We start from the raw sequence: 144,179 nt of genomic DNA, 5'->3' as shown, positions 1-144,179 counted from the left end.
ATTTATTTGAAAGGTAAAGTTACAGAGAGGCAGAGAGAGAGAGAGAGTGAGGTCTTCCATCTGCTGGTTCACTCCCCAGATGGCCGCAGTGGCCGGGGCTGTGCCAGTCCAAAGCCAGGAGCCAGGAGCTTCTTCAGGGTCTCCCAAGTGGGTGCAGAGGTCCAAGAACTTGAACCATCTTCTACTGCTTTTCCAGGCCATAGCAGAGAGCTGGATGGGAAGTGGAGCTGCCAGGACTCAAACCAGTGCCCATACGGAATGCAAGCAATGCAGGTGGCAGCTTTACCTGCTATGCCACAGCGCCAGCCCACAGTTTGTGTCTTCTAACTGGCCATTGACATTCAGGGTGACTATTGATAAGTAACAACTTGGCCATACTATTTTCCCATAAATATTCCTATTGTTTACTTTGCATTTCCTTTGTAATTTTACTGAGAGATTTTTTTGCCTTCACTTTCTTTCATAGTGATGACCATGTTTTTGTGTTTCTGCATGTAGCACATCCTTATGCATCTTTTGTAAGGCTGGATGTGTGGAGATGAATTCTTTAAATTTCTCTATGTTGCAGAAGATCTTTATTTCGCCTTCATTTATAAATGAGAGTTTTGCAGAGCACAGTATTTTGGATTGACATTTTTTTTTTCTCTTAAGACTTAGAATATATTCTCACCATTCTCTCCTAGCCTGTAGGGTTTCTCATGAGAAGTAAGCTGTGAGTCTAATTGGAGGTCCTCTGAAAGAAATCTGGCATTTCTTTTGTGCACATTTTAGAATCTTTTCGTTATGTTTTACTGTGGATAGTTTGACTAAAATGTGTCATGGTGAAGATATTTTCCAGTCACATCTATTAGGAGTTCTATGTGTTTCCTGTACTTGGATGTCCATTTGTTTCTCCAAATTGGAGGAGTATTCTGTAATTATTTCAGTAAAAAGGCTTTTTTTTTTTTTTGACAGGCAGAGTGGACAGTGAGAGAGAGAGAGAGACAGAGAGAAAGGTCTTCTTTTGCCGTTGGTTCACCCTCCAATGGCCGCCGCGGCCGGCGCGCTGCGGCCGGCGCACCGCGCTGATCCGATGGCAGGAGCCAGGAGCCAGGTGCTTTTCCTGGTCTCCCATGGGGTGCAGGGCCCAAGCACCTGGGACATCCTCCACTGCACTCCCTGGCCACAGCAGAGAGCTGGCCTGGAAGAGGGGCAACTGGGACAGAATCCGGCGCCTCAACCGGGACTAAAACCCGGTGTGCTGGCGCCGCTAGGCGGAGGATTAGCCTACTGAGCCGCGGCGCCGGCCAGTAAAAAGGCTTTCTAATCTATTCTCTTTCCAAGCCTTTGGGAACTCAGACCTGTATTTTGGGTCATTTGATAGTACAGCATAAATCTCCAATACTGTTTTTCAGTTTTCTAATTTCTTCCTCTTTTATTTTCATTGATCTGACTCTAAAATTTCCAGATATTTGTCTTCTTCTTCTTTTTTTTTTTTTTTTTTTTTGGACAGGCAGAGTGGACAGTGAGAGAGACAGGTAGAAAGGTCTTCCTTTACCGTTGGTTCACTCTCCAATGGCCGCTGTGGCCAGTGCACCGCACTGATCCGAAGCCAGGAGCCAGGTGCTTCTCCTGGTCTCCCATGCAGGTGCAGGGCCCAAGCACTTGGGCCATCCTCCACTGCACTCCTGGGCCACAGCAGTGAGCTGGACAGGAAGAGGGGCAACCGGGACAGAATCTGGCGCCCTGACCGGGACTAGAACCTGGTGTGCTGGCGCCGCAGGTGGAGGATTAGCCTATTGAGCCGTGGCGGCAGCCCAGATATTTGTCTTCTAACGTGGATATTCTTTCAACTGCCTCACCGAGTCTGTTGTTAAGGCTTTCCACTGCATTTTTATATGATTGTTGAATTTTTTATTTCCTATATTTTATTTTGATTTCTCTTTAAAATCTGTATTTCATGAGAGAAATTTTCATTCATGTCATGTATGGATTTTTTTAAACTGTGGATTTGCTTCTGATTACTTCTAAGTAATCCTCTGATCAATTTTCTGAGTTCCATTTCCAGCATTTCTTCAATCTCTTCATCTTTACATCCTAGTATTGAAGTGTTGTGTTCCTTTAGAGGCATCGTGTTGTCTTCCTTATTCTTGGTTCTTGAATTGCTGTTTATTTTTAGGCATTTGTTGGAGATACTTGTTGATGTTTTTCCCCTGTGATGGCTTTTATATTTGGACTGTGCCTCCATGGCTCTGTGGAGTGTCTGCTCTTTCAGCGTATACTCAGAGACATGCGCTGAGTATGGACATGGAGCTCTGTTCAGTGTTCCAGGGTGAGGAGGGTGTCCAAGATGACACCAAATTGGGTGTGGTAAATCTCATCTTTTTTTTATCAGAGGGGAGGTTTCATGAGTTCTGTTGGCATAGTCTCACATTCACCTCTTCTCCTGAAAGGAGACCAATGCCTTGGTGCTAGCACTAGTGGGTACAAGAATCACACAAAGGATCCATGAATTCCTTGGTGTGAATATGGATCCTGCAGCAGTGATCCTCACCAGAGAATCAGGGAGCCCTGTGCATGTGGAGCCTTCCACAGTGACTGCCCAAGGTCCCAGCCACACCCTGCACCCTCACGTGCAGCCACAGTGTTTTCAAAGTCCCAGCACCCAAGGCTCCTGAAGTCACAAGCACCCAGCCCCTTGTCAATTTTCCCAGCCAGACTCAGGCATCTCCTCTCAGCTGATTGATAGGTGTACCCATAAGCTAGCGCAGCTCTTTCATATGTCCAAAATGGTGTCCTGTCTCAGCTAGTTACAGAACGCAAGTGACAGGTGGTTGGGGAGAGAGAATTACACCCCATTTTTGTTCTCTATGTTGGCAGGTACACTGTCCTCCACAGTGCTCTGAGCCAGACTAAAGCCAGGCTCTTCGTGCCACTTTATCACTAGTGGCTTGGGCTCTTGCATTCTGGTCTTACTTCATTCTCCAAAGCTGGTGCTGAGGCTCTTAGCTGCTGGGGTCCTGAGTTATGCACAACCACACCCTCCATGTACGTCCACAGTGTCCTACTAATTTGGAGTTTCCTCTGAAATTTTCTACCTAATTCTTCCCTGAGATTTCACGTGCTTTATTTTTTTAAATCTTCTCCTAGACTAGAACAGTAAGCTCACTCCCTATTCCACCATCTTGGAAGCCTGTTGCACGATTTTTTTCTTACGTGACTCATTGTGCATTATAGTTTGTTCAAAGCCATGTGATTATCTGGCTGGCCTGTGATTTCATAAGAATAAAATCAAGCTAAACTTTTACTGAACTTCTTTTGTATCTTTTGAAAAGTCAAAGTCTTATGACACATTAGTTCTCTGTCGAGTTAAAAGTAATGGTATGGCAAGAACACAGTAAGTTAATTCACTTGGACAACTGTCTTCCTCTATGAATTAGTCTCTGATGGGACATTCTTTTAGAATCAGAACTGTCATATTCAAGATGCTACTTTATGAATCAAAGTGTTAAATCTGTAGATACTATAAGCCAAACATTCCTTATCAAATGTTGTAGTGTTGACACCACTACTACAACAGCTTTCCATTGCCTGTATTTATTCATGCATTTGAGTATCCTTTTTCAGCTGGCTTGGAAGTCCTAGGATGAGACAAGTCTCAACCAGTGTTTTAATAGCCTGTCATCTCTTCCAGGAATATACTCAGGTACTGCAGGAATCAGAATTCAGGGGCTTATTTTGAGTACTTCTATCAGAGACAAGACAATACCCGTTAGAAACACTTCCATAGCATTGAATGCCTTGAAACATTTTTTTTTTTCATTTTCATTTGTTCAGAATCAAGTAGACTGATAGCAATGAAAAATAGTGCACAAAATTTCAGAATAACACACAGGCAAGATTCAGTCATATGAAGTTATTAACTAAGCAGTTTGCCTTTTTTATATTTTTGGATGGTTCTTATTAACTAGAGAACTTGAAATTAATCTGGTCTATTACAAGCTTGATTGCATACACATCCCTTAATTATAATATCACGTAGATGACACCTTAACTTAATGAGAAAAGCCATTTATTTAACTGCTGGTTATTTCTGAGAAATCCATTAACCCAATTCTCTAATAAAATGAAAAGAGGGGAAACAGCTTTTGATAAATCTTCAAAGGAATGGATTCCTGATTTTTATACCAGGAAAGTTGGGATGAATGTGGCCCATTCTTCCTCCCATGTATCCTCCATATTAATTCTAGAAAGTGAGATACATAGATACTCATAATTAACCATTTCCTATGGAAATAAATACTGCTCAGAAACTATACAGAAGGCAATGGATAGTGGTGACCAGACACATGTAGCCAGTCAGCCTCAGTCCCTGTACTGATTTCTCTTGAGTGCTGACTTTCATAAGAATGTTCTATTTTGGCTTTCAGAGAGGAGATCCACAAGTAGTTCTACAGGAAATGGAGCATGTTTTAAATATGACTTAGATAAGGATAATATTGATAACCTTTCCATTGGGCCAGTGCCGCGGCTCAATAGGCTAATCCTCTGCCTGCGGCGCCAGCACCCTGGGTTCTAGTCCTAGTCAGGGCGCTGGATTCTGTCCTGGTTGCCCCTCTTCCAAGCCAGCTCTCTGCTATGGCCCAGGAGTGCAGTGGAGGATGGCCCAAGTGCTTGGGCGCTGCACCCTTATGGGAGACCAGGAGAAGCACCTGGCTCCTGGCTTCGGATCAGCACAATGAGCCGGCTGCAGCACGCCAGCCGTGGCGGCCATTGGAGGGTGAACCAAAGGCAAAAGGAAGACCTTTCTCTCTGTCTCTCTCTCTCTCACTGTCCACTCTGCCTGTCAAAATAAATAAATAAATAAATAAATAAATAAATAAATAAGATAACCTTTCCATTGACAATATTTCGCTCTCACTTTATTAGAATGACATTGACATGAAAATCTAAGAATATCATTGACTCAGGCAAATCACGTAAGTTCAATGTTCTCCTTCATATTTTCGAAAGAAATGAGCAACTGTTTCCTCTATTAGGAATGCATAGTCAATATAAAAAATTTAGGGTAATGGCCTGCCATTCTCAGGAAGCAAGTCTTCTTTAAAAATGAAAATTATGTTTTAATTCTCTGAGAGAGAGAGAGAGAGAATTTCCCACACTGGTTCACTCACCAAATAGCCAAGCATGCACAATAGTTAGGACTGGGGCAGGCCAAAGCCAAGGGCTAGGAACTCAACATAGATCTCCCAATTGGGTGGCAGGTACCCAAGTATGTGAGCCATCACCTGCTGCTTCCCAGGGTGCACATTAGCAGGAAGTGGGAATTTGGAGCAGAGCAAGGACTTGAACTCAGGTACTCTGATAAGGGATATCAGTGCCTCAAGCTGCATCTTAGTGACTGAGCCAAATGTCTAGCCCTGAGGAAAGTCTTGACAGAAGTGATTATTGGTTAGATTTCCTCCTCAGAACCCATGGTTCTTTAATCCCCATTAAAGCAGGATGAGCAAGGGCAATTTCATATACCAGCAGATTGAGGTTGATCCAATGCGCAAGACAAGACAGCAGCTCCATGGTGTGATTCAGCGGTCTCTAAAAAGTCCTGTCTGGTTGCTAAGAAGCTCTCTCAGTTTTTTGGAACAGTCCTTGACATTAACCGCATTGACATTCTCTTCATGTCCAGACTTTACTGACAGGGCAAACACAGCCAACTGAGCGATATTCAGTGCAGTCCACACGCTGCAGCATGGAGAACAAGGAGGAGGAAATGCTAGTGAGCCTTTTGTAGATGCTGCTGTCAATGACAGTGACAGATAAGGACCGTGGGAAAGCATTGCTGACCTGGAAGAAGCATGGGGATACACAGGGAATACCCCTAAAAAGAGAGAAAGGATGAGAGGATGGAAGGAAGGAAGGATGGAAGGAAGGAGCAAATGAGAAAGAGAGGAAGGGAGAGGGAAAGGAAGGGGAGGGAGGGCAGAAGGAAGAAGGAAAAGATGCATTCAAGAAAGGAAGTACAGGATAGCACTGTTGTGAATTTTTGTCTTGTGTTTCGTTTTTCTGATTTATCTGAAATTGGAGATGCTTTGAAAATATTTAGCTTATAAGTAGTTAAGCTAGACTTTGATATTCCTTAAAGAGAACTTACAAAGAATTGAATAAGGTAATTTTTACATAAAATAGAAAAAGTGAAATGATTAAGTTAACATTAATGCAGCATTATTTTGCTAATAAATTAGGTAAATTGCTGAATAGAAAATTGACATTTCTTCATTCTGGAACTTTCAAAGAAGATGTTCTGTGATTTTCTTTATACTCTTTTTTAAGGAGAGACTGAATGTCCACTTTTGGGAACATTAGAGAATCTTTTCGAAGTATAACATTATAATAAAATTTGGTTTAATGTAAGAAACACATAGAAACAGAGACTGTGCCTCCATCCACTTGTCACTACCACATGCATAAAATGCAGGGCCAGGCTGAGGCTGGGAACCAGTATCACGTCCAGGTCTCCCACGTGGGTGGCAGGGACCCAAGTTCTTGAGCCATCGCTACTCCCTATGAGGTTCTGCATTAGCAGAAAGCTGCAGTCAGGATCAGCTGCAGAGAATCAAGCCCAGGTTCTGTGATGTGGAGTGTGGGTATCTTAACCAGCATCTTAAAGCCTAAGCTAGCTGCCCACACCAAGGCATAATTTTTTTTTTTTTTTGACAGGCAGAGTGGACAGTGAGAGAGACAGGTAGAAAGGTCTTCCTTTACCATTGGTTCACCCCTCAGTGGCTGCTGCGGCCGGCGCACCGCACTGATCCGAAGCCAGGAGCCAGGTGCCTCTCCTGGTCTCCCATGTGGGTGCAGGGCCCAAGCACTTGGGCCATCCTCCACTGTACTCCCAGCTACAGCAGAGAACTGGACTGGAAGAGGAGCAACTGGGACAGAATCCGGTGCCCCAACCAGGACTAGAACCCGGGGTGCTGGCACTGCTGGCGGAGGATTAGCCTATTGAGCTGCAGCGCCGGCCTAATTTATTTATTTTTAAGAAATGTATTAATACACTAGATTCTCAGGGTTACAACATGTGTATGATAGTTAACAACAGGATTCTCATCAATTCTCATGTTAATGGATACTAATACAAACAGAACAGAGTCCATGTAGTTCATAGATACAATTTTAAGACTATAAGACAGGGACTAGCACTGTGACATAGGCAGTTAGGCCTCCACCTGCAGTGCCAGCACCCCATATGGGCACCAGATCGACTCCCAGCTGCTCGACTTCTAATCCAACTCCCTGGGAATGTGCCTGGGAAAGCATAGGAGGATGGCCCTAGTCCTAGGGCCCATGCACCCATGTGGGAGACTTGAAAGAAGCTCCTGGCTGCTGGCTTCTGCCTGACCTAGCCCTAGTCACTGCATCCATTTGAGGAGTGACCAATGGATGGAAGATCTCTCTATTTCTCTTTTTTCTGTCTCCCTCTCTCATTCTGATTTATAAATAAATAAGTACATCATGGAAAAAAAGGAATATTAGACTTACAGAGAGAGGGACACAAACACACACAGAGAGACAGAGAGTGAGAAAGAGAGGTCTTCCATCTGCTGGGTCACTCCCCAAATGACTGCAGCAGCAAAGGCTGGGCCAGGCCAAAGCCAGGAGCCTGGACCTCCATCTGGGTCTACCATGTGGGTAACAGGAGCCCAAGCATTTGGACCGTATTCTTCTGCTTTCCCAGCACAGTACTGTAGAGCTGGATCAGAAGTGGACCAGCCAGAACTCCAACCTGCACTCAACTGGGGTTGCCAGCATCGCAGACAGTGGCTTAACTTCCAGCACCACAACACTGGCTTCTTTTCACTTCATTTTCCAGGAACTTTTAAATGTATTCTCATACCTAACAATATACATGTTTTTTTTAAGATTTATTTATTTATTTGAAAGAGTTACACAGAGAAAGAAGGAGAGGCTGAGAGAAAGAGGTCGTCTATCTGCTGGTTTACTCCCGAGATGGCTGCAATGGCTGGAGCTGCGCCAATCGAAACCCAGGAGCCAGGAGCTTCTTCCGGGTCTCCCAAGTGAGTACGGGGGCCCAAGGACTTGGGCCATCTTCAGCTGCTTTCCCAGGCCATAGCAGAGAGCTGGATTGGAAGTGGAGCAGCCAGGTCTTGAACTGGCGCCCATATGAGATACCGGCACTGCAGTCAGCGGCTTTACTGGCTACACCACAGCATCAGCCCCATGAGTATGTCTTTGAAATGTTTTCTTGTTTTAGTCTAATTTTCTCTTCTAGAATATAGATTTTGGGGCCAGTGCTGTGGCTCACTTGGTTAATCCTCTGCCTACAGTGCCGGCATCCCATATGGGCGCCGGGTTCTAGTCCTGGTTGCTCCTCTTGCAGTCCAGCTCTCTGCTGTGGCCCGGGAGGGCAGTGGAGGATGGCCCAAGTGCTTGGGCCCCTGAACCCACATGGGAGACCAGGAAGAAGCACCTGGCTCCTGGCTTCAGATTGGCTCAGTGCCGGCTTTAACGGCCATTTGTGGAGTGAACCAACGGAAGGAAGACCTTTCTCTCTGTGTCTTTCTCTCACTGTCTAACTCTATCTGTCAAATAAATAAATAAATAAAAAGATAAATTCTGTGGGATTTCATGCAAGTATTGTTCAATGCCATATTGGAGAAAAGGGTCAACACCACTCAATTCCTGGGTTAAACTTGGCAAGTAACAAACCGGAAGCGAAGTGTACTACCTCAGTGTAATCAGCATATAGAATGTCTACTATCACCTCCCATAAACCACAGCACGGTCTTAAACAAGTTTGCATATTTTAATATTTTGTCTCTTTAAAATCCCATCATTTATCTCCTTCTCTTGATGCCCTTGTCTTTCTGAAAGATATTTTATTACTTTTGAAAATTCTCCATGAACAAGAATAAATGAGATAGAATACATTAATACCTAATTCCTGCCATTCCTACATGTATTTGCAATCTTTTCTCTCTAGAATCATATGGACAGAAGTCTTTCATGTAACAACCCAAGTGATATTTTACTTTCATGGAAAAAATAAAACTATAAAATTTGCCACAACTCTGAGAATGCAAATGTTTTATTTAATGATTTTCTGTAACAGTGAAGGAGGTTGAATAGAAATAAGGAAGCATTGTTGTTCAGAGCTGGGATCCTTGCTGACCATTCTTCCTTGTAGTGTATGTTGCCTTGATCACCTGGATGATGAAGACACACCATCCCTCTGGACTTCTGAGAGCATTCGTTAGGGAGGTTGGAATAGACAGTAGGGAAATGAGGAGGGAAAAGTGTAAAACTGATGAGGAAAATGAGATGCTTTGACATTTACTTTGTATTTTCAACCTTAGTTACCACTTTAAAGGATCATTTTTTCTCTTCTTTCCCTACACCCAAATTTTATTACCAAGAAATATCTTCATGGAAATAGGAGTATGTGGTAGTATTCAACAACATTGAGAATTAAAAAATAAAACTAAATAACAAATGTTGTGATGTTTCTATGAAGCTATATGGATAGCAAGGACATACATCCACACCAGCGGTAGGTGGTCAGTGTCAGTTCTCCTTGTTCAGGGCCCGTGTCATGGCAGCTGGTGATTATTTTGAATATCATGTGTGTGTATCTCAGTGACTCAGGCCACAGGCAAGCAGAAGCTAATATTCCTCCTTTTATTTTTATTTATTTGACAGAGTTAGTGAGAGAGGGAGACAGAGAAAGGTCTTCCTTTCGTTGGTTCACCCCCCAAATGGCCGCTACAGCGATCTGAAGCCAGGAGCTGGGTATTTCCTCTGGTTCTCCCATGCGGGTGCAGGGCCCAAGCACTTGAACCATCCTCCTCTGTCTTCTCAGGCCACAGCAGAGAGCTGGACTGGAAGAAGAGCAACTGGGACTAGAACCCCGGGTGCCGGCGCCGCAGGCGGAGGATTAACCAAGTGAGCCACGGTGCCGGCCCCACTACTGTTCTTCCACTACTACAGCTTAGCCCAGGAAAGGGATGTTTCTACAATATCTATGAACATTTTTGAAGATAACACATCCTTTGACCAAATAATCTCACATATAATAAGCCACCTCACAGAAATAACCGTTTAGATTTGTTTTCAAGGAATTGTTTTTGTTTTTATTTATTTATTTGAAAGCCTAAGAGAGAAAGAGAATTTCCTGTTACCTGGTTGACTCCCTCAATGGCCACAAACACTGGGCTAGAATGGAGAGAGTCAGGAGATTGGAACTCAGTGAGTCTCCCACATGGTGTGAATCCTGAAGGCCTCACTTGCTGCTTCCCAGGGAGCACATTCAATTGATACTTAACACTAGAAACAGAAGTTTGCAAACTCATGGCCAGCGCCGCGGCTCAATAGGCTAATCCTCCACCTTGCGGCACCGGCACACCGGGTTCTAATCCTGGGCGGGGTGCCAGATTCTGTCCTGGTTGCCCCTCTTCCAGGCCAGCTCTCTGCTGCGGCCCGGGAGTGCAGTGGAGGATGGCCCAAGTGCTTGAGCCCTGCACCCCATGGGAGACCAGGAGAAGCACCTGGCTCCTGGCTTCGGCTCGGCTCGGCTCGGCGCGCCAGCTGTAGTGGCCATTTGGGGGGTGAGCCAACAGAAGGACGTCCTTTCTCTATCTTTCTCTCTCACTGTCTTGTTAGACCCTCTGAGTGAGGATGCTAACACGTTAAGAGGCACACCCCAAAGACTCAGAGTCCAGACCAGCTGATGCAAAAGCAAGAGGATTTATTTGGCGTCTGCACAGACGGGCCTCCTGAACTCGGGAGTCCAGAGAGCGCCCCCAGCACAGAGCCACATGGTTTATATACCTGCAGCGACCAATCAAAAGCACTATAGTGTCCATGCACACAGCAGTCCAATCCATGAGCTGATCATGTGAAAGGCATGCGTCCTCTATCCAGTCAGCTATGGGATCACCTGGGAGGCATGCACACAGCAGTCCAATCCGTGAGCTGATCATGTGAAAGGCATGCGTCTTCTATCCAATCAGCTACGAGATCACATGGGAGGCATGCACCTCGTCGCCATTTTGTTGTTTACTTTAGCAGTTCCTTTCCCTGTCATTGTCATCTAGTTCATCCTGAGGGGGACGATGTCTCGCTCCCTTCGTTCCCCTGGAGGGAGAGCAGCGTCCCGCTTCCCACACCATTATTTGAGTATTAGGAGGCATACAAACTGGGTTAGGTCTTAGCACAGCCAGGCACAAGTGTCGCAGCTAGCTAAGCATAGGTCCCTTATTTTTATAGCTGCGCCTAATTTTAGCTTTGGGGGAAAAAGTTTAGGCCTATAATTTTTAAACTTTAATTTTATTTGGGGCAAAGGTGACTTCTTGTTTTTAATAATGTTAGCTTAAGTCACTCCCTCTTGGTTTGATTTTTAAGGTTCTTCAGTCTAACTCTGCCTGTCATAAAAAAAAAAATAAGTTTGCAAACTCAGTTATTTACCTTAAGTAGTTTCATCATTATGATATCTTAAACTAGTTAAAGTAATTTTTATATAAATGAAAAGATTCTTACAAATAAATTTTAAATAAGTGATTATATATGTATTCGTACCAAATCTGCAACTCTCTAATAAAGCAAAATGTTTTTATTTTCTCCTTTATATTTCTTGATATTTTCTACCACAGTTATTTCAACAAAATATACATCTTTATGATTCAATTAGGCTTAATGAAAATATTCCAGATTAAAATTGCTTTTAAATTGGAAATTATTAACATCTCTATGATTTATAAAACAAAGAAATGCTGAAAATAAAAGCAGATTATGTTCACTAAACATCCAGCAAATTGCCTGCTTTGAACCGAAGGCCATGATCACCATGTTCACATATTTTCTTTCTTTTCTTTTAAAGGTCTATTTTATTTATTTGAAAGGCAGAGTTACAGAAGGAGAGAGAGAAAGAGAGAGAGCGATCTTCCATCCATTGGTTCACTCCCTAAATGGCCACAATGGCTATGACTGGGCTAAGACAAGGCCAGGACCTGGAGCTTCATCCAGGTCTTCCACATGGGTGTAGGGGCCCAAGCTTGGGCCATCTTCTACTGCTTTCCCAGGCACATTAGCAGGGAGCTGGCTCAGAAGTGGAGCACCCCATATGGAATGCCAGCACTGCAGGCTGCGGCCTAACCTGTAACACCATAACATCAGTCCCAGTCTTCACGTATTTTCTGTTTCTAAGTTGAGCATTCATATTATTCATATCCTTTTTTAAAATTGTTTATTTGAAGTGAAGAATTACAGGGCAAGAGAAAAGGAGGCTGTGCAACTTTACATGAAGGAGGATTTTACATAAAATCCTAGTGCAGAGAAAGTCAAGGTGCTATTCACCATCACCAAGTGTTAGCAGAAACTCTTCTCTGCTGCTCTGAGAACTTATATTAAGGTTTTCAAGATAATGAGTAATGCTGTTATTTAATGGAGTCATGAGAAGAGGCAATAATATTTCAACATATTCAAACAGAAAGGTTTGCCTGAGCAATTAGATAATCATGAAAGAAGGTAAAATGGAACACTGTATCCAAAATTAACTGCTGGTGATAGAAATTACCCAAGAATTTCCAACCTCGTGATTGTTAGTGCATATGTAAGGATTTTATGTATCTTGGACCTGTGACTTCCCCTCAGCTCTTTGATCTGTTGACTTCTGGTGAGACCACCTATTCTTAGGCATCATTCTGCAGACATTAAAGATTCCCAGTATATTTTGAAGGAAAAATCATGGAGAATCTCTTATAGGGAGGGTAATTTGGTAGTCTCTGTTAAACATAAAAATCCACCTGCACTTTGACACAGCAATCCTAGGAGTTTTTTTTTTTTTATTTTATGTACATCCAGCACAAACAAGAAATGAAATCTCTAACATTATTATTGTAACCCAACAGTGGAAATAACCAAGTGTCCTCAGTGTAATAATCACTCCCTAGAATACCCTGCATCTCTGAAAAGAAATAGACTCCCTCTATGTGGTGACTTGGGAAAGTCTCCAGGATATATTTTGCTGTGAAAGGGGATATTGTAAATTACATCCTGTGTTAGGAGGAGACAGAAGTTACTTGTATCAAACTGTTTCCTTGTATTTGCAGAATGAAGAACTAAGAAGATGCATAAACCAATGATTACCCCTGGGAACCAAGTTAGGAACACAATTATAAATGCATGCCTTTTTAAATCTCATTTCTGCATTTTAACCACATCAATTATTGCTAGTCAGATAATAAAATAAAATAATTTATGAATAACTGTTGGATTTTCTTCTCCTTTGCCTTTTGCACTGTTGACCCAGGAAAGATGACAATCCGCGCAATCAATTGATGTTTAGAATTCCCTAAAGCACAGGTACATTATCAGGCCTGTGAATCCTCTTTCGGTTTTGTGATCATCTGCAGCTCCATGTTGATTCAGGAGCTGGTCATGCTAACATTCAGACAGATTCCAATTCTCCTTCCACTTTTGTGACATTTAGCTGCCCTTGGTGAAATTAGTTGAGATGATGTGCCTTTATCTGACTAATGAAATTTAAGTGGAAATGACGTGTCATTGCTGAGCAAAGACATCTAACTACCAGGGTAGTAGTCTATTATCCTTGCTCCAGTTACTTTGGAAGTCCATATTGAAAAGAATCTTGCTTCAACATGGTCTCTAAGTGTCTTAAAAAGCAAAGTTCTGAGCCTGGCGCTGTGGCATAGTAGGTTAAGCCTCTGCCTGTGACACTAGCATCCCATATGGGTACTGGTTCCAGTCCTGGCTTTTCCTCTTCCAATCCAGCTCTCTGCTCAGAGCCTTATAAGGCAGTGGTAGATTTCCCAAGTGCTTGGACCCCTACACACACATGGGAGACCCAGAAGAAGCTCTTGGCTTCAGATCAGCCCAGCTCTGAGCTTTGTGGCCAATTGGGGAGTGAACCAGAGGATGGAAGAACTTTCTCTTCCTGTAACTACCTCTCAAATAAATAAAATCTTAAAAAAGAGGCAAAGTTCCCTGCTGAGCCATGTCGCATGTGCAACATGAGATACAACAGACAATGTTGAAAGAGCATGTGTTTGGAATAGGTCTCTAGATGCAACCAGAAGAGAAAATTCTCACATCCTTAGTGAGTGTCTGCAAATCTTTCACATTTCAATGGCACTAGCCACTTTTAATGTTTAGAAAGATATTCACACTGGGAGAATGGAGTGATAAGCTTGTCTATCAGTTGTCTTTCCTAAAAGTTAGCAATCAGTCCTTATGTTGCACGAGTTTGGAGTCTGTTCTTTGCCTCATGGCAGTGAAGAATTGCAAAGTAGACAATCAAGGGAAGTGAGCAAAGCAAGTGGAAGTAGATTTTATTGAGAAACAGAGACTCCTGCTTGTCAGGAAGGAGTGGTCAACAAGGGAGGGGTCCAGCAAGGTGTGGGTATGGGAAGCTTATTTAGGGAGAGCAGACCAATTGATCGGTTCTTCTACATAGTTTCAATGGAGCAGGGGTCTGCCTTGTTTTTCTATGCCTCTTGCATAGCACTCACAGATCCTGATCAGTTAACAAATGTTACCATGTCTACCACTTGGGAGATGGACAACTGAGAAATATTGTTGACCTGGCCAGTTAAGCACTTGAGACCTGTTGCTCTGTGGTGAATTCTGATATGATGCTAGAGTCGAGTTTCTTATATGGCTACCTATGGGTAAGGGACCCCTTGTGTTCCCCCACAATGTCTTCAGATGTGTTTTTTGTCCGATCAGCAGATGACAGGTTTTATACAAACACCTGCTTCTTCCTTATTCCCTTAGGGCCCCTTCCTAACTGCCTGTTGTTAACCCATCTAACTTCTCACACTTGGAGACCAGGAACCTTCTGAGTGCACGGAAAACATCAAGATTCTGGGTCCACAGAAGACCTTTAGCCTAGTAATAATGTGCCAGTTAGGATATCTGTGTCCCATGTTGGAGTACCTGGGTTCTATACCTGGCTCTGAATCCTGAATCCAACTGCCTTCTCATGCTGATCCAGAGAGACAGCAACAGTGGTGTTCCAACTGATTGCTACCCATTTGAGAAACTTGGGCTGAGTTCTGGGTTGCTATCTTGAGTCTGGCTCAGGCTTGGCTGTTTTGGGCATCTGGGGAATGAATCAGCTGATGGCAATTTTCTCTCTACCTCTGTCTGTCTCTGCCTCTCTCCGTGTGTGTGTGTGTGTGTGTGTGTGTGTGTGTGTGTGAAATAAAAAAGAAGCCATGGCTACAGCTCTAAATCACTGGATCCTGTCTGAGAGAAGTGAATCTTACAGCTCAGCACCCTCAGACCACCTACGACACCACCCACAATGCAATGTTTGCATGAAGCTTCCATATTCAATGAAAATTCAACTAAGTCCTATCACACATAGCTAAGTTTATATAGTACTGTCTTGCAGTATTTTATAACAGTTAAAATAGGAAACAGAGTGATATTTGATCAATAAGGGTGTCAGAACTAAGAATTAAAACCACTTAGTTCTATACCAGCAGAGAAGCAGTTAAATCTTAATATCAGAATTCACTGACCAACCTGGTCTCTGAAGGTTTACAGGTGACAAAAAGTTCAGATGTTCAAAGGTTTGTAAGTGAAAAGAGTTCCATAAAAGCTCTGGTCTAATAAAAGCACTACTCATTTTGTTCTCATTTTCATATATTCAATTAGGTTGTCAAAATGAAAATAAGGTTTCACACAAGCCACATTTCCTCTTTCAAAGCAGTGCTTAAGATTTTTCTTTGAATTGTGGAAGCTGTTGCTGAGGAAGACTGCAGAGAGAGGGCTGAATTGAACATTCCAGGAATCAGAGACCCAGGGTTCAAGCGTGTGCCTGGGTGATCATATGCACGGATGTTGGAGACATGACTTTCATGTCCACCTGCACACACAGAATCAAAAATCAGGGCAACCAAAAAGAAAGTTACATTATCAGATTGACTAGGACTTGTTTGTTCTGTGTTTTCCATATGTTATCAAAAGCTTTCCCTAAAATTTAAAAATATATTGTGTAAGAGAACTTCACTCAATACATGCTGGAGTTTACTTTTCAGGCTGATTTTGCTAAATCACAATTACTGAAACAGAATATATATCTCCAGTCTATGACTGTGGATATATTACTCAATCTTTTTCTCTGGTTTGTCATTTTTGTGTTTAGAAATATTCCCATTAGAAGCTAAAAGCCGCATCACTCCTTGGACAAAGCCACTCCTGTGAGTGAGACAGGTGCACAAGTCAGCTTCCCATTGAAGGCACTGACTGACTTATTCCTCAGAGCATTGTGGATAGCTTATTTGTTTAGCTGCTTTATAAATTTGATCTGAGTTTGGCTTCACTTAGCATTTTTCCATGTTGAATTTCAGTCTCATCTGCTGTTTTCCAAGAGGAATTTTTTTTTCTGTATTGTACCTCGTCTGTTGTGTTTAAGAATGTGGAGAAACACTTAGGTGATATTATTGCCTTTCTTGCCTTCCTCCTCCTACACTCATCTACCTCCCCACTTCCTGGTCACTCCTTGCTCCCCACCCCCTCCTCCCAGAACTCCTCCTGCTCCACCTCCACCCCTTTCTCCTTGTTATTCCTCCCCCTCCCTTTCTCCCCATTGTGCCAGCTGTGCAATTCCTACTTCAGGGACAGGATCAATCAAGAAGGAAACAGAACAAGAAAACAGCTGATTTGAATGCTGATAAGTCTGTGGAGGTAGCTGCCTGGCTTGTTTATAATCTCATTTACAACGTGTAGTAGCCAATATCAAGGAACCAATGCAGCAAAGAGGCTTTCTTCACCAGTGTGTGAGGAGCGTATTTATATGCACATACCACATTCTGATAGCCTGAAACCCCACAGGGAAACATGCGCGGTTTCACATTTCATGTCTTGCAGATGAGTGGAATAGAAGGGAATTTTCACATGCAATCCATAGTTCAAGAAAGGGAACCCTCAGCCTCAGCTATGGTCACCACCTAACTGTGCTGTAAGGGAAGTCTCTCCTGCCTGCCTTTTGTCTCTTCATTCCCAGAGCAGGGAGTTGCTAGCACTCAGCAGCTGCGCAAACACATTTCTGGTTTCACTTCAGGACGGTCCCACATCAAAAGCTGCTGTCCAACCACCCTGTGGTCTCATAAGAATGAAAAATGTGCATCACTGACTGCAAGATGTTGGGTACTAAGTCCAAAGATACAGAATCATGTCCAACTTATTTGCATGCATTCTGGAAGAAACTTTGTTCTGACAATATGCCAAAAGCATCACATATGAAAACAAACCAAACACGGCTGTCATCCTGCATCTGAGTTACAGCTAACAGATGTGATTTCCTCTGTGGAGTTTGGATGCATGACCTTCTACCCTAGTGCATTCATGCAAGTTCTGCAATACCAGTGACTGTTGACCCCCTGCAGAGCTCACACCTTGGTGGGGTGGGAACATAAGGGAACAGGAAGCCTGTCCCTGTTGAGTGCAGTTTATAGTAAAACCCAATTCTTTTCTCAGCTTTGAAATTTTGCAAAGTGAGACTTTAACACAGGCTCTAAGATACCAAAACTTCCCGCTATTCACATAATTTGTAAATGATATAAACAAGCCACCTCAGAATTTTTTTTTTTAATTGCAGGAGTCACTCACTGATTTCGGCCTTGCACCTTACATATAGGGAAGGGCACTGTGATATGTGCTGAGAAGACACGAGGAAGCCAGAGAAAGCAGCAGTCCTCTGTTAAGTCACCATACAGAAGAGAAAGAAGATCAATACAAAGTTACTATTTATTAAAATCATTGGATGAAGTAACAGTTGGTCTGATACCTGTCAGGGTACTGTGACTCATAGATGGACCTGGATTAGGCAGATTTGGTTTTAAATATCTCTTCCACTATTGGTGTGGTCACAAAAATATTATTATTATTATAATTAGCTTTATTTGAGAGGCAGAGACATGGAGAAAGTTCCCATCCTCTAGTTCACTTCCCACAAGCTACAACCACCAGGGATGAACCAAGCTAAAGACAGGAGCCAGGAACTCAATCCAGGCCACCGAAGAGGATGACTGGAACCCAGTCACCTAAACCATCACTGATGCCTCCCAGCATCTGCCTTAGCTAAGTTTTGCTAATTTTGGAGCCGGGAATCAAACCAAGGCACTCCAGTGTGGGACAAGAGCATCTTAAACACTAGGCTAAATGTCCAGAGAAAGGTTGTTGAAGCTCATCTACAAATTGGGATAACACTTAGCTTACACAGTTTCAAAGAGGATCAGTATCACACTAAACATATGTTGTCTTAGAAACACACACAGACTTCTATATTGTCTGGCCTATGATAGACATTCAACACATGATAGTTATCGTTTGTGATCAAAGTGATGAAGTAGTAGAGAATTTTTTACTTTAATTCTTCAAAATTAAAAACTTCTGTGCTTCCAAGGACTAACTCCAGTTAAAGAGACAAACCAGAGACTATGAGCAGATATTTATAGTTCACGTGTCAGGAAAAAAAAAAAGACAGCAAATAATCACATTAAAAGATGCTGAAAATCAGTCACTAGAATGGAAATTATGAAAACAGTATTAGCAAGAGTTTATCAGCAGAACTCATATTAAAAAGGCACAAGTGGTGGCAAGGATGTGGAAGAACTTGAACTTTTATGTGGTCATTATAGAATGGAAAATTACCCATTCAGTTTGGAAAATGGTCTAGTAGTTTGTTATTTGCACACATATACAATGGAAACAAGCTGTATATCCATATGAAATTGCTCATGAATTCTAATAGCAACTTTATCCATAATATCCAAAATTAGAAACAACCCCAAATGTAATAAAGGATGAATCAATAAATCAGCATATTCACACAATAACTCATTTAAAATGAACGAATTTTGTTACATGTTACAATGCAAGTTGAAAGATATTGAGGAAAAAGCTAAATTTAAAAAAATGAATATTATATGACTGCCTATGTAAAATATTTGAAAATGCAAAACCACCTACAATGATAGAATGAAGATCAACATTGTCTGGAGTCAGGGTTTGCGGTGGGGGGAGAGAAAGTTACACCATCAGGCAGTGTCTTCACTGTGTTCATGGTTTCACAGGTGTATTCACACATTAAAGGCTATCAAGTTATATAATTGTGACAATTGTCATTTATTTTTGTTAATTATACCTTAATATACTGTTAAAGATAACCCAGAAAAGCACATGAAGGAAATGTTCAGATTTCTTGATTCTTTTGCACTAATTGAATGATTTTTAAGAATGTTGAATTAATTGTAGTAGTCCTCATCTTGGGCCAACACAACCCCAAAAACATGCATATTAGTGAATTACATGAGTTTGTCCAGAATGTATTGTACTATCAAAGTTATATAGAACTGGAGCAGAGCAGGTTAAGCCACCCCCTATGAAGCACCGGGTCAAGTCACAGCTGCTCAGCTTCTTATCCAGCTCCCTGCTAATGTGTCTGGGAACCACAGCAGAAGATGGCTCAAGTTCTTGGGTTCTCGCCACCCACATGGGAGACCTGGATGGAGTTTTAGCCTCCTGGCTTTAGCATGAGCCAGTCCTGGCCATTGTGGCTATTTTGGGAGTGAGTCAGCAGATGAAAGATCTTTCTTGCTCGCTTTCTTGCTTCCTCCTCTTTCTCTCTGTCACTCTGCCTTTCAAATAAATCAATCTTTTATTAGAAAGGCATGTATGAGTATATCTGAAGAAGTATTATAACCTATACTGAGCATAATGGAAGGCATGTCCTAATTCTTCAAGGAAAGTATCTAATTCATCACGACAGTTTCTAAAAGATGTATTAAGAGAATTGAGATATTAAGACCCCAGTTCCTGGACTTTCTTTTAAATTTATACTTAGTATTAAATAAAGGGGTAAAACTGAAAAAGAAGATATCAGAATTTTAATTAATAATCAAAGGGAACTTCCCCAGATATGTTACACTCTTAAATGTTGAATTCTGTGATAATTTACAAATATCATGAATTTTGAGAATGATGAAAAGGAGAATGATGTAATGGAAATTCCAGAATTAGGGACCTGTCAGCATAAAGTATGACACAGTGGAGCAGTTAATGCTTCATAATTTCATTTTCTCATCTGTAAAAGAAATGTGTGTAGAAAGACTATGCGGTTTCAAGTACAAATATCCAAATTATAAATTGTTGTATTTTTTAAAGATTTATTTATTTATTTGAATGGCAAAGTTAGAAGGTGAGAGAAGAGATAGAGGGAGATCTCTTCCATCTGCTGTTTCATTCCCCAAATGGCTGCAACAGCCAAGGCTGGACCAGGCCGAAGCCAAGAGCCTAGAACTCCAACCAGGTCTCACACATGGGTGGCAGAGATCTAAACGCTTGAGTCATCTGCTGCTGCTTTCCCGGGTGCATTAGCAGGGAGCTGAGTTGGAGGTGGAGCAGCGGGCTTTTGAACTGGCACCCATATGGTGCCAGTGGCTTAACCCTCTGTGTCACATGCCAGACATGTTGTATTTTTAATTCATCAAGGTCTTATGATGACCCTAGGTTAAGTGTGTATGTGTAAGTGCATGTGTGTGCATGTTTATGTATGTGCCTGTATGTGTGTACATTACTGTATATGTGCTTGTATATGTTATATATGTGTGAATGTGTGTGCATTTATACATGTATGTATATGTGCATTTAAGTGTATACATTATTGTGCATGTGCTTGTAAATTATATATGTGTGTGAATGTGTTTATGTTTATATACATGTATATATATATGTGTTTAAGTGTGTCTATAGTACTAGGTATATTCATGTTGCAAACATGTTTAAGTGTGTGCATGTGTGTTTGAATGCATGTGTGACTACATATGTGCCATGAAAATTTAGACTAAAGCCAATGCCATGGCCCAAACATCACTAAGCTTAGATCTAAAACGAGTTAAATATCGTAAGAAACACTCTCTGCCTTTAATTAGGGCTAACAATTCATATTTTGCCGAGTCCGTCCTGTGTGGAAATTAAGTGTTTTACATTGTTTTGTATTCAATATCAAAGCTGAATAAACTTAAGTGGAAATAACAGTATCCCTGCATCTTTAAAAATAATGTCAGGGCATATTGCTTTCATTTTTAAAATATTTTCTATAGGCCGGCGCCGCGGCTCACTGGGCTAATCCTCTGCCTGCGGCGCTGGCACACCGGGTTCTAGTCCCGGTCCGGGCGCTGGATTCTGTCCCGGTTGCTCCTCTTCCAGGCCAGCTCTCTGCTGTGGCCCGGGAGTGCAGTGGAGGATGGCCCAAGTGCTTGGGCCCTGCACCCACATGGGAGACCAGGAGAAGCACCTGGCTCCTGGCTTCGGATCAGCGCGGTGTGCCGGCTGCAGTGGCCACTGGAGGGTGAACCAACGGCAAAGGAAAACCTTTCTCTCTGTCTTTCTCTCTCACTGTCCACTCTGCCTGTCAAAAAAAATTTTTTAATTTTCTATATATTATCTGTTCTGAAAATTTTCTATATATTATCTGTTTGTTTTTTTTTTAAAGTAATCTCCTTTCCTGTGCTTGGAGGGTGGTGTGTAGGCAGACTTGTGCTTCTGAGAGCTTTGTCCATCAGTGACTCTCAGCACGAGACAGCACCCACGGGCTGTGACCTGAATCGAGAATAATGGTGTTTAAGTAACTCCCTTGCATTTGTTCAGAATGATTTCTCAAACAACAGGAACTCAGAAATGACATGAAGCAGTTTTCTTTGTGTTGAGCTTTATCTGAGGAGCACTGGCTCTCAGACCGAGGATGGAGTTAATGGGCTTTCATCTCTACCTTGAATTTCCATTTTGGGGCTTGACAAATTGATGTGCTTCCCTTCAGAAAATGATCTTTGATTAATATACACTTATTTTATTTTCGACACTCACACCACCACACAGGGCTTTGTGCTGTGGGAGACGTCCGTATTTGGGGACAGTGACTGGAATTGCATCCAGAGGCACTTAGGCAGACAAGTGGCATTTAAGCCTCTTTTAAAATTTTGTTTATACATTTTTATTTATTAATAATAAGAGGCACTGTGGCACAGTAGGTTAAGCCTCCACCTGCAGAGTTGGCATCCCATATGGGCACGGGTTCAAGTCCCTGGTGCTCCACTTTGGATCCAGCTCCCTGCTGATGGCCTGGGAAATCAGTGGAGGATGGCCCAAGTGTGTGGAACCAAGTACACAAGTGGGAGACCCCAAGAGTCTCCTGGCTCCTGGTTTTGGATTGGTCCAGCTCCAGCTGTTGCAGCCACTGGGGGAGTAAATCAGCAGATGGAAGATTTCTTTCTCTCTGTAACTTCCTCTCAAATAAATAAATAAATCTTTAACATATAGTAAGAGAACAAATTTCATGTATTACATAGACAATAATTCTTTTTTTTAACTTTTATTTAATGAATATAAATTTCCAAAGTACAGAATATGGATTACAATGGCTTCCCCCCCATAACGTCCCTCCCACTCGCAACCCTCCCCTTATCCACTCCCTCTCCCCTTCCATTCACATCAAGCTTCATTTTCGATTCTCTTTATATACAGAAGATCAGTTTAGCATACATTAAGTAAAGATTTCAACAGTTTGCTCCCACACAGAAACATAAAGTGAAAAATACTATTTGAGTACTAGTTATAGCATTAAATCTCAATGTACAGCACACTAAGGACAAAGATCCTACATGAGGAGTAAGTGCACAGTGACTCCTGTTGTTGGCTTAACAAATTGACACTCTTGTTTATGGCATCGGTAATCACCCTAGGCTCTTGTCATGAGCTGCCAAGGCTATGGAAGCCCCCTGAGTTCACTGACTCTGATCATATTTAGACAAGGCCATGGTCAAAGTGGAAGTTCTTTCCTCCCTTCGGAGAAAGGTACCTCCTTCTTTGATGACCCATTCTTTCCACTGGGATCTCACTCGTGGAGATCTTTCATTTAGGTTTTTTTTTCCCCCAGAGTGTACATAGACAATAATTCTAAGAATATAACATTTTTCTCCCTCCATCCTCCATCCAGTCTAATTTTTTTCCTTTTAATTTTTTGCAATAACAGACTTTTTTTTTTTTTTGACAGGCAGAGTGGACAGTCAGAGAGAGAGAGACAGAGAGAAAGGTCTTCCTTTTGCCATTGGTTCACCCTCCAATGGCCGCCGCAGCCGGTGCACTGCGGCCAGCGCACCGCGCTGATCCGATGGCAGGAGCCAGGTACTTATCCTGGTCTCCCATGCGGGTGCAGGGCCCAAGTACTCGGGCCATCCTCCACTGCACTCCCTGGCCACAGCAGAGAGCTGGCCTGGAAGAGGGGCAACTGGGACAGAATCCAGCGCCCCGATCGGAATAGAACCCGGTGTGCCGGCGCTGCTAGGCGGAGGATTAGCCTAGTGAGCCGCGGCACCGGCGCAATAACAGACTTTCAATTTATTTTATAATCACAGGTTTAACACTCTTCTAAATAAAGAGCTCTACAAGTGAAAAAATAGAAAAGCACTGTTCACAGGAATATAAACAAAAGCTATAAATAGTAATCAAATAATGAAGGTATTCCTTGCACTATCAATCAGGTCCTCCCTGGTTGCCACCCCTACTGTATGTTAGCAGCAAATATCCATCTTCAACACACACACACACACACACACACACACACACTCAGTGGAGACTCAGGGAGACTATGAAGGACACTGGTAAATCTGACTCAGTAACTGTCTGTTCTTTCCTCCAGTGATGAGTTAAAGGACAGCTGAGTTCTCCAGCCAGACTCACTGGGCCTCTTTATCTTAGGGAAATGCAGTGCCTATGAAAACCAAATTGTAAATGTGATGCAGTGGCCCAGAAGAAAGCAGTGTTATGCTACTAAAGCATAAATCAGACAAGCAGCATGCAAACACTTTAATTTTTTTTTCTTTTTTTATTTTCTGTGTGTTCCTTTCTCCATTTTCAGGGTTTCTCAGTGGGGTGATGGTGAGGATTGGAGCGCTGTATTGTCATGAACTACTGAGATGAAAACACTGCGGAGTGGGAGAGGTAACTCCCACTCCTTGCAAAAAAAATTCAGGCGTCTTTTTTAAAGATTTATTTTATTTATTTGAAATGCAGAGTTAGAGAGAGAGAGAGAGAGAGAGAGAGAGATATTGATTTTTTTTATCCACAGGTTCACTCCCCAGAGGGCTACAAGGGCCAGGGCTGGGTCAGGCCAAAGCCAGGAGCCAGGAACTCATCCAGATCTCCCACATGGGTGCAGGGGCACAGGGACTCAGATTATTTTCCATTGCTTCCCCAGGTGTATTAGCAGGGAGCTGGATTGGAAGCAGAGCAGCTGGGACTTGAACAGGTGCCCATGTAGGATGCTGGCATTGCAGGCTGCGGCTTAATCCCCTGCACCAGCCCCTTTTCAGGTGTGATTTTATAACTGAAAGAATTTCACACATATATAACCAGTAACCAGCAACTAGAATAAGAAAAGTACTCTTACCTGCAGCTAGAATGACCTCAGGTTTTCCTTCCCACCAGTTGGCTTCATGTGCATTTTGTCTCCTGATGGTTACATCAACTTTGCCTGCTCTTGTGTTTCACATGAGTAGATTCCAGTCATGGTGGGGGTGCCCTGAAGCACTTTCCCACTTTGAAGATCTAGGAGGCCTCAGGGGATCTGGATGCTGCTTATAGTCACAGCCATAATTTGCTTCAGCAAATTAAATGCATTGATTGCATTAATCCTTTCCTACACATGTAGAAGGGAGCTTCAAAAGTTTGCAGAAAAAGGAGACCAAATGTTGAAATCCATGCATATTCTGCTATGCATTTCCCATGGACTTTATGAAGACCCTACTTGTAGTGCATATTTTATCACGTGTCTGATTTCTCTCATCCAACATTATTTTTATAAAATTCACCTATATTGTTGGATAAATCTTTTATTCTGTATGCTATGACATGATTATCCTAATTTATTGATCCATTCCCTTGCTCGGATTTGTTTAGTTCTAGTTTTTTTTTTTTGTGAAGAATTACGCAGATATGAACTTTTTAATACATATTTTGTTTTGGTGAGAATGCAAATGTATTTCACCTTGAATGTATGCCCAGGAGTAGAATTGCTGGATCACAAGGCATGTGTATATTGTGTGTATAAATATTTTTAAAACATTTTCCAATGGTTATATTATTTTCTGTTTGCACAAGTAGCCAACAAGTCTTGGTTATACCAGATCTTTGCCAATGTTGGTTCTATCATTCTTTCATTCCAGCCACTGTGGTGTGATCACACCTTATTGAGTTTTTAATTTGCATTTTCTAATGATGCTAAGGATTGTTTCATAGCTTATTGGCCTTTTGAGCATCATTTGTTGTGAAATATCCTCTCAAGTCTTTTGCCAAATTTTATTTTTTAAGTTGTTTTTCTCTTTCTTATGGCCCATGAGAATTTTTTATGTTTTATGGACTTTTTCTTGGAAGTCATTTATAGTGAAAATACCTTTTCAAGCTGTGAATTTTCTCTGATTCTCTGACTGTATTGCTAATAAAAATAAGTTTTTAATATATTCTGTTACTATATTTTGAATTTTATATCTAGTTTATTTTATATATATAGAATTTTTATATCTACTTTAAGAACTTTTTTGCATTTCTAAGCCAGAAATACATTCTGTGTTGTCAGTCTACACGTTTCATTATTTTACCTTTCTTGTTAAAGTCCGCCATCCGTTTAGATTTAATTTTTTTATATGGTGGAAGATAGCAATCCAGAGTCATTTTTTTCTCTTGAATCAGCATAATTCATTGATAAGATTATCCTCTCTCTAATGTAGTGTGACAGTTACTCTAAGTCAGGAGACTGAATATGCGGGGTCTGATTTTGGACAGTCTGTGTGCTTCACTGGTGAATTTGCCTGTTCTTGTGCTGATACCATACTGTGCTGTTTACTATGGGTTTATAATTTGTCCTGGGGCAGGCACTTTTCAAAGCGGTTAAGACACTGCTTAGGATGTATGTTTTTTGCTTGGAGTGCCTGAGCTTGAGTACCGGCTCCACGTCCAGTTCCAGCTTCCTACTGTACCTTGGGAGGTTTGAGCCACAATTGCTCCAAGTACTTTGCTCCCTGCCATGCACGTTTGCAACCCAATTGAGCACCATGCTCACAGCCTGAGAATAAAATGCAAATAAATAACATAAAAAATATGACAATTTAAAAAGAATATTCTTGATCAGATTTTTTTTTTGAGAGAGAGAGACACAGAGACAGAAAAAAGAGAAGCAATGAAAGCGAGAGACAAAGACAGAGAAAGACAAAGAGCTCTTCCATTTTCCCCTGAAGCAATCAAGGGAGGAAAGGGGAGCCAGGAGCTGGGAACTCAGTTCAGGTTTCCACATGGGTGGCCAGAAGCTGGACTTGGAAAAGGAACCAGAATTCAGTCCCCAGGTCTCCTAGTCTCCTACTCTGATATTGGATCCTGGACTCTAAACCTGCTTTTAGCTGCTAGGCCAAATGCCTGTCCCTGGTCTTAACATTTTTTTTTTTTAATGATTTATTTATTTATTTATTTGAAGGCGGAGTTGGGAAGAGAGAGAGAGAGAGAGAGTGAGTCGTGAGTCTTCCATCCGCTGGTTCACTCCCCAGATGGCTGCATTGGCCAGAGCTGTGCTGATCCGAAGCCAGGAGCCAGGAGCTTCTTCCGGGTCTCCCATGCAGGTACAGGGGCCCAAGCACTTAGGCCACCCTCTCCTGCTTTCCCCGGCCATCGCAGAGAGCTGGATAGGAAGAGGAGCAGCCAGGATCGAACCAGTGCCCTTATGGGCTGCTGGCACTGCAGGCAACGGCTTTACCCGCTTTGCCACTGCGCCAGTCCCAGGTCTTAACATCTCTTGTGCAGGTGCTCCAGTTTCATCCTGTGGTTTAATTATATGGTAGCTCATTGATTTGTAGAGCACTGGCAGTTTACAATACTGAATTTTCTTTTTCTATACCAATGTTGTATAGTTCTCTCTTTACTGAAATCCATTTCTTCTCAGAAAATGTCTCTTTATATAATTTTAGATTTATTCTTTGCTTTCTAAATTGTTTTTTGGTTCTGTAAACAGTTCTCATAAATTCCCTTTTCTATTTATTGTTGCAGGTGTATAAGAGAGTCAATGACTTTGCTGAACCAACATGTCAGTCCCGGGGTTTTTATGCAGGTTCTACAGGATGTCTGTAAGTGTAACTATGTTGTGTGCAGTAGTGACAGGTTTGTTTTTCCTGCTTCTTCTTCTTCCTTTCTTTCTTTGCTGTGTGCTGGTTAGGATCTTCAAAGTATTATGAGATGGAAGTGGTGTTGGCAGGCATCCTTGCTTTTTCTTAATCTCAGAGAAATTTGTTCAAGATTCAATCATTATTTATAAAAGGGTACTTCAGAAAGTTTGTGAAGAAATGGAATTCAAAGATGTTTATATTAGCACAAAATACTTTGAAATTCATGAATAGTCTTTTCATAATAGATATTTTCCATGAATTCAAAAATCTTCCACATTTACTGTAGAGGTTTTGTTGATCTTTTAAAGTGAGATTAAGAAAATTCCTTTCTATTTCTAGTTTACTGTAAGTTTACTTTTACTTGCACATCTAAAATTTTGTCAATAATTGAAGAAACACATATATATTCTGCTTATCTTTTTTGTAGTAGATTACACTGATTCATTGCCAAATACTAAACTACTTCCACACATAGGTAAAACCCGCCTAATTTTGATGGATTGTTCTTTTATATATTACTTAATTTGCTAAGTATTTTAGCAAATGTCTTAGAGATACTTGGCTGGAATTTTTCTTTCTTTTGGGGTCCATGTAAGTGTTATAATCAAGATGATACTGACCTATAAAAATCAGAAAGAGTATTTATTTATTACTCCTTTTTGGATGACTTTGTGTAATATCCCTGAAATAACTGAAGAAATTCACCTGTGAAGACAGTGGGCCTGACATTTTTTTTTCTATAATGTATTAAATTTACCTTATAGAAATACAATATTCACATTTTATTTTTTTTAAATTTTATGAATATGAAAACATATTTCATGTGTTTCACAGCTACAGATCTAAGACAGCCATACTTTCCTCCCTCCCCTTCTCCCTTCCTCAATCCTGCTTCTTTCCCTTCCTCCTTTTCTTTAATTTTTACCAAGACATACTTTCCTTTTTTAAAGATTTATTTATTTATTTGAGAGTCAGAGTTACACAGAGAGAGAAGGAAAGGCAGAGAGAGAGAGGTCTTCCATCTGTTGGTTCTCTCCCCAATTCGCCACAGTGGCTGGAGGTGAGTTGATCCCAAGGGAGGAGCCAGGAGCTTCTTCTGGGTCTCCCATGTGGGTACAGGGGCCCAAGGACTTGAGCCATCTTCTACTACTGCTTTCTAGGCCACAGCAGAGAGCTGGATTGGAAGTGGAGCAGCTGGGACTAGAACTGGTGCCCATTTGGCACCCACTGCAGGCAGTGAATTTATCTGCTATGCCACAGTGCCAGTCCCAAAGACATACTTTCAAACCACTCTATAATCCCAGGCTTAATTCACCACTAACTGTAATATTCAATAAGTACAAAGCAAAAAGATGGCAGTTCCACAAGAACTGTGTTAAGCTAAAAGCTGTGTTAAGTGTTAAAACCATAATCATATCACAAGATGTCCATTTCATTTCTATACAGCTTTTTGTATTTTACTTCAACTATCATGTATCAGAGGAAACATGGTTATTTGTCTTTTAGGGACTGGCTTATTTCACTAAGCATATGGTTTATAGTTATATCCATGTTTTCAAAAGACAGGATTTCTTCTTTTTTTGGCTGAGTGGTATTCTATAATGTCTACTCCTTCTTCAGTCATCTTTGGTAAATTTCATTCTTTGAGGAATCTATCTACTTCATGCAACCAGTTTATGCTTTTTTCCATGAAAGGGAAACTGATTAATGATAAAAAAATTAAGTTGTGAAAATATGGGTCAAAATGGAGAAATTATGCCTTTTTACTCTTAGGTCACAGGTCAAAGTTAAAGTATTTTTAACTTCCAGGATCATTAACTTATGGGTGGACTATTTGTCCAAATTGAACATCAGCAGACATCATAATGTGATTCTGAGGATGCCTCTGTTCTGAAATCAGTGTATTCCATCACTTTCATATGCTTTTACTGCTCATCCACTGGGAAGTTGCTTTTTCCACCTTAGGTGGAAGAAATTATTTACCTCTTGATCTTTGGCAGCCCAACACTAGACCCAGATAAATCCAAATAATCAGATTTCACTGGAATTTTGCACAATATCAGAGCAATAAATTAGAAAGATATTTTAAATAAAAACATACATCAAATAATGCTAAGATGATGAAAAACTCATCTGGAATACATTATATTCACATCAGGAATTTTCAGAAATTAAAGACCTCTCACCAAGATCTTTCTACCTTTAATTATTTCAATATCATCTTGCCAAGTAGTGATAATTACAGCTTTTGCATGTTCTAATAAAAACCTGAAGATTTATAATATTCTCTAGGTTATGTGAATTCAACAAAGTCAATACATTATATTACACCAAAAGCAAGCTGTTACTATACAAATTAACTAATTGTGTTTCGGTAGTTTTGGGTTAAGAAAGACTGGAAGTAACCTTTTATACTTAGATTTTTCAGACTCTGTTTCTCAAAATTCATATTTTGAGATCTAAATCCCATTGTGATGATGTTTGGTAATAGGGTCTTTGTGGGGCTGGCTCTATGGCATAGTGGGTAAAGCCACCACCTACAGCACTGGCATCCCATATGTGGGTGGGTTCGAGTCCTGGCTGCTCCACTGCTGTGGCCTGGGAAAGCAGCAGAAGATGATCCAAGTTCTTGGGCCCCTGCACTAATGTGGGAGACCCAGAGGCAGCTCCTGGCTCCTGGCTTTGGATTGGCCCAGCCCCGGCTGTTGCAGCCATTTGGGGAGTGAACCAGCAAATGGAAGATCTTTCTCTCTCTCTGCCTCTCTGTAACTCTGCCTTTCAAATAAATAAATAATTCTTTAAAAAAAAAAGTAAAATAGGGCCTTTGTGTGTGATTTGGTCATGAGGGTGTGGCCTCACCACAGGAGACCCTTTGCATTGTGGGAGCACCCAGTGAAAAGACAGCCATCTGGGACACAGGAACCAGCTCTCAACCTGACACCGCATCTGCTGACACCTTCAGGTTGGACCTCCCAGCTTCCAGAACTACAGAAATAAGTTTTGCTGTTATTCATAAGACACTCATCTATGTTATTCTGTTACAGGAGACTGAATGGACTAAAACATTAGTGCTCCTATTTCTATCATCTTTAATGACTTTTGAGTAATGTTCATCCAACTGAAGCCTGTTGGCTGTGCATGATATGGATAGATAAAATATAAGTAAAATGAGAAAACAATGAAGCCAGGCAAGGCAGCCCTATTAAAGCAGATTTTTACAATTAAAAATACTTATCCAAAGAAATAAATAATTATTCATTATACAGACCAAGTTAATGGGAAATGCTTTGAATACTGAAATGTCAACTCCCTGGAATGTGACCTCAGTGACTGTACTCTGCCAACAGCATCTGTGTGTGAAAACCAAAACCACAAAGTGTCAAACTGCTAAAAACGTCACACAGAGTTCAAGTAATTAATGCACAATAAATTTTCATGCATCTGAAGAAGGAACACATTAGCAGTCTGGCCACAGGAAATAAATGGCAACGTATTAAGGATGACAAAGAAAGGGAAACAAGCGATTAACAAATGTGAGAAGGACTGAAGTCCAACTTTGATGCTGTTAAAGAAATAGATATTTAATCAGTGTGACATCATATCTCCTTCACTTTAGTATACTTTGTAAGGTTACTTTTTTTCTGATATTTTTCAGAGTGTGAATTAAAGTAACATTCTTGGCCGGCGCCGTGGCTCACTAGGCTAATCCTCTGCCTTGCTGCGCCAGCACACCGGGTTCTAGTCCCGGTCGGGGCGCCGGATTCTATCCCGGTTGCCCCTCTTCCAGGCCAGCTCTCTGCTGTGGCTAGGGAGTGCAGTGGAGGATGGCCCAAGTGCTTGGGCCCTGCACCCCATGGGAGACCAGGAGAAGCACCTGGCTCCTGCCATCGGATCAGCGCGGTGCGCTGGCTGCAGTGCGCCGGCTGCGGTGGCCATTGGAGGGTGAGCCAACGGCTCAAGGAAGACCTTTCTCTCTGTCTCTCTCTCTCACTGTCCACTCTGCCTGTCAAAAAAATTTAAAAAAAAAGTAACATTCTTTTCTACTTATACCAGAATATGCGTTCATCAACAGATCTTCAAATTGTGTGTAGCACACAATTTCTTGTATAACATTCAGCCCAAGTCAATAAAAGACTCAAATGGACATGTAGGCACAAGAAAAACATTTTATGTTATTTATGAAGAAAAGAAACAATGTAATGTCCAAGGGGGGAAGACTAGTAAGTTACATAACTTATGACACATCTACATAATTAAATGTTAAATGCTCATTTAAATGACGTAGAATTATAAGTAAAAGTTTAGCTAAAGGCTCTATGATATTTGAAGTGAAAATAATTATATACACACACAAATGTGTACATATTGTCACATCATCTGTTGCTTCTGAAGCACCTGGTTGGCTGAACGGAGGGGAAGCAGTGTGGAACATGAAGGCAGTGCCAGCAATTCTGGAGCTCAGGTGCACACGGAATCTTGAGAAACAGAGATGAAAACATAAGTTAGCTATTTGTGCATGTCCATACTATTGAACAGTTGACTTCTTGTGATATGGTCAGGAACATTGAAAAACTTTTTTTAAAAAATATTTATTCATTTATTTGAAAGGCAGATACACAGAGAGAGAACAGGGGAGGGAGGGAAGGAAGGAGAGATAGAGAGAAAGAGAGAGAGAGAGAGAATCTTCCATCCACTGGCTCACTCCCCAAATGGCCACAATGGCCAGAACCAGGCCGATCCGAAGCCAGGAACCAGGAGTTTCCTCTGGGTCTTCCATGTGAGTACAGGGGCCCAAGCACTTGGGCCATTCTCTGCTGTCTCTCCAGGCATACTACTGGGGAGCTGAATGGGAAGTGGAACAGCCGAGATTTGAACCAGCACCCACATGGGATGCTAGTGCTTGCAGGTGGAGGCGTAACCTTCTGCTCCACAGACCTGACCCCTGAATTACTTATTTAATTGCTGAATTATAGACTTCAATAGTGAAAATGTGTTTCTACCTGCTTTGACTGGGTGTTTGTGAAGAGGCTGAATATTTAGTTGTGATGAGTCACTAAATTAGGAGGTGTGAAAGCTATAGTTTAGGTCACTTGAAGGAATTTTACAATGCCAAAGGGCTGGGAAGCCATGATTAATAAGTGACATAGTTCAAAATTTGTTTTTGCTGAGTGAGATTAGAATAAAACTCATCTGTTACAGTACACTAGAGGGTTGAAAGCAGGGAGACAAGAGAAGGGCGTGAGCCTTTACAGTGGGTGGTAGGCGGCTGTCAGGAGGGAGGAAGGCTACAGGAAATGCTGTTAGACTTTAACCTCAGAATCTGTTTGCTTTTCAGGGTGTTACAGAAGAACAGAGGTCGAGAGATCCCAATAGAGATTGCATCCATGGAACTTGCAGGAGGGCAGGACAGTGAGACCCACTTGAAACCCTGTGTATCCAGGGAGTGAGAGCTCAGAGAGAGTGGAGCAGGCACCCGGCAGACGGATAAACATTTGTGATTGACTTTTCCTCTGAATGACATCGCCAAGGTCAGAAAAGGAGCTCCTGGCTCTGAGAGGCAGCAGCTGCACTCTTTGTGTCCAGAATTCAATTGCACAGCCAAATCAAAGCAAGAGTCGAAGAAGAGTGATAAAATGCAGGCATCTGGTTGTTGTCATCTAAGGAAGAAGTACGTGCATTGGAGGAACACAGAGACCAAAATGGGTCAGGAGGGTGAGTGTTACCACAAATCCCATTGTCTTGGGAAAACTATTACCCTGTCTGGAACTCCGTTTCTCATTTCTTTTGGTGTATCTCAGGCAGCTTTTGGGAGCAGGGATGAGATAATTCTTAGAATGCTTTTCCGAAGATGATGAAAGATTGCACAGTGCCCAGAGGCATTTTGACACAACGTCTATTTGACACTCACAGGAGTTCAAAGCTCAGCCTTGTCACCTCCTAGCTGTGGGACATGTGTCTTCCCTTCTCTGGGTGACAGCTCCTATGTGAATGTGTCCTGTCTTTTTCAGGCTCCTATAGTGACTCAGTGAAAAAGCGTATTTAGTTCACCTCCTAGTGCAGAGTAAGGACTGGAAAAGAGTGCTAGCTACTGTTGTAAAAATGTGTTTTTCTTAGTTGGTCAGTAGCATGTTCAGAAGATCCAGTCATTGCAATAACACATTTATCAGAATTACAATAATGATCCTAGACATTCAATAAATTTACATTATTTCCTAGAAATGCCTTTGATTTTTACCCAATTGATTTTATTCTTGTATAAATTATCAAGGCAAAGGGGACCCATAGTTAATTATGTGCACAAATATTCTAAAAACATAAAAAGCGAAAGTCCCTTGTTAACTAATGTCATACTCTCAGTTCTATGTTGCTGCCATCACAAAAGCTTTTGCACTACTTGGGGCTTAGTGTGTCCAAGACAAGGAAAACATAGCCTCATCCGTATCTGTAGTTAACCATTCAAAGGAACAGATTAAAGGAAGCTCAAGGTAATTTCTCCTTTTGATATGGGTAAGGCATATAGCTAGAGCAGGGCCACTAGCTGGAAGCCACACTGCATCCACCACATGTAATCCTATACACCTAGCTGTCAGTCAAATAACCACTTCCCAAGGATGCATCCCCCTCCTCCTGGGACCTGGGGGAGGCACCACATAACCACTCCCCTTCCAGCCTCCTAATAGAAGACAACAACTGGGAAGGGCTCTGTCTCTCCCTCTCCACAAACAAGCATGAGGCAAGTGCTGAGACTCTGTGTACTTCTCTGCTCCATCTTCCTCCCTTCCTGGACCTCTGTATTTCAGAACTGTGCCCACGTGGTGAGAGAGAGAGAAAGTTTAGAGTGCTTCTCCAGATAAAAAGCATAGGATAGGCCTGGAGTATGAATTTAGACCCCACCTCTCCCACAACCCTTTCAGATAACCAGAGAGCTCCCTGCCCTATGTGGTGCTCACAGCTGGAGTTCTGGGGTCAGGTTGCCTGGCACTATGGGTGAATAGCTGCATCATTTTGGGCAAGTTGCTAAATCTCCCTGGGCTTCCATTACCTTGGGCACTGAGTGGCTGGACCAGAGAATATAGTATCTACCTCAGCATATTTAAAAATAACAGGAAGTAAAAGCCATTAATCATTAGTACTTATCCTCAGAAATACTCTGTTGGGGTGTACAAAACTGACCATTAGAGGGAATCAGAGCACATGCCATCCACAAAGATGGCCCATCTGCAACTTTACTTTTAAAAATTCACTCACATTTGAATCTCCACATGAAATCCTTGTGAGAAGTTGTGGCAATTCTAAATGAATTTGACACCAGATTCTTTCAATGGGACTTGGTTATTTGTATACAATAATCAGTTCAGAAGTACCCCGCCTTGCCTTGGAAAAAATTCCATCAGTGAAAAAACTCTCATGCATATTTATAAACACCCAACATTTTTCTGCCGATTTATCAATTTCTATATACATAGGAAGTAGTTTTCTTGACACCTAGGAAGAAAAAATGAGTAGGCGCAATCAGGCTACTGACAATTGCGCACTCCCTTCCTTATTCCTGTTTTCCTTCTGTTTCAAATAATGCCAGAATGTTATTGCTTTTCCAATCACTTAGATCTGAACAATAAAATTAGTGTGTACTGTGTTAAGGAACAGTCTGTTGATCAAAGTGGGGGTACTTTTCTTGCTTTCTGGAGCCACGAAGCAAAGACATTCTGGCACCATAGTGTGAACCCTGCAGATAGGCACAGCTGTGGCATAATGTCTTCCCAGCAAAATATAGTATGACGTGACTGGCACTCGATGGTCTGAGTGTCATCACAGATGCACAGGTGATGATAACCAGCTGACATGAATGGAACGCTAAGAACACCAAGCACCAGTTAAAGACTTTCCTAATGCACAGAACTATCCTATGATGTGCATATTATTGTTTGCATTTTTATTCTCAAGTTGAACAAACTGAAGTTCAGAAGGATTAAGTAATTCCACTTACTTAGTAAGTGGTGGCCGAGGAAAGCGCACCCTGCAGTGTGGCTCCAGAGTGGACCTGGTCCTCTCCCAGTCTCCCAACATAGACACAGTGAACAGGTTCTTAACAAAGCTATTGTTAAGGATAAACCCCACATTCCTGCTGAGATCAACAAAAGCGGTATACCAACCACTTTGTATTAATACTGCCCACTCCTCACTAAAGAAATGTTTTTTCTCATGTAATTCTCATTCGGACCTCAGCAATTTCCAATTATTATAGTCAAGAACTAGCCAACCCTTGCAAAATGCAACTGTGAGCACCGTATCTCTGAATTTCAAGTTGACCACATAAACACAGTGAGTAGAGTTAGAATAGCTGCACTTGATGAAACCAGGCTGTTTTTAAAGAAAAAAAAATCATATCCCTAATCTCCCTACTCCATTTCTTACTGGATTATTTGTCTTGTGGTTGTTGAGTTTCTTGAGATCCTTATATATTCTGGACATTACTCCTTTATCACATGTATAGTCTGCAAACATTTTCGTCCATTCTGTCAGTTGACTCTTCATTTTGTTGAGCATTTCCATTGCTATACAGATGCTTCTTAGCTTGATGTAGTCCCCTGTCTATTTTTCTCTTATTCCCTGTACATCTGGGATCTTCTCCAAGAAATCTTTGCCTATATCAGTTTCTTGCAATGCTTCATCTATATTTTCCTCTAGTTTTGTGTCTTCTTATATTTCTTTTCCATGAACTTGTTGAACACCCCTTTTTTTGTACCAAAATGAATCATTTTTAAATTTCATTTTCCCTGAGCATTTAAGGTACCCTTTCTATGTGGAGAAGCATCACGGTGAGGCTCACAGGAAACAGAGGAGAAGAGTGGACAGTTTAGGCCTTTCTCCTCTTAGATAGTGGGGAACAGTGATAAGGAAAGCATCTAAGGCTCCTGTAAACTGCAACCTAGCATACCTGGGAAGGTGAGTGCACAGGGATTTGAGGTCAAGGAAAAATTCAGTTAAGCTGGAATCTCCTGTGTCTTATTTTGCTAACTTCGTTTCACTTTCAGCATAATAAACATTTATTGAGTTCTGGCTATTTGTTAGTGCAGTGAAAAAGAAATTCTGTTTTTTCATACCAGGAAGATTTTGCTTTGGTTGAGGGTGGATAATTTTGAAATTTAGTTTTCAAACCAAACTGTAAGGTAAGGAAAACTCTTGTGGAAAAGGTCGTCAGTGGCCTCTCTGCATTTTCTTGGGTGCTTGCCCATCCCCTGTTTAGTTAGCACTGTCCCCTCATCTCCTTCCTTCTGTGAAAATGTGTGTCCTAATATAATGATCTTTTCCTTCTTCCTCAAGGTTTAAAAAGATGTGCTGAAGTTTAAAATGTGCAGTAACCACCAGAGTTGCTCTTTAGTTGTTTAGAAGACATGTTTTGAAATGTGCCTGGGGAGTTGGCATTGCGGCATAAAGTGTTAAGCTGCTGCCCACAGTGCCTACATCCTATTTAAATGCCAGTTCAAGTCTCAGTGGTTCAACTTCTGATCCAGCACCATGCTATTGTGCCTTGGGAAGGCAGAGAGCACCCATTTTGGAGACCAGGATGGAGTTCCTGTCTCCTGGCTTTGTATGGCCCTTTGTAGAGTGAGACAGTGGATGGAAGATCTCTCTCCCTTTCTCTTTAACTCTGTCTTTCAAATACATAAATAGATAAAAATAAATTTTGGGGCCAGCACCATGGCACAGTGGGTTAATCCTTCACCTGCAGTGCTGGCATCCCATATGGGCACCAATTCATGTCCCAGCTGCTCCACTTCCTATCCAGCTCTCTGCTTTGGCCTGGGAAAGCAGTAGAAGATGGCCTAAGTGCTTGGACCCCTGCACCTGCATGGGAGACCAGGAAGCAGCTCCCAGCTCCTGGCTTCAAATCAGCATACTTCTGGCTGCTTCAGCCATTTGGGGAGTGAACCAACAGAACAAAAACCTTTCTTTCTGTCTCTCCCTCTCCCTGTCTGTAACTATACTTCTCAAATAAATAAATAAATAAATCTTTAAAAAATAAATGTAAATCTTGGGTTGCAGGACAAGAGTGAAAAGCCATGGTTAGGAGAGAAAATGAACTGTAAAATGCTCTGTGACTGGGGCCAGCGCAGTGGCATAGTAGGTTAATCCTATGGAGCCGGCATCCCATATGGGTGCCAGTTCTAGTCCCAGCTGCTCCACTTCTGACCCAGCTCTCTGCTATGGCCTGGGAAAGCAGTAGAAGATGGCCCAAGTCCTCAGGCCCCTGCATCCGTGTGGGAGACCTGGAAAAAGCTCCTGGCTCCTGGCTTCCGATCAGCTTAGCTCTGGCCAATGCAGTCATTTAGGGGGTGAACCAGCAGATGGAAGACCTTTTCTCTCTGTGTCTCCCTCTCACTGTCTGTAACTTTAGCTCTCAAATAGACAAATAAATAATAAAATCTTTAAAAAATGCTCTGTGATTTCTGGCAGTGGGATTTGTCCTAACAGGATTAATTAGGAAGAAAGAGGGAGGTAGAAGGGGCATGGAGAGAGGAGGCTTGTCAGAAACACGCACAAATAGGCATAGGTGGGATGGCTCCCCACTAAATGCTTCCTAAATGAGTGGACCTGTGGTCACAGACCATCAAAGCTGTCAAATTTGAATAAGGTCCTTCAATGCTTATTATATGCACGAGAATTCGTGTGTGAGAGTATCAAACAATGAAGGAACTGGGTTTCATATTAAAGTTGACAGTGGAGGATTCAGAGAAAACATTTGTGAGTTTAAGAGTTCTAGGTATTGTAAGAGTATATGTGTTTTTTTTTTTTATTTTCTCTTGCAGGCCAGTTCCGAGATATAGAAGGAAAGAAATTAGTTGTAATCACACATAAGTGCATGGTTTTATATAAAGCTCACCAGGAAGGTGAGGTTATGCAAATATAAAGAGGAACGTTTGGAGATAAAGAGTTGGGTGTACTTGTTGTATGTCACTAAGAGATCCTTAAAATTTTCACTGTTCAGGTCATTATGATGTTATTGAGCAACAGCATTTTCAGAAGTGAGTTTGTAGGAGAAGCAGCGAGCTGAAGAGTGGCAGGAGCTAAGAAAACAATTGGCACTGTTGAGTACCCCTGAAAAGCAGCCACCTGAATGGGGAATATACAGTTAGGACATTAGCAGGGGTTATTGTTGAAGATAAAGGATACCAGAGGAGCTGCTACTGCCAGGACGGGGAGATGCAGAGGGCACTGGGGGTGCAGGGGAAAGAGCACTGTTCTGGGATGTCAGGGCATACTCAGGGTTAAGTGGGATGTGCTGTCCTGGTTTGAAGTGCTGTGGGGGCCAGGACTGTTCCTTGGAGCTAGGGAGCAGAGGTGGTATTTACTGGGTGGACTTGCAAGAGAAGTTGCATGCTCCAGGGCTGGCGCCACGGCTCAATAGGCTAATCCTCCGCCTGCGGTTCCAGCACCCCAGGTTCTAGTCCCAGTAGGGGTGCCAGATTCTGTCCCGGTTTCCCCTCTTCCAGTCCAGCACTCTGTTGTGGCCCGGGAGTGCAGTGGAGGATGGCCCAAGTGCTTGGGCCCTGCACCCACATGGGAGCTGCAGCGGCCATTGGAGGGCGAACCAACGGTAATGGAAGACCTTTCTCTCTCTCTCTCTCACTGTCCACTCTGCCTGTCAAAAAAAAAAAAAAAAAAAAAAAAAAAAAAAAAGAAGAAGAAGAAGAAGAAGTTGCATGCTCCTTTGGAAGGAGACCATATAATTGGCATTGTGACAGCTAAAGCCAGAGATATGTTTGAAGTTGATGTTGGAAGGTGTGTGCCAGCTTCTCTTCTTTGGCATTTTAAATTACAACTTAAAAAAAAAAAAAAAACAGGCCACATGTGTAGATTGGAGATCTTACCTATGGTCAATTTATTTAGTAATGGGATTTGAAAAAAGAGTTCCAGACAGAATAGATTAAAGGTAGGTGAGAACTTGGCCGGCGCCGCGGCTCACTAGGCTAATCCTCTGCCTAGCGGCGCCGGCACACCAGGTTCTAGTCCCAGTCGGGGCGCCGGATTCTGTCCCGGTTGCCCCTCTTCCAGGCCAGCCCTCTGCTGTGGCCAGGGAGTGCAGTGGAGGATGGCCCAGGTGCTTGGGCCCTGCACCCCATGGGAGACCAGGAAAAGCACCTGGCTCCTGGCTCCTGCCATCGGATCAGCGCGGTGCGCTGGCCGCAGCGCGCCGGCCGCGGCGGCCATTGGAGGGTGAACCAACGGCAAAAAGGAAGACCTTTCTCTCTGTCTCTCTCTCTCTCACTGTCCACTCTGCCTGTCAAAAAAAAAAAAAAAAAAAAGGTAGGTGAGAACTTTAATACTTCAGTCTTTCATGGGATGTAGAATTGAAGTCGGAAAGAAAAATCAGACCATTTGTACCTCATTTCTAAGGCCCCAACCATACCTCGGCTACAGTTAAAACCTCATTAATGTCTGCCTTGTCTGCGTCATCATGGGCCTCAGCAGAATAGTTAAATGTTTTTCACATTTATTTTAGACTAGATTTAAATTACAGAACAGACAATGTGAATTTGTAATAGAAATAGTTCTCAAATACTCCTTACTCCATTTTCCCTGTTGTTGACATTTCATATTAATACACTTGACACATTAACGAACCAGACTCAGCTTCCCCTATGTTTTTTTTTTTTTTAATTCAAACTCTTTCTATCCCTCCCAGGACTTCTCAATACCACCGTTGTCCTTTCGACAGCCTGTCTGTTTTTCCAAGTTAATGTTTTTCAGGAAGTTGGAATGGGATGATATTTTCCCTGAAGAAGCCTTTGGCCTCATGCCAAACATCTTGGGATGTGTGCAACACAATGATTGAGACAGTCATGTTACTCCATCATAAGTGTTATCTGAGGAACATCTGCCACAGGCCAGGCAGTGAGGTGTGTGGCTGCTGGTAGGGGCCAAGCGTAGACCCAGCCCTTTAAACACAGCGAATGAAGGCAGAGCTGAGCTTCAAGTGGAGCTCTGGAAACCCACCTTCGTGACTTTGCCATGGTCCCTTTCCTATCACACTGCCCAGCATTTTCACACATCCTTCCCCTTTCCGTCTGCCCTGGGCACGTCCAGCAACCACAGATTACTTTTTAATGACTTCTAAGCTCTGGTTCCTAAAAAACATTAGTGTGATAGGCAAATCTTTCACGTAAGTGTCACAAAGTTCTCATTCTTGGCCTGCACGTATTATTCCCAATTGTCACGGAGAGAAAAGAGAAAGTTCCTGAGAGTGCTGATTATTGGAGAGTGACATATAGAGAAACAGAAATCACATTCCAGCTTATTAGGAAATTCGCTTCCAAAGTCAAGTCGTACTGAATGTGGTTACTGGCTGGACACAGAATGGAATGCATTTCGACAACACCTATTTGGCAGGCTTCAACAAAAGCAGTGCCAAAGAGCCTAACTCTGTAAACATCTTTGATTTCAGAGACATTTTGTACTTTTGCACAATATAATCACTCAAAAAAAATCAGTCAATAAAAGCTTTCATTTTAGACAATGCTGCATTTTTTTTGTACAAAGAAAAGAGTATTATGCCAATTTTTATTTGGAAATATACTTTTTTCAAGTTTATTATTAAAGCAAATTGAAAATAACATTTTATGTTTTTTAAGGAGATTTAAAAAATTATTTATTTGAAATGCAGAGTGACACAGAGATATGGAGGGAGGGAAAGAGAGAGAAAGAGAGAGAGAGAGAGAGAGAGAGAGGTGGGGGAAGGAGAGATCTCTCATTTGCTAATTCGTTCACAAATGACTACAACTGCCAAGTCTAGGCCAGGCCAAAGCCAGGAACTAGAAACCCCATCCTGGTCTCACACATGGTTACAGGGACCCAAGTACTTGGGCCACCTACTGCTGTCTTCCCAGGTGTGTTAGGAGGAAGCTGGTTCAGAAATGGAATAGACAGGACTAGAACTGGTACTCTGATAATGGATGTTGGGGTCACAAGTTGAAGCTTAGCCCCTATGCCACAATACCAGCCCCAAGAACATTTTAGTTTTCACATTTTCCTTACAATCAGGGGCTTTGTTGTTTGATCAAAGAGCTTCTCTCCTTGGAATGTCTTTGATAAACACTATTTTGAGTATTACCAATGGTTCTTCTCAAAGTCACAACGGTTTACAGATTCCTTTTTGTTCTTCTGTACTCATTTGCTAAAAAAATTATATTCTTTGACAAATAGCTCTTAAAAGTAATAAAGTAAAAGTATGAGCAATGTGTATTCCCTAAACAAGCAGGATTGCATGATTTCATCAACTGGACTATAAATATTGGAATGCAATGTCTATAAATACACTTGCAGTGAGGTATAGCATCTTGTACTATTACTCTTTGGTATAATCCAGGTATTTAGTTCCAGAGGAGTGGATGGGACCATCAGTAGAAGCCTAAGCACCTTCTTTGGAGTCATCCACTGTATTTGTATCTTCAGCACCTTATGCAATGACTGATGTGCTGTGACTGCCAGTAAATGTTGCTGGAATAGCCAAAGGGATGGTCTCACAGCCATGAGCTTTTGTGCCATCACTGCCCCATGCAGACCTCATTGGGAATGCATAGAGTTCTGAAAGATGGCGTTATGCTATGACTCTAGTCACCTGGGAAATTTGCAATACTAAATTAGCTAAGGAAGTGTTTAAAAGGCATCCATATCCTTGCTAATATGTCATTCTGATTATGATCAAGAATAATAATAGTAGTAAGTATAACTAAATGAGCACCTTTCACATGCTAAGTATTTTACCATGCATTCACACAAACTGTCTCATTGCATCTCTATGATTATTATATTCTAAATCTTATAAATTCAGAATCCCAGAAAGATTAAATCAATAAGTTGGCCAATGGTGACAGTCAACTAGGCTCTGAATCAGAATCTGAATCCATTTTTATTCAATTTCAAAGCCTCTAGGGCCTCTTTTGGGAAGATACATAGACTATCACGTCCCACTTCAAGTGCCACATCCAATGCTAGTAGCCAGTTTTAAGCCTGGCCATGTGTCAATGCACAGTCAGGAATCATGACATAGAGGTAATCAATTAAATCCCCATACAGAGCTAAAACTTCCTGTAGATGCATAAACTTGGGTAATGTATTATCCCTAATCACAACAGTAGATAATAATACAAGAACGTGTGTTCTTAGAGAAGATAACTGGAATTTGGCAATGATTTAGCATCAAATCCTAGAGGAGTCAAAACTGAAAAAGACATATTTAGAAAAGTGATATTTCTATAAGATTCTCAATTCCTGTGAAAATTGGCCCTAGTGTTGAGGTAGTTATGGCAGGAATAGCTATGCGTCATCGCATGCCGTGGGCACTGATTCTCCTCTCTTACCTCCTGCTCAGAATCCACAGGGGTTGCCACTGGACAATTTAAATGGCACAGATCAGATAGGCAGGGGAGCACTTCCTGTAACAAGAAAACTGACTGGGGAAATGACTACTTTTGAGTACTTTTGCCCTATTCAAAAATATTATATCATTATTTTAGAAAAATTATTTGAAAATGCATAAAAAGAAGGTACATACAGCCTTGCCACCCACTGACAGCCAATTATGGAATATATAATTTGATTTTATAAAACTCGGTTATTCAGCAGTACTCTGAAAAGAAGAAAAAATTATGAGTGTTGATCCTTGAAACAGAACATCCTGTATGAAATTCAAATTGAAAACAGATCTTCATCGTGCAGTTATCAGAGTCAGGACAGAGCCTAGATACACGAATTGAGGAAACACAGGCAGGGCGAGTTGCTAAAGATGACATTTGGTATCCTTCATTTGTGAGAACAATCACATCATTTGCAATTGTTTGACTTCATTATTAGTGAGTTTATATCAGCAAAGCACTTTTGCTGTAATGCACTGTAACAGCAGTAAATATTTCACTTAAAAATTACAGCCAAGCTTTATAAGTATTTCATGTTAAGTTAATTGTATAGATATTATAAATTACTTTAATAGCATAGCCTGGGGATCAATAAAAGTAAAACATTTATTACTTGATTTTATTCTGAAGTTTTGTTTTTTCTAGAAATCTAGTGCTTTCTCTGTTGTCTTGATGATTGACATTGAAACCACTTCAAAGATCAGCCTTAAGGCATAATGCACATTAAATCATCTAATTTAGTTTTCTGAATTCAATTAGATGCCGGAATAATCAAATACGAATTAGTTTGTTTATTTTGGATCACAATGTCACCAATGTAAAAGATTCGCATACTTCCTGGAGCACATGAAATGTGGCTCTGTCGGATCTTTAAAAATTGATGTTGCTTTTAAAGTTTATACGCAAACTATTGTCTCCATGGAAGCATTTTAAAAAGTCCAAGATCTGGTTTACTTGGATGGGGAGGACGCAGACACATCCAAGAGTACCTGAGATTAATTGCTTATCGCCCTTGCGGGTCAGATGAAGTGTATTTCTCTCCATCTAGGGAACTTCCCTAGTGTTTTTTTTTTTTTTAAAGAATTATTTTATTTATATGAAAGTGTTAGAGAGGTAGAGCCACAGAGAGAGAAGTCTTCCATTCCACTGGTTCACTCCGCAAATGACCCAAAAAGGTCAGAGCTGGAGCTGATCCGAGGCCAGGAGTCAGGAGCTTCTTCCCAGGACTCCCACATGGGTGCAGGGGCCCAAGCACTTGGCCCATCTTCCACTGCTTTCCAGGCCATAGCAGATAGCTAAATCAGAAGAGGAGCAATCGAGATTCGAACTGGTGCCCATATGGGATGCTGGTGCTGTAGGCTGGAGCTTTAAACCGCTGCTCCACAGCACCAGACCTACCCCCCTACCTAGTGTTTTTCTATATGCTTCTCAGCTAATGTAAACCATGTGCCCACTCACTGCCTACTTTGAAAATTTTATGGATTTTTGCCACAGGACAGGAGTGACAAAATTTACCAGATAATATTTTAGTGGGTATCTTTCACTTTCGTGGACTTGATTTGAATACTGAGAAGTGCCTGGGAAAATGCAGCAACTTGTAGATCAGGGCATCTCACAATAGAGGGGCTTCAGAGTCATCTGCACAGCTCGCTGAAGCTCTCATTGCTGGGCCTCCCCCCGACTTTCTGATTCCCTAAGACCTGGGTAAGCCCAGATGTTAAAGATTTTCAGTAAGAGAACAGAAGCCTTTACATATACTTACAGCAATGTGTATTATCCCATATTCTCTTCTCAGTATCAACGATGCCAAGTCGAGAAATCCTTCCACTCCATTCAACAAACAGAAAATTAAAGTCCATTTTCATATGTGAGGCAAAAGCAATCTGTATGTTTTCATGGTAAAGCTTTCTTTACAATAATAACTAAATTCCATTCAAACAATAGCAAATATTCCATAGAAAATGGAGATTGTTGGTGTTAATCCTTTCACATTTTAAAAAATTATTTTTCACAATAGCCAACACTTTGGGCACAGATACAATCTCTGCAATATACCTTAAAATATCTTAGCTCGGGCACTGTGAACTGAAAGTAAAAATTAGTTCAAACTTCTCTTTTTAGGCTGTTCAAGCAGCAGATGTTTACATTGTTATCCATATTTCACAATGGCTACCTTCTGAAGTGTTTAGCAGAAACCCTCAGGTATCTGTCAATATTTGCAACTGTGCTAGCACTTGAATTAGCACATTGACTATTGGTTTGCTTATGAGCACAATAGCTCTCTCACAAAATTAAAGGCATTCAGGGTGTGTGGACTGATGAAAACATAAAAATCTAGCTAGGTTGGTAAGTGGCAGTTTTAATGTTTATTTATTAATTGTTTATTTGAAAGGCAGAGTGAGAGAGAGAGAGAGAAATTTTCCATCCAGTGGGCTCACTCCAAAATGCCCACCAACTACAGCAGCCAGCACTAAGCCAGGCTTAAGCCAAGAGCCACGAACTCCACTCAGATCTTCAGCATGAATGGCAGAGACCCAACTACGTGGGCCACCTTCTGCCGCCTCCTAGGTGCATTGGCAGGAAGACAGATTGGAAGATTGCAGATGGGTTGGGGTGGGGATAGGGGGTCTCGATCCCAAGCACTGTGATTTGAGGTCTGGGCATCTGTGCGTCAGTGTCCACTGCAGAAGCTGGTATTTTTAGGATGACATTCTTTAAAATCTTACTACAAGAGTTTGGTTGCTGGAGGGTTTTGTGAAGCCCAGTTCTGACACCAAATCCTGCTGTAGGAAGATCATTAATTGGTCTATCTCAAGACAGCAGGATTCAGGGAGTCCAATGATGAGCTTGTTTTCTAAGTACATGTTGCGAGCCTTTCTATCAAGGTAGTCAAATTGTAAGGGACTATTTAATTCTCTGCACAACAGTGTTTTCTGGCAGCTATTGTCATAAATGAAAAGAAGGTAAGGTTGTCTGTGACTGGAATCGTTCAGGCTAACTTGCAGTATTTAATAGTTGATGAGAGTGGAACTGGTGGGAGTCTCCACGGGGGTCATCCCACTCTCCAGCTGCCTTCTTAGTACAGATATAGGCAATCTTCTCCTGTTTCTCAAGAATTCATCTAATCAAATGTAGCTGAGCAAATACACTGAACATTTTTGTATGAGAAATAGGCATGAGAAGCTAATTTTGTAAGCCTGTGCTGTTTTAAAAAATTTACAACTATGGAAAGTGATAGAACTTCACAATTTCATGATTCATGAATGTCTTAACAGAGTGATTGGGTAAAAATAACTTCTGCCAGTCCAGGGATACAATATGAAATGGTTTGCTAAAATAAAATAAGTAAACATAAAAATGCAAGCAAAATGCAATGTGATCACTATTCTTCATGAAAACATTAGGAGAAGTGTGTGTTCATTTTAACTCTCATTTTAATATATGAATGTTTTAAATCACTTGCCAATTTAAACACATGGCTTTATCTCCTGCAACACTTTCTCAGTAAGTGGTGCAGCAAACATGTGTCCATCCACAGTCCTTAAAGGAACAGCGGTTCTCACTGCGACTCCGAGGAAGCCTGTTGAGAAGTGATCGGGAGCAAGCCTTGTTCTTGCTCTTCTGGGAGTTCTTTCACCCTGGATATCTTTGGGCTTAGAGAAGGGAGACCAAGATAGCACATTCTGGGAAACATGTAAGATAACCTCATGAATAGAGCAAGTTTTAATCAAACTCAGGAGGGAGAGATAGGTTTGAACACTTGCAGGTTATGGATCTGCCTAGAGTTGTTTCAGCAGTGAGAGACTGTCTTCTGTTCCACAGGGGTGACATCTGTGACACTCCAGTGTGGTCCACAGGGTGTCATCTGTGGACACATAGAGTGTTAAACCAAGGAGCAGTTACTTGAGTAATCTACATCAAGTCTGAGTTTTGTGGAAGAAGGAATGTGGGGAGGGTTTAAAACTTTGAAGGGCTGCATTAACAAAGTCATTATTACAATCAGGGTGAACTGAACTCAGTTGTTAGGGCTACCTAGCAACTATGGCTTCCTTGAAGTAGGGGCACCCATCCCAAGGTCCTTCACAGAGATGTTATTTTTGGTTGTCCTTACTAACAGGGCTCACTTTCTGATACACTTACACCTTCTAGCCCTTAGGAGTACCATTAAACCATTACTACTATGCCTGGGTTCCAGTTCCAGCTCCACTTTTCATTCCTGCTTCTGCTAATGGGTGTCATGGGAGACAGTGGTGATAACTCAGTCGTTGGGTCCCTGTCACCCACATAGGAGACTCGAGGCTCCTGGCTTTGGCCTGACCCAGCTTTTGCTGTAGCAGGCATTTAGAAGTGAACAAGCAGACAAAATATTTCCCTATATCTGTCTCTGTTTCTCTTTCAAAGCCACACAAGAAAAAAAATTAAGTTTATTTTAGTCCCTAAAATTGAAATCCATGCACAGCTTTTTTTCATAATGCACATTTTCTGTGAACTTTGTGAGGACAATTTTGGTAGTTCCAGCTAAGGAATTGGGTCCTGGTCAGAAAATGAACCCAAAACTGGAAAAATTTTCAATTTTGAGAGCAAACTCTCAGGAGCTAATTTGTCCAAAGCAATTTATTTGAACTTAAGCTTGCTAAAAATACATACTACAAAACAGGCATTTGGCCTAGTGGCTAAAATACCCATGTTCCTTTTCAGATACCTGGGTTTGTTTCTTAGCCTCAGCTCCTGACTCCAACTTCCTGCCAAAGCAGACCCTGGGAGTCAGTGGTAATGGCTCAAGTAATTGGGTGCCTGCAACCACTCTGGGAGACAAGGATTATGTTGCCAGTTCCTGGCTCCAGCTGGCTACAGCTCTGTGGATTTTCATAGGCATTTGGGGAGTGAATCAGTGGATAAAACTCTGTCTCTCCAGTTTGGAGAGTCCTCAGAAACCTGAATGTAGCACTACCACAGGACCCAGCCATCCCACTCCTTGGAATTTACCCAAATGGAATTAAAGAGGAGAAAAAAAGAGCCATTTGCACCTCAATATTTGTTGCAGCTCAATTCACAGTAGCTAAGACATGGAAGCAACCTAAATGTCCACCAACGGATGACTGGATAAAGAAACTATGGGATATGTACTGTATGGAACACTATACAGCAGTAAAAAGCAATGAAATCCAGGCATTTACAACAAAATGGAGGAAGCTGGAAAATATCATGCTGAGTGAAATAAGCCAGTCCAAAAGGGACAAATGTCATATATTCTCCCTGATGGATGGCAACTAAACGAGCATCTAAAATGATACCCATTGAAAGTGAAATGGACACTATCAGTGACAATGACATGATCAGCCCTTGTCTAGACTGTTGAGGAACAACTTACAATTTTATTCCTTTTAGTATTTTGTTGTTGTTGTTGCTTGGTTTGTTCTACTTAATACCACTGGTTGAACTCTTTAATCAATACACAATCATTCTTAGGCGTTTAAAAAGTAACAGAAAAGTGATCTCTGTTAAACATAGGAGTGGGAATAAGAGAGGGAGGAGATATATAGCTCGGCACAGGCTCACTAGGACTTACCTCCAATGGTGGAACTAGAAATGTGCCAGGGGATTTCAACTCAATCTTATCAAGGAGACATGTACCAATGTCAGCGCACTTGGTAAAGTGATAAGTATATGTACACAACTGATCAAAAAAGATAGGGTAAGTGTCGAAGAGATTTTACAAACAAGACCAGTGTAAGCAAATAATGAAGAATAGAATTAAAAGGGAGAGAATGATCCTGCCGGGGAAGCAGGACATACAGCAGACTCATAGAATGGCAAACACCCAAAACAGCACTGCGGCCTCAGAATCAACCCTTGGGACATTCGGATCTGGCTAAAAGGTCCATGAGAGTCTCACAGGCATGGGAAGCCATGACACGGTGGCAAAAAACAATCTAAATGAAAGATCCTGGTGAACAAGACCCCAGCAGAAGGAACAGGCCATCAAGGAGAGAGGCGCCTTTCTCTGAAGGGAGGACGGAACCTCCACTGTGATATGGCCTTGACTAAACAAGTTCAGAGTTGGTGAACTCCAGGGGCTTCCATAGCCTAGACAGCTCATGGCAAGAGCCTCGGGTGATTGCTGACGCCATAAATAAGAGTGCCAATTGTTAAATCAACAACGGGAGTCACTGGGTACATGCTCCCCATGTAGGATCTCTGTCCTTAATGTGTTTTACTATGAAACTTAAAAACAACACTACTAGTTGAACAATACCCTATACCTTGTGCGGTTGTGTGAATGCAGCCTGTTGAAATCCTTGCTTAGTATATACTAAGTTGATCTTCTGTATACAAAGGTAATTGAAAATGAAACTCAATGAGGGGCGGGATGGGAGAGGGAGTGGGAGGGGGGGGGCCACAGGAGGGAGGGAGGTTGTGGGGGGAGCCACAACAATACAAACGTTGCACTTTGTAAACTCACATTTATTAAATAATAAAAAAAAACTCTGTCTCTCTTCTACTAAAAGAATATTTTTTTAAAAAATTAAAAATAATAAATATCACTAAAATGTTATATCAAAGCAATGTTGGCTTGTAAATAGACTACTTATATTGACTTTTGTTATTGACTTAAATGTTTATTATTCAATTGGCTAACAGAGTCATTCTAAACATTTTCTAAGACAAAGATCATGAAAGGTCACCTTGTATATGGTCTTTTATTTTAAAGATTTTATATTTATTTATTGAGAGGTAGAGTTGGAGAGAGAGAGGAAGAGACACAGAGGTCTTCTATCCACTGGTTCACTCCTCAAATGCCCACAGTGGGCAGGGCTTAGCCAGACTGAAGCCAGGAGCCAGCAACTCAGTGTGGGTCCCCAACATGGGTGGCAGCAACCTAAGTACTTGAGTAATCCTCTTGATGCTTCCCAATGTGCATGTTAGCAGGAAGCTGGACCAGAAATAGCAGAACTAGGACTCAATCTAGGCACTTCCAGTATAGTATGTAGGCATCCCAAGCAGCACCTTAATGATGGACATCTCCAAATGCCTGCTTCTTGATGCTATTTTAAATGTTTTGTTATATTTCCAATTCCAGGGGTGGGCATCAAGATGCCAGTTAAGACCCCTATCAGAGTACCAGGGTTCAATGTCATCTTCTGTTTATGACTCCAGCTTCCTGGTAATGCAGATCCTGAGGGCTGCAGTGATAGTTCAAGTAATTGGATTCCTTCCTCCCACATAAAAGACCTGGATTGAATTCCTAGTAGTTGGGGAGTAAGCTCCCTCTTTTTCTCAAATAAATAAATAAAATTACAATTAGTTGCTGAAATTCAATTGATTTTCATACCTTGATTGTGTGGTTTCCAACCTTTGCTACACTTCTGTATTTATTCTGATACCTTTTTATTGACTTTACCGGGCTTTCTACACTTTGCCTATAAGTAAATATTTAAATATTTAAAGACTTTGAAATATTTATTTATATATTTATTTTTACTTGAGGAAGAGTGAGAGAGAAAGAGTGAGAGAGAAAGAGAGTTCTCATCCACTGGTTTTCATCCACTGGCCCACAACAGCCACAACTGGGCCAGACTGAAGCCAGGAGCTAGGAGCTTAATCCAAATATTCCATGTGGGTGGCAGGGATACAACTACTGGAACCATCCCCATATGAGTTCCAGGGTCTCATCATTAGGAAGCTGGATTCGAGAGCCAGAACTCTCGGGTGCTCCAGTGTGGGATGTGCGTATGGTAACTGGAGTCCTAACAACTAGACTCTATCTGCCCCACAATAAATTTAAACTAAATATATTTAGTGTTTATGTGGATTATTACGCCAATTATTAACTACCTGATTATAGTATGAATTTCTTGACCATCCCTATATATTATTTAAAGATAAATTATTTATATTTTCAAATTTCTTTTATTTATCTATTTATTTGACAGGTAGAGTTATAGACAGTGAGAAAGAGAGACAGAGAGAAAGGTCTTCCTTCCGTTGGTTCACTCCCCAAACGGCTGCTATGGCAACCGCTGCACCGATCCAAAGCCAGGAGCCAGGAGCCAAGTGCTTCCTCCTGGTCTCCTTTTCGGGAGCAGGGGCCCAAGCACTTGGGCCATCCTCCACTGCCTTCCCGGGCCACAGCAAGGGAGCTGGAAGGGAAGAGAAGCAACCAGGACTAGAACTTGCGCCCATATGGGATGCCGGCACCACATGCGGAGGATTAACCAAGTGAGCCACAGTGCCAGCCCCACAAGTTTCAAATATACAGCAGATAGATCAAAACCTGATAAGTGTTCAACCTAAGTCCACTCACACCCTAATCTTATTTTTTAGTCATGTTTCCTAAAACCCTTTCCTACAGGTATTTAAGGTGTTACTGAAGTTTAGAGTTGTGTCTCGAAGCACTGCAGTGTTCTCATGTCAAAATAGGACAGTTTGGGAGCAGACATAAGTATAGCAATGAAGACACTGATGTGGATGCCCACATCCATGTTGGCGTGTCTACATTCAAGTCCCAGCTCCACTCCTGATTCCAGCTTCGAACTAGTGTGCACGGTTGGAGGCAGTCAGTGATGGCTTCAGTAGTTGGGTCCTTGTCGCTCATGTGTAGCCTACTTCAGTTCTTTTATTTGGGGGCATTTGAGGAAAGAACCAGCATGCCCCCCCCCCACACCACTAATTCAATACACATTTTAAAGCTAAAAATAATTACAGTCTTCAGTTGGGTATGCAATGATAAATTTTTTTATATGATATACTATGACCTGAAGACGGATACACAGAACCTTTAAATTAACCAAATATTCTGATGTTTAAAATGATTTTTACTAAATACTTCTTAGATTATCAAGTTGAATATAATCAGAATCCAACAAAGACACCTAAGATTAAAGCTGCATTAAAGATGTCCTAATGGCAAGAATTCTGAAAATAATCATGTAACATTTAACTTATTTTGGGCAATGACTAATTTTCCAGAATGCCCCAAAGTTTACTGTTTTCAATTATTTTAGTCTTATCCACATCTTGCTTCCTGCTTTGCTGTCTAAATTTTCAAACAAGAAAACAAGGTTGGAGTACTTGACTGTCTGACTCAAAATTATAGGAAAATAATAATGCCATAATTGAAATACCGGCAATCAAACCCAGAGAGCCAAGTGTTGTGTGTTTGTGTTGGGGCCACGGAGCACATTGCTATGAGCATGCATGTGTGAACTTTATTGCAGATGTATCATAGGTAAATCCTATCAGGAGGAGTTTGTGACATGCAAATGTATCATAGATACATTCTACCAGGTGGAGTTCAGGTGATTCAGGTACTTTATTTTACTGTTTTGTAAATAGCATGTTAGAAAGGGTCGATAATAATTCAGAGAATATTTTTAATATTTCATAATAAAAAGATTGAGAAAGAACATTATAAAGGTGATTGTTTTTTCTTACAAGTCTCCAAAACTTGTGATTATACTTTATACTGATTTTATAGCAAATAAATTAAACAGTACAAAAATGACAAAAAATTAAAAACATTATAAAATTAAAGTTAGAAAATGAGACAAGGAAATCTATTGTACTGCTTACTCCACAATTCATGGAAAAATGGCTCAACTTCCATTTTCTGTTAGGCAAGAAAAGGTATAATTATAAATAAGCCTAATTTTTCTTAGTTCATCAAAATATTTATATCCCTAACACAAAATCCAAACTATATATGACAAATAAAAAAATCCCTTAAATAGCAATGTCTAGGAAGTAGAAGAAAATTACCATAGGCAAATTAAAATATATTATTCATAGTTATAAATTATAAATGATGTCTTATTTTTCAGGAAATGTTAACTTCATTTGACAAATCCTCCAAAATCCCCTAAACATTAAAATTGACTCCAGTTGCAATGAAATAAAAATTAGAGGCTTTCAAAGATATAATGTGATATTCTAATGTTTATAATTTCTGGTTTTTTTTTTTTTTTTTTTTTTTGACAGGCAGAGTGGACAGTGAGAGAGAGAGAGACAGAGAAAGGTCTTCCTTTGCTGTGGGTTCACCCTCCAATGGCCGCCGCGGCTGGCGTACCACGCTGATCCGAAGCCAGGAGCCAGGTGCTTCCTCCTGGTCTCCCATGCAGGTACAGGGCCCAAGTACTTGGGTCATCCTCCACTGCACTCCTGGGCCACAGCAGAGAGCTGGCCCGGAAGAGGGGCAACCGGGACAGAATCCGAAGCCCCAACTGGGACTAGAACCCAGTGTGCCGGCGCAGCAAGGCAGAGGATTAGCCTAGTGAGCCGCAGCGCTGGCCTTAATGTTTATAATTTAAAAATTCGTATTAAGCAAAAATGGTTCAAGGAATTATTTTGTAATGAAAATTTTGTGTATCATTGCTATCGTAGTGGTTATTTGTATACTTGATGAAATTCATTAAAGACTACACCTAAAATTAGTGTATTCTAATGTCTAGAAATTGTATCACAGTAAAGTTAATCTTCAAACACATATAGAATACAGAAATAAAGGCGTTCCAAGGCTCATCTTCTCAATGGAACAAAAAAGAATTATGAGAGGTATTCAAAATATCACTGAAAATACATATTGTGAAATAATTATGCATGGATTTCCCGCCAAAATTAACTCGTGTTAACATGGTATAGCAGGCAGGGACAGAACACAGTTTGAGGCATTAAGAAGGATCAGCTTAAAAAGAGCTCCTTTAGAATAACATGAATTCTGCTAAAATGGAAGCAAGAACAAACATCTACCCTATCCCTAATTCAAGGAGGAGAGAAGAGCATTGAAATTATTGATGCTTTATGAAAACTCTAGGGGGACAATGTCACAAAGAAATTATTGTAACTCCTTTTCAGAAGGGATGAGATGATGCTGAAGACAAAGCCTGTGGCAGCAGACCATCCACATCAAAGTGTGAAGAAAAGTTCAAGTTCCATGCCCTAGCTGAAGACAACCAGTGATCAACCACAGAACCCATGGCCAACACCACAGACATGTCAACAGTTTCAGTTTACAGAATCCTGACTGAAAAATTAAGACAGAATGAACTTTCCATTCTATGGGTGCCAAACCTGTTGTGCCCAGATCAGCTGCGGAAGAGAGCATCTTCAATGGAAATTTTAAACAAATGATTTCAAGATCCTGAAATATTCTTTTTTTTTTTTTTTTTTTGAGGAATGGAACCAAGAGATGGAAGCGGCCCAGTCAGCAGAAAAGCAGACCGGTCACAAGCAAAGGTCACCACAACAGCTTCTGAGGGCAACATGTGTGTATTGTGAGAGTATTTGGAGAAAGCGAGCCAAACGTCAGCAGGAAAATGAGCAAAAATGGTTCACCAGAGAGCCCCCACCACCACCACCACCATGGCAATGCTCCTGCTCTTTCCCTTCATCAAAGGACGATTTTGTGACAAGTTCTATGGGGCTTCACCAGGCAGCCACCTTCCGATCCTAATCGGGCTCCTTGTGATTCCTTTTTGTCTGCTAATCTTTTTTTTTTTTTTTATCTTTTATTTAATGAATATAAATTTCCAAAGTACGACTCATGGGTTACAATGGCTTTCCCCCCCATACCGTCCCTCCCACCCACAACCCTCCCCTTTCCCACTCCCTCTCCCCTTCCATTCACATCAAGATTCATTTTCGATTATCTTAATATACAGAAGATCAGCTTAGTATACCTTAAGTAAGGATTCAACAGTTTGTTCCCACACAGAAACATAAAGTGAAAAATAATAGATGATTTTAAAGAACACTTTAAGGAGTACTCAACTTGCTGTCATTAATAACGTAAAAACAAACAAACAAACAAACAAAGGACTGCATTGATGTGGTTCAATTCCCAGGACTCAGTTCTTTGGGGATGACTACCTGACAGGTATCATCGCTTACCACAGTGTCTTTAGGTAGGTGAGAGTGCCAGGGTTTGATTCCTAACTCCACTTTCCGATTCCAGCATTTTGCCCAGACAGACCCCAGGGATGCAGCAGTGATAACTCAACTGGTCAGAGCACTGCCACCCACACAGAAGATCTGGACTGAGTTCTCAGCTCTTGCGTTTGGCAAACCCAGTCACAGCCTTGTATGCATTTGGAAGGTGAGTCAACAGACTGTATTGGTTTTTCTCTCTCTCTGTCTCTTTACTTCTTAAATAAATTAAAATATATTGAACTTTATAGACCTTTTTGTTGAGGAATAAATGGTTTTTTTGTATTTATCTTTTAAGTCTATTTTTCCATGAATTTTTTGTGTTCCCCAAGGTTATGTCCAACAATATGGATTACTATTTCAGAATTATGTTGAATATAAAAAGCCAATTCTAAAGGGCTCAGTCTTTTACAAACTAAAATTTTGAAATGGCAAACTTTTGCAAATGGAGACAGCTTAGTGTTCTTTTAAAAACAATAAAAAATCAGTGTTACTTCCTGATTTGTCACAAGGACCATTATAGTGTCTGTTAAGTGCTAGGTAATTGGAGTCAGTGGTACGGGTGGAGAAAAGGGAAATGTGTGTGATCTCTTAAGTACAACAGATCTTTCTGGGGACATAACTATTGTGTATTTAACAGTGTGATAGACAAAAAAAAACTTTACATATTATGAAGAAAGTACATACAAGTAACATACTTGCAGGTTTGGGCTCCTACAAGGCAGATCTCAAAAAAATTGTGTAGTAGCCCAAGCTTGTCTTTCTCAACCTTGATTTACTCAAGGATCAGGAAAATGAAGGAAAAGAAGGAAGGAAAAGAGGAGGGGAGAGGAAGAGGGAGCAAGAATGGGAAAGAGGAGACTGGCAGAAGGTTGTGTTAGGTCTGGTGAGTTTGGCAGGAAAATTCAAAATAGAAACATCCTGCAGTAGAATGAACAGAACTTGTGTTTTGATCGTTGTGTGAGAGAGAGAACGAGATGTCTAAGATAACGTGTGCATGTCTTAGCATAGGTGACATACTTATGATGGTGCCCAGGAAAGTAGAAGGCTTTAAGAGAAAATAATACAAGATTTTTTTAATTAAAACATCCAAGAAAGAGTCCTTCAAGTAGCCAGCTGTATTAATCCAAAGCCCAGGATAGAGACCTTTGGAAAGCAGGACATATATGTTCAGTAGATTAAGCTGGGCAAGTCTCAGTTAGAAACATGTTACACATGCGAAAGGCGGACCATTGTCTCATCCTGTATCTGCCCATAATAATATTAATAATGACAGCATCTGGGCTGGCGCCGCGGCTCAATAGGCTAATCCTCCGCCTTGCGGCGCCAGCACACCGGGTTCTAGTCCTGGTCGGGGCTCCGGATTCTGTCCCAGTTGCCCCTCTTCCAGGCCAGCTCTCTGCTGTGGTCAGGGAGTGCAGTGGAGGATGGCCCAAGTGCTTGAGCCCTGCACCCCATGGGAGACCAGGAGAAGCACCTGGCTCCTGCCTTCGGATCAGCGCGGTGCACCAGCTGCAGCAGCCATTGCGGGGTGAACCAATGGAAAAGGAAGACCTTTCTCTCTGTCTCTCTTTCTCTCACTGTCCACTCTGCCTGTAAAAAAAATAAAAAAAGGACAGCATCTATCACAATCCTGTTCCACATGTGCAAGGCATTTCTCCAAGTGTTTATACAATTTATCCCATTTAGTCCACACAAAACCCTATGATAGTCACATTGGTATCTTCACGTGACAATAGAGGAAGCTCAAGTCAGCTGTTTGTCTCTTTTCACAGGCTCTTAGAATGCAGGCTCAGGCTTCACACTCAGGACTCCAGGCTTCAGGGCAGGCACTTTTATTACAGTGTCATCTCCTGTCTCATGGTGGTATATCTGTGCCAAGATTAAGGGTATCAGATGGCATAATTTTTTTTGGTCCATATTCCTATTTCCTCCGCTTATTAATAGATTTTTAGACAATACCTACACACTGATCCCTAATTTTTTGTGTATTACGCATGTAACATGTTGTGTACAAGTAGCTAAAATAAACTAAAAGAGCAAAACTCTGTTTACACTGAATTCTTTTTTTTTTTTTTTTTGACAGGCAGAGTTAGACAGTGAGAGAGAGAGACAGAGAGAAAGGTCTTCCTTCCATTGGTTCACCCCCCAAATGGGGCTATGGCCTGCGCGCTGCGCCGATCCGAAGCCAGGAGCTAGGTGCTTCTCCTGGTCTCCCATGGGGTGCAGGGCCCAAGCACTTGGGCCATCCTCCACTGCACTCCCAGGCCACAGCAGAGAGCTGGACTGGAAGAGGAGCAACCCAGACAGAATCCGGCACCCCAACCGGGACTAGAACCCGGGATGCCGGTGCTGCAGGTGGAGGATTAGCCTAGTGAGCCACGGCGCCAGCCTGTTTTACACTTGAGAGTAAAGTTGTACAAAATCCCTGTGTTTAATTAAGGAGAAGTTATTTTAGAAATATTGGACTGAATGAGTGATTCTGAGAGCCGTGTGCTTGATGTATAATGATGATTTCAACCGAGGACAGACGAGCTGCGGTTGTTTCATTACGTAAGTACCAGAAATAAAAATCACTGATGCAAATCAATATATTTGAAGTTTCAAAATTCCGTAAATGCTAGCATGAAAGCAGTCTGTCTCCATGGCATTTCACAAAACACTAACGATTTATTGCAATGGGAAAATCAAGTAAAGAGTTTCACACACCTATCTACCCTGTGTACTAAATAATAAGCAATAAAAATTTCTGGTTATTCTTTGGTCTCTCCAGGCCAACCCTCAAAAGTTAATGTGCCCACTGTTACCTCCTAACCACTCTGCCTGCAGCCACTCTCATGCGCTGTTCTTCTCCAACGTCTGAAAGCCAATCAGAGGGGGACCTAGACAAACTATAAACGTGATTAAAAGCCTGACACGTTTGCACAACCTGGAGAACAGATGTGGTGGAGTACACAGAGTAATATAGAATAACCTCTAAATTTATTGCAGTATCTGCCCTGAAATTCTAGAAGGATCTTTTCTGATGAATTATATTATAAAGAGTGGTTAGAAATGGTCACATAAGGCCGGCGCTGTAGCTCACTAGATTAATCCTCCGCCTGCGGCGCCGGCACCCCAGGTTCTAGTCCCAGTTGGGACGCCAGTTTCTGTCCGGGTTGCTCCTCTTCCAGTCCAGCTCTCTGCTGTGGCCCCAGAGTGCAGTGGAGGATGGCCCAAGTGTTTGGGCCCTGCATCCACATGGGAGACCAGGAGGGGGCACCTGGCTCCTGGCTTCGGATCAGCGCAGCACACTGGCCACGCGTGGCGGCCATTTGCAGGGTGAACCAATGGAAGGAAATCCTTTGTCTCTGTCTTTCTTTCTTTTTTTTTTTAATCTCTTATTTTAATATTTTTTTGACATTTTTTTAACTTTTATTTAATGAATATAAATTTCCAAAGTATGACTTATGGATTACAATGGCTTCCCCCCCATACCGTCCCTCCCACCCACAACCCTCCCCTTTCCCACTCCCTCTTCCCTTCCATTCACATCAAGATTCATTTTCGATTATCTTAATATATAGAAGACCAGCTTATTATACATTAAGTAAGGATTTCAACAGTTTGCTCCCACACAGAAACATAAAGTGAAAAATAATAGATGATTTTTTTAAATGATGATGAAATCAGATCAGACCTATTGTCATGTTTAATCCCAGTGAGAGTCAAGTTGGGAATTGATAATTTCTTTTTTTTTTTTTTTTACAGAAGATCAGTTTAGTATGTATTAAGTAAAGATTTCAACAGTTTGCACCCCCATAGAAACACAAAGTGAAATATATTGTTTGAGTACTCATTATAGCATTAAATCTCAATGCACAGCACATTAAGGACAGAGATCCTACATGAGGAGTAAGTGCACAGTGATTCCTGTTGTTGACTTTACCAATTGACACTCCTGTCTATGGCATCAGTAATCTCCCTATGCTCCAGTCATGAGTTTCCAAGGCTATGGAAGCCCTCTGAGTTCTCCGACTCTTATCTTGTTTAGACAAGGTCATAGTCAAAGTGGAGGTTCTCTCCTCCCTTCAGAGAAAGGTACCTCCTTCTTTGATGACCTGTTCTTTCCACTGGGATCTCACTCGCAGAGATCTTTTGCCAGAGTGTCTTGGCTTTCCATGCCTGAAATACTCTCATGGGCTTTTCAGCCAGCTCCGAATGCCTTTAGGGCTGATTCTGAGGCCAGAGTGCTATTTAGGACATCTGCCATTCTATGAGTCTGCTGAGTATCTCGCTTCCCATGTTGGATCACTCTCCCCTTTATTTATTCTATCGGTTAGTGTTAGCAGGTACTAGACTTGTTTATGTGCTCCCTTTGACTCTTAGTCCTTTCATTATGATCAATTGTGAACTGAAATTGATCACTTGGACTAGTGAGATGGCATTGGCACATGCCACCTTGATGGGATTGAATTGGAATCCCCTGCTATGTTTCTAACTCTACCCTTTGGGGCAGGTCAGCTTGAGCATGTCCCAAATTATACATCTCTTCCCTTTCTTATTCCCACTCTTATGTTTAACAGGGATCACATTTCAGTTAATTTTCAACACTTAAGAATAACTGTGTATTAATTACAGAATTAAACCAGTCATATCAAGTAGAACAGACAAAAAAACTACTAAGAGGGATAATGTATTAAGTTGTTCATTAACAGTCAGGGCTATGCTGATCAAGTCACCATTTCTCATAGTGTCGATTTCACTTCAACAGGTTTCCTTTTTGGTGTTCAGTCAGTTGTCACCGATCAGGGAGAACATATGGTATTTGTCTCTTTGGGACTGGCTTATTTCACTCAGCATGATGTGTTCCAGATTCCTCCATTTTGTTGCAAATGACTGGATTTCGTTGTTTCTTACTGCGGTATAGTATTCTAAAGAGTACATATCCCATAATTTCCTTATCCAGTCTACCGTTGATGGGCATTTAGGTCGGTTCCAGGTCTTAGCTATTGTGAATTGAGCTGCAATAAACATTAGGCTGCAGACCGCTTTTTTGTTTGCCAATTTAAATTCCTTTGGGTAAATTCCAAGGAGTGGGATGGCTGGGTCGAACGGTAGGGTTATCTTCAGGTTTCTGAGGAATCTCCAGACTGACTTCCATAGTGGCTTGACCAGTTTGCATTCCCACCAACAGTGGGTTAGTGTCCCTTTTTCCCCACATCCTCGCCAGCATCTGTTGTTGGTAGATTTCTGTATGTGAGCCATTCTAACTGGGGTGAGATGAAACCTCATTGTGGTTTTGATTTGCATTTCCCTGATTGCTAATGACCTTGAACATTTTTTCATGTGCCTGTTGGCCATTTGGATTTCCTCTTTTGAAAAATGTCTATTGAGGTCCTTGGCCCATCTCTTAAGTGGGTTGTTGGTTTTGTTTTTGTGGAGTTTCTTGATCTCTGCCTGTCAAAAAAAAAAAAAAAAAAAAAAAAAAAAAAAAAAAAAAAGAAATGGTCACATGTTACAAGCTGCAGATAACAGAAAAAAAAAAAAAAAAGAAAATTGGAAACCCTGATGTAATAACTGCTCTTTGCATAAAGTACTATTTGACCTGGAGTGAAGACCGTGAGTTCTACAGTTTGCATTGGTTGGATAAATTATGTTAAAAACCAGAGTGTGCTGACCAACTTCTTATTTTACAGACACTAGGCAGTGAATGGGACGGATAGCTCTTCAGTAAGTTACACTCTTGGGGGCATTAAAATCACTCTGAATTTATACTTAGTATAAGTATACAGGGTAAACAGACAAATGAAAAATGATGTTAACATGTCCCTGATCCCTGTGTACAGTGATGATCCACTAATGTGTATTTTACGTATACCTTAGTTAGATTTCTCCACAAATAAGGTATATATAAAATCAACTCCAGTCGAAAAGCAGGCACGCATGAGGTCAAACTTGGTAACTCTTACCAGAGGACTGCAAAATGGAATTGAAAGATGTTTGTCTTGGTGCAGAGAATTTTTGAAATCCCTGTAATCAACAATTTCCAGGAACTTTTTAAAAACCATGGCATAAAGTTCAAAATTTTTGCACCAAAATAAATTTATCTTTTAATTCCATTTTCCATGAACTTTTTAAAAGTATTTGAGAGAGAGACAGAATATACTCCCATCAGCTGGTTTACTTCCCAAATGTCCACATTGGCCAGGGCTGGGTGGGGCTTAAGCTGTTGGGAGCCAAGAACCCAATCCAGGTCTCCCACGTGAGTGGTAGGGATAGGGACCAACTCCCTGAGTCATCACCACCACCCCCAGGGGCTGCACTGGCAGAAGGCCTGAGACAGGAGCCAGAGCCAGGACAGGAACCCAGGTGCTCTGATGTGGCTTGGGAGTCTTAACGATGAAGCTAAACACCGCTGCCCTATGGGATTTTCAAACTTCCTCTTGGCTACTCCTTCTCAGCCTCTTTCATGGAGTTCTTCTTCTCTCTTGTTCATTATGTATTAATATTTCAGAGCATGCATATCCTGTCTCTTGTATCATTCACTTCTGTATTTTTTGTTATGATCATATGGCTAACTGGCCATCAGGCATTTTGACTTGAAAATCCTATAGCCAACTCAACGTATCCCAAACTGAATTTTTAACTCTTGTTAAAATGCAGTTCTCTGTTCCCCCTCTTAGTTATTTCTGCATCCGGGTATGTGTACAGGCCATTAACCTAAGAGTCACCACTATTAGTCTTGCTGATTATTTCATTTTGTTAATCTTGCTAATCACTTGTATAGCTCTTAGATCAACTCACACCTTTACATTTAAATTAACATTGGTGGCCTGAGCTGCGGCTCAATAGGCTAATCCTCCACCTGCGGTGCAGGCACCCGGGGGTTCTAGTCCCGGTGGTCGAGGTGCCAGATTCTGTCCTGGTTGCCCCTCTTCCAGGCCAGCTCTCTGCTGTGGCCCGGGAGTGCAGTGGAGGATGGCCCAAGTGCTTGGGCCCTGCACCCCGCTTGGGAGACCAGGAGAAGTACCTGGCTCCTGCCTTCAGATCAGCGTGGTGCACCGGCCACAGCAGCCATTGGGGGGAGAACTAATGGAAAAGGAAGACCTTTCTCTCTGTTTCTCTCTCTCACTGTCCACTCTGCCTGTCAAAAAAAAAAAATTAACATTGGTCTGTTCAGAACTCCGTAGTCTCTACTATGTACTATATTTCAAACACTTCAAAGGCATATATCTATTTATTTGCTATATTAGTATGTAAATTTGCAAGTTATATATATTGCAGGAAAAAAGCTTATATATACACTGCAGCAAAAATATAATTTGGGGGTCAACATGGTGATGCACCAGTTTAAACTGTTGAAACCCTGGCGTCCCATATCAGAGTTCTGCTTTGAGTGCCAGGTGCTCTGCTTCTGCTCCAGTTTCCTGCTAATGAACTTGGGAAGGTGCCTGATGATGGCTCAAGTACTTAGTCCTTGCTACCCATGGAGGAGAACTTGAAGTAAACAAGCTACTATAATATTATATTGAGGGAAGCAATCATGTAAAATGGACAGCATACCACATCAGAAAAACCTATTTGAATACTCTCTGAATACTATTTGTATAATAAAAAATTTGAGGCATATCATTTGTTAGGCAATCTCTTTCCTTTTTCTTAAAGATTAGCATCTACATCCTATTAGTGTGGTTGCATTAATGTAGAACATTTCTGTTCTACAGATTTTTCATCAACTGTCTTCCCTGCTCTGAAAACCACAGCATGCAGCAGAAAGATTAAATAGCTCATTATTCCTTCTTCTGGGCCTTCAAAGAATCAGCTGGTTTCCACTTCACGTGCAAGCTTAGCAAAGTACGCTTAATTGCCTATCACTCACATGGAGAAATGTTCCAAATAGGGGATGCTATTTAAAACAGCTTCAAGTTCATGTTCTTAACACATCCATATTCAACTGAATAGAAACGCATGGCAAATAATCAATGCTTGCATTCAGAAAACATGGTATCTAGCCGAGATTTTGAGCATTGAAGTTCTAATAAGCTGATTTTGTTTTGTTTTGTTTTCAATAATGGTTATTCTCTACATTGGCCAGAAATAGTCCCAAATGATCATTGGAAAACATAGAGCAGACTAAAGACAAATACAAATCATATGCTAACAATTTGGAGGGAGTCTTTCATAGTCTTTTTTCAGCATTTCCTTCTCACTACTACCAAAAATCTTGACACACCCGGGGACATCATAGTCTTTTTTCATAAGGAATAACCAGACAGACTTCAAAGGAAGGATTTTTCTAGTTTTGTTTTCAGCATTTCCTTCTCAATATTACCGAAAATCTTGACACACCCTGGGACATACCTCAGTGTGCCATTAGGGGGCAGTATTGCAGCTTCTGAGCTGTAAAACAGAACTGCTGGCCCGAGACTGCCGCACCCCGGCTCCTGTACCATGCAGCGGATGAACAGGGTAACGGGCAGAGTAACCTGTGAGTAACGCCTATGAGCCACCGCTCTGTAGCTGTGTCCATGGTAACTTCTAACTGAACGGGCAGCTCGTCTGGAACGGCTGATGTCTGTAAGTGAAATGACAAATCAAAAACTGCATTGCAGAGGATCAAACTACACCATCCACCACCTCCACGACTGAAGACCTTAAGGGGGGAAAAGAGAGGAAAAGCTCAAAATAATTTAGTGTCTTTTGAGTTTGATGGACTTCAATGTTTGATTATTCTACTGAAATCTCAACACAATAACTATATTGCGGTGTGAAACACACACACGCTCTATTCCAAATTTACAGTAAAAAAGAAAAGGTAAATGAAATATGAAAAAGGAAACTATTGTTATTTGACTATAAATATTAATACGTGCATATATACATGAACATGAAAAAGCAGTGTATAAGTAAAAATAATAGAGAAAATAGTCTTTATCCTCACCAGCCTTAGACTTCTTAGTCTTGTAAACTTGTCTCTGCAAACCATTAAAAGAAAAATCCTGCAGACCTCCCCTGAAAATGAAGTGAAAAATAGAGGCTTGTAATTGCCCTGCTTCCCCGGACATCTCTGCATCTCCTTTGCCCTGAGCTGGGCTGTGTTAGGGGTGATCTTGCACCTGCCAGCTGCCGGCTGTAAGATTGAATTCTTTTTTTTTTATTTTTTTCTTTTTTTTTTATCTTTTATTTAATGAATATAAATTTCCAAAGTACGACTCATGGGTTACAATGGCTTTCCCCCCCATACCGTCCCTCCCACCCACAACCCTCCCCTTTCCCACTCCCTCTCCCCTTCCATTCACATCAAGATTCATTTTCGATTATCTTAATATACAGAAGATGTAAGATTGAATTCTAAGAGCCTCACTTTCCTCGGTTATGAAATGAAAGATACATTCGCCATCCATAGTTCTACCAGGATTAAACCTGGTTATGATTATAAACAGTAAAGCACAGAGGATGACATATGGTAGAAATTCCACAAGTGCCAATTTCATTCCCTCCTCTCTCCTGATTCCCCAATAAGCTTTTTTTTTTTTTTTTTTTTTTTACTGACGGAGTTACACAGTGAGAGAGAGAGAGAGAGAGAGAGAGAGAGAGAGAGAGAGAAAGGTCTTCCTTCTGCTTGTTCACTCCCCAAATGGTCACCATGGCTGGCACTGCGCCGATCCGAAGCCAGGAGCCAGGTGCTTCCTCCTGGTCTCCCATGCAGGTGCAGGGCCCAAGCACTTGGGCCATCCTCCACTGCACTCCCTGGCCACAGCAGAGAGCTGGACAGGAAGAGGGGCAACCGGGACAGAATCTGGCGCCCTGACCGGGACTAGAACCCTGAGTGCTGGCGCCACAGGCAGAGGATTAGCCTAGTGAGCCGCGGCACCGGCCCCCAATAAGCTTTTAATGTCTTCAAGGGGGTCCAAGTCCTAAACTAGAATTGCAAAAAACAATCAGAGGCAGAATGTAGGCTTTTCTGTCCATTGCCATTTTAAAGGACTGTGTGGCCTGTTTAATGGAAAACAAAGATCTAATAGGTGAAGTTACTAATAGATGAGCAGTATTTCAAGTAAGCAATTCAAGTTTGTTCAAACGAATGAGTGCCTCTTTCCTTCCAGCCCTGTCCACTGCCCCAAACTCCATCACAGCCTCTATTTTTTTAGAACCCTACTTTCTTCTCTAGTCCATTCGTTCTCTGGAAGCCCAGGAGGATTTGATGTTTTCCCAGACACTCCTGCAGTCCAGTATACTGATGACTTGGGGATACTGGGTGAATGGTAATCCCAATAAAAAATTTTAAATTCCACATGAGGAAACTGTGGTCACAAGAATATAGCCATGGCTATAAATTTTTTTTTAATTCCTAAGCTATAGGATTTATGGCTCTGAATATTCAGAGGAGATAACTTTTAATATCCACAAAAGAATTATTGGCAATTAGGGAGTAAAGTAAAAATGCAGACCCCCATTTCTTCATTTGTCTTCTACTAGTTGGGCATTTTCACAGCTGCTGCAAACATCTTTAATATTACATCTTCTGTGCTTTTCCAGGGGGTGTTTAATGCCCATAATCCCTGGCAGCTGAATTCTCCAAATGCTTCAGCTGCCTGGATTCTTCTCTTCCTTGCAGGTAAGTGGCAGAGCCGAGGATCTCCTCCACTCCTCCTGTAGTCCCTGTTTTCCTCCCCAAAAGAGTTTGCTGCAAATAGATTCTAGGGAACACGATGTTCCCAGTAGCCCTAAGATCGGATTTCTGACACTGTGTACAGCACAAGGGGATTAAAGACACTGATCTTCTTTCTCTGGGGGAAAAAAAAAAGCAGTTTATGTGCCTTATCATGTTGTGTTGCAACTGCTTCTGAAGCTGTTAGAAGGCTTTGCTGAAAGATAGGGTATGTATTGCGTGTTCAGAGTGTTTTAGGCTCCCTCTGCATCCTAACCACTCCCAGAGGAGCTCCCGGCAGGGCAGCCTTATTATGTAAGGTAATCTCATTTTTTTTTTTAACTTCTTAGAATGAGCTCTGGGTTAGAAGTCAGAAGATCAGGATTAAGGAACAAGCCCAGCCTTATTGCAGTAATCCCCTGGGGGAGGTGAGGCTGGCTGCTGATAGAAGTCAAGAGAAGCCCAAGGGGTATCTGGGCATAACCTGACTTCTGAGCTGCTGGGAACCGCTGACAGCCTAAAGCCGGTTGCAGGTTGCACAGGTAAGAAATGGAGTCAGGCGTGATTCCAGTTTCTTCCCTGCCTGAGCACCTGGAAGAATGGAGTTTTCATTTCAAATGGAGGGTGGGAAGACAGTGGCAGGAGCAAGTCCTGGAGGTGCAGCAAGAATTCAGTGTTGAATCTGAGCTGGGGATGCATGTTAGATAGTCACAGAGAAGCGTTGACTGGGTCTGTGAGTCTAGGGTTCACAGGAGGGACCATGACTCAGCATTCTCAATGTACAGAAGGTATTTAAACGTGTTGGAAAATAATGGGTGCTCAGGGAATCTGAGAAAGAACAAAAGAGAAAATATGTGAGCAATGAGGATTCTCCAGTATTTAAAGATCAAGGAGATTCAGCAGGACTGGTCTAGGGTAAGCGTGACCTCAGAGATCAAACAGAATAGAGCAGTAAAGAAGGATTATTTTTTTGAGATTTATTAATTTATTTGAGAGGAAGAGTTAGAAAGAGAGAGGGAGAGACAGGCAGCGAGGTCTTCCATCCACTGGTTCACTTCCCAAATGGCTGGGCCGATCTGAAGCTAGGGGCCAGGAGCTTTAGGTCTCTCATGCAGGTGCAGGGGTGGAAGGACTTGGGCCATCCTCCGCTGCTTTCCCAGGCCATTAGCAAGAAGTTGGATCAGAAGTGGAGCAGCCAGGACTCAAATGGCCGCACATATGGGATGCTGGCACTGCAAGCTTCACCTTCTACACCACAGCGCCGGCCCCAGTAAAGAAGGGTTTAATATCAGTAAAGTGGTCGCACTGTATGAATCACTTCTGATAATTGGAGCAGTGTCTTTTTTGTTGACTCTGTATTCCCTACCTGGAGTAAACTTTTTCCCAAACAACTACACAAAATTAGAAGCTTGGTCTTTAGGGAAAATAATAAGTGTTTTCCTCTTAGTAAATAGAAATAATGAGAGTATGTTTTATTTGCCATCCACTAAGTACTCAGAAAATAGCTTTGCAAAAGAAAAGATGGTTATTTCATAAAATCAAAAGTAAAAGAACAAACTTTTAAACGCTTCTTGAAAATGGGAAAAGAGTTAAAAAGACTTAGTTTAGGCATCCTGATTTCCAACTTTCACTGCACTACACGGGAACCGAGGGCTTCCTGCCCTGTCCTCAGTCATTGCCAGCTCAGCTCTTCCCCATCACAGGGAGCATGAACCCCAAAGTCAGGACATGGAAGGGGCCAAGTCTCTTCCAAAGGTCTTGCGAGCACCCACACTGACTTTGAAGGCAACAAGAAAAGTGTGATCATAGTGCTGGGGGATGGAACATGCGGTTTGGTTGTCCATGATTGAATTCGTAATACGGCACCAACAAGAGTAGATTTTCCTAATAAGGATGCAGGATTAAAGGATTTGTATTTATTTGTTTATCTGGGGACAGACAAGAGAGAGAGAGAGAAAGAGAGAGAGAGAGAAAAAACCTCATTTGCTGTTTTCTCACTCTTTAAATGCCACAGTGTCCCAACTCTGGGAGCTAGAGCTAGGAGCTTGGAACACCAACCATCTGGTCTCCCATGTGGGTGGCATCGCTGCTGCCTCCCAGGGTCTGCATAAGCAGGAAGCTGGAGTCAAGAGCTGGAGCCAGGAACCAAACCCATATACTCTGATGTGGGAAGCTGGTTAGAAGAGAGGGCGGTGTGTAACTAAGGCCACTGGCTCCAAGCTCAGTATCTGTTCCTGCTGCCTCTCCTCTACCTCTCCAAAGACATTTGTGTTTTGATTGTACAGCATATTCTCTAGTTAAACCAGTTAAAACCTTATTCATTTAATCCTAATTTTTGGTTTCTCTTTAAAAACACTTCTTAGGTAACTCTAGAGCTAAGCAGGATGATTAATTCCACGTTTTCCAAATCAACCCCAGAATCTGAGAGAACAGACTTATTTTGTAAGGTGTTAAAAATCTAATTTTGGGGGCTGCCACTGTGGCATAGCAGGTAAAGCTGCTGCCTGCAGTGCTGGCATCTCATATGGGTGTTGGTTGTAGTCCTAGCTGTTCTACTTCTGATCCAGCTCCCTGCTAACGTCCCTGGAAAAGCAGCGGAAGATGGCCCAAGTTCTTGGGCCTCTGCTCCCGCTTGGGAGACCTGGATGAAGTTCCTGGCTCTTGGACTCAGATCAGCCCAACTCCAACTGTTGAGGCCATTTGAAGAGTAAACCAATGGATGGCAAATTCTCTCTCTCTCTCTCTCTCTCTCTCTCTCTCTCTTTCTCTCTCTCTCTCTCTGCCTCTCTCTAACTCTACCTTTCAAATAAATAAATAATCTTTTTTTTTTAAATCCAACTTTCAAGCTCAAAGGAGAACAGCATCTATCTGAGTAGCTGACCATGGCATTTCTCAGTATAGTAGGCATTCATTAAACATGTACAGAACAAATACATCTTTTAAAATACTTTTCTCCAGTTATGCCGTGGCTTGTCTACATCCCCCTTGACATTTAATTTAAATCTTAGATTTCCAGTGAGGCCTTCTCAGGCTGTCCTGTGTAAAATATAAATCCTCACTATTTACCACTCCCTCCCCGGTTTATCTTCCTCCGTATTACTCATCTGTTTTCTTGTGTATTTCCGTAGATTTTCTTGTTTGCTGTCTATCTCCCCCATTAGAATCAAGGTCCACAGTGCAGACACTGAAGACTTTGTTTACAGATCGCTCCTCAGTGTGCGGAACAGAGCTTCCCCTGCTGTTGCTCAGTAAATATTTGTCACAGTCAGTGAGTGGCGTGGCAGACACTTCCCTCCTGGAACAGAAGATGTTTTATGTCATCCTTATTCCTAGAAGATAAAGAAAGGTTATAATCGAATGTCAAAGAGAAAAACACAGACATTTCTGAGCATGGAGAGCAGACCACAGTGCAGTTCAGCCCTTTTCCATCTTCTAGCATCAGAAACCTATCTGTGAACCAGCTCCACAAAGGAGACATGAATTAGGTATGGTTTCACATATTGGAAATAATTATGGAGTTAAAGTGGGAGAGCATTTACTCTTTTAGAATTCTAAACTCAGAAAATATCTCAAGAAACAAAACATATGGAAGCTTCTGGGAGAGAGGAAAAGCAGTAGTGAGAAGGACATTTATAGAAATAATGCCACATTTAGAAAGATCTCAAGTAAACAACCTAACTTTACACCCAAAAATGTCAGAAAAAGAAGAATGAACTGAGCCCAAAATTAGTAGAACAGAGATAAGAAAGAGAGCAGCAATAAAACAGAAAAGATCAACATGATTTTAAATTTTAAAAAAACTGTAAAGGCTTGGGGTTTTTTAAAAATATAATTATTATAAGAGTCGAGTGACAGAGAGAGAGAGAGGGAGGGACAGAGAGGAAGAGAGAGATCTTCTATCAGTTGGTTCGTGAACCAAATGGCTACAACATCCGGGGCTGGGCCAGGCTAAAGCCAGAAGCCAGGAGCTTTATCTGGGTCTCCCATGTGGGTGCAGGGGCCCAAGCACTTCAGCCATCTCCTGCTGCTTTCCCAGGTGCACTAGCAGGGAGCTGGATTGGAAGTGGAGCAGCTGGGACTCGAACTGGTGCTCATATGGGATGCTGGTGGCATTGCAGGCAACAATTAAGCTTTCTGGCTACAATGCTGGCCCCAAGACTTCACTTAAACAACAACAACAAAAACTTTTAGAACTGATAAATAAATTATGTGAACTTACAAGATACAAAATTGACTTAGAAAAATTATTTGCATCTCTACATATGAACAACATATTAACTTAAAAGGAAATTGGAAATGTATGGAAAATTATTAAAAGCAAAATTTAGATAAAGCTGTTTTAGAAGAGTTTATTTGAATACAAAATGAAAAAGTAGGGGCCGGTGCTGTGGCCTACTAGATAAAGCCAGTAGATATGACAGCTGCATTCCATATGGGATGGGTTCCAATCCCAGATACTCCACTTCTGTCCAGATCCCTGCTAATGGCCTGGAAAGAGTAGCTGAAAATGGCCCCCGAGTGCTTGAGCTCCTGCATCCACATGGGAGACCCGGAGGAAGCTCCTGGCTCCTGGCCTCAGCCTGTCAGCCCTGGCCATCACAGCCACTTGGAGAACGGATGGACAATCTTTCCCTCTTTGTCTCTCCCTCTGTCTCTGTGTAACTCTTTCAAATAAATAAATATAGACTTTAAATAATAAAATGTAAAATGAATGGGTCAAAGCTCAGAAGAACAAGAAACCACCTGTAGCTCTCAACAAGGTGACCCAAGATGACCTTTACAGCCCAAACACAGAAGCCAAGTAGAGAAGCCACTGGGTCAGCTGTGGCCGGGCAGCTGCCTTATTAGGTGTGGTGCTATGAGTTGACTGCTGTGATGGACTGAAACCTAGAAGCTCCTGATTTGTTAACATTTGACTGTGGGTTATATTCCTAAGTTAGGTTTTCGTGGGTTTATATAACAAGTTAGGTTTCCATTCACTTTGTGGGACCTCAAAGCATAGAGAGAGCCTCAGGCTGATGGCCTCTTGCTTATTTAATTCAGCACAGCAGCCCTGAGAAGAATAAATATTTAGGAATAAACTCAACTAAGGAGATTAAAAAAAACTTGTATAGTGAAAACTACCAAAGAGATTAAAGGAGACACAAACAGATGGAAAAATCTCCACATTACTGGATTAGTGTTAAAACGTCCATAGGACTCAAAGTAATGCACAGATCCAGTGCAATCCCTTTGAAAGTCTCAATGGCATTTTTAATAGAAGTGGATAACAAAATTCTATAATCCACATCAAACACAAAAGAGCATGATTTGTCAAATCAATCTTCAGGAAGAAGAATAAAGGCAGTTGCACGCCACTTCTGAATTCAAAATGTATTTAAAATCTCATACAATCCAAACAATATGGTTCTGGCATGAGAACAAACACATAGAACAATTAAATTGATGAGAGATCAGAAATTTACTCATGTACAACTGTACTGATCTTTGATAAGAGTGCCAAGAATACACAATAGCTGGTGCTGGAAAAACTGGACATCCTCAAGAAAACAATGAAATTTGCTTGTTATACCATACACAAAAGACAACTCAAAACGGATTGAAGAGTTATATACAAAACATGAAACTGTAAAATTCCAAGTAAAACATGTGGGAAAGACTTCACAATGTTAGTTTTGGCAATGATTTTATGGATGTAACACCAAAAGCACAGGCAATGAAACCAAAAATAGGCAAATGTGCTGCATCCAATTTACAAACTCCAGCTTAGCAAAGGAAATAAGCAAACTAAAAAGGCAACCTAAGAATGAACAAGAATTGAGATGGGATGGGGGAGGGAACAACATCGCGCACCGGAGTTAAGCCACTGCTTGCGACAACTGCACCCCATATTGGATCTTCAGTTCGAGTTCTGGCTACTCTGCTTCCAATCCAGCTTCCTTTTTAGGTGCCTGAGAAGGCAATAGATGATGGTCCAAGTACCCTGCCATTTGTGTCAGTGACCAAGATGGAGTTCCTGGCCCTGAATCAGAAGTCTTAGGATTTCTCCTTCTCTCTCTCTCACTCTCTCACTCTTTTGCTCTCTCACTCTCCCTCTCGCTTTCCCTCTCTCTCCTCCCCCTCCCATCTCTCCTTATCTATTTCTGTCACTCTTCTGTTTAAATAAGTAACAAATAAGTTAAGGTCTGGTTCCCAAAGTGTTATTCACATTCATGTTCATTACAGCGCTATTCATGAGAGGCACAGTATGAAAACAGCCTACATATCTACCAAGAGATGAATGGACAAAGGAAACACAGGCCATGGAATACTCTTCAACCTTAGAAAAAAGAAGCAAATTCTGTTATATGCTGAATAATATGACTGAACCATGAGGATATTAGTCTAAGTAAGCCAATCACAGAAAGACAAATACTAGATGAATTCACTTAAATGAGGTATTTAAAATAAGAAAATTCATAGGATCAGAGTTGGATGGTTTTTAACAGGGACTGGGTGGATGAGAGAATGGGAGCTCCTAATCAATAAGCATTAAGGTTTCAGTTCAGCAGGATGAATAAGGTCTAGAGCTCTTTTGCAAAACATTATACATATGGCCAAAAATAAGGGCTATACAGTGAAACATTTGTTTAAGCAGACAAACTCAAGTTAGCTGATTTTTAAAAAGATATACTCCTGGAGCTTGCAGAGCCGGCATCCCATATCGGCACTAGTTTATGTCCCCATTGCTCCACATCCAATCTAGCTTTCTGCTTATGGCCTAGGAAAGCAGTGGAAGATGGCCCAAGTGCCTGAGCCTCTGCACCCACGTTGGGGACCTGGATGAAGCTCATGGCTCCTGCCTTCGGATGGGCCCAGGTCCAGCCATGTGGCCATTTGGGGAGTGAACCAGTGGACGGAAGATCTCTCTCTATCTCTGTCTCCCTCTCTTTCTCTGTAACTCTGCCTTTCAAATAAATAAATAAATCTTTGAAAAAAGTATTCATTTATGTGAAAGGCAGAGTGAGACACACACACACACACACACACAGACAGAGACAGAGACAGAGAGAAAGAGAGATCCTCCATTCTTTGGTTCACTCCTCAAATGGTCACAATGGCCAGAGTTGGACCAGGCCAAAGTCAGGAGCAAGGAACTCCAGCCAGATCTCCCACATGGGTGGCAGGAGTCCTGGTACTTGGGCCACCATCTGTGGCTTTCCTAAGTATGTTAACAAGAACCTTGATGGGAAGCAGAGTAGCCAGTGCTGCAACCAACACTCTGACTTGGGATGCACATATCCCAAATGGTGCCTTAACCCTCTGTACCACAACTGCCCCATGCTATTTGTTTTTATCACAATGAAATAAAATAACATAGTTTCTGCTTGTCATTAAAAATTTTCCATGACATTGGATAAAAAGTGTATTTTCTGCTTATGTAACAGAAATATTACAAAGCAATTGATAATTAGGTTCAATAGACAGACAATGCACATATATGAATTTACATAACATTTATTTATAGTTTCCTTTTAGTACTGCTTAAATCATTTTTTCATTTATATCTGGAGAGGAAATTTTAATAATTCCAGAGATAATGGATAATAACAAAATATTTTCCCCACTGTTATGAGCATGTTTTATTGCAAAAGAAATTAAATATCTTACTTGTGGAAATTAACACTCAGAGAAAAGTTTCCCATTTCTGGAAAGTCCTGCACTCTTGATCTCAAAATAAGTCTCAGATTGCCATTGCTGTTGATGAGGTCATCACAGTGTGGGCTGGCTCTCCAATCTGCCAACTATGAAACCTGACTGGATTCACTTGATCCATTTCACAGTGGTCTTTGTATTGTGGATGACATCAGAATGTCTCTGTGTCCATTCTAAAACAGAAGCAATGACCTTGAGGACCAGAATATCTGCAATGCTCTGTTCAGCACCGTAACTCTCCACAAGTGGGCCTACATCAGATGCCAAATTCATAAATAACATTTGGTTTGTGACCCTCCTATTAAGAAATAGGCAATTAGAGGGAGCAAGTGCTTAATGAAATGATGATAAAATGGACACTGCATCTATCTACATCATCACTCAAATGATACCATGAATGTGAATGCAACACTTGAAGTAGAATGGATATAGCCTTCAGTCTCTCGATTAATACCTAAGAGAAAACTGGTCACTGTAAACATTTGTCCCTGTTCCATGACTGACAAAATCCTGTTTCTTTAGACTTGCAAGCATAATTATATTACAGTCAAGTGCTGCAAACACAATCCATGCCATCTCTTTAAATGATTGTTCCCACCCACACTCTGATGGATCCCCTGTGGGTTTTATTCAGTGGGCAAGCTTTGTTCTTAGTTTCTATGATTTTCTGGGTGTTTCACGACAAGTCTTCCATTAGTTACTGACACACATCGGAATTCAGTTTTTGTATCCAAAGGAATAAGCATGCACTCTTGTTGCTAATTGTGTCAAGGTGATGGTTTTGTGAGAAATATATAATACAGGAAACCAAACCAACTCTACCCCAGAGATAAATTTAGCATAATTATACTGATTTGAGCCAACCATCTGAGCTGTAATGGATTTAGTCCACCTATCTATAATATTTGGTTGCAAATGGCAAATGATCCTATATAAGAATGTCACAAGATAAAGGAAACCCATGATGCTACTGCAAGCGTTTATTTTACAGAATTACTTTGTTTGGTCCACCACTTAAAATTTAGAATGGCTCTTTTCTGAGTACTTTCTGCATGAAAATGTATTTAATAGACCTCTGTATCTATTAAATCTTTCCGTATCTGTCTGTCCCTATTTTGTCTCCAAAAAGGAGAGCACCCTCATTTTTTAAAGATTCATTTATCCATTTGAAAGGCAGACCTACAGATGAAGGGAGAGAGAGAAGGAGGGTGGGGGGGGAGATGTTTCATCAGCTGGTTCGCTCTCCAAATGACTTCAATGGCCAGGGTGGGCCAGGCCAAAGCCAGGAGCCAGGAGCTGCATCTGGGTCTCCCATGTGGATGCAGGAGCTCAAGCACTTGGGCCATTTTCAGCTGTTCTTCCCAGGCCATTAGCAGGAATCTGGAAGAAGTGGAGTATCTGGGATTGGAACCCGTCCCATAGGGAATGCAGCTGTCATAGCTACTGGCTTTATCTGGTAGGCCACTTCTTTACAACTTTCTTTCAATCACTACATGTAACTCATGTAAGTAAATATCCTGCACATTAGAATGGTTGCATTATACAACTACATCAACATACTTAGATAACTTCTATTTTTTTCCAATTTTTCATGATCCAATAATGCTGCAGTAAACAGCCTTGAGAATGAATATTATTCCATCGTGTAAAGTGTTGTCATAGGATGCTTTAGAGGACAGACTTGTGCAAACTAGAAAGATGCATTTGAGGGGCTGGAACTATGGCTCAGCAAGTTAAAGCTACTGCCTGCAGCAGGGCATCCCTATGGGTTCTCTTTGAGTCATGACTGCTCCACTTCCTTTCCAGCTCCCTGCTGATGGCCTGGGAAAGCAGTGCAAGAGAGCCCAGGTCCTGGGACCTCTGCACCCATGTGGGAGACCCGTATGAAGCCTGTGGTTTCTGGCTTCAGCCTGACTCAACCCTGGCTGATGAGGCTATTTGAGTAGCAAACTAGTGGATGGAAGATCTCTCTCTTTCTCTCTCTTCCTGTCTCTCCTTCTTGCTCTCTCTGTGACTCTGTAACTGTGAGCTCAGGAGGATGCAATGACCACTCCCTTGCTGTTCTCATGGTAAATCAGAAGCTACCAAGGAGTGGGCAAATAACTTTTGGAGGGGACATTTTTCCACCCTCAATTTCCAGACAGCCTGTTAAACCATTTGACTCCTCACAACACAAGCCCAGTGGCAGCGTAAAGTACAGCACAGATGATGCTTCTTCCCTGCCCAAAGGCAAATCCAGCGTGATCTTTGAACAGAACAGAGAGACCGCAAAACAAAGACCCCTGCTGATGGCTGCATGAGCAGCAGACTATGTGTTCATCATACTCTGTCATTGAGGACGAAGCAAAGAGCAGTGGGGAGTGGCTGGGGTCTTCATCCTGTGCCCTACTTCAGCTCTGAGTTGTCTGTGAACAGAGGTCTCTACCAGAGCCATTCCTGCAAATTCCTGGAGACAGAAGGCCCATTGAGTAGTCAATGCCAGCTGTCAGAGATGAAACTGATATAGGCAGATAGGATCAAATTGATTAGATTTGTAAGCTGGAGACCAGGCCTTCATCCCGCCCCCTTTTGTGATCTCACAGCCTACCTGCCAATCAGACTATGTAACCACTCCCCTTTGGAAGTGAATAAAAGACCTGGAGCATGGTGGGCCTGCCCTTGTTGTACTGCATACCGCTCTGCCTCTGCTTTCCTGCTCACATGCTTGCTCCACGTGGCTCCTGGCCTGCTCTCTACCTGGTATGGACCCAACTTAGTTTCTGGACTTCTTTGTCCCCTTAATAAAGCCCACACTTTCCTGCATATTTCTCTCACTGAAAAAATGCTAAAACTGTACCACATTGCCTGTTTCATTTATAAGCAGCCTATATTTAGAATTCTTACCTAAATATACAAGAAGAACCCTTGAAATTTTGAGTAAAAGTCCCAGACTTCAAAATCATGGAGAAGTAAAGCTGGCACTAAGCAATGGGCAATCCACGACTTGTGTATGAGAAGCCACATAAAGAGAGGCTTTGTGTTAGCATGGCTCCATGTTAAGATCGTGAAAGTTAGAGAAGGGGAGGAAGTTGAATTTTTCTCAGGAAGCACTAGACCAAGTAAGATAATTCCATCCAGAGACTGGGGGAGATTACGGAAGTCATAGAGGAGGCTAAGATAAAACTAAACATGACTGCAAGAGGGCCTAGCTCCTCTCATAGCACCACAGAGGAGGCTAAGATAAAACTAAACATAACTACAGGAGGGCCTAGCTCCTCTCATTAGTGCCACAGTGGCAGAGTCTAAGAGAAGCAGATGGAGAGATGAAAAATCAGAGCCAGCCCAATGGCACCCTGAGATCAGGAACAAGAACGTCAGGGGTGGGTGTTTGACACGTCAGTCAAGATGCTACTAAGGATACTGCCATCCCATATTGGAGTGCCTGGGCTGGAGACCAGCCTCTGCTTCTGATTCCAGCTTCCCGCTAAAGCTCACCCTTGGAGCTAGTGGCAATGATTAGAGTAGGTGGGTCCTTGCCACTGATGTGGGAGACCAGATAGAGTTCCTGATTCCTGGATTTGGCCTGCACCAGCCCTGGCTGTTGTGTGCATCTGCAGAGTGAACCAAAGGATGGGAGTTCTCTTCCTATTTCTCTGTCTCTCTTTCAAAAAATAAAAATAAAAAAATAAGAACAGAAAACCAATTGTGTGGGATAAACCCTGATTCCTCTCCTTTCTATAACAAACACCAAGAAGCAGGATCCACTTCCCAGTTCCTTAAAAATGTGAATTCAGCCAGTAATGGGGCTATTGAAACTTCTGAGAATAATTAGATTGAACTTTTCATAAAGATAATCAGAAAGTGGAGGGAGAAGGGAGCAACATAATTGAAAGTAGTGACTAAAAACACACAAGTGTCTTATAAAACAATAAAATGTTTATGTTTTATTTTTATACCATCTTTCCAGCAGTTGGTAGGCAGTCTCTATCTCATAAAAATATGTTGGGTTAACTGAATGTTTAATTAGTTTAAAAAAGAGCAGTTACGGGGCCAGCGCCGTGGCTCACTAGGTTAATCCTCCGCCTGCAGCACTGGCATCCCATATGAGCGCTGGGTTCTAGTCCCAGTTGCTCTTCTTCCAGTCCAGCTCTCTGCTGTGGCCCAGGAGGGCAGTGGAGGATGGCCCAAGTGCTTGGGCCCTGCACCTGCATGGGAGACCAGGAGAAGCACCTGGCTCCTGGCTTTGGATCAGCACAGTGCCAGCCGTGGTGACCATTTGGGGAGTGAACAAGTGGAAGGAAGACCTTTCTCTCTCTCTCTCACTGTCTATAACTCTGCCTGTCAAATAAATTTTTAAAATTTTTTAAAAAAAGAGCACTTTGATGAAATTATTTGAGTTCTTTCAACAATATAAAAAAGAGAATTATATAAAAATCAAGGGGTCGGCGCTGTGGTACAGTGGGTTAACGCCCTGACCTGAAGTATCCCATGTGTGCACACCGGTTTGAGACCCGGCTGCTCTACTTCTGATCCACCTCTCTACTATGGCCTGGGAAAGCAGTATAAGATGGCCCAAGTCCTTGGGCCCCTGCCCCCACCTGGGAGACCCAGAAGAAGCTCCTGGCTCTTGGCTTGGATCGGCGCAGCTCCTGCTGTTGTGGCCAATTAGGGAGTGAACCAGAAGATGAAAGACCTCTCGACCTCTCTCTCTCTCTGCCTCTCCTTCTCTCTCTGTGTATCTCTTTCAAATAAATAAATAAATCTTTAAAAAATATCAATAGATTCTTGAGGAAAAAATGATAGAGTAGATATAATTTGTAGGTAAAATAGTGCATATGTAAAATTAACAAGGCTGGCAAAGAATCTTGACATATAGTCACCTGTAAATGATAGTTCTAGTTCAAGACTTTTCCTTGCTTTCAGTTTTAAATATTCATGGAAATTCAATTATGATTCCCTCTTGTTGGCTTGCGAAAGGTACAGAAATGGCTATGTTCTCCTGTGTGTGTCCTAAGAAACGGTGTGCAGGTCAATACTCATCACTATATCTTCTCTCCACTCTCTCCCACCCTCATCTCCACCCCTTTCACACAGGCCCCGGCTCAGGGAAGTGCAGCCCCATGTATCCTATTGCACAGCTCAGGAACCTGAGTTCTTCCTTTTTCTTCTGTCTCTCACCTCCACGCTCCAGCCAACCACCAAGTCCTGCTCACTTTGCCTCCTACACATTTTCACACCCATCCTTCCTTTCTGTCTCTGCTGTGTCTGCCTCATTGCAAATGGTGATTTCCACTTTCTGTCTCTGTCTCTTGGTTGATCCATGGAGCAACACTGCTGAAATAATTCCCTTGGTCTCTACTACAAAAAAAATGAAGGTCAAATTCTTCAGGCTCTTTAAAGGACTCTCAGTCATTTTCCATTCTTCCCACTTGTATCTTACTCTCTGGAATTTGCCTAATTTTGGTTACTTGCACATAGCAAGATACTATGTGACTCTTTGCTGTCATTATACTGTCCCTTCCAACACTTTCACTACACTGTCTCAGCTTTCATTACTGGCCAAGAAACCTTCCTGAGCCTCTGCACTGGAGTGAATTCCCTCTGTGGGCTGACAATGGACACACTGCAACACAGCACCAGCTCCCTACGCTTTTTCCCCATGACAACATTGACAGCCTCCATGGATAAGCCAGTATCTGACAGATTTCTAAGACAAGCACCTCATACAAAAAGAAAAAGGAAATGTTAAACCTAGCTGAATACTAGAGAGTAAAAATTGACAACTAGCAAAGGCAATGCTTCTCAAAAACACAGGTATTGTGCTGAGAATATTCCATGTCACCTTATTTAACCTTTATAATATCCCTTTAAAGTGGCTGCTCCAGGGGCCCATGCAGTGGTGTAGTTGGTTAAGCTGTTGCCTGTAGCACCTACATCACATATGGGCACTGGTTTGAGTCTTGGCTGCTCCATTTCCCATCCAGCCCCTGCTAATGGCTTGGGAAAGCAATGGATGGTGGCTCAAGTGTTTGGGCATCTGCAGCCATGTGGGAGACCAAGAAGAAGCTCCTGGCTCCTGGCTTCAGATCGGCGCTGATCTGGCTGTTGTGGCCAATTGTGGAGTGAACCAGTAGATGGAAAATCTCTTTCTTTCTCTCCCTCTCTCTGTCTGTAACTCTGCCTCTCAAATAAATAAATAAATATTAAAATAAATAGGCAAAGCTGCAAAATCCATTTTTAAAAAATAAATAAAAATAAAGTGGCTACTCCAGTCACCCTCATGTTACTGATGGGGAGCTGAGGCCTCTGGTTTCTGTAACTCAGCCCAGGGCATGTGGTGCTATAGGCAGAAACACCAAGTCTGATTCCCAGGCTCAAGGACTGAACCAACCTGCTACTGGTGTTTTGTAAAATTGCTCCTTGGAAAAGACTAGACGGCAGATCTTGGCCAAAGCCAAGATTGCTCGGGTAAATGGGTGAGTCAGCTGATGTCTATTTTTGAATGCAACGCTTTTTCACCACTAGAGAAGGGAAGATTTAGCCCCATACTGTTTAATCATACTCGGCCATATCAGCAATCAGCCCGGTTACTCCCATTATCCCTTACTGAAATAGCATGCTTGAACGCTAAATTCCTACATGTAGAAAGAAATAAACAATGGAAAAGTTAAATTGCTAGGATCACAACCCATGATTTAATTTGACCCCTGCCCCAGGAGAATCCCAATTCTGAGTAGTAAGCAAACCTCTAAATGCTACCCATCTCGATTCATGTGGGCAGTTAAATATAAAAGATCAGAAGCAAACGTCGGCCTGAAAACCCCTACAGGGCATTTACAAGCATGATTAACAGGGAGCCAGCAAGTGGAAGAATTCAGCGGCATCAGACAAGCCTGGATAATCAAGTCCATCCGGAGCTTACTTAATATAAACAAATAGAGAACTTTTAAAAAGATCTTATTTATTGTTTTTGAGAGGCAGAGTTACAGCGGGAGACAGGGAGAGACAGAGAGAAAGGTCTCCACTCTCCAAATGGCCGCAATAGCCCAAGCTGGAATGATGCAAAGCCAGGAGCCAGGAGCATTTTCTGGGTCTCCCACATGGGTTCAGGGGCCCAAGCACTTGGGCCACCTTCTACTGCGTTCCAAGCCATAAAAAGAGAGCCGAATGGGAAGTGGAGCAGCCAGAAAACAAACGGGTGCCCATATGGGATTCCAGTGCAGCAGGCAGAAGTGTAGCCTACTAGGCCACGGCTCTGGCCCTAGAACATTTTTTAGAAACCCTGGGGCCAGCGCTGTGGCTCACTTGGTTGATCCTCCACCTGAGGCGCCGGCATCCCATGTGGGCTCCGGGTTCTGGTCCCGGTTGCTCCTCTTCCAGTCCAGCTCTCTGCTATGGCCCAGGAGGGCAGTGGAGGATGGCCCAAGTGCTTGGGCCCCTGCACCCACATGGGGAGACCAGGAAGAGGCACCTGGCCCTTGGTTTTGGATCGGCGCAGCGCCAGCCCATGGAGGCCATTTGGGGAGTGAACCAATGGAGGGAAGACCTTTCTCTCTTTCCCTCACTGTCTGTGACTCTACCTGTCAAATTAAAAAAAAAAAAAAAGAAAATGAAAAAGAAAGAGAAACCCTATTTCTGGGGGCCAGTACTGTGGCATAGTGAGTAAAGCTGCAGTCTGTGCTGCCAGCATCCCATATGGGTGCCTGTTCAAGTCCTGGCTGCTCCACTTCCAATCCAACTCTCTGCTATGGCCTGGAAAAGCAATGGAAGATGACTGAAATCCTTGGTCCCCTGCAACCGTGTGGGAGACACAGAAGAAGCTCCTGGCTCCTGCCTTCAGATGGGCATGGCTCTGGCTGTTACTGCCATTTGGAGGCTGAACCAGTGAATGGAAGACCTCTCCCTCTCTCTCTCTCTCTCTGCTTCTGCCTCTCTGTAATTCTGCCTTTCAAATAATGTAAATAAATCTTTTTAAAAAATCTATTTCTGAAGACTTTTAGATTTTTTGTGACTGTATTACAATATTATTCAAATGTTTTAGTAAAGACAAAAATAGAGTTAAACTTTGAACAGGTTTCTATGATCACATTAGATAATACTTGGATTAAAACGGTAGGGATTTTTTTTAAAGATTTATTTATTTATTTATTTGAAAGAGTTACACAGAGAGAGAGGAAAGGCAGAGAGAGAGAGAGAAAGAGGTCTTCCATCCGCTGGTTCACTCCCCAATTGGCCGCAATCTTGCCGATCCGAAGCCAAGAGCCAGGAGCTTCTTCCAGGTCTCCCACGTGGGTACAGGAGCCCAAGCACTTAGGCCATCTTCTACTGCTTTCCCAGGCCATAGCAGAGAGCTGGATCGGAAGTGGAGCAGCCGGGACTCGAACCAGCCCCCATAGGGATGCCGGCGCTTCAGGCCAGGGAAGTAAACCACTGCGCCACAGCGCCGGCCCCAAAACGGTAAGGATTTAATGTTTTCAGTCTCCTTTAATATCTCTTAAAGTCACAACATAGAAATAGAAATGAGTAAAAGGTGACAGTAAGAAATACCAATTACATTACCAGGCATCAATTTTCCTAGAATCAAGTTAATGATGCTTACATCTTAGAACTGTTTTCTATTATACCCAAATTTGAATGCAGAGAGAACTTTTGGCTTTTATAAAGATCCATATCTTGGGGCTGGCTCTGGCATAGCAGCTAAAGCCACTGCCTGCACTGCCAGCATCTCATATGGGTGCCAGTTCGAATCGTGGCTGCTCCACTTCCGATCCAGCTCTCTGCTATGGCCTGGGAAAGCAGTAGAAGATGGCCCAATTCCTTGGGCCCCTGCACCATGTGGGAGACCTGGAAGAAGCTCTTGGCTCCTGGCTTCAGATTGGTGCAGCTCCAGCCATTACGGCCAATTGGGGAGTGAACCAGCAGTTGGAAGACCTCTCTCTCTCGCTCTCTTTCTCTCTGCCTCTGCCTCTTTGTAACTCTGCCTTTCAAACAAATATATAAGTCCTTTAAAAAGAGGTAGAAAACATGTAGTTGCCCTCCCAGACAAGCTAATTCAGATGTTGTCCAATGGAAAGGCTTAGAGAACAAACTGAAGTGCTGGAACCACATAGCTTATTGAACGAATCTTAAACACACAGCAAAAACCAAGGGGAAGCAATGCAATACATGAACATACTTAGCATGGGCGCAGTGCTTCCTGAGTCTTATCCCATGCTCAGCTGTCTGAAATGCCTTATGACCGTTTGGCACCCTCTGCACTAGTTTGCTGGGGTTGCCATGGAGGGGCACCACAGACTATGTGGCACAAGCAGAAGGGCACTGTTGTCAGAGGGGTTTGTTCTGTTGAGACTTCTAGAGGATACTGCCTTCCGTGGCTCCCCCCAGCCCCTCCCTACTCCGTGAGCTGCCTGTTGTGTAGAAGGCGACACTGCTCATCTATTCGCAGAGGCAGAGGCTGAGTGACAGCAGGTTCCATAGCCACTCAATCACAGAGAGCCTGTGAGGCTCCAAAGAAGATGCAGGGTCTATTCTGCAAATGAGAAGGGAAGGGAGATTGAGAGAAGAGAGTCAGCTTTTCAGGAACGCTTCTGATCAGTCTCTGCAAACATTGAAGAATGACGTGTTTCTGCTGGGTTCCCAGGGTAGCCATCCAGTTTCCTTTCATTAAGCTTGATTCCTGATATCTTATGAACGAGACATGCCATAAAACACTGGCAGTACCTAGAAATGGTTCCTCTTGGCAAAGATAAAAACTACAAAGAGTAATGAGATACAAACTACAATGCATAGTACTTTGTAATAGTTCTCTAATATTTAGAAATTTAAAGGTTAGGGGCAACAATGAGAAAAGATGTTCATTCTTTACAGCAAAGAGATTGAAGTTAAACACAAAGAGAAAGAGCTAACATTAGAGTGTTCCAGAAACAGCCTACAAAAAATATTTTCCTTCTCATTTCGTATATGCATCTCTTTGCTCTGTAAGTCTTAGGTTTACCTGGTCCTGTACTTGCAAAATTGCTAAAGACATTCATTAGAAGCTTGCTCACTAACTGCACAGGGTGAAGGTCAACTTTCAACAGATTGCATTTCAGCATCCTGCTCTCCAAACCCAGATGCTGGGTGCCATGGAAATTCTAGAATTTTGATTTAGCCTCTCTGCCACTGGGCATGGACAGCCACATTTTGAAAACCTGCAGGGAACTTGATGATCAGTTAGCACAAGAACTTCCCATTTAATCCCTAAGCAGCTAATGCAATACTTTGCAGTCACATAAAGAAAAAAGTGTTCCAGAGCCACAGGCTCATGCTGCTCCCCAGAGCGTGCCTCCCCAGAATGAAGTCTTCAGAATTTTTCTCAAGATTCTGTTGCTAAAACACCTTTGAATGTATTCTGCCAATGTGTGATCTGGCTTATTTGTAAATCATAGATTGTAATACTGCAGTAATACAAATCAGTGTTCCAAAGCTTTTCCAACTAGGAAATTCAAAAAGATGAGGTAAAATGAATCACAGATAATTTTGGGCACATTGGAAAGAGTTCGTTCTGCTTTAGGGTCCCACCATGAATGTGTACTGAGAGAACAAACACAGTTCACTTTCTCTACCACTCTCTATTTTAATGGCCCTCTGCAGGTCACAGAATCTTTTCATATCTGTAATATTATTTGAAGCTCAAACATCCTATGAGATGGGCTTAGTTAATATTAATAACCTCCCATCATTGAGTATATTGAAGCCCCAGCAGGACATGTTCAGTATCACGTAACTAAAAATAGTGTCTAAGACAGAAATCCAAGATTTTAAAAATAGATTTACTTATCTATTTAGCTAATGTGTTTAGTTGAAAGACAAAACAACAAAGATGGAGAAACTAAAAGAGAGATTTTCCATCTTCTTGCGCATACCCCAACAGTCAAGTCAGGCCTGAAACCAGGAACTTCATCCTAGTCACCCACATGGGTTGCAGGGGCCCAACCACTTGGGACATCTTCCCCTGCCTTCCTATGTTCATAGCAGAGAGCTGGATGGAAAGCAGAGGAGGTGGGTCTCAGGCACTCTGATACAGTATGTCTGCATTGCAAGTGGTGGCTTAGCCTACTGTGCCGCAACACTGGCCCCCCAAATCCACGTCTTTGGTCTCAGAATTGACTACTTCATAATCCATGGCTCAACTGGGCAGGAGCTACGATTATATTTCCCTTCTTTCTACCCTGAGGCAGAAGACAATAAAATGTTGCCTTTTTGCTACACTTGTTTTAAAGATAAATACAGCTGCCTATTGGAATTATGTGAGACCAGATGTGGTAAGAACAGAGTAAAGTTTCATAGGCTAGCTAAGCATAAACATCTCTATGTAATATCTGTAGTGAAATGCAGTGATTCTCAGCTTCGGATGGCTCCCCTGGGGGATATGTGACTACATGCAGAGACTTCTGGTGGCTAAACCCGGTGGGTCTGGGGGATTTGCAACTGATACTTGATTGTTAGAGGTTGTGGATGCTACTCAACCTCCTCCATTCTTACCATGCATAGAACAATGCCCACCACAGAAATGCATCTGGCCCCAAATGTCAATAATGCTAAGGGTGAGACATACCCTCACCGTAGTACTTGTCCATGTCTTAGTTATGAATCACTGTAAGTGGCTGTTGAAATCTGTGCAGCCACCCTAAGCACAGGCATGTACACCCCAAACATTGCACGCTCTCCCAGCATTTTCTGACTCGCTGAGGCATATTCGCAGGTCACAGAGTGAGAACCCTAGACCTGCAGGGAAAGCAAACAGTGGGTCCCAAAGACCTCTGTTGAATTGACCTCACTGCTGCAGCTCCTCAGAGAAGCGAGTCATCCTGAGGCACATTCTGGGAATCCTGATATTAGACAAGAGAGTCAGAGGTTCTTATGCAGCCTTTGGGTCTGAAAGCACCACTGCTTCCTGGGATATTAAAGTCATTCATAACCCGATAAAGCAATATTTGTACTTCTTAATTGAAAAGGAGGCTTCCAAAACCACACTCCGCAAGACATTTTTAATTAAAAAGAAAAAGGCCACGAATCTGAAAACTGGCTTGTTGGTTATATCATTTCATGGAGCCCTTCTGAGGGGGATTAGAGGATTTGCCTCATAAAGTGTGCCATGCAGTGATTATACCAGTTAGAGGGCCCCTGGCGGGTTATAATATTTCATCTCATGAGGCTGAGAATGGCTACTCCATGAAAGCCTTGTCACTTGACTTTATGGCTGAGGGATGGAGGGGAGGGAATAGGGAAGGAATTATGAGATAGGCAGTTCATCTTCAGTCACTTTTGCAAGTCTCTCTATCCTGTCTCCAATTTTGGGCTAAAATTCCATCTGCTTAGGGCTTTCATTCTTCTATCAAAATCTTGCATTGTGTATGTACTCAAGCCATGTACACTTTTACAAAACCAATCCTACAGTAAAGCTGTTGTACTTTCCCAGTAGTAAGTGTTTAAGGCTAAATAATAGGCTAATAAATATTTAGGGACTGAGACAGACTTGTTATGGGCTCCCCAATCTAACAAGCTGTAATTACTAAAAAGGAAAAACTTTACCTATATGGACTCATCACATTGTATCTTATTAAAATAGACCAGTTAAGCAAACCAGTTATTTTATCTATTAACGCCTATTCAATAGCCTGTAACAACATTAGGTATCTTAAAACTGCTGTCTCCCTTTCTTCAATAATATGAATTTAATTTGATATCTCCTATGCAATTTGGATTTAGCATGAAACTTTTTGTGTATTTAAACTCAACAAATATCTTAGAGGCTTATTATCTATAGAGCTTTTTTTAAAAAAGATTTATTTATTTATTTATTAGAAAGCCAGAGTTACAAAGAAAGAGGAAGAGGGAGGGAGAGTGGGAGGAGAGAGATTTTCTATCCACTGGTTCACTCCCCAGAGGGACGCAAAGGCCTGGAATGAAGCCAAGAACTTCTTCCAGGCCTCCCATGTGATGGCAGGGGCCCAAACAGTTGGACCATCTTCCACTGCTTTTCCAGGCCATTAGCAGGCAGCTGGAGCAGAAGAGGAACAGCCAGGCCAGGAACCGGTGCCTATTATGGATGCCAGCATTGCAGGCGGCAGCTTTATCAGTTATGATACCACATCTGCCCCATAGAGTCTTAAAATATTAAAATCCCCCAATTCTAACTGGGATCTAAAATAGAAATCATTCAAAAACAAATATAAACTATTAGAAGAAAATAGTTTTATTCAAACTGTATAGAATGTTTTCCCGTATTGCTTAAATAAAAGCATGGTTACCCAAACCTGTCTTAGGACAGAGAGATGGAGAAAGATAAATTCAATCTGTAAGCAGATCAGGGAGGAGGCCAAGAAGTCAACAGCTTCTTCCCTTGAAACAAACAAAACCCTCCAAGCCCTGGAGACCATCAGACATTTGGTAGATTTCAACACCAAGCTCCTTGCTCCATGCTGGGCAACATACAATGAATGTAACACAAATCCTTTCCTCTCAAGGTACACATTTCAAATCACTATTATAGACAAAAAGGAAGAAGGATGGAGGGAGGGAAGAAGGAAGGAAAACAAGAAGGAGGGAGGAAGGAATGGAGAGAAGGAAAAAGGTCTTAGAGAAGGTATTTTACAGTGCCCTAATCTACAAGCCCAAAGAACTCAAGCATAAATTTCTTTCTCATTTCTGTAATTGTTTGCCACAGCAGATGTAAAGATTCAGCCCCAGGCCGGCGCCATGGTTCACTAGGCTAATCCTCTGCCTGCGGTGCCAGCACACCGGGTTCTAGTACCAGTCGGGGCGCCAGATTCTTTCCCAGTTGCTCCTCTTCCAGTCCAGCTTTCTGCTGTGGCCCGGGAGTGCAGTGGAGCATGGCCCAAGTCCTTGGGCCCTGCACCCTATGGGAGACCAGGAGAAGCACCTGGCTCCTGCCTTCAGATCAGCGCGGTGCGCCAACCGCAGCATGCCGGCCACAGAGGCCATTGGACGGTGAACCAATGGTAGAGGAAGACCTTTCTCCCTGTCTCTCTCTCACTGTCCACTCTGCCTGTCAAAAAAAAAAAAAAAAGATTCAGCCCCAAATGATGACCTAAAATTTCAACAGTATCACGAAATACAATGAATGATGATTTTTTTCCATTCCTAGACTCTCCACAGACTTCCCCAGGTAGCCCTAGATTGATGCAAACTGCCCATGGTGCCCACTACCTCCTTTCAGACAGCCTCTATGTACTTTTCCTATGGTAGCCAGTGATCAAAGAAACCTCCCTGCAGAGCAGGGCAACCTCACCAAGATGATTAGAATCCACCCATGACTTAACATTATGAGTCTGTCTAGATGCTGCCATTGGATTTCCACCCTCACCCTTACAATGTCCTCAAATATTGGCCAAACAGGTCAAGTCCATGGCAGAACACCTACAGCTCTCTCCTTGCATGGTGCCCTGCCACTGCTGCCTGTCCTTCTCCAGAGTTGCTTTTACACACTTTAGATGGAGTGAGGAAGACAGAAAGTATTAAATGCTTAGATAACTCCTGACCCTCACTGTACTGCCTGATAAACAAGAAAAACTATTCAGTGTAAAACCATGGTTGAAATCTAGCAGCCCTGCCCACAGTCAGTTGCATAATTCGTGGTTCCTGGTGTTCAATGAAATTGCAAGTTTTCTTATTCAAAAAAAAAAAAAAAAAAAAAGAAAGAAAGAAAAGAAAAGCTCCATTAAATATAAAGTGCTTTCCTTTTTCCTGCAGCCTCTGTAAATGCCATGGTATTTTTATTCAGTTTCTGGGGAGTTGTGGAGCCTCATAGACACTAGGCCGGCCCCATCCTAGAACTTAATGCATGTGTGCTCATGGCCTCATAAGCCACCAAGTTTCCTGTCTCACCAGGTGTGAGACCAACGTGCTGTGTTCTGGCTGGGGATCTGGAAGTTCATCTGCTTTTTCCAAACTGCAACAGACAGGGGACCCTTGAAGGACTGTAACCTCCAATGCATTCTGCACCTGGATGCACTCAGTACCTGGCTGCAATGAGTACCTGGCTGAGAAGATGAGAGGTTAGCATCACACTCGAGCCTGAGAAGCCATAGTCAGCTAACCCTGACCACATCTGGGCCCACTTCATTATAAATGTTCAATGCCAGGAGTACCAAATGGAGATCTCGGGAAACTCAACACAGGGCTAGGAGCTGTGTAAGAGTTGATGAGATGAGAAGGGATGGCTTTCAGATTGTAAAGCTCTTGAGCTTAGCTTTATTGTGATTATTTTTTCCAGCCATGATGGCCTACATAACCATTAGAATCTGCCCTGGCTGGTGCTTGGGCTGCCATATAGAAAAATGGAAAGAAAAAAATAGCAGCACAATTCACTTCAAGGTAGCTGGTACCATGGAAATGCTCACTAACCTTGACGCTCATGGTAGAAGGGAAAATTAGGGTTCAGGGCTCAACAGGAAAACTCCAACTTCAGTAACAAGAGACATGAAGAGGAGGCAAAAAAGTTAAAAAAAAATACCATGCAAAACTTGGACTATGTTGGAAAGCGTTTGTTTGATGAAAAAGTGGGAAGCATTTAGGATCGAACTGATAAATAGCTGAGAAGATATAAGCAGCAGACTTAATAGCCTGTGTTTGAGTTGAACTCTTATTTTAGGAACTATAGTCTAGCTCAGTTGAGCTAAATACATGAATGAAAAATGATAAGACAGAGTCTAGAATCACATATAGACCCAGACTCTTTTTGAATTTCCTAGTAATGCATAGCCCACATTGAGTATTTATGAAAATAGAATAAAAGAGGAAAATCACATCTAAAAAGTGGCAGCATGTTATATTTGGTAACATTTACAAACCTGAGTTTAATATAAGAAAGGTGACCTAACAATGGAGATTATGGACCTATTAATTATATAAAATATCATATTATTATATTTCTTGTTATGGTACTTCTCAAATTATCACTTTTTGCTTCTTTTTATGTTAACCACAGGAGATACCTTGAGGAAGATATGGATCACTCCTGCCCAAGGAAATACTCTTTTTATCAATATTTGATATCCTCATTTTCCAAATATAATTAATAATTCAGCAGACTGAAGATTTACCAACATTCTGTAACCATTCCAGGGAAACCTAAACCCTCTTTCCCACCTGCTCCTTCCAGCACTTTGATTCCCTTAAATTAATTTCTTTTTTCAGATCCATTATTTGTTCATGCTTCTCTTAGTTCTTGGCATTTGCACCCACAATTATATTCTGCATGCTGCTTGTAATTATCTCGCTGCTATCCGGGTCTGCATGATTTCCCACACTTCAGCTCTACACGAGCATACTTGAGATCATAATTACAGTCTTGCATTTTTGTTCAGCAATTTAAAACATTTCTAAAAGCAATGAATCTCCTGCAAGCAGAACTTCTGGAATATACCCTCCATATGTGGCTATTTATCTTTTGGGGATTTGGGATCTCTTTGAGAATTAGATAAATTCTAATTTATCTAATACTGTTTGCTCCAGTACCACAGAGGGAGAGAGAGAGGCGGAGAGGAGGGGACATTTTCTCAGTTACTCCATGGAGTCTAGTGACGACAGCTATTGAAGAAATTACTGCATTAGATGTTTACCAAGGTGGACACAGCTCTCTCCATACCCCACACTATGAGACGTTTACTGATAATGCAAAGTGTCTTCTTAGACAAAATTCATGTGGATGTGTGGCATCTGACTCAATCTTATTTGTATATTTTAACGTCACCAACTGTGAGACGTCTATAGGACACGCTGTGCTTTTTCTGATCTCTGTAACGTATCCTAATCCCCAACTTCTCTGCTGTCCCATTGTCCCCTTACTGCAAGTGATTGCTTCTCCAACACCCCTCTCCCCAGTGCCAGCACTAATAGTCACAATCCTACATCAACCAGCTGCATTTGGGCATTTATTATCCTTGACCTTACTATGCTTGCTATGGGCTATGGCGTCAGAAGCAAACTATTACCTGAACTTCACCTCCACACTCCCTGACTCTGCTGTTTTGTGTCCCACCTCAGCTGCTTCTTTGCTTCTACAATTTTTTTTTTTTTTTGACAGGCAGAGTGGACAGTCAGAGAGAGAGAGAGACAGAGAGAAAGGTCTTCCTTTGCCGTTGGTTCACCCTCCAATGGCCTGCGGCTGGCGCACCACGCTGATCTGAAGGCAGGAGCCAGGTGCTTCTCCTGGTCTCCCATGGGGTTCAGGGCCCAAGGACTTGGGCCATGCTCCACTGCACTCCCGGGCCACAGCAGAGAGCTGGACTGGAAGAGGGGCAACCAGGACAGAATCCGGCGCTCCGACCCGGGCTAGAACCCGGTGTGCTGGCGCCACAGGTGGAAGATTAGCCTATTAAGCCACGGAGCCGGCCTCTACACAATTTCATTTTCTTCATCTTGAGTAATTCTTGTCATCCTCTCCAGGGCTGCTCATGGTTTTGCTTGTCATATGGCCCCACTCGCTCTCCCTAGACAATCCATGCTACATGTTTCAGTTAAAATCCATGCCCTGTTGATTCTACCCCTATTTTATATATAACTCTGATCACATTCCAGCTCCATGTATGTATACAGGTTCCTCATTCAGGGGTCAGCGATGTGGCACAGTGGACTAAGCTGCCACCTGTGACACTGGCATTTCATATCAGAGCTCTGGTTTGAGTCCTGAATGCTCTGTTCCCCACCCAGCTCCATGCCCATGTGCCTGAGAAGGCAGCAGAAGATGGCCCGAGTACTTTGGTCCCTGCCACTGATGTAGAAGACGTACATGGAGTTCCTGGCTCCTGGCTCGTTCACTTTCTCTCTCTCTGTTTCTCTCTCTGTCTCTGTGTCACTTTGCCTTTCTAAATAAATAAAATAAATCTTAGTAAAAAGCTGAATTTTGGGGGCCAGCACTGTGATGTAGCAGGTAAAGCCAATGCCTGCAGTGCCGGCAGCCTGTATGGGCACTGGTTCAAGCCCTGGCTGCTCCACTTCTGATTCAGCTCTCTTCTATGGTCTGGGACAGCGGTGGATGGTGGCCCAAGTCCTTGGGCCCCTGCACCTGTGTGGGAAACCTGGAAGAAGCTCCTGGCTCCTGGCTTCAGGCTTCAGATTGGCGCAGCCCCAGCTGTTGTGGTCATTTGGGGAGTGGAACAGTGGATGGAGCACTTCTCTCTCTCTCTGCCTTTCTGTACCTCTGCCTTTCAAATAAATAGATAAATCTTTTAAAAAATATATTTTTCACTTGTATTTTCTTTGATAATTCTAAATTAGTCCTCAAGTCCAACTGTACAAATGATCCTTTGGTCCTAAATCTAATGTGTGTTCAAGTATCCTAATTCTCTGAATTGCATTCCGTAAAGTGAAAACCTAGCAGTTATGTTTGAGACTGTACTCTGTTAGGGTGGGATCCACAGAATGCAGAGCCCCTGGTGTGTGCATTGCCGCTTTGTCAGGAAGGCAATCATAGGGTGCTGCAGGGAAAGACAGCAGAAGGAAGCTGAAGGGACGGAGACTTGGCGTGAAGATGGTACCAAGTGGCACTCATTGCTACTTCTCCCAGACAGCGCTCTCTGGTAGCCACATACGCTGCATTTCAAGAGTTGACTCCTAAGGGAAAGAAGCGGAAGAACTTACCTTCTGTGTGTAATTCTCTACATACAAAGTTGAAGCAGTCAGACTTCTAATTTAGCTCATGCCAATTTTTTCAAGAAATGCAAATTCTGCTTTGGGATCCCTGGAACAATGGGGAGAAGAACGAATCCTAAATCATTCCTGGGTTCTCAGATGCGAATGCTCATCAGCTGTTGCAGACTGAGCTTGTATGCCATCTGTTGGGTTCTTACATGATCTCAGTGAGTAGTGTTCATAACCTGACCCCGTAACTGGACTTCACCACGCCACTGCCCTGGATGCCCTGCTGGTGAGGCAGGCACATGGTGAAGCCGTGGATCCTGCGGATGTGGACTCATTCGCACACTCCCAGTGTCACAAAATGTTCTCCTGACTGTTGTGAGGGATGTAAATATCCTGCATCAGTCATTCTCTACCTGTTTCGATACAACAGAGTCTGAACACAGAAACAGACAATGGTCAGGCCACATAGAAGAACAGAAGCCACCAGCTTCCGGACTGGAGCCACCAGCACAGTGAATCAAACTGCAACATCTGCAGCCCAGCTACTCAAGACTTAATCAGTAACTTAGATTCCCTTATTTTCCCCCTATTTCCACCTTAGAATGAACTAGAGGAGACAGATATGCCCCCTTCACCAATTACATAGCATGCTCACTTCTGGCTAACCTGCCTCCAGCTTCCCTGTGCCACAATCCACAATCAGGGTACACCCGATGCTTCCTTTTTTTTTTTTTTTTTTTTACTGTAAATTGTTTATACTGCTCTCCTTGCCTTTGAGTGTTGTGCAAATTCCAGTGAAATCAACTGACTCCTTTGCCATAGCAAACCCTAAATGAAGAGTCTTTTCTATTTATACTAATTTGATTGCAGTGTAATCTCAAGGGGGCCCAAACACCATTCTGTATTTATATGTGTTTATCCTAGCCTGACTGTAACCTCTTCAGGGATAGAAGTCTTACTTAATTTTATTTGAATCCTTAGTTCTGTACTTGATGAAAACATGCATGCACTCAATAATTATGTAACTCTGAGAGGGAAAGTAAAAAATGAACATTCACCTGGGAAAATGCCGGGTGGAAACCATAATGGTGGATAAGGCATTCTGTATGTCCAGCCAGGATAGTTTGCCAGAAGCACTGAGTAGAGGCAGCTCCAGGGTGGGTGTCCTATCTGAAAAAAATAGTCCATTGTTACCAACCTGCCAAGAGGAAGCTGACAGATTTCCCTAGGAACTAGTGTCATATTGACATGGAATTGGTACTTAATTGTCATAGTTGTTAAAACTGCCCATTGACTTATTATAAAACAACAGCATGAAAGGTTAGCTTTAAAAAGTAAGCTTGGAGGGCCCTGGCTCTGTGGCATAGCAGGCACAGATGCAGCCTGCAGTGTTAGGATCCCACATGGGCACTGGTTCGAGTCCCAGCTTCTCCACTTCCAATGTAGTTCTCTGCTATAGCCTGCAAAGACAGTAGAGGATGGCCCAAGTGCACCTGCATGGGAGACCCAGGAGAAGTTCTTGGATTTTGGTTTCTGGCTTTATATTGGCCCAGCCCCAGCTCTTGTGGTTATTTGGGGTGTGAACCAGCAGATAGAAGATCTTTCTCTCTTGTCTCTCCCTCTCAAATAAATAAATAAAATCTTTTTAAAAAATAAACATGGAATATGTATTAATATTCTGGATATCATCTTTGAAAATGCTGAAATGATGGGATATCTTATCCTGTAAATTTATTAAACTTACCTTTGAACCACAGCTGCAAGTGATCTATTAATATTGAAGATTATGGCCCACATTTAGTTCATATATAGCCTGTTTTATATCTTAAGATATATTTTCCTTATTTCAAAATTCAAAATTTATTTGAGGGCAGAGAGATAGAGAGAGAAAACAGACGAACACACAGAGATAAACAGACAGATAGACAGACTGATGGAGATGTCCCATCTGCTAATTTACACCCCAAATTCCAGCAACATCCAGGTCTCCCACATGGGTGGCAGGAACCCAAACACTTGGGCAACCTTCTGCTGCTTTTCCAGGCACAGTGGCAGGGAGCTGAATTGGAAGCAGAGCAGCCAGGCCTAAAACCTGTCCTCTGATATGGAATACCACCATTGCAAGTCACAACTTAACCCATTATGCCACAGCACCTAATAACTAGACTAAATATCTACTCCCTAAATTAAAAAAAAGCCTTAATTAGCTATTACTATAGCTTCAGTGTGTCCCATACAGTACAACCAGGGTTGGGCCAGGTTGAAGCACATAGCCAGGAACTCCAGGTAAGTGGATGGGGCCCAAGTGCTTTGGTCATCTTGCCAGCCATACTCGCAGAAAGCTGGAAAGGAAATGGAATAGCCAGGATTTGACTCAGGACTCTGATATGGGATGCAGACATCACAAACAGGAGCTTAACTAGCGGCACCACATGACTTTCCTCTGCATAGTACGTTTCTGTGTATTGATGGATCATTCTCCAGTGTATGGATGTACCACAGCCTGCTTATCCACTTGTCCACTGAGGGACAACTTGGTGGCTTCCAATTTTTGAAGATTATGAAATAAATTAACATAACTATGTCTATGCAGGTTTTTGCATTAGTATAAAATTTTAAGTCAAAAGGGGGCATATCTAGGAGCATGATATATGGTAAGATTTTAGGTTTATAAGAAACTACCAGATTGTCTTTCAAAGTGGCTGTGCCATTTTTGCACCCCTACCAGGAATAAATGACAGTTCCTGTTATTCCACGTTCTTGCCAGCATTTGCTATTCAGTTCTTTGAATTAAAAAATTTCTAATAGGTATGTACTGGTATCTTGTTTTGTTGATGTTCAATTTTTTCTTTATTATTTATTTGGCAGGTAGAGTTATAGACAGTGAGAAAAAGACAGAGAGAAAGGTCTTCCTTCCATTGATTCACCCCCCAAATGGCCGCTACAGCCAGCACTGCGCCAATCCAAAGCCAGGAGCCAGGTGCTTCTTCCTGGTCTTCCATGCCGGTGCAGGGGCCCAAGCACTTGGGCCATCCTCCACTGCCCTCCTGGGCCACAGCAGAGAGCTGGACTGGAGGAGGGGCAGCCAGGACTAGAACCCGGTGCCCAAAGGCAGAGGATTAACCAAGTGAGCCATGGCACCAGGCCCTGACCAAATATTCTTATGCTTCATTTTTTTCATGTATAGATTCTACCATCTACTGTTTGTTCAGAATTTCTATCCATTTCTTAATTCACTTGTTTCTTAATTGTTGAATGTCATGATTTCTTTGCGTATATTAGATATAATACCTTCATTAGGTGCTTTGCAAATATTGTCTCCGGTCTTTGGTTTATATTTTTATTGTCTTTATAATGCCTTTCATAGAGCAAGAGTTTTTCACTTTATTTTTTAAAAATTTATTTATTTATTTGGAAGTCAGAGTTGCACAGAGGGAGAAGGAGAGGCAGAGAGAGAGAGAATCTTCCATCCACTGGTTCACTCTCCAATTGTCTGCATTGGCCAGAGCTGCACCCATCTGAAGTCAGGGACCAGGAGCTTCTTTCAGGTCTCCTGAAGGGGCCCAAGGACTTGAGCCATCTTCCACTGCTTTCCCCGGCTATAGCAGAGAGCTGGATTGGAAGTGGAGCAGCCAGGACTCGAACAGCACCCATATGGGATGCCGGCACTAGAGGTGGTGGCTTTACCTGCTACACCACAGCGCTGGCCCCAAGTTTTTCACTTTAATAAAATACAACTTATACTTTTTCTATCATAGAACTTTTTTGTCCTTCCCTATAAAAAGTCGTGATCAAATACAGTATCAGCAAGACAGTCTCCAATCTTACCTTATGGAAATTTTGTAGAATTGCATTTTACACTTCAATCTGATTTATTTTGCATTAGTTTATGTGAAAGGTGTGCAGATTCTGTCTAGATTATTTATTTTTTGCATAAAGATGACCAATTGCTTTACTACCATTTGAATGTTTTTGTAACTTTGTCAAAGATCATAGACTATATTTATGTAGACATACTATAGAATTTCTTTTTAAAACTAGCACATAATAATTGTACATATTTATCAGGTATGGTGTAACAATTCAAACATGTATACAACATTCAATGATCAAATAAGAGTAATTATTTGCATCTTGTTATGCATTTGTAATTTCTTTTTTTTGAAAGTCTTTGAACTCTTTTCTCCTGATTCTTTATAAGATTTGTGATAAACTGTAACCCTAGAACTCTTCCCTCCTCCCTGTAGTTTAGTGCTCTTTATGTAGCCTCCCATTATCTCTGCCTCCAGCTTCCCTGCTGCCTCCAGTGACCCCTTTTCTACTCTCGTCTTCTGCATATCAGTCAGAACATGCAATGTTTGTATTTCTGTGCCTGGCTTATATCACTAAACACAGTGTTCTCCATTGCCATCTATGTTGCCTCACACAAAAGGACTCCACTCCTTTTTATGACTGAATAATATTCTGTTGTGTATATATGTGGGTTTTTTATCTACTCATCTCTTGATGGAACGTTGTTGTTTCCATACTTAATGTATTTTGAATAGTGTTGCAGTGAACATGGAAGTGCAGACATTTCTTTGAGACCCTCCCTGCGCAGCAGACAAAATAATTGACAGAATATATAGACAGCTGAAAAATGGTAGAAAATATTAACAGTGTAATCATCTCACAATAGATTAATGCCCAGAATATGTGAGAAACTCAAAAAAATTCAACAGCCAAAAACTCACATATTTTAAATGTGTAAATTATCTGAATAGACATTTCTCACTAGCAGATACCCAAGAGGACAACAAGAATAAGAAATCTTCACAGAGTACATGGAACTTGTAAATAACAACAACAACAAAAAGGCATACTTAAGAATTTTCCAATGTGTACATTAAAATAACTTTATCTTTTATTTCGTTTTTCCACAAACTTTCTGAGATTTCCAAAAAAAGACAAGAAAATGGCTGGTACTCAAATTTCAACCCAAATACTGCTCCCTGTGAATATTCAATCCCTCTGCTCTTTTGAAATCATAGAAAGGGATATCCATGAACCTGCTGGGCACAGCTCACACTGAAGCATGCCCACACTGCCTCTCCAGTGCTTGCTTCTGCTTTGTTAACAATGTCTTATTACTTTATTAACCTTGGCTTACATCACGTTCTCAAACTCTTTCCTTGATCAGAGATAAGAATTTGAACCCAGCCATCCAATGACAATATTACTGAAGTGATTTACACATTTGATACAATCTCTGATTTATAAATCTAAAAGTCTTTGTGTAGAAGTGGGAAAGTCAAAACTCACATTCACATATAGATTGGCAGGAGGGCCTAAACAGCCAAGGTAATACTGAATATGGAGAATAAGGTTGAACTTCCTCTTTCCAATTTAAAAATTTACTACAATGTTCAAGAAGATAATACGGTATTAACTATTGTCATTATGAGAAAACTATGTGAGAAATCATGTTTACTGGCAAAATTTAAACCATTTAAGAATATATGAATGGGGCCAGTGCTGTGGCGCAGCAGGTTAAAGCCCTGACCTGAAATGCTGGCATCCAATATGGGTGCTGGTTTTAGTCCAGGCTACTCCTCTTCTGATTCAGCTCTCTGCTATGGCCTGGGAAAGCAGTAGAAGATGGCCCAAGTCCTTGGGCCCCTGCACCCATGTGGGAGACCTGGAGGAAGCTCCTGGCTCCTGCCTTCAGATAGGTGCAGCTCCTGCCGTTGCGGCCATCTGGAGAGTGAACCAGAGGATGAAAGACCTCTCTCTCTCTGTCTCTACCTCTCTCTGTAATTCTATCAAATAAACAAAATAAATTTAAAAAGAATATATGAATACTCTACAATATTAATTTGTACATAATAAAAAACACAATTGTGTCTGTCAATTTAGAAAAAAGAAGAAGGAATAAAATTTACTATAAAGCTACAGTAGTTAAAACAGTTTGGAACTGACCTAGGATAGCAGTGTAGACCAATTGATTAGAATTGAGCTCCAGAAATAAATCCATACATCTAGTTCCAACTGATTTTGATAAGAGTACCGAGATTATTCAACGTGGAGGGAATAGCCTTTTTGACAAATCATGTTGGACATCTGCATGCAGAAGAATGATGTTGAAGTCCTACCTCATACTGTACAAAAATTTACTCTATTCAAATCAACAATTGAAGGTTAAAGATTCAGAGACAAAAACCAAAGGGTGAATCTTCATGACCTTGGATGAAGCAAAGGATTCTTAAGAACTAGAACACTGAGCAACAGAAAAAAACAGATACACTAAATCTCATCAAAATCATACAGAAGTTAGGACTTGGGATGCATCATTCAGTATCAGAGTGTCTGAATTTGAGTTCTGGTTCTGATTCCAGTTCTTGTTCATTTGCACTCTGGAAGGCAGCATGTGATGGCTCAAGTCGTCGAGTCCCTGCCACACATGCAGGAGATCTGGTTTGAGTTCTGAGATCTTGGCTTCATTCTGGCCCAGAACTACATTGCAGGCTTTTGAGGGGGTGAATCAGTGGTTGGAGGACCTACCTGTCTATCATTCTGTCTGTCTCTATCACTCTTTCTCTGTTTTTCTGCCTGACAATTAAAATGAAATAAGTAAATTTTTTTTAGGAAAAAAATCTTCAAATTTTAAAGTATTAAATAACATATTCCACAAAGTGAAAAGATGTTTTACAGAATGAGATACAGTTCATATATATGAAGAGTACATAGATTACAGAGATCTTTTATCACTCAAGCAAACAAACAACAAACAAAAAACAAGTTTAATAATATGCTGAACTAGAATAACCAGATAAACAAATGGGCAAAAACACATGCAAAGATTCTCTCGAGGGAAATAGGAATCAATGTATCACAGTGGGATACCACTTTAACACCACTATAATGATTACTATCAAAACAAACAAACAAAACAAGTATTGGTTGGATGTAGAGCAATTGGAACCACCATCCATTAGTCACTGCAATATAAAATGGCCCAGCCACTGTGGATAACAGTTTGCTGGTTTCTCAAAAAGGTAAACTTATAGGGGCTGGTGTGGCATGGTAGGTTAAGCTGCCACCTGCAGTGCTGGCATCCCATATGGGCGCCGGTTCAATTCCTAGCTACTCCAATTCCAAACCAGGTCCCTGTTAGTGTGCCTGGGATCATTGAAGGATGGCCCAAGTGCTTGGTCCCTGTACCCATGTGGGAGATCTGGGTGAAGTTCTGGCTCCTGGCTTCAACCTGACCCAACCTTGGCTGTTGCAGTCATTGGGGAGTGAACCAGTGGATGGAAGATTGTTTCTCTCTCTCTCTCTATGTAACTATGCCTTTCATATAAAATGAAAATTTCTTAGAAAAAAGTTAAACATGGAATTATCATATGACTTTACAACCCTACTCCTAGTCCTAGTTGAAAAAGGATACTTAAGGCCGGCACAGCAGCTCACTAGGCTAATCCTCCGCTTTGCGGCACTGGCACACCGGGTTCTAGTCCCGGTCAGGGCGCCAGATTCTGTCCTGGTTGCCCCTCTTCCTGTCCAGCTCTCTGCTGTGGCCCAGGAAGGCAGTGGAGGATGGCCCAAGTGCTTGGGCCCTGCACCCACATGGGAGACCAGGAGAAGCACCTGCCTCCTGGCTTCAGATCAGCGTGGTGCGCCGGCCGTGGCAGCCATTGGAGGGTGAACCAATGGCAAAGGAAGACCTTTCTCTCTGTCTCTCTCTCTCTCTCTCTCACTGTCCACTCTGCCTGTCAAAAGAAAGAAAGAAAGAGAGAGAGAGAGAGAGAGAGAGAAAGAAAGAAAGAAAGAAAAAAAAAAGAAAAAGGATACTTAAAAAATACTTGGACAAAGACATTTATAGCAGCACTGTTGAGAATAACCAAAGGATAGTTCAAATGGCCACTTAGGGTGAATATACAGGATATAGTCTAAACACACAGTGGAGTTATGATGTATCCACAGAAGTGAATGAAATACTGATACATGGTACAACATAATTGAACCTTGAAAGCACTGTGGTAAGTGAAAAAAGCCCAATACAAGACTGGGCTTATAAGATTCCATTTGAATTAAATAGGTAAAAGAGGTAAATTCATAGGGGACAGAAAGCTGATTGGTGATTTTCCAGGGCTGGGAGTTCAGAAATGTGGAAACAAAAAGCAATTGCTTAATGAGCACAGGGTTTTCATTTGCAAGGATAAAATGCTGTAATTAGACACAGTTGTCACACACACTGAATCTACCAAATGCCACTAAATTGTTTGCTTTAGAAAGAGTTGATTTGGGGGCAGGCATTTGGCCAAGTGGTTAAGCTGCAGGTTGGAATGCCAGCATCCCATGTAGGACTGCTTGGAGCTTGGATTCAAGTGCTGGCTTTGCTCTGTTTCCAGCTTCCTGCCAATATGCACCCTGGGAGGCAGCAGGTGATGACTCAAGTGGTCAGGTCTCTGCCCCCAGTGTGGGAGACCTGGATTGAGGATTGAGTTCCCAACTCCCAGTTTTGGCCTGGCTGACCCCAGCTGTTGCAGGCATTTGGGTAATGGATCCAGGGATGAAAGCGTTTTTTTGTTTGTTTGTTTGTTTTTGTGTTTTGTCTTTCTGCCTCTTAAATTCATTTTTTTAAAAGGAGTTAATTTTAAGTTATGTGAAAAGTTTTTTTTTACAGAAGCCTAAAGCATACACATTGTCATGCTATTAATGAATGCTTCCAAGTTCATAAATAGAAACTAAAGTTATATTCAGTGAAATGAATGCTACATATTTGAATGAGAATTCATAAAATTCTTAATCTATTTTTCTCAGTATAGTTTTCCATTCAAATGTAGATGGGCTGTTACTTACATACAGAGTATGTCATGGAAATACATTCTCTTTACTTTGTAACTTTACAGAAGACATTCCTATCTCAATTGGTACATACAAAATTTTTTAAAAGATTTTTTTCATTATCTATTTGAAAGTCAAAGTTACAGAGACAGAGAGAGGTCTTCCATACACTAATTCACTCCCCAAGGGGCTGCAGTGGTCAGGGCTGGGCTAGGCTGAAGCCTGAAGCCAGGAGCCAGGAGCCAGGAGCCTGGAGCCGGGAGCTTCATCTGAGCCTCCCATGGAGGTACAAGGGCCCAAACACTTGGATCATTTTCTATTGCTTTCACAGGATGATTAGCTGGGAGCAGGATTGGAAGTGGAGCAGCCTGAACTCGAACCAGTGTCCATATCGCATATCAGTAATGCAGGCAGTATCTTTACCCACTACGCCAAGCATTAATCTAATGTATATATACCTCAATAATATATACCTCAATATACTAGATCTGTTGTTTTTCCTATTTTCCTTGTCATATTTGCTGAAAAAATCTATTCCTAATAAATTTCAATGATTTCCATGGAGAATGAGTAATTTATAAATCAGTCCCAAACCATAAAAAGAAATAGTTGATAAAAGTGGTAGATTTGATTAGAAACTAATTACTAAAACACAATCAGCATTTTTTTACTTTTAACACAATCATATACCTTATAAAGATGTTCTTTTCTTTACTGTAATATGGAAAGTGCTGTAGAGTTCCAAAAATATCATCTACAGTGAATACAGGTGAGAATGAATAAAAAGAGGGGAGGGGTTCTCAAACCATTTCATTACAGGAAAATTTTCCAGGTTGGTTTCGGTAGAGAAGCCAAGCATCTTTCTCTCTTATGGAAGGGTGTCTGCTCTCAGAAACCTGGGGACAGAGGGTGAGAGCCAAGCCAAGCAATCAGCCAGAATCTCAGCCCTGCTCCTCAGGTTTCCTCTCCACCTGTGCCCTCCCCTCCCATCGCTCCCTGGTGCACAGCAGAGCTGTGCAGCTCCTCAGAGGCTCCCTGTGCATCTCCAGTAAGTGGAGGCCTGGAAACACTCAGCAGTGGTGGGGACTTGTCGCTCCCCCTCTTCGTGGAGGAACGACACAGGACCCTGCGCTGTTCTTTCGTCTGCTCGGCCCTCCCCGGGTTTGCTGCTGGTTCTTCCCGGGTTGGCTACCGACCCTTCCACCTCCGTGGAAGGGCGGTTCCCCCTGCCACATTCCCCACTTCCGCGGGGGAGCGGCACACCGCCAGCCGGCTCTCTCGGGGGCTGCTCAGATGTTATTTGGATGTTCCCGTTAGATGTTTCTGGTGCATGTTGTCTCTCTCCTCCTTTATAGTCCTCTTCCACCAATCCCAACTCTGCTACCCACACGCCGAGTACACTGCTCTCCTCCAATCAGGAGCAGGTCCTACAGTTTATTGGTTGAACTGGAGGCAGCTGTGTAGAAGCTGTTTCTCCCTTCTCAGCGCCATATTGTGGGAGAGCAGATGCATAGAATAAGTCTTAATTCCAGTAACTTAGTCTAGTCCGAGTTGCTCCCCACAGGGACTGGACAATGACACCCCTAAAATACGGTAGTCTTGGCATGCTGAGTGAGTTGACCTAAAGGAAATTAAAAGGCCTTAAAAGCAAGCTCAGAATCAAGGACCCTCTGACCTTGGCTGGCTTCTCCCCTGAACTCTCCCACTGAGCTCAAGGAAAGACTTTCCGTGAAGTCCTCTTTCCTGCCTAAAGACAGGATCCACCAAAGAACAGACAGCTACGCCAGCTCCAGGGCCCTTCCTTGAGCCTTCATTAGCTCCACTCCTACCACAGGTTCCTGCACACCTGGACAGCTTGTTCCCTAGTTCAGTCTTACCACCATCGTCTGCTCTATGGATCCCATAGCCTTTTTTCCTGCTTTTCTGTTGAGTTCAAGAACAATAATGGACCCTTCCGCTGGCATTCCCATTCTCCCCCTTCCTGATAGAAAACAGGGAGGAGGTGGATTAGTCTGAATTGTGTTGGACCTCTGTGATGTGATTTTCCCCTTTTGCACCTTGATAAATGTGTGTGCTTTTTCTCCCATTCATTCTATTTGCTGTCAGTTCATTCCAGCAAAGCTTCACAGGGTAGAGGGCAATTTCCATTCCATCCTACATGGGAATGGGGTTCCAGCAAAGGGAGGAATGAATTTTGCCAAAGATTTGTTCAGGAAATTCGCAAAAATAAAAAAGAAAATACAAACACAAAATTTGGAGCACCAGTTAAAATGTTACTAGCAGAGAAAAGTTTAGACTGTGAAAGAGAAACCATTTATTTTTGGTTGGAAATTTCTGCAAAGTTTCTTTACCAGGAAGGTTACAAATTCCTCATATCATACCAAATTCCCAGAACATTTTAGAAAAAAGTACTACTACCAACAGCAAGGGGTAATTCATTGACTCATAAAGTAATAATAATTGAAATACAGAAAAATGCCTGTTTAAGTCCTTGCCCATCTCTTAACTGGGTTGTTTGTTTCATTGTTGAGTTTCTTGAGCTCTTTAATCAGTTGCATAGCTTGCAGATAATTTCTCCTGTTCTGTCAGTTGCCTCTTCGCTTTGCTAACTGTTTCTTTTGCAGTACAGAAGCTCCTCAATTTGATGTAATCCCATTTGTCAATTTTGGCTTTGATGCTCTGTGGCTCTGTGATTTTTTCCCTAGAACTCTTTGCCTTTGTCAATATATTGTAAAGTTATTGGGTCATAGATTTAGGTCTGCTATCCATTTTGAGTGGATTTTTGTATAAGGAGTGAGATAGGGTTCTTGATTCATACTTCTGCATGTGGAAATCCAGTTTTCCCACCACCATCTGTTGAAGAGACTGTCTCTGCTCCAGGTATTGATTTTTAGCTCCTTGGTTGTAGATGCATAGACTTATTTCTGGGTTTTCTGTTCTGCTCCATTGGTCTACACGTTTGTTTTTGTGCCAGTACCAGGCTGCAAAACCAGAAAACTTTTGAAAATAACATATATGAAACTAATTACTGCTTCTAACCTGAAAAATTGATAAAGATTTCACAGATTGGTTTCTCCCAAAACCATCTAGTCCTGTTTCCACTGAACAAATACAATAAAAATATCCTATAGTGTATACTAAATGCAAAGTTTTTTTTACACATGACTATGGCACTTTCAAATCTCTGTTCCTTAGTAATTTTGATTCCCTCCCCTCAAAATATTCTATCAATGAACTTTTAGGAAAGAACATTTTTTTTTTGTTCAAATCGTAATTACCCCACTTCTGATCCAGCTTTCTGTTAAAGCATGTGGGAGGCAGAGGGTGATGGTCCAAATACTTGGATTCATGTCACTCGATGTAGGAGACCCAGACGGAGTTCCTGGCTCCCGCCTTTGGCCCAGCCTATCCCTGACCATTGTAGGCATTTGAAGAGTAAAATAGTAGATGAAAGATCTCCCTCTCTCTTCTTCCCTCTCTCTCTCTGTCATTCTGACTTTTCAAATAAATTAATGAATCTTTTAAAAAAGTGGAAAAGGCACAAAAACCTAAACTAAGGAAAAGAAAGGAAAGAAATTGCAGTAAATCCTTCTTAGGTCCCATGATTCTCTGGACCAGTCTTAGGGGTCAGCCAACAAAAGGTCAATATGAAAGAATAAACTGGGAAAATAGAGGGAAGGAAATTTTTTGAGGTTTATACTAACAAAAACACCCAGGGTGTTGAGTTAAATTTTCATTTCAGATAAACAATGACTATGTTTAATTGTAAATATTGCTTCCTAAGGCATTTAGGAAACAATTGTCACTTTATAAAACTTATTTAATTAAAATTTAAAATTTTTTAAGATTTTATTTTATTTATTTGAAGGCAGAGTTACAGAGAGAGAGAGAGAGAGAACTCTTACATCTGCTGATTTGTTCCCCAAATGGCTGCAACAGCCAGAGCTGGGCCACACTGAAGCCAGGAGCCAGAAGCTTCTTCTCATCTCCCATGTGAGTGCAGGGGCCCAAGAACATGGGCCATCCTCTGCTACTCTCCCAGGTGCATGAGCAGGGAGCTGGATGAGAAGTGGAGCGGCTGGGACTCAAACCAGCACTCATATGGGATGCAGGCATGAAGGTGGCAGCTTTACCCACTATGCCACATGCTGGCCCCTGAAATTAAAATGTAGCAGTGCATCCTGCAATTCTTCTTGCCATCCTAGCTGGAGGGTTGGAGCCTCAGCAGGTGTCAGACACATCGTGGGTGGTCAGTTAAGGAATTTAAAAGTTGCCAGGGCACTTTGACTCTCTATGTGAACAGCAGTGCTGTGATCACAAGTTTCCTGGAAAACAGTTTGCCAAAGAATTTCAGTGCCGTCCCTTTCTGGGTTTGCAATGGGAGTATACTTCCAAATCTGTCTGTGACTATGAGGAACTTTGTGTTAAGTTCTGGCCAGAACACCTACTGCCCATCTAAGAGGCTCTATACATGTTTGATTTCATGTCTGCTGCATTAGTACCTGGATGACTACCATAAACAGTTGTGCTGCAAGTGAGCCGGCGCCGTGGCTCAATAGGCTAATCCTCCACCTTGCGGCGCCGGCACACCGGGTTCGAGCCCCGGTTGGGGCGCCGGATTCTGTCCCGGTTGCCCCTCTTCCAGGCCAGCTCTCTGCTATGGCCAGGGAGTGCAGTGGAGGATGGCCCAGGTGCTTGGGCCCTGCACCCCATGGGAGACCAGGAAAAAGCACCTGGCTCCTGGCTCCTGCCAGGATCAGCGCGGTGCGCCGGCTGCAGCGGCGGCCATTAGAGGGTGAACCAACGGCAAAAAGGAAGACCTTTCTCTCTCTGTCTCTCTCTCTCACTGTCCACTCTGCCTGTCAAAAAAAAAAAAAACAAAAAAAAAAACAAACAGTTGTGCTGCAAGTGACACACAGCAGGATTATATTCATCATCTCTCAAGGAGGCAGAGGATAAAGCAGAGAAGTCAGAATAGTGTCCATAGCAGTAAAAGACAATTGAGAAAAATATACTGCCACCAGAAATGGGAAATTTAAAGAAATAAACTAGTTTTCTGTGTCACAGACAAGGATGGAATGAGTGAGATGAAATGAGGAGCTGAGGGCACAACATTTTCAGGGAGGACAGCAATGAAAAAAGCAAGCATGGCCGGCACTATGGCACAGTGGGTTAACACCCTGGCCTGCAGTGCCAGCATCCCATAAGGGCACTGATTCAAGTCCTGGCTGCTCCTCTTCCCATCCAGCTCTCTGCTATGGCCTGGGAAAGCAGTGGAACATGGCCCAAGTCCTTGGGCCCCTGTACCTGCGTGGGAGACCTGGAAGAAGCTCCTGGCTCCCGGCTTTGGATCAGCGCTGCTCCAGCCGTTGCGGCCAATTGGGGAGTCAACCAGCGGATGGAAGACCCCCCCCCCCGCCTCTCCTCCCTCTCCTCTCTGCCTCTCCTCCTCTGTGTAACTCTGACTTTCAAATAAATAAATAAATCTTTTTTTTTTTTAAAGCAGAATCCCCTCCCTCTAGAAAAGCACAGATTGTTCGAGGATGAAGACAATACGTGAAGAAGTGAAACTCACAGGGTGCCCATGGTGCCAAGGGGGAAAAGGAAGGAAGGAGGGGAGGCTTCAGTGGTGGAAAGGGCACGGCAGAGAATGTGAAGAGCTGGGTGCTGGTCGTGGTCGCAGAAGGAGACACTGAGGAACACAGTCCTCCTGTTTTCCTGTACCCTTTTGTGTAATGTTTGCAACTTGCAGCTGTGACAGTCATCACTGGAGTTAAAGTCTGCAGACAAATTCAATACAGAAAGGACTTAGGAATAGAAACATGGAATACATTTGGATCTTACTAAATAATATCAACCCCAGTGTTATGTGAGATAACAAACTTCTACTTTTCAAAACCAATTGATATGAAAGGAAGATCGCTGAAGATGGAAGGGGACTTTGAAACGCACTGGAAGCAAGCTGAGGGAGTTTCAGCAGCTTTATATTCTCAGTGAAGTGAAATAATAACATCTCGGCAAAGTTTAGTTTCAGTAGACTAATGAAACATTTAAAAGCCGGCGCCGTGGCTCAATAGGCTAATCCTCCACCTTGCGGCGCCGGCACACCGGGTTCGAGTCCCAGTTGGGGCGCCGGATTCTGTCCCGGTTGCCCCTCTTCCAGGCCAGCTCTCTGCTATGGCCAGGGAGTGCAGTGGAGGATGGCCCAGGTGCTTGGGCCCTGCACCCCATGGGAGACCAGGAAAAGCACCTGGCTCCTGGCTCCTGCCAGGATCAGCGCGGTGCGCCGGCTGCAGCGGCGGCCATTGGAGGGTGAACCAACGGCAAAAAGGAAGACCTTTCTCTCTCTGTCTCTCTCTCACTGTCCACTCTGCCTGTCAAAAAAAAAAAAAAAAAAAAAAAACATTTAAAGAGCTGCATTAGGAAAAAGATAAATTAAAAGAATTACAAGTAGCAGTGAGTTTGGCTAATTGATAACTTCACAATGAGTCATTAGCAATTCAGGGGTCAAGCACTCTTCCAGCCACCAATAGATCACCTCCCATAAAAACCTACCACCTCCCAGGGACTCAGCTTACACAGGGCGAGCCCTAAGCTATCTGCCTGCTCATCATCTTGCACGCCTGCTTCTGCTTTTTCTCTGGGAGCAATTTCATACCCTTCCTTAGCAATACAACAATAATTGGATGCGTCTTATTGGAAGGAATATGCTATTTAATAACTTGTACCAACACATTTTCTCATAATTGATGCTAATTTTATTTTTCCCAGAGAGCTAACTGGGCTTGGGATCTGAAGGTTAATTACAAGCAAGTCTTTCATTTGCTGATTTGTTGTTAATGTGCTCCTTTCTTAATATCCCAAAACCTCTGGTGGTTCTAATGCTTATAACCAGCTACCAGTTCAGTATCCCACACACTGAAATTAACGGGAGAAAATAAGACATTCCTGGAAGAACTCTAATATTGCTACGGTGAGTAGTTGAGACAAGTCTGGGTATTGCCAGGCAGTCATTTTGCATTTGGTTGCTACACTTCTGCTTCTAGTGTAGATGGTCTTTCCTTTAATGGCCTGCCAAGGTCAAGAAAAACCCTTCAGGGGTAGGGCAGGATGAAGGTTAACCTAATGTACAACTGCGTTTTACATAATGTGCGTTCCCTGAAATACCAATTCTAACTCTAAATCTCACCAATGTCTCACCCATTCAAAATGGAGCAAAACCTTGTAGAAGGTAGTGTGATAGAGAATTATTTTTAAAGAATATGATAATATGATTCTCAGCTCGAGAAGAGCATTTAGCAGTGATAGAATACACATAATAAAAATATTACTTGTGTTTGACTTGTATAAACTCAGGGCTGCAGATAAGAAAGAAGGAAAGCTTAGATCTCTGTGTCATCATATTAAGTAGAGAAGTTGATAATTTTGAATGTAAATAAAGTATGTAGGGTAAAAACAATTATAGATAGGAAAAAACAAATAAATACAATATGACAGGTGAGAAAATATACTTAAGAACCAGGAAGAAATCATATTTCCTATAGACTAAAGGTCACATGCAATAATATTTTTTTAATTTGACAGGCAGAGTTAGACAGTGAGAGAGAGAGAGACAGAGGGAAAGGTCTTCCTTCCGTTGGTTCACCCCTCAAATGGCTGCCATGGCCGGCGCACTGTGCCGATCCGAAGCCAGGAGCCAGGTGCTTCTTTCTGGTCTCCCATGCAGGTGCAGGGGCCCAAACACCTGGGCCATCCTCCACTGCCCTCCTGGGCCACAGCAGAGAGCGGGACTGGAAGAGGAGCAAATGGGACAGAATTGGTGCCCCAACCGGGACTAGAACCTGGAGTGCCAGCCCCGCAGGCAGAGGATTAGCCTAGTGAGCTGTGGCACTGGCCTAAGGATTTTATATTTCTAATAGCTCCCTGATTATTCCAATTCTGTTCCTTCAGAGAAGTAGTAGGGCATAAGATTGTCAAGATACCTCGGATGCTTGGTAAAATTTGGACTGGTGCCATGGGTGCCACTTTGAGGCCCAGGGGTTCTGCATTATCTTCGCCCTCCCTCCCTCCGGCCGGCCTTCCTTCCTTCCTTCCTTCCTTCCTTCCTTCCTTTCTTCCTCCCATCTTTTCAAATTGGGGCTGGTGTTGTGACACAGCAGTTTACAGCAGCCACCTGCAATGCTAGCATTTCATATGGGCGCTGGCTGGTGTCGCAGTTGTTCCACTCCCCAGTCATCTCCCTACTAATGACCTGAGAAAGCAGTAGAAGATGGTCCTTGGGTCCCTGCACCCATGTGGGAGATGAAGGTCTCAGCTCTTGGGTTTGAACTCACTGAGTCCAGGCCTTTGAGGTCATTTGAAGAGTGAACCAGCAGATGGAAGGTCTCTCTCACTCTCTCTCGTCTCTCTGTAACTCTGCTTTTCAAATAAAACAAATCTTTTTAAAAAAATATATTGAAGAATAAAGATCACCAAAATTAAATTAAATTAAATTATTATGCTAATCATAAAAATATTTGAGGACCAACACAATACTTCCTGAGACACTAAACACTTCATTAAGAAATGATTAACAAAGGAATCAAAAGGAAGATTATTAAGCCAAATAGAATACAAGTAGAACATATCCAGATTGTAGAGAAAAGGGAGAATGAAAATTATAAAAGAGAATGAGAAATGTACTAACATAGTGAAAATTCTGAATAAATATGTAATTGAGTATACAAGTTGAGGGGTATATAATATAAAAGTCAAGAACTTTCAAATCTATGAAAGATGCTGAGGTATGAATTCTAATGGTACTACAAAATTCAAATACAATTAAAAACAGAAAATGACATCTAAACAATTCACAGTAGAACTTCTGAAAATCACAAAGAATACAGTCTGGAAAAAAAAAGGAAAAAGAAGAAAAAAGTTGCATTATCTCCATGAAACAACAGTAAGAGGGAAAACTGACTTTCCACTAAATCTTCAGAAACCTGGAGAAAATGGGTCAGTCTCTTTAAAATGCTAAGTGAAATGAACAGCCCACTTCCATTTCCATAACAACCTCTTGAAATCCTAGCCTTCCATATTGGAATGCCAATTGGAATTCTGGCTGCCTTTTTTTTTTTTTTTTTTTTTTTTTTTTTTTTTTTTTTTGACAGGCAGAGTGGACAGTCAGAGAGAGAGAGACAGAGAGAAAGGTCTTCCTTTGCCATTGGTTCACCCTCCAATGGCCGCCGCGGCCGGTGCGCTGCGGCCTGTGCACCGCGCTGATCAGAAGGCAGGAGCCAGGCGCTTCTCCTGGTCTCCCATGGGGTGCAGGGCCCAAGCACTTGGGCCATCTTCCACTGCACTCCTGGGCCACAGCAGAGAGCTGGCCTGGAAGAGGGGCAACCGGGACAGAATCCGGCGCCCCAACCAGGACTAGAACCCGGAGTGCCGGCGCAGCAAGGCAGAGGATTAGCCTATTGAGCCACGGTGCCAGCCCTGGCTACCTTGTATCCAATCCACCTTCCTGCTAATGTAACTGGGAGAGCATCAAATGATGACCCAGGTACTTGGGCCCCTGCCAAGCATGCAGGAGACCAGGAAGGAGTTACAGGCTCCTGACTTTGGCCGGACTAGATGTGGCTGTTGCAGCCACTTAGGGCATGAATCAGCAGATGAAAGATCTCTCTCCCTCATTCTCTCTCTTGGTCACTCTGTCTTTAAAATAAATAATCTTCAAAATTAAATAAAATAGGGGCCGGCATGTGGCAGAGTGGGTAAAGCTACTGCCTGCAATGCTGGCATCCCATATGGGTGCCAGTTCGAGTCCTGGCTGCTCCACTTCTGATCCAGCTCTCTGCTATGGCTTGGGAAAGCAGTAGAAGATGGCCCAAGTCCTTGGGCCCCTGCACCCACATGGAGACCCTGAGAGGGCTCCTGGCTCCTGGCTTCAGATTGGACAGCTCCGGCCGTTGCGGCCAACTGAGAATGAGCCAGAAGATGGAAGACCTCTCTCTCTCTGCCTCTTCTTCTTTCTCTGTGTAACTCTGACTTTCAAGTAAATAAATTAATCTTTAAAAAATGAAATTAAATAAAATAAAGGCAGGTCATTTCTCCTTCTAGTTAAGAAACAGAAAAACATGAAATAAATTAATTATATTAATATATTCCTTATATTAAATTATAAATTAAATATAATATTAAATAATAAGTATTATATATTATATAAATAAATTATATTTTATATTATATATTTCCATATGAACATAAATAAGTACTTAATAATAAATTGAATAGTCCTTATATTAATTATAAGGAAATTGCATGAAATATAAATCACACTTTTCTTAATATCATGAGTGATGGATGCAAGGAAGACGTGAGCTGAGGTTGAAAGCAAAATAAGCCCTTTACAGTTGAGCAAACAATGTGCAGCCACACAGCTAGAATGAGATGCCTGGTCCTGGTTCCCACAGAGGGAGCAGGCCTGCCATTGGTGAGGGGCTGTGAAAAAAATCAGAAGAAAGGGTCCAGTCTTGGATGAAAGCAGAGGTGGCTGGGACCCACTGTCATTATGAGGAACTTCAAATACAAAATGATTAACTTAAGAGTCTTCTGGCTCCAGTAATTATGGAATAGTTTCTATCAGACTAAGATGCCCACTAGGAATATAATTGTAACCTTGGAAGACAAAAAGAATGTTTTGAAACCTAGAAGCAGTAAACAACAAACAAAATAGACAGAAACTGTCGGGAATTCAACATTTGACTTTTCCCAAGACCACACAACATAGAACATGGAGAATGAAATGCAAAAATCTCTGATTTTATGAGCTTGGGGTATCATAGATGAAATTTTGGGCTACCAGAAGAGCGGACATCTGACAATGAAAATAAAATGAAGGAGAAAGATTTGGGGCATAGTGCCCCTAATATGTGTCCCAATACCCTTAAGGGTGGGAATTACTTCAACAGCTAGGATGTCACTTGGGATGCCTGCATCACAGACAGGTGTGACTGGTGCACATCTTGCCTGAGTTCCCAATTCCTGCTTCCTGCTGATGTGCATGCTGACAGGCAGCGGTTGATGGCTCAAGTAGTTGGGTCCCTGCCACCCTCATAGGTGACGTGAACTGAGCACAGAGCTCCTGGCTTCTGCTTGGCACAGCCCTAGCTGTTGCAGTCACTTGGAGAGTAAACCATTGGATGGAAGATCTCTCCTTCTCTCATCTTTCTCTCTTTTCTTATATGTGCTTTTCAAATAAAATGAAAATAAATAAAAGAATTTTTTAAAAACGCCTTTAATCATTAGCAAACCTTGAAATGCACTTGAATCAGGGAGACTAGGAAAGCTGGTAGAAAGCGAGCTAGCTGAAGCCTGGAAGAATGCGTGTTTATCCTAGATGATGTCCCTACCAGGGAGGCAGAGCTGAGACTGTGACTTGCACCCCTTTAGAGGGCTTCTAGGAATCCCAGGCGTTCCACTGACAATCTAAAAGAGCCGCACCTTTCAAGTATAGGCTATGTCCCAGACCTAAGTGTTTTTCCTTGTATTCATGGTGATATTGAAATGCAGCTGCCTAAGATATAAAAATAAAGCTCATGAAGTTCACAGTGATCAGTGAGTAACACAAGGGAGAGGAAAACAACAGCACACTCAACAGAGGGAGACAGAATTCAGAACACATCATCCACAATGTTAACAATTCAAGGACTATAAGATAAGAAGAAACAGGACAGTGTGGAGTATATGCAAAGTCAGAAACGGTCAACAAACATGCCATGAGAGGAATGAAATGTTACAAAAAACAAACAAGATGTCAGTCACCATTTCTTAAATATTCAAAACATAAATAAAAATATGGAAACCAAGGATATACAGGACAATCTTAGCATAGAAATGAACACTAAAGTCTAGACCCAGATGGAAAGTTTAGAATTGAATTGCAATATATTAAAGAATAAATTTCACTCTAATTTGATTGAGATGACAAAAGCAAGTCAGAAAAATGAATGCCAGGTTGAAATATATAATCTGGACTATGCCACAGAAAAAGAAAATAGGAAAAGATAAAACATAATGTTGGACAGCATCACATGGCGTAATGCATTTGAAATTGCAATCTGAAAGAGAAAATAGAAAGGCTGGGGTTGCAAACATATTTGAAATCCACAGGATAAAATTTTCCTAAATTTAATTTTCCAAAACATGCAAAAATTGGGGAAAAGAGAGTCAAATCTAAGCAGAATAAGCAAAATATTGACACATCACAATCAACAGACTTATGATTAGAAGTAGAGAAGACACCAGTGCTGTGGTGTAGACAGTAAAGCAGCTGCCTGAGGTGCTGCTATCCCTTATGGGCACCGGTTTCAGTCCCAGATGCTCCACTTCCAATCCAGCTCCCTTCTAATGTGCCTGAGAAAGCAGTGAAAGATGGCCAAGTGCTTGGGCCCCTGCACCCATGTGGGAGATCCAGAAAAAGCTCCTGGCTCCTGGCTTTGGCCTGGCCCATCTCAGGCTGTTACAACCATTTGGGGAGTGAACCAGTGGATGGAAGATTTCTCTCTCTCTCTCTCTCTCTCTCACTCTGCCATTCAAATAAATAACTAAATCTACAAAAACAAATAAAAATTTAAAAAAAGAAAAAGATCCTGAAATAATCAGACCTTAAAAACAGATGTATAGAAGAACCACAAAAATAATGAGTGTTGATTTCTCAAAAGAAAGAAGAAAGCCAGAAGAAAACAGAATATATTTAGAGACTTAGTGAAAAACAACAAAGAAAGAAAAAAATTACCAACCCAGAATTCCATAGTATGTGAAAATATCTCTCAAGTAGGAAGACAAAAATAAATTTACCAATGAAATAGTATCCTTCCAAATAACCCATGAGTTAAACAGGGAATCGCAAGGGAAATAAGAAAGTATCTGAAACTAAATGATAACATTAGCCCAGTTTGTCATAACTTGTGAAATGCATAAGCACAGTACTAACTGGGGGATTTATAGCTTTAAATGACAATACTATGTCAGATAAGAAAAAGATTAAATAAATGAGGGAAACATAAGCCTTAAAAATTAATGAAGAATATCAAATTAAACTCAAAATAAGTAGAAGTTAAAAAAACTAGAATGAAATAAAATGAAGAAAAATAATAGCGAAAATCAATGAAGCAAAAAAAAAGTTGGATTTTTGTTAACATAATAAAACGGATAATCCCCTAGTACCACTAGTTAACAACAAGAGCAAAAATACAAGCCGTCATTATTAGAAAGACAACGAGGGCCTGTATGAGCAATTCCCCAGCTGTCTTCCACCGCATTACACTTCTTTTCTAGTAATATCAATTTAAGAGAAACATAGTTCTCATTCCTTTTTATTTGATTCTAAACCTTAAGTTGCTAAATCTTGTATATGTGTGTATATTTGCTTTAACCAATATATTTCTAGAGCTTATCATATAATTATTCTCAGCAAGATGGGCCTGAGAGAAATTTTAATGAAACAAGAATTTTTGGAAGGAAGCAAAGTAAAAATTTCTTCTTCGAGAAAAAGTATTTAGATAGCTGAGATATTATTCCCATATTTGGAGTCAAAATATTAGCAGAACACAGTTTATTGTAAGAGTACAGTACTAGGTCAAGAGAGGAAAAACATCATGCAGCTATCTGAAAACAGCTAGCTTAAGCTCATAAATCTCTGCTTTGTTGAAAGAAACGCTCCATGTTTTTCAAATTCTGCACGATTGGTTTTCTAAGGGAATGTAACAACGTTTTCTCATAGGATCTAGCCTTCTTCAGCAGTATTAAGGAGAACCAAGAGGAGGAGCTCTGGGGTCAGCATTGTGGCACACGGATCAAGATGTCACCTGCAATGCTAGCATCTCAAATGAGGGCTGATTCGGGTCCTAGCTGTTCTACTTCCAGCCCTCCACTAATGAGCCTGAGAAAGCAGAAGCAGATGACCCAAGCACCTGGATTCTTGCCACCCACCTGCTGAACCTGGATAGAGTTTTGGGCTTCTGGTTTCAGCTTAAGCCAAGCCTGGCCATTATGGCCATTTAGGGAGTAAATCAGTGGATGGAAGACCTCTCTCGATGGAAGGTCTTTCTCTCCACCTTTCTTGCACACTTTGGGCTCTGCAAGGAGGGGATGGGCTACGGGGACCGGACCAGCACTTTCTGTGGGACCCCCGAGTTCCTGGCGCCGGAGGTGCTGACGGACACGTCATACACGTGGGCCGTGGACTGGTGGGGGCTAGGGGTGCTGCTCTACGAGATGCTGGCTGGCGAGTCCCCGTTCCCAGGGGACGACGAAGAAGCGGTGTTCGACAGCATCGTCAACGATGAAGAACGCTATCCCCGCTTCCTCCCGGCCGAAGCCATCGGCATCATGCGCAGGCTGTTGGGGAGGAAGCCGGAGCGCCGGCTGGGGTCCAGCGAGCGCGACGCGGAGGATGTCAAAAAGCAGCCGTTTTTCAGGACGCTGGGCTGGGACGCCCTGCTGGCCCGGCCCCTGCCGCCACCCTTCGTGCCCACGCTGGCCGGCCGCACGGACGTCAGCAGCTTCCACGAGGAGTTCACGGGCGAGGCCCCACGCTGAGCCCGCCCCGCGACGCACGGCCCCTCACCGCCGCCGAGCAGGCAGCCTTCCGGGACTTTGACTTTGTGGCTGGGGGCTGCTAGCCGCCCCCCTCTCCTGCCCGCCCCCTGACCCAGGGATCCTAGTTTTTAAAAAAGGCCCTTGGGGTTCGCCTCGCCTCCCCCCCCCCAAAAAAAAACACCTCTGCCTTCCAAATAAACAAATAAATCTTAAAAAAAAAAAAAAAAAAAAAAGTAGGAGTTCTAGTCCACACAGGCCCAATAATTTAAGAAAGAAGTTGACCGACCCTTTGGAGGCAGCTTGGTGTTAGCTATGGTAGGGAAAGGGGAATGCCCAAGGTAGCACGAAACTGTGACATCAAGCCTAGTTCATCCACCCTTTCCACCTGGACATCTCCTGGGCATATTCTCAGCAGCCAGAAGTCTTAGATTCCAGCTTCTGTGCTATCAGGCGCTGTCCTGTCTTAGCATGAGGCGCCTTGTACACCCAACCCTCTCCTCACCCACATCACTAACCTAAGTTTTATCACAGAATAAAATAAGCAGCCGGCGCCGCGGCTCACTAGGCTATAGGCTAATCCACCGCCTGCAGCGCCGGCACTCCAGGTTCTAGTCCCGGTCGGGGCCCCGGATTCTGTCCCGGTTGCCCTCTTCCAGGCCAGCTCTCTGCTGTGGCCCGGGAGTGCAGTGGAGGATGGACCAAGTGCTTGGGCCCTGCACCCCATGGGAGACCAAGAGAAGCATCTGGCTCCTGGCTTCGGATCAGCGTGGTGCACGGACATCAGCAACTTCCAGGAGGAGTTCATTCACGGATGAGGCCCCCACGCTGAGCCCGCCCCATGATGTGTGGCCCCTCACCGCCGGCCATTGGAGGGTGAAACAAAGGCAAAGGAAGACCTTTCTCTCTGTCTCTCTCTCTCACTGTCTAACTCTGCCTGTCAAAACAACAACAACAACAACAACGACAAAACAGGTATTAAAAAACAATGCCTCCCGCCGGGTATTAGTCCCAATTGCTCCTCTTCCAGTCCAGCTCTCTGCTGTGGCCCAGGAGTGCAGTGGAGGATGGCCCAAGTGCTTGGGCCCTGTACCCCATGGAGACCAGGAGAAGCACCTGGCTGCTGGCTTCAGATTAGTGCAGTGTGCCGGCCGCCGCGACCATTGGAGGGTGAACCCACGGCAAAGGAAGACCTTTCTCTCTGTCTGTCTCTCTCACTGTCCACTCTGCCTGTCAAAAAAAAAAAAAAAAAAGAATAAAATAAGCAAAATTAGATACCAGAATGCCGTCAAGTGTGACCAAGAAGGCAAGAATATGAGTCTTTCATATGCTTTTGATGCAAAATCCAAAGCTCTAGAAATAAAATATATTGATAATATAATTTTGATAGCAAAATGGCTTAATTGATAGCATACACAAAATTTATCTAATTATAGAATTATACCAAGCCAAAACAATACAACTAGCTTGATAAATCCTTTTATTTGTTTGGTTCTTTTCCATAAATTCTTTGTGTTTTTCAAATTTACACCTCAAAGATTTTCTTTAAATGTTTATGAACTTAAAAAACAAATCCAAATAACTTTTACAAATCATAACCTTGGGATCAGTGAAGAATTTGCACCTATTCTTATGTCCAGAATGACAAAAACTTCTCACAGCATAGTAAATCATTCCCCCTCATTAATTTTCATTCACAAACTGCTCTTTGTCGTATGCTTCATATATTAATAAGAAAGTGAATTAAGATAAGTTTGTGTCCCCACATTAATTGGTATTGCTCTTAGAGTATGTCAAGATTTGCTGTCTGAACTGTCTTGCTTCTCTCTTCCCTCTCTGCAGTAGTGGATGAACTGGGTCAAATGTTAAAGGCACCCGGCTCAGCCTGCATCTGGGCTCTCTCATTACACCAACTCCAGAGCTGCAGGTCAAGTCAATCCTACAGAAGTCCTGTTCTCATGTGAGGTTTCTTTTCATTAGGCTATTTAGCAAGGTTAAAATCTTAAGGAAAATAAACATTGTCTTCTGAATCATCTGTTTTGCTTTGGTTTTCTTGTGATCTCAACTTTACATTCTACAGCTTCAAAATAATGATAATCCCAGGCTTCTGAAGGTATTGAAGGGAACATCTTTGCTGCCCAGAGAAGACTGCTCCCGCCATACGACTATGTGATGAGTCAGACTCCAAAGCAAACCAAATGGGGAAGCTTTGTAGAACCTTGGTTTCATCTCAGGGTAAATTTATGATGCTGTCAAGATTAGGAGTTAACATGGATACGAACGAATACCCTGAACTGTAGTTTTCACGTTTTCTCTTTCTCTGGGCTATCAATACAGGCTCCTATCAGGATCATGGTAAAGAATAACAAAACTGTTGTAATAGAATGGATTGCTATCCAAATGAACTGTCCACCCCAGATGGGAAAAGCTAGCCATTGACATACGCTGTGACCAGTTCAGCCCGGGTGGAGACTTGTGTTGATCTACGTGGATTCAAGAAATGCTAGCATGGAAATGACGATGCCCTGTTTTTTCACGTCTCTCCACTTTCCTCCTTCACTGCTTTTCATGTCTAAAATATCAGAAGGCACCGGCATGATCAACATCCACAACTGGGGTTATCAAAATGTACTTGAAGAACTCATAGTAATATTTCTGTTGCTCCTTGGAGTCACATGCAAACGTCTCTATAGCCTACACAATTTGAATTCAGTATGCTGGCTCAGTGAATAAAATACAGCGTGCAGAGTTAGGAGTTCTTAAATTCTGTTCCTGGTTTCCTAGGAACAAAATAGATGGATGTCTGGGGAGAGATTCTTTAAATTACATAATGTCCCGTTTTCCCCATTTCTCCAATAGGGAACGTAGATAATCGCATTCACATGACTGCAAATGTAAACTAAGGTAAGTCCCATAGTGAGTGGGATATGAGTAATAATATCCATGGCACTTTATTCCAAAATATTAAAAACAAAGCATTACTCTTTACCATGCTAATGAAGAGGGTGATCGGTTTGAGAAAATGCCTCCCTTGTCATTTCAACCTATGATTCAATCATGGTTTGCCTTTGTTTTTCTGGCCTAGAATCAGCAGGCACATTGAAGACATACACACATAGAAGACAATGCTCTGAATCAAATTCCACTGGAAGTTTGCAAATCTGGAGGAAGCCCTTGCATCCATTTGGCCTTAAGGGTGATATATAGCATTTCCATATTCTTTTAAAAACTAATGTCTAAATGAATAGCAGAGTCTCTGTGTGTCTATAGAAATATGCAAAAGTCTGATTTCAATAGTGCTTCTACCAAGAGAAAGATGTTATGAGGCCTACTTGGGAAGAATTGTGTTTCTTGGTCTACTTCTAGAATAATTATAAACACTTCAAAGTCTTCACTTGTGGAGAGTAGTCATGAGAAGCCTGAGGAAAATAAGTTTCACAGTGAAAAACAATAAATTGGAACTACTGTGTGTTCTACTTACCCTCTGCCACAAAATGTAGATATTGCAGTGGGGTAGGAAAGTTTCTTTTTTAAAAGATTTATTTATTTATTTGAAAGTCAGAGTTACACAGAGAGAGGAGAGGCAGAGAGAGAGGTCTTCCATCCGATGATTCATTCCCCAATTGGCTGCTCCTCTGTGTCTTCCCATGCGGGTGCAGGGGCCCAAGGACTTGGGCCATCTTCTACTGCTTTCCTAGGCCATAGCAGGGAGCTGGATCGGAAGTAGAGCAGCAGGGTTTTGAACCAGCGCCCATATAGGATGCCGGCGCTTCAGGCCAGGGCGTTAACCCACTGAGCTATAGCGCCATCCCCAGGAAGTTTCTAAAATGCCCTAAATTCTCTTTGGCCTTATCTACTCATGAAAATCTGCTGTGAGTAACATGCGTTTATATCCTCCATCAGTTCTGAGACTTGCTGAAATGGCATCCTACCAGTGGTAAGACTCACATTCAGGAGCACACTGGAGCCTGAAGCAACACTGAAACTCATGCGTGGTAGTACTGCAGCCTCCAGTGGAGCCTCCTCTGGGTTTTAGTAACAGAGCTTGAGCAGTCTGGGCCGTGAGGAGAGTTTAAGTTTATAGAATCCTTGAGGCTCGTGCTGTGACATAGCAGGTTAAGCCACTACCTGCAGTACTGGCATCTCATATGGGTGCCAGTTCGAGGCCCGGCTGCTCCACTTCTGATCCAGCTCTCTGCTATGGCCTGGGTAAGCAGGAGAAGATGGCCCCAGTGCTTGGGCCCCTGGAAGAAACTCCTGGCTCCTGGCTTTGAATCAGCACAGCTCTGGCCATTGCAGCCAACTGGGGAGTGAACCAGCGGATGAAAGACCTCTCTCCCTCTCCCTCTCCCTTTCTCTCTCTCTCCCTTTTCTTTCTCTGTGTAACACTTTCAAATAAATAAATAAATATTAAAAAAAGTTTATAAACTTCTTATGAAACAAAGGAAATTATCACTTACTAAGAGATGCAGGCCAGCGCCACTGCTCACTAGGCTAATCCTCCACCTGTGGTGCCAGCACCCCGGGTTCTGGTCCTGGTTGGGGCACCGGATTCTGTCCCGACTGCCCCTCTTCCAGGCCAGCTCTCTGCTGTGGCCTGGGAGGGCAGTGGAGCATGGCCCAAGTGCTTGGGCCCTGCACCCTATGGGAGACCAGGAGAAGCACCTGGCTCCTGGCTTCAGATCGGCACAGTACGCCAGCTGCAACACGCCGGCTGTGGCGGCCACTTGGGGGTTGAACTAACGGCAAAGGAAGACCTTTCTCTCTCTCTCTCTCTCTCACTGTCCACTCTGCCTGTCAAAAAAAAAAAAAAAAAAAAAAAAAGAGAGAGAGAGAGAGATGCTACCCTAGTAAAACATGAAATTCTTCATTTTATAACCTAAGCTATACTTCAAGATAAGGGTAATTTCCTATGAAGAAACTGAACTTCTGAAAATCTAAGAATCCTGAACACATTAGGTAGCAATGAATGTAGCTTTTCCTAATCTTGAACCTTTCACTGAATACACACTCTACACACCTTTTCACAGAGATATTTATCGCACATGGCAGACATTTTTAAATGTTGCTGAAATGTGGGGAAATGTTCACTTTAAAAAAAAAACTTTCATTTTAATACTCCAAAAAATGGGCTCCCTTACCAAAAGGAGGTGGAGAATGACTTCATCATTCTAATAAATTATTTTCTCTTCACATTTCTGTAGTTTTCTAATTTCAGTGGCGTTATTAAATGTGATGTTAAACCTCTACTGAAGTACCTTATTTATTTGTGAGAAAAATATAATTTATTAACTATCTCAATGTTTCAGTACATAATTTTTTAAAGATTTATTTGTTTATTTATTTATCTGGAAGGAACAGTTAAGAGAGGCAGAGACAGAGACAGAGAGAGGTCTTCCATCCACCACCTGCCATCCACCATCCGCCATCCACTCCCCAGATGGCTGCAATGGCTGGAGTTACACAGATCCAAAGCCAGGAGCCAGGAGCCCCCTCGGGGTCTCCTGTGTGGGTGCAGGGACCCAAGCACTTGGGCCATCCTTCACTGCCCTCTCAGGCCGTAGCAGAGAGCTGGATTGGAAGAGGAGCAGCTGGGACTTAAACCGGCGCCCTATGGGAAGCGGGCACTGCAGGCGGCGGCCTCACCCACCATGCCACAGCACTGGCCTCTCAGTACGTAATTTAAACATCCATGAGTTTCAGTAAATTAAATAAACATCAGAATATGAGCAAAACCATGACAATTGTCATTCCAGGATAAATTAATTTGCTTTCTCCCCAAATCCCCATCTGCAGGGTCTCCTCAAGTAAGCTCCAACACTCAACTCACAGAAGTCACCAAACATCAGAGTCAGGGAGCAAGCACAGGGAGGAACTACCATGGATTTCGGCTCAAAGCACTCTTTTACCAATTTGAAAAGCCGATTTCCACAATACTGTCACCAAAAGGTCAAAAACCATCATGAAACTCTTTGATATAAGCTAACAGCTAATCCCTTTCTTTCTCTTAATAAGCTGCATATGTTAGAAGTGGAATTTGGAGGATTTTCCAAATTTAAGGAGACACCATTAGAATTGTTTCTGTTACGGTCTTGGAAAATATTGACTATTGAGGTATCTAATGAGTGTACAGATAAAGGTACACACACATATACCCAAAAGGTCTTTAGGAAGTTCAGGGAAAATGAGTATTATGAGAAAACTATGGATGAATTTCAATTATTGTTTGTAAAAAAATAAACTCATACTAACTTGCTATAACATATCTGATCAATATCTGGTTTGAGACTTTAAGAAGGATATGACACCAGTTTGAAAAGAACTCCTATCAGAGCAAAGTGAATTCTGATAAAATTGAAGAACAAACATCAATATATGATGTAACTTGGGTGAAAAAGGATGAAATTATTGATGCTTTATGAAAAGTTTATGAGGACAATGCCCCCAAGGAAATCAACAGTTTACAAATGGTGGACTTGGTTTAAGACGAGATGAAATGATAATGAAGAAGACTTCAGTGGCAGATTGTCCACAACAATTAGAATGGAAAAAAAAAATAATGTTATTGATTCCCTAATTTAAAAAGACTGACAGTTAACAGCAGGTGCAGTAGCCAATGCCACAGACATCTCAATCGGCTCTACTTAAACAGTTCTGACTGGAAAATTAAAGTGGAGCAATCTTTCTGCTTGAGAGGCATCAAAACTGTTACAAGGGTTTCAGTTGCAGACAAGAGCAGACCTTTCAACAGCCATTTTAAACATGTGAGATCAAGATAGAAAGAGAGAGAAGGAGAAAGAGGGAGAGAAAGGGAGGGAGAGAGAGGGAGGAAAAGAGAAATGTTACATTCAGTGGTTCAACTGGTTCATTCCCCGAATGTCTGTAACAGCCAGAACTGGGCCAAGCAGAAGTAAGGAACCAGTAACTCCATCCAGGTCTCTCACATGGGCAATAGGAGCCCAAGTACTTGAGCCATCATCTTCTGCTGCTTTCCCAGGCATACATGCAGGGAGTTGGACAGGAAGTGGGGCAGCCACGATTCGAACTGTCGCCCATATGAAATGCCAGCATCACTGGCAATGACTTAAACTGCTGTGCCACAAAGCCTTCCCTTACTTCTTTGATTCTTTTTTTTTTGACAGGCAGAGTGGACAGTGAGAGAGGTCTTCCTTTTGCCGTTGATTCACCCTCCAATGGCCGCTGTGGCTGGCGCACCACGCTGATCCAAAGGCAGGAGCCAGGTGCTTCTCCTGGTATCCCATGGGGTGCAGGGCCCAAGCACTTGGGCCATCCTCTACTGCCCTCCCGGGCCACAGCAGAGAGCTGGCCTGGAAGAGGAGCAACAGGGACAGAATCTGGCGCCCCCACCGGGACTAGAACCTGGGGTGCCGGTGCCGCAAGGCGGCAAGGGTGCCTACTGAGCCGCGGCGTTGGCCACTTCTTTGATTCTTCAGCCATGCTAATGACCACTAAATGTCACTAAATGACCAATAAATTGTTACTATTATGCCACGCTTCAGAACCTGATTCAGTATTAAATGAAAAATATTCAACTGAAGCAAGCATTGTGGCATAGCAGGATAAGCTGTGGCTTGTTATATCAGCATCACATATCGCAATACCAACTGGGTCCCAGATACTCTGCTCCTCACCCAGATCTCTGTTAATTCTAGCTTGGAAAGACAACGGAAGGTGGCCTGGTATTTGGGACCCTGCCACCCATAGGGGAGACCAGGATGGAGTTCCTGATTCCTGACTTCTGCCTGGCCCAATGGATGTAAGATTTCTCTCTTTCTCCACCCCCACCCCTTTCACTTCTTCCTTTTTCTCCTATCTTTAAAAAAATCTTTAAAGGTGGCCATTGGAGGGTGAACCAACGGCAAAGGAAGACCTTTCTCTCTGTCTCTCTCTCTCACTGTCCACTCTGCCTGTCAAAAAAAAAATCTTTAAAAACTAAAAAAAAACTACTTGATTATCCTTTAAACCAAAAGGAGTCAAATAAAGTATAAGAAAAGAATTATGTTTTAAACCATTGTATTCCTATACCAAAATGCATTTAGTTTATTCAAATGTAACCTTGGTTTTTTAATAATCTGTGAACAGATTCTCTGAAATAATATCCACTGATGAGAGAAAATTAGGTAGATGTTTATGTAAATACATTTTCCAAGAGAAATGTAAGTAAGATCAGATGTTGGAAGAATCCCAAGAGAAACAATCAGAAAATAGAACGCTTTATTAATCGCAGAAAAGAAAAAATGAGAAAAAAACAACAGAAGCATACCATGAAAGTGTCTTTCATTGCAGTAATCCAGACTTCAGTCACAGAGACAGCACTAATTAACCTTAAACATGGGTAACAGGAATGAAGAAGAAAGTCCTCTGATGTCTGTTCAAGGACTAGAAAATGTCCCTTAATCATCACCTCCGCCCGGGTTACAAGCCACAAACCAGATACAACATAGTTCAGAAACACACTAAACATGTGCTATGTGGTTGTGCACAATAATATGAGATTAGAGCTTTATCTTTTTCCAAAAAGTTCATCGGAGCTTTTTTTCCCCATCCTAAAAAGACATTTTTTCTTCTTCTAAGTAATAACAGTAGCAAGGTAATATACTGCTGATATCTGAAACAGCTCTACATTTTTCACCGTTGGGATTTCAGAAATTTGAACAACCAGTCTCAGAGCAACTTTTCGCCATATACACTGTTTGATCTTGTCTGCAGTCAACAAGGAGAATTGTGGAAATTTACCAAAGAACAAAAAAGGTTTCCTGCCTTACTCTAGGGGCATTTCCATCTGTGGTGACATTCAAAATTGGTCTTGGGATAATTTTTTGGGTCACTTACAGTATTACACCGTGAAAGATCTAGAACTATGTGATCCTATTAGGAATTCACGCACAAAAATATTGAGCTCAACTTCTACAGTAAATAATGGAAAGATACTATTAATTCCCAGAGCAGCTTTTTTTTTTTTTTTAATGAGCCAATTTTGTTTTCATTCAGTGGAATCCATTTTGCTGATGAAAAGTTCATTCTCCTTATCTTTATCTCTACTTTCTCTTGCAGTCAAATTCTGAGAATGAACAGATCGTAACTGCCTTGGAATTACTTGCTGTTTCCAAACCCCTCAATCTACTACACGATGGTTTCTGCTCACCTAAGTCACCTGAATTATTATCATCAAGTCAGCCAAAGACCCTCTGTTTTCCAAATCAAACATATAATTTTTTCAGACTCCATTTTTCTCAAGATTGCGAGCAGTATTGTTCTTCCCCAAACCGCCTTGAAACTTTACATGCACCTAAGTTTCCATGGTACTGCTATGCTGTCTCGGCGTTGCAGTCTACCTGGTACACCATGCTTCAGAGGAATCCACACGTGGGCTTTTTCATGTCTTTCCTACTAACTACCTCAGAGCCATTATACTCTTAAATCTGCTATCTGGTTACTAGTAACTCTGAAATCTATATTTAATGCAAGGCTGTGGAGTAACTGATTACTCTTTTCCACATCAACCAAGCACAAATCACTCAGATCTGGCAAGAAGTCATCCTTTTCTACCCCAAAGTGCTTACCTCCAAACACCCCAAATAGGCAAATCAGACAGTAAGGAGTCAGCCCACATGTCCCTCCTTTGTTCTCTAAACTTGTGGATCCTGCTTCCTAGATAGATCACATATTCTTTTCCTGATCTTCAGCATCAGTGCTGCCTCACAAATCAGGCCCACATCAATTGGGATGAGAATTTTCTAAGAGCCTCCTGAATGGCTTTTCTGTGTCTTGATTTCCCCTTGCAAACTGTTGCGTTTTCTTCCAGAGTGATTTCCTTTTTTCTGATTGACAACTTAATCCTTTCTAAAGGTACTCATCTAGCATCTTCACATACATTTTAACTCTATTGATTTTCAGACATTTTATAAGTTGACTTCTGCCTTCATTTCTAGAATTGTCTATCAACACTGTTTCTTTTAGCCTTGAAAGCAAACTGAACTGTTTGTAATTCACCGACCACTTTTTACACTCATTTTCCCAATGTGTTCTCAGTTGCATTCTCTACCTAAAAGGGATGTACTTGTCAAGTTTGGTTGCATGGCAAATTCTACAGCTATCAATTTGTGCTCAAAATGTTTATCTTCTACCTTTGTTGTCTACCAGAGGCAGACCGCTGTGGGTATGCGTGTTCCTCGTGCCATCATGTGTTTGTGTTCATGCAGTTGAACAACATGACAATTACAACATATCTTTTTAAGGTTTACTTATTGATTTGAAAGGTACTGTGATACCCATCAAGGTGGCATGTACCAATGCCATCTCACTAGTCCAAGTGATCAATTTCAGTTCACAATTGATCATAATGAAAGGAATAAGAGTCAAAGGGATCACATAAACAAGTCTAGTGCCTGCTAATACTAACCGATAGAATAAATAAAGGGGAGAGCGATCCAGCATGGGAAGCGAGATACTCAGCAGACTCATAGAATGACAGATGTCCTAAACAGCACTCTGGCCTCAGAATCAGCCCTAAAGTCACTCAGATCCGGCTGAAAAGCCCATGAGAGTATTTCAGGCATGGAAAGCCAAGACACTCTGGAAAAAAACAAAAAAACAAAAAAACAAAAAAACCACCAACCCTAAATGAAAGATCTCTATGAGTTAAGATCTCTGTGAGTGAGATCCCAGTGGAAAGAACAGGTCTTCAAAGAAGGAGGTACTTTTCTCTGAAGGGAGGAGAGAACTTCCACTTTGACTATGACCTTGTCTAAATAAGATAAGAGTTGGAGAACTCAAAAGGCTTCCATAGCCTTGGAAACTCATGACTGGAGCATAGGGAGATTACTGATGCCATAAACAGGAGTGTCAATTTGTAAAGTCAACAACAGGAGTCACTGTGCACTTACTCCTCATGTAGGATCTCTGTCCTTAATGTGCTGTACATTGAGATTTAATGCTATAACGAGTACTCAAATGGTGTTTTTCACTTTGTGTTTCTATGTGGGTGCAAACTGTTGAAATCTTTACTTAATGTATGCTAAACTGATCTTCTGTATACATAGAAAATTGAAAATGAATCGTGATATGAATGGAAGGGGAGAGAGAGCGGGAAAGGGGAGGGTTTCGGGTGGGAGGGAAGTCATCGGGGGGTGGGGGGAAGCCAATGTAGTCCATAAGCTGTACTTTGGAAATCTATATTCATTAAATAAAAGTTTAAAAAAAAAGAAAGGTACTGTGATAGAGAAAAGAAAAAGTGATGATCTTCCATCCATGGGTTCATGCCACAAATGGCTACCATAGCCAGGCAGGGCCAGGCCAAGCCAGGTCTCCCACATCAGAGGCCGAAGTCCAAGTGCATGCACCATCCTCTGCTGTCCCCCAAGCACTTTAGCAGGAAGTTGGGTCAGAAGCAGGGCAGCCAGGAATGGTGTCACTAGTGGCAGCATAACCCATGGGCCACAAGGCTGATTCCAGAGCACTATTTTTAATTGTTGGAATACCTGTGTCTCCTTTAAAGAATAAGGCAGCTGATAGTGGAGAAGACAGTATTTCTTCTTGGCAGAAATTGTGTTCCACAAGGTACTGCATATTTAGGCACTTGCTATTTACTGAGTAAATGAGTATGACTAATTAGTGAATGAGATAATGTTTATTTAGCACGTTGCACACAGTTGATATTCAAACAGTTTTGTATCAGCTATTTGCCATTAATGAAAGAGTCGATTCTCATGTGTTCATTGTGTTTCCAATATTTACCAAATAATAGTTGAGTATTTATTAAATGATGCATATACACCATGCTTATGACCCTGAGAATGGAGAAAGAAGTGACAATGAAGTCTTGCCTGGTTGTGAAGCTTGTACTCCAGTGGGAGAGACACACAGTAAATAAACAACTGATCAACAGGGACATTTGAAATAAGATAAAGCCAATGAAATGGCATATGACAGTCCCAGATGTGACTCATTTTATTTGGATTTTATGGGAAAGTCTCTCAGGAAGGGACATTTGATCTGGAACTCATTGGAAAAAGAAACTGACTAAGTGATGGAAGATCAGTAGTTCAGAAGTAAAAGGCTTTTGGATCTGGAATAAACTTGCAATAAATGAAAATAAAAAAGGAAAGAAAATAAAAAAATAGGACAGAATAGATAAGAGATAAGAGAAGCAGACAGAAGACAAATAATATAGGGCCTTGTAGAACCATGTCAGAATTTAGTTATTTTTTCCCTAAATGCAGAAGGAAGCCATAGGAGGACTTCAGGCAGGGAGTCCCATGGTTTGAGTCACATTTTAAATGAATACTCCAAATGCAGAGCATGAATTGTGGGAGAAAAGTGATTCATTAAATATCTGTTGCGCAAAATAAGGTGAATTATGATCAGTGCTTGGGCTAAGGGGCAACAGAGGAGGCTGAGAAAAAGACATTTTGCTTGTTTTGGGCTTGAGAATCTGGGTGGAACAGAGAATCATGTAGAAACAGGTTTGGGGATAATACCAAGAATACAGGTCTGGTTATATTCAGAGTGAGACAGTCTTTTGGAATCCAAGTGAGGATATCAAGTAGGAATTTGAGACAGAGGGGAGACTTAGAGCCAAAGATTTACAATTATGAGTCAGTATGGATTAATGATGCAGATGCAACTGATAGGTTAGGAAAGAGAGAGAGAGAGAGAGAGAGAGAGAAAGGAGAGATAAGAGGATATAAGACCCAGCCGGGAGTTTGAGCAGAAGAGATCTTAGGAGAGGAGAAAGGGCTAACACAGTTAGAAGCAGGAGGGAAAACAAGACAGGGGAGAGTTTTGGAAAGGAGAGAAATATCAGTAAGAATAAAATGGTAAATGCCATGAGGAGTGACAGAACGTGATCAGCTTATCTGTGAAAGAGAGCTCATGGGTAACATTGACAAGAGGGGTTTCCACAAACTGTGCAGAAGCAACCCCGAAGGGACTGAAAGCAACCTTAGGATCCTGTGTATCTGGAGCTCATTCTCAGGCAAACGGCCTCATATCATGTCTTGCGAAGAGAGAAGCTTCCAGCAACAATTGTGCAATTTACCCTCCCACTCCTGTCCTCCACGGCCAGACCTGATTGGGTAAAGCCTTTGATTTAAGTTGCCTATGTTGTGGTAAAGCCCAGTGATAAGAGATCAGATCAATCAAATTCTTCCCCTAGCCTGGCTTTGAAGTGCAAGGCTGTAAACACTGGGAGCTGACGTTAGAAAGATTGCACAGAGCAAGGCCTTGAGACGGGGCCTTTGATGGGCTCTGAAGCAACGGAAGTCATGGGTAAGCATTAGCTGTTACTTACAGAAAAGCTATTCGGGGCAGAAGACAGTGGATCCATTTAGGCAGAAGCACTACAAGGTGCACAGGGTCTTGACGAGCAGAGATGAGTCGAGTAGCCGGAGTTCATTAATAACCAAATATTGACGTACAGAGCAGTGCCTTTGGATGCCAATGTCCCCAACAAGCCTGGAGTCATACCTAACTTCAGTTTCCAGTATGGGCACTTTGGGTCTTGCTATTTCCTGAGGCTATTCCTTGAATTCCCAAAAGGCTAGCACATCTTTGTTCACTGTGTTGCCACTTTCATCTTTGTAATAAACCATTAACCTTGCAGGTCCCTGAGTATGCCTCTACTCTATAAAACCAAGATATCACAAACACAGGATATGGTGTACAGAGAATAGTATACTAGAGACTAGAACAAAAAAGTCAAAAATAGTCTCTGACAACCTTCATAAAACTGGTTGATTCAGGAAGTGATTTAGAAAATAAAGGAGAACCATTCATGAAGTTAGCCGGTGAATGTGTGTTGATCCATGGGTCGCTTGCATTGAGCTTGCTCATTTTTAGAAGTGAATTAAGAAGTGAAAAATAGAAGTCAGCAGTTGGTTCCTTATAAACAGGAAAAGAGAGGTGAATGTTTAGGTTCTGCTCTCTAAATTTTGCTGTTATCAATCACTATGAAAGGTGGTAAGTTTTAAGTATGATCCAATTTGTGTGAGTTTGAGGATAGGAAAGAGGTTTTTCCAGGGAAGGCCTATAACCCAAAGCATTGGAATGTCCAATAGGTGAACCCATCCTCGCTTTATTTTCCCAAAGGGAGAATCTTTGCCAACAGAAATTTTTCTTCATCTAAGGATCCTCTATATCAGAAGGTAGAAGAAAAAAATGCTGTTTCCTTTACAAAAAAAGAGAAAAAAGCCACAAGAAATTTTGTATGTGCTGTAAATGAAAATGGGAAAGTCTGTTCATTAATTTTTTCTCATGACAAAAGTAATGAAGCCCCAAGAAGTTCTATTCTGATTTCTGGTAAATGGATGGCCAAAAAAAAAAAAAAAAAAGTAGCACAAAGAGTTTTTTATTAAGTTCAGTCTCCCAGGGTTGGGGCAGGTGTTGGGTGCAGCAGTTTAACTGCCACTCGGGATGACTGTATCCATATCGGAGTGCCCAGTTGGGCTCCAGCCAGCTACTCTGCCTCCAGTCCAGCTCCCCGCTAATGTGTCTGGGACGGGAGGTGATGACGGCCTGGATACCTTGCCACCTTGTGGGAGACCCAGGTGGGATTCCTGACTCTTGGATTTGCCTGACCCAACCCTGGCTGTTGTAGACATTTGAGATGTAAACCAGCAGATGAAAGATCTCTCTCACCCTCTCACCCTGTGTCACTCTCTCAGATAAATAAAATAATTTTTAAGCCGCCTGAGTGTGTGTTATGATAAAGTTATCGATGAGGATCATGAAACAAGACTTCTGGATTTGGACACATCCCAAGCTTCTCCTAAGAATACTAAACATGGACTGACTGCAGGTGAATGTGAACCAAGACAATTCTGGGCTTACTTTGGCCATATCTCTTCACTGAAGAATCCAAGGAATGCACACCCAGTGGGAAGGGAGATTGGAAACACCAGTAGTTAATATTTTCTCCCTGTTTCCATGAGTAAACTATAGAGAAGTGGCTGATTGCTTTTTATCCCAATTGACAGCCTAACCCTGAGTAAATCTGATTCTCCAGCATTATGACAAAAAGAGAAGCAACGAATGGTGGGGTTCGTCAGAGATGCTCAAAGTTTCTTGGTTATTTTCCATGACTCTTTCTTTCATAAACATACACATTTCCAAAAATGGATGTGGCTCTCCTTCCTTAATACCTTAATGTATAGGAAGTAAATAGTAGACGCACCGAAGCTCCAAGTTAAAACAGCCTTTCAAGTAATAAATGTCAAGAAGTTGACTGAGTTCTGACGACGCATCTTTTACAAGTAGTTGTTCAAGTCTGTATTTGAGGAGAGGATGTTGCAGCACAGCAGGTTAAACCACTACTTGAGACACCTGCACCGTATCAGAGTGTTTGGTTCAAGTCCTGGATGCGCTATCTGCTTGCAATCTAGCTCCCTGCTAATGTATGTGGGACACAGATAAATTGTGCACTCAAGGACTCAGGCTGCTGCCAAGACATGGGTGACCTGGAAGGACTTCTGACTCCTGGCTCTGGCTGAGCCCAGCGCTGGCTGTTGTGGGTATTTGGTGAGTGAACCAGCAGATGAAAGATCTCTCTTTCTCTCTCTTTCTCTTTCTCTCCTTTCTCTCTCTCTCTCTGCCACTCTGCCTTTCAAATAAATAAGCCTTTTCCTAGAAATCTATGTTTGAATGTCTTTTATCAATAAATTTCTTCTGTCTTTCAAACTTGTGTCATAAAACATTTGGAATTTTTTTTTTCTAAATTGTCTTTAAACCAAAACAGGGTCTTTAACACCACCATGCTAATGCTTTAATACCACCTGCTAATGCAGGTGTCTGTGGACCTAGCCAATGCCTTCGTCCAACACCATCACAGTGACAAAGGTAGATGTGGTTTCATTTCCACTTCGACAGTCATAAGAAAAGCATAGTAAGCTGCAATTAGGGTCACGGTATATCCGGTTTGCCCCAGGCAGAAATAAATTGTGCCCTTTTAAGGAGAGTAATTTTTACTGTTACATCTTCATTTTCACAATGGCTCCGTTTGGACAATACCTTAGAATTCTTCCTCCTACCTGTAAGAATAACTTATCCTCCCCAGTCTACTTGGAGAACACTCTTTCCAGAGCTTCCCCAAGCCATCAGCCACCTGGCTTTTACTCTGTCTGATTACATCCAAAATGCAGAAGCAATGAAATGTCAGAGAGCATCTGACGCGGGTAAACTCTCCAAAGACAACAGGAGAAAAATGGACCACTTAACTCAACATTACATTCCCTTCTCCTGGCTCTTCCCAACGTCTATGTACTCCCGCTCTCCGTTTTCCCTCTGCTGTTTTGCTTCTCTTTCTCTCTCTGGGTTGCCTCTGCAGAAAGTCCTCCTACTTCAATGAAGAAGATTCCAAAAGGGTACAACCACATGAAATCCAACACGGAAAGAAAACTTCGCCCTAAGACCAGGCTGTGCAGGCTGGCCAGTGCCTCTCATGCTGGAACCAAGCTGAAGCACCATGACACGACTGTGCCCTATGTGCCTGTTGAAATATAGGCTTACAGGCCGGCGCTGTGGCTCACTAGGCTAATCCTCCACCTGTGGCGCCGGCACCCAGAGTTCTAGTCCTGGTCGGGGCGCCAGATTCTGTCCCGGTTGCCCCTCTTCCAGGCCAGCTCTCTGCTGTGGTCCGGGAGTGCAGTGGAGGATGGCCTAAGTGCTTGGGCCCTGCACCCCATGGGAGATCAGGAGAAGTACCTGGCTCCTGGCTTCGGATTAGCGTGGTGCACCGGCCACAGCGCACTGGCCACAGCAGCCACTGGGGTGTGAACCAACGGAAAAAAGGAAGACCTTTGTGTCTCTCTCTCACTGTCTACTCTGCCTATAAAAAAAAAAAAGAAATATAAGCCTATATCTTGCAAAAAAAAAAAAATCCAAGGCCTGGAAAGTGGCATGCATTTCTTCTATATCCAGTGAGGAAAATGCACTTTAATTATGAAACACTATTATAGTCAATCATTTTTAAACTGTAACTCATAGTTTTATATACATACATTCTTATATATATAAGTGATATCTACATGATTTGTAAGTTTGCATAATTATATATAACTTAAAATAACATAAATATAATGTAAATGTATGCAGATATATGTGTATAATTATATTTCCTACACATAAAATATATATCATACAAATTTAGTAATAAGTGAGGGGAATTTGATTCAAACACATTCAGTGAAAAAGTATAATAGAGCCGGCGCCGTGGCTCAATAGGCTAATCCTCCACCTTGCGGCGCCGGCACACCGGGTTCTAGTCCCGGTTGGGGCGCCGGATTCTGTCCCGGTTGCCCCTCTTCCAGGCCAGCTCTCTGCTATGGCCAGGGAGTGCAGTGGAGGATGGCCCAGGTGCTTGGGCCCTGCACCCCATGGGAGACCAGGAAAAGCACCTGGCTCCTGGCTCCTGCCAGGATCAGCGCGGTGCGCCGGCTGCAGCGGCGGCCATTGGAGGGTGAACCAACGGCAAAGGAAGACCTTTCTCTCTGTCTCTCTCTCTCACTGTCCACTCTGCCTGTCAAAAAAAAAAAAAAAAAAAAAAAAAAAAAAAGTATAATAGCTATTAGATGTGATGATTTGAATAAAACTGAATATAAGATCAACATCTTTAATTATATGGTAACATAATTTAATTCATAGACTAATACAAAATTATAAGCTTGCCACTACATTAAGTATATAATAAACAAGACCTTCAAGTAGGGCTGGGCATTGTGATAAAGTGGAGACGCCCACAGCCCAAAATACAAAGCTGCTTTGAATCCAACTGCTTCTAGCTTACTATCCAGCTTCCTGTTAATGGGCCTGGAAAGCAGAGGATGATGTCCGAAGTACTTGGGTTCCCACCACACATGTGAGAGACCTGCATGGAGTTCCTGGCCCCTAGGTTTGTCCTGCCCCAGCTCTGGTTGTTGCAGGCATTTGGGGAACGAACATACAGATAGAAGATATTTCTGTTACTGTCCCTTTCCTGTCCCTGTCACTTTTTCATATAGAATAAATAAATCTTTAAAAAGGACAATTCAGGGCCAGCGCCGTGGCTCAATAGGCTAATCCTCCACCTGCAGAGCCGGCACACCGGGTTCTAGTTCCGGTCGGGGCGCCGGATTCTGTCCCAGTTGCCCCTCTTCCAGGCCAGCTCTCTGCTGTGGCCCGGGAGTGCAGTGGAGGATGGCCCAAGTCCTTGGGCCCTGCACCCTATGGGAGACCAGGAGAAGCACCTGGCTCCTGGCTTCGGATCGCGTGGTGCACTGGCCGCAGCCTGCCGGCCACATTGGCCATTGTGGGGTGAACCAACGGAAAAGGAAGACCTTTCTCTCTGTCTCTCTCTCTCTCTCACTGTCCACTCTGTCAAAAAAAAAAAAAAAAAAAAAAAAAAGGACAATCCAGAGTGGGTGTGCACTGTGGCTCTGTGGGCTAACCTGCAGCTTGGGCCTCCTATATACATCCCATTCTGGAGTGCGTGGCATAGTGTCCCACCACTGCTTCCAATCCAGCTCCCTGATAATGCATCTGAGAATCAGCTGACAATGGTCCAAGTACCTCAGTGCCTGCCATCCATGTGGCAGAAGAGGATGGAGTTTCTGGCTCCTAGTTCAACCCTGGCTCTTGTGGCCATTTGGAAAGTGACAAAGATCTCTCTATTTCTCCCTGTTTCTGTTGCTATGCCTTTAAAATAAGTACAAATGAATAAACAAACTGAAAAGAAAATCTTGACGTGGTTCGTCTGTTTTAATTTCAGAAATATTGATGTTTGTTATGACTTCCCTTCATGTCTTTTTCTCTCAATTATTAAAAGTCAATGCCTACATAATTACATATAAAGTGTACAGCTAAGCAGACTTCTGCTTCATCAATATGGCAGATTAGACACTTTGCATAACTTTCCAACAAAAACAATTAAGGTCATATAAAACATATTTTTAAAAAATCATTTTCAATGCATCACTAGTAGGCGCAAAAGTGCGGAGCTCTCAGAGCTCCAGCCTGGAGCGCAGCCAGCACTGGGGCTCAGTGTCCTGGTGTCTGCTGCACCCCAGAGAGATCATGGATGATAGATCTTCAAAAACTTCACGCAAAATGAGTATTATGAAAGAGACTTTGCATGGATTGTGACCTTGTTGCACCTAAATAAACCTATCTTTCGACTCTACGTTCTGTGAACTTTTGGGGGCATTCTTGCAAAGCTTCCTGGAATTGGTGCAGCAGTGAACAAGAGGAGGAACCAGGACGGCAAGTGTGGAAAGAGGGGCTGTGAGACAGGTGCAGCGTGGACTGGTGTTCGTGTGTGAGAGAATTCATGCCCAGATAAAACAGTGATGAACAAATAAGGCATTTAAAAATTGCGGGAGGGGTTATGAGGAAAGAAATGAATGACACACACATAGTGGGTGAGAAGAATATAAAAAAACTATGGCGCTGGGGAAAGGCGGCGTGAGGGGGAGAAGTTGTAGGGTGGGGGCAGGAGTGAGGAGGAGGGAAGAGAGAGGGGGAGGAGGCCACGGCGGGGCGGGGCAGGGCGGGGACTGCCTGGCTGCCTGGGTTGCGCAAGTGGTAGCCGCTGACCGAGCCTGCTGCTTTCTTGCTACTGCTTCGGCTTGCCAGCTTCCCCCCCCCGGACGGAGAGGGCGGCCCGGCTGTGGATGGTCAGATAGTTCCCATCTCCTGCCGCCAATCCCTGGCCCCAACCAGCACACAGCAGACGGCGGCGGCTGCGGCAGCAGCAGGCGAGGAGGAAGATGGCGGGACGGCTGCCGGCCTGTGTGGTGGACTGTGGCATGGGGTATACAAAACTAGGATATGCTGGAGATACAGAACCACAGTTTATCATCCCTTCCTGTATTGCTATTAAGGAGTCAGCAAAAGTGGGTGATCAAGCTCAAAGGAGGGTGATGAAAGGTGTTGATGACCTAGACTTCTTCATTGGTGATGAGGCAATAGAAAAACCTACATATGCAACAGAGTGGCCAATTCGCCATGGTATAGTGGAAGATTGGGATTTGATGGAAAGGTTTATGGTACAAGTGATCTTTAAATATTTAAGGGCAGAACCTGAAGACCATTATTTTCTTTTGACTGAACCTCCACTGAATACTCCAGAAAACAGGGAATATACTGCTGAAATAATGTTGGAGTCTTTCAATGTTCCAGGCTTGTACATTGCTGTACAGGCTGTTCTTGCCTTAGCGGCATCCTGGACCTCAAGACAAGTAGGAGAAGGGACATTGACTGGTACGGTAATAGACAGTGGAGATGGTGTCACTCATGTCATTCCTGTGGCTGAAGGGTATGTGATTGGCAGCTGTATTAAACACATGATGAGATATAACATACTTTATTCAGCAACTGCTGAGAGACCGAGAAGTAGGAATCCCTCCAGAACAATCCCTGGAAACTGCTATGGCAGTAAAGGAGCGCTATAGTTATGTCTGCCCAGATTTAGTAAAGGAATTTAACAAGTATGACACAGATGGGTCAAAGTGGATTAAGCAGTATACTGGAATCAATGCTATCTCTAAGAAAGACTTTTCCATTGATGCTGGTTATGAGAGATTCCTGGGACCTGAAATCTTTTTTCATCCAGGGTTTGCTAATCCAGACTTTACGCCGCCTATCTCAGAAGTTGTACATGAAGTAATTCAGAATTGTCCTATTGATGTTAGACGTCCTCTCTACAAGAATATTGTCCTCTCCGGAGGTTCAACCATGTTCAGGGACTTTGGACGTCGTTTGCAAAGAGATTTGAAAAGAACTGTAGATGCCAGGCTGAAGTTGAGTGAAGAATTGAGTGGCGGTAGATTGAAGCCAAAAACCTATCGACGTACAAGTTATTACACACCACATGCAACGATATGCAGTTTGGTTTGGAGGATCGATGCTGGCTTCAACACCTGAGTTCTACCAAGTGTGCCATACCAAAAAGGATTGTGAAGAAATTGGACCTAGCATTTGTCGTCACAATCCAGTGTTTGGAGTCATGTCGTAAAATTGACTTCATAGTTCTTGGGGTTAGGGAGGTGGAGAAGAGATAATCTTTCTGATTACCTGTTTTGTCTGGATGGCTGATTTTGAGGTTTTAAACCTGACTTGAAATAGTTAAGACCAAACATGATTATACAGGAATATTTTAATAAGTGTATCAACATGCACATGTAGAAGAGAGCCAAAATGATTAAGTGTTTTTCTTTAGATTGAATATTTGAATCTTACGTGTAACAAAAGAAGTGGGTTTTAGTTCTTTCTGTGCCCTGATATTTTGTATATTATTGAATTATCCAGATTTGATGGGATTTGTCGGTATGTAGATAGCTCTATAATGCTTGAATTGTACACTTCTAAATGTACAATGCAAGAGCTTGTTTATATTTCATACTTTTTATACTTTGAGGAAAAAAGTCAAAGAAAAACTGTAGTATTTGAGGAAAAAAGTGACCAAGTAAAGGATAAATTTAAAAAATAACCTCATGAGACTTGGTGTACACACTCATGGGATTCCAGTTATTACAAATTGCTCCCCTCTCCTTATCCCTTCCCTCCCTACCAGTGGTTTTCTTTGCAAGTGCTTTTGGAACTAAGAAGCTGTATCTTGTATTAACTGATGCCTGCTAGTGCTTTCTGATACTTGCATTCTGTTTCTTGCTTAAAAGAAAAGTAAAGACAAGACTGTTAGACCAGTAAAAAAAACAAACAAACAAACAAAAACAAACTATGGCAAGACAAAGCTTGGAAACAAGAGGAAAGAAAAAGTGTTTCTGAAAAGGGAAGAAAGAAATGTGTGATGAAAGGAGTGGAACTGAGTGTGGAATGATCCAAGGCCTGTAGGCATTTTCTAGAAGACAGGAGATGAGGGTTTGATGAAGCTGTTTGCTTGTCAGGTAGAGGATGTTGTACTGGCGTGGCTGATCAGTCAGCTGTGAAGCTGCCGACCAGGCAGTCAAATTACAGCCTGACATTGCACACTTGCCTGGCTTCCGTCAACACTCAAGTCAGGAAACGCTGGCGGGGGTTGGTTCCAAGAACCCTGGGTCCAAACCTGAGGATGCTCAGCTCCTTTGTACAGGAGGACTTAGCTTTTGCAGAGAGCTGATGGACATCCTTTCAGGATTCTAAATCCTCTCTGGATTGTTTGTAATACCTAACACAATGCAAATGCTGTGCACACAGTTGTCATAGTGTATTGTCTGGGAATGATGGCAACACAAAAAAAAGTCCTTACTTGTTCAATACAAATAAAATGATGTCAGCCCAATCACAGCGTGTCTGTCAGCAACAACGCAACATTGTCCATCCGTGATGGGTTGACCCACAGAGGCAGACTCCATGGATACCAAAGATCAATTATATGCAGTTTACAAGGAAAATTAACAAGATAATAAGCAAGACAGTGCAACCACATCTGCAGTTTCTCTGAAAGATAGCAACTGTCCCTGAGGTCAGGACTGTGGTTGTGTGAGTCTGGAGGAGTCAGCACTTGAGAGAGAAGGAAAGGAGAAAGGAAGGAAAGAGTCAAGAAGGGGAGAGAAAGAGGCACTGAGGAGGAGAGGGGAGTAAGTAGGGGAAACCATGTTACTAGAACTAAAAATAATATGGTCCAGAGAATGCAGAGAGAAGAGGAGCTACAGAGAAGTGAAGGGAGGGAAAACTCACAGTACCAAGTGACCTGGGAGCCTAAATGGGTAGTGAACCCCAACCACTGGACACCGTGAAAGGAAGCAAACACTCCAGAGTAGAAGTGAGAGAAGGGATTTACGGAATGCTTACACTTTGCCTGGCACCATTCTAAGAACTTTGCAAGTATTAATTCTCTTAATCTTTGTTAAAAATCTATGAGACAGGTGCTATGCAGTCTGCAATTAAACAGATAAAATATCAATCATGCAATGAGGGAAGGTTACACGGTGTTAAATATGTAGGATTCAAGTTTAGAGAGTCAGGTTTCTGTTTTTGTTTCTTGAATATCATTTATTTATTTATTTATTTTACATATTTATTTGTTTATTTATTTAAAAGCTGGAGCTACAGAGAGAGGGGGAGAGACAAGAGACAGGGGAGGGAAGGTGGGAGGGAGAGAGAGAGAGAGAGAGAGAGAATCTTCCATCTGCTGTTCACTCCCCAGATGGCTGCAAGAGGAAGCAGAGGGCCAAGCCAAATTCAGGAGCCAGGAGCTCCACCTGGCAGGGACCCAAGTACTTGGGCTGGCATCCTCTTCCTTCCCAAGGGCATTGGTAGGGAACTGGATCAGAATCAGAGCAATTGGAATGCAAAGCAGTACAGCAATAGTGGCTACTGGAGCCACAGCAGTGGCTTAACCTACTCCACCACAACATCTGCCCTGGTTTCTGTGTTCATATCCAAGATCCCATAGGACAACAGGAAAAAGGGTGGAGAACAATGAGAGAGAGAGAGGAGAAAATATGAAACTTTTGTATCACGCATAGGAGCCAGGTTGCCCCATGCAGCGGAACCTCTGCCCTTTTCACATCTGATAAACACACAGTCATTCCACGCTCTTCAGTTCTTCCACTTCAGTGACCATTAAGATTAATCTACAGGCAGAAAGTCCAATGCTGTCCAACAACCAGACCAGGAAATTCTCTGGAAATGAGCATAGTAACTAAGTTAGTGTCTTGGAAGCTTGTGATAAATGCCCTTCTAGGTTTTAATGAGCCTCACTCTAATCAAGACCTGTGTAGTGTATCTAAAACAGATTCCATGATTATCAGGGAGAATTTTGGCTGACTTTCCTGTTATATTAACATATACCAGACTCACTGTTGAAGAAACCAACAGCTTCAATGCCTTTATGAAAATAAAGGATGCATCAAAATCTTGTTTGTTGTTTCAAAGGAAACAGATACAATAGCTTAATTAATACCTATACTCATACCAGCACAACCGTAATGGAATAAAGAGTTTTATAAAGTATGTTTTTTATGGTAATTGGGAAAAGATTGAGAGCAGCCTGCCAGCAGATTCTCTCAGGCTATCCCAGTTAAGTCCCATATCTGGCAATACCAACAAGGTAGGGCTACATTCTCTGCTTCTGTTGTGCTGCACCTGATTACTGGGTGGGGTTTCATCACTGCTTCCCAGTGACAGCTGCACCAGAATGAGATAATGTGTTTAATATCCGACGTAGCCAATACTCAAACGTAGTTGACTTAAGTCTCTAGCAAAATGTGTTCCAGCTGTGACATAAAAGTATGTATTCATAGCCTTGATTGGAGATTGAACATATAATAAATTGAGGATTCTTTACTTTTGTTTCTCTCTCTCTCTCTCTCTCTCTCTCTCACACACACACACACACACACATTTTATTCCTTACAAATTGTAGTAGACATCCCCACATTTGAATACATTTTTATTGATTTTAGTTCATAAAACACACAGGGCAGAATATACAGACTACTTGAAAGTCCCTTGGAAGACTGAATTACTGTATAAGGAAGTTAAAAAGTCCCCTCAGGCCTCACACTCAAGTTCAAGGATCTTGAATTATTTACTGCAATTAGTATCTGATCATTGTACTAGTGAGATCTATTACATGTATATACTATTTTGCATGCTCAACTGCTTCTCCAAAAAACATTTCCATCTTCCAAACACTGTTGAAGATCCTTGTATACTTGGGAAAAAATAAAAACTAAAAGCATCCTAACAGAATGAACCTGAACACAGGAAAAAGATCATGGGAGTACAGGTACATGGTGTGTAGGGCACTTGTCCCTGGTTCTCAGCTCCTTTTCTGGTCTATGCTTCCTCTGTATCTCAGGAGGCAGAAGGCATACAGACTATATTTGCAAGGAACTCTTGGTTTGTTTCCATGAGGAACCAGAAAGACAGTGAGCAGGGAGAAGGTTTCTTCTTTCTTCGCTCTATTTTTGTCATGTTAATGTGACCTTCATGCAAAGAGAAGATTCAGTGTGGCTCACTGACACATTGTTCTGCTTCTTTCAGCCCTTGCAGCAGGAGCAGCATCACTGGCCAGTGACTATGGCCCATTATGGCCCACCATGGCTGAGGGTGGGTCCAGTCACAACCACAGGTGACTGTTGTTGGTTCTGGGGTGGGCCTTGAGGTGCGGCAGGTCAGGCAGCAGATTGGGATTACTACATCCTATATCAGAGTACCTGGTTCTGTTGTGGGAGAGTATTGCTAGCTGTATTTATTCCAGGTTCTTGTCTCCACACGAGATAAGGATCCAAAGCAGAGACACAGATGAACTATATAGATGAAGTACATGAATGGGAGTAGGATGTATTTAAAGAGGTAGAGAAATAGTGCATATTCAGAGGTGAATGTGGGCAGCCCCAAAGGAGAGATGTGCCAAAACAAGAGTCCATGTGCACCTGAGTTCAGTGGTCCATTTTATTGGATAAGGGGCGGTGCCCTAATTGAATATACAAATGAGGTGGAGTTGGGCAAAGTTCCGTGTATGCAATGATCTCTGGGAATCATGAGGAGCTCAGTGTAATTTGTTCATCCTGGATTCTTCTTCATGGTACAGGAAGCTTAGATGCATCATGGGAAAGTGAGTGTGTTGAATTGGCATGGAAGAAGATGGAGTTTTTAGCAATGCAGGGCTAAGGTGCAATGACAGCTGGAAATCTCTCAGTTCCTTTGTTCCTCACTGAAATTCTCTGCCTACCAAAAATCAAGGAAATTATATGATATTGTCTTTTTAGGAGTGGCTTATTTCACTAAATATAATGGTTTCCAGTTGCATTGATTTTCTTGCAAAAGACAGGAGTTCATTCTTTTTTATGGCTGAGTAGTATTCCATAGTGTATATATAATCACAGTTTCTTCATCCAGTCATCATTTGATGAATATCTGGATTGATTCAATATCTTAGCTATTGTATATGCAATTTCATTCCCCTTGGGTAGATTCCCAGGAGTGGGGTGACTGGGTCATATGGTAGATCTATTTTCAGATTTCTGAGGAATCTCCGTACTGTCTTCCATAATGGTTGTACTAGTTTACATTTCCACCAACAGTGTATTAGGGTCCATCCCCCCCCCCCCATCCTGGCCAGTATTATTGCTTGTTGATTTCTGTATGATAGCCATTCCAACTAGGTGAGGTGAAACCTCATTGTGATTTTGATTTGCATTTCCCTGATGGCTAGTGATCCTGAGCATTTTTTCATATGTCTTTTGGCCATGTATTTTATTCTTTGGAAAATGTCTTCATGTCTTCAGCTCATTCCTTATCTGGATTGTTTGTTTTGTTGCTGTTGAGCTTCTTGAGCTCTGTATAGATCCTGGATATTAGCTGAACAATTTCCCCACTGTTCCTCTCATGTGCTGTTCCACCCCTTCCAACATTTCGGTAACAAATTCTCTGTCATAAATCCCTAGTTTCTAATTGCCCATTGAACATTCTCTGATAATTCAATTATGAAATGAATTGCATTCCGAAGATTGCTTAGTATTCATCTATCTGAAAACTACAATGTGTATCTCCACAGAACTTATACTATGCACAATTATTAGTGACTTCAATAGTTTGCAAAATCAATTTATCCCATCAAGTTTCAAACCACCATGTAAGTGATATGAGATAAGGTAGTTAGCTGAGCTGGAGATCACAAACCACAAGGCTCTGACCCATGTAATTCTATTCTATTTGTATTTACATACAAATAGAACTCTTTTTTCCATCAGGAACCTGGGAAAGGGTCACCATGTAAATATAATATTAAGCTCCACGTGGAATTTCATGGAGGTGTCCTAAATCTCCCAGGTGACCACACTATCTCATAAAAGGAGATGCTGGGAGGTGCTCACTCTCTCTCCCATCAGAGACAAGGACAAAAGAAGGTGCTGAGGGTGCCCCCTCTCCCTCCTTCCCTTCCTCCACTCTTTCTCTTTCTGGCCCACTCTAACTATGCCCGTGTGTGTGTGTGTGTGTGTGTGCGCGCGCATGTGTGTGTGTGTTTGCTTTCTTTCCATTTACATAAGCTTTACTATTTTGTGCACTGTATATGTGCCTGCATTTAAAATGTTTTTAAGTAAAAGGCAAGCACCTGGATTAATAAAATCAAACCTCAGTTCTCCCACATCATATGCATGTGTCCACACCATCGCAGGCCATCCACATAACAAGTAGAAACAGCTGTGCTCAAGCCACCATTCAGCCACTTCACTTCTCCCTGCTTAAAACAGGAAGAGAGCAGATACTCCTCCATTTGCTACTTCTCCATTCTTTCCTTATTTCCTTCTTTCCACATATCTTTAACCATGAAGATACCATGAGCAAGAAAATCCCATCCCTATGCCTTACGCCCTGCATTTGTTTATTCATCTTTTTTTTTTTTGACAGGCAGAGTGGACAGTGAGAGAGAGAGAGACAGAGAGAAAGGTCTCCTTTGCCGTTGGTTCACCCTCCAATGGCCGCTGCGGCCGGCGCGCTGCGGCTGGCGCACCGCGCTGATCCGATGGCAGGAGCCAGGAGCCAGGTGCTTTTCCTGGTCTCCCATGGGGTGCAGGGCCCAAGCACTTGGGCCATCCTCCACTGCACTCCCTGGCCACAGCAGAGGGCTGGCCTGGAAGAGGGGCAACCGGGACAGAATCCGGCGCCCCGACCGGGACTAGAACCCGGTGTGCCGGCGCCGCTAGGCGGAGGATTAGCCTAGTGAGCCACAGCGCCGGCCTTGTTTATTCATCTTTTTTGAGAAATGAAATTGAACGAACTAAGCAAGCAAGTGACTTAGTTAATTGCACTGCAATGACAAAGTATGAGTTCCATTGTAATATAAATAAGTAGACTTCAAGTTGTTTTCAGCCAGCGAGTATCCTTCTCTTGAGCTGCTGGAACTGGAATCAGAGGGGAGCTTGCATTCTTGAGTTTGCAGAGTCAGCCCCTGATGATCAGCAGTGTTATCAGGGATCCTTGCAGACCCAGAGCCTGAAGGAATCTCCCATCCTACGAGGCAAGGGCTGTGCAGTGAAGGGCTGGCAGCAAAATCAGACCTTGCAGCTGCCAGGATCATGGGACTGAGCTGTCTGGAGCCAGGCTGAGCCTCAGCGTGAATTGCTCTGTCCTTACATCCCAGGAGTTTCCTGGTCTACCCGATTGTTTTGTTGTCCTCACTTTATTTTTTTTTTCATGTTCTCAAGAACCACATTCATGTTTCCTTTCTCTGTTCACAATATATTAATTTTAACTTTTAACTCAACTTCTTGGTTTATATTTGCATTTTCCTAAGTCTTTCCCATAGACAAAGAGATTGAACATAAATTTTCATTTCTGATCTTGTATGAATATCTTAAAGCTAATCAGCTGGAAAGATCAATTTCTGTGTTCCTCTCTTTCCACTCCTAAGAAAAACCATTTTAAATTATGAAATTACCAAATAAATTTAATTTACATCACAAGGAATACCAGTGCTGAGATAAGAGTAGTTCTGGGAGAGCCGCTGAAATAAGAGTCAACAGAACTTTTGGGGGAAGCAGTGTAGAGCAGCTGCCAGCCCGGACAGCACTATAGCGGAAATTAGAAAATTGAACCCATCTGAGTGGGCAACAGAGAAAAACCACATCTCCTGTACATGTACAGAAGGGAAAGGCATGTGGCCCTTTGCGTAATAGATATTCCTTCCAGAGTCCAGTGCAGGGGCAGCCCAGAGACAGCCACTGTGAGGGAAAAGGAAGTGACGGAGGCTATGCAGCCATGTCCCACCCCTCAGCGGGCTGTGGAGAGGGCAAGGGGGAAGGTGTATGGCCATGACTGTAACCACCCCTACACAACGGTGACAGAACAAATGGTATTTCCCGGTCCCTCTGCCTTCCTGGAGAGGTGGAGAGTGTGTCAGACAGGATTCTTCTTTGGACCCTGAGCCCAGCTAAGTCAGGTCATTGTAAACATCTGCTTCGCATCTCTCAGAACTCCGGAGCACTGGAGGAAGCGTCAGAAACCGGCTAGCGGTAGAGACTGCCTTGGAGGTTTTCAGCAGCCAAGTTATGGTGGAAGAGGAGAATGATGGCAAAAGGATGCAAAGGCAGGCAGGTTTCTGGTTGCTTTTTCCCATTCTGCTCCAGGCAGTGCAGGAGGATGAGAAAAGCTGCCGTGTGTGAGTGACCCAGCTGCCCCCTTGCACAACGAAAGCAAGAAGGATGCTGGATGTGAGCATGTCCCGGGCTCCCCCAGCAGGTGAGGGCTCACAGCCAGCCTGATTCCTTCCTCCTCCTCCCGAGGGAAGAAGCTTTGGGGCCTTCTTCCTCATCCAGTTTTCCC

The 144,179-nt window shown here is 42.3% G+C and overlaps 1 long non-coding RNA gene and 2 pseudogenes across 6 annotated transcripts; all 3 read left to right on the top strand.

The window, feature by feature from the left end:
- The first annotated feature begins 31,778 nt into the window (after nt 1–31,778).
- On the top strand, nt 31,779–92,848 carry LOC127487775 (uncharacterized). Of its 5 annotated transcripts, XR_016222405.1 has the most exons (5): nt 31,783–32,936; nt 52,619–52,758; nt 53,492–54,731; nt 65,084–65,162; nt 88,861–92,848. It is a non-coding gene; the product is annotated as an uncharacterized LOC127487775 (long non-coding RNA). The 5 variants fall into 5 exon arrangements; XR_016222408.1 differs by lacking the exon at nt 88,861–92,848 and having other exon boundaries at nt 31,779–32,936; nt 52,623–52,758; nt 65,084–83,641; XR_016222407.1 differs by lacking the exon at nt 88,861–92,848 and having other exon boundaries at nt 31,782–32,936; nt 53,811–54,731; nt 65,084–83,641.
- A 21,021-nt stretch (nt 92,849–113,869) lies between these two features.
- On the top strand, nt 113,870–115,030 carry LOC127487769 (serine/threonine-protein kinase N1 pseudogene; annotated as a pseudogene).
- A 19,428-nt stretch (nt 115,031–134,458) lies between these two features.
- LOC100357693 (actin-related protein 3 pseudogene) lies at nt 134,459–136,641 on the top strand (annotated as a pseudogene). Its single transcript, XR_016222386.1, has one exon. The product of XR_016222386.1 is annotated as an actin-related protein 3 pseudogene (transcript).
- Nucleotides 136,642–144,179: the final 7,538 nt, after the last annotated feature.

The sequence above is a fragment of the Oryctolagus cuniculus genome, chromosome 16 (genome assembly GCF_051225735.1).
Source record: "Oryctolagus cuniculus isolate XC-2025 breed Fujian yellow rabbit chromosome 16, ASM5122573v1, whole genome shotgun sequence".
Lineage (NCBI taxonomy): Eukaryota > Metazoa > Chordata > Mammalia > Lagomorpha > Leporidae > Oryctolagus > Oryctolagus cuniculus.
Note: the sequence above shows the minus strand (reverse complement) of the source record. Positions and strands in the feature narration are given on the sequence as shown.